At 42.8% G+C, this 144179-nt stretch overlaps 3 protein-coding genes across 5 annotated transcripts in view; 2 read left to right on the top strand and 1 right to left on the bottom strand.

Moving 5' to 3' along the window:
* The first annotated feature begins 22207 nt into the window (after positions 1–22207).
* On the top strand, positions 22208–87159 carry LOC103697491 (aspartic proteinase 36-like). 3 transcript variants are annotated; one of them, XM_039116696.3, is made up of 10 exons: positions 22208–22653; positions 22773–22902; positions 22986–23233; positions 34010–34234; positions 55167–55329; positions 55410–55480; positions 81238–81328; positions 81842–81917; positions 86358–86429; positions 86732–87159. In XM_039116696.3, exons 1-10 carry the CDS (start codon positions 22442–22444, stop codon positions 86875–86877), a joined length of 1434 nt encoding a protein of 477 aa, XP_038972624.3. In that variant the 5' UTR covers positions 22208–22441; the 3' UTR covers positions 86878–87159. The 3 variants fall into 3 exon arrangements, with proteins under 3 accessions (XP_038972624.3, XP_089786219.1, XP_089786220.1); XM_089930093.1 differs by lacking the exons at positions 55410–55480; positions 81238–81328 and having other exon boundaries at positions 22313–22653; XM_089930094.1 differs by lacking the exons at positions 55167–55329; positions 55410–55480 and having other exon boundaries at positions 22313–22653.
* On the top strand, positions 61602–63471 carry LOC149753698 (uncharacterized). Its single transcript, XM_089930092.1, has 2 exons — positions 61602–62337; positions 62420–63471. Exons 1-2 carry the CDS (start codon positions 61744–61746, stop codon positions 63332–63334), a joined length of 1509 nt encoding a protein of 502 aa, XP_089786218.1. The 5' UTR covers positions 61602–61743; the 3' UTR covers positions 63335–63471.
* A 46027-nt stretch (positions 87160–133186) lies between the features above and the next one.
* LOC149753699 (uncharacterized) overlaps positions 133187–144179 on the bottom strand; it is a 50330-nt gene continuing 39337 nt past the window's right edge. The window contains exons 7-8 of the mRNA XM_089930370.1: positions 133237–134689; positions 133187–133192 (exon numbers count right to left, since the gene is read on the bottom strand). Of these exons, the coding sequence (XP_089786496.1) occupies positions 133187–133192; positions 133237–134689 (1459 nt within the window). The remainder of the gene's footprint in view (positions 133193–133236; positions 134690–144179) is intronic.

The following is a 144179-nucleotide window of genomic DNA, read 5'->3' on the forward strand; positions in this document are numbered from 1 at the left end:
ATGTGATGACATCAGATGCCATAACACTCTACTGCGATAACAATGGCGCCATAGCCCTTGCTAAGGAGCCAAGGTCTCATCAGAAGTCTAAGCATATAGAGCGGCGCTTTCACCTCATACGAGACTATGTGGAGAAGAAATATGTAGAGGTGCAGAGAGTAGACTCCGCGGATAACGTGGCAGACCCTTTCACTAAGCAGCTGAGTCAGCAAAAGACTGAAGCCCACCTTGAGAAGATGGGCCTAAGATATATGACCAATTGGCTTTAGTGCAAGTGGGAGATTGTTAGATGTATGCCCTAGAAGCCAATTTGGCTGACACATTGTTGATTCTAGGGACATAATTTTGTACTTGACTATTTATTATTGAATAAATAAAAGGCATCTTTTCATTCATATTGTTTATGTGTCTATGAATCGTCCAAGAAATTAATAAGATGATGATACATATTCTCAAGAGTTGAGAATTTGAGCCATGTATCATTGGTGATTAATTTCTAAATGCTCCTGATCAATGGATCATCACGAGGACGGTGATCGATCCGATCAGTGCACAGATCACTTTTCTTCTGGATGGACGAGACTTGAGTCCACAGTGTAGGGACACTGAAGTGATAGTGCAGGTGCTTGTTAGAGAACAAGGGTACTGAGCGTGACCAATACAAGAAGTCACTTGGATGTCTATCCACTCGTCAGTGACTTGCTTGATGTTGCAGTAGTGTGACTGGTCCTTTGACCTGCGGTGCTTCGGCTACTCACAGTGAGGTTATTGTAGTTTGACTGCACACATACATGGTCTCTAGCCATATGGGTCCATGCAGTGTAGATTGGCTGCAGTAAGTTCACTGTAGGAGTAGGGTATGCACCTATATGGAATCTATCGACCTTGATAGATAAGGAGAGATCCTATGTGATTTATAAAACTGAGTTCGTAAGACCTCGGCCGGGGCAGTATACACAGTGGAGAAAGAGTTTTTCACTATCGAACTCGAGTCGAATAAATCTTGACATATGACAGACGATGGGGTTTGACGAGTTGTCCATGACCTCCGTCCTGTAGGGATCCACGATAGTAGGACTGTATCACACGTTAACTGCACCTAGAGGTTCATCTTTCTATTCTACTGGGTAGCCACTACATGCTGCTAGGTGTCACTGGTGGATGGTGGGACTCATAGGGATTATCTTGATGATCGATAAACCCTAATGAGTTGAGTTGGAATCGTTCCAATCCATTGAAAGGAGTTTTCAATGATATAGTGATAGAGATCACAATATATCTCACTACCAGTCAGAATAGAACCTATGGGGTCACACACACTAGAAGTATTGACCGATCCGATGGTTGAAATCGTGATTAGGAATCACAAGAAATCAATTTGATTGATAAGAAGTTAAAGAAGGAACAAAGGGAATTAATTAATTGGACTTAAACACAAATCCTACTTCGGGTAGGATTCCTAGAGTCCTAATTGGATTAGGACTGGGAATCCTAGTTGGAGTAGGACTGGGATTCCTATTTAGAATAGGATTCCTACAATCCTAATGAGATTAGGAATTTTGAATCAAAATCGGATTCCTACTTGGAGTAGGATTCCTAGAAATCCTAATTGGATTAGGACTACGGATTCAAATAGAGTCCTAATTGGATTAGGACTAAAATTAAACAAATCCTAATTGGATTAGGATTCCTTAAGTCTAAATTAATTATTAATCTAATGAATCAACATGACTCCTAATTGGATTAGGATTGAAGAGTTCAATTGAGTCATGGTTCATTCAAGTCCTAATTGGATTAGGACTAGCATAGATTGAACCCAATTGGCTAATCCTAATTGGATTGGGATTAAACCATGAGAGAGGCACCTAATCCTCTTTGGAAGAGGATTAGGTTAACCAAGTAAGAGGGACATCAGCCCCTCTCACATGGCTAGGGCGACATGAAGAAGAGGGGGCCGGCGCCCCCTCTTTGGAAAATTGTCTTGGAGCTCCTAATTGTTAGGAGCTCCAAACCTTATTAAAAGAGGACTAGGGCCGGCGCCCTAGGTGAAGCCTTTTCTTCCTCTAAGCCGTGGCCACCCTCTCCCTCTCCTCCCTTGGTTCAGCCGCCATCAGCTAGGAGAAAAGAAGAGGAGGCGTCTCCCTCCTCTTGGTCTTCTTCCTTGGCTTCAGCGCGTGTGAAGAGAAGAAAGCTGCGAAGGGATTTGATCTTCTTCCTCTTCTTCATCCTTCTTCTTCCTCCTCTCAAGTGCAATCAAGAGTTGATTGAAAGAGAGGACATCAGCCATCAAAGCTATCTCTGCAAGGGAGCTAGCACCCCGGTGAGATAGAGAGCTTGGATCGGATCCTGCTTCATGTGGATACCCGTAGAGGCCGGACGTTTGAACGGTTTCAAGCGAACCCTCTTCCTAAAACCATGAATTCAGATTCGCGGTGATCATCTACCCGCGCAAGGTGAAGATTTGATCTTCCTATTAGTTTTAAAAGTTTTAATTCTTACCTAATTACGAAAGGTCTCGAAACAAGCGTTCATGCGATGAACGTCGAACCCGTGCATGCCGATTCCGCTGCCATCTGAAAATTTTTGAAATATCAGCGGCATGGGCGGGTTCCCAACAGTTACCCACGAGGGTACGAATCAAGTCAAAGAGTCTAAAGTGAACATTCTAGTTCACAAATATGAGTTGTTTAAGATGGAACCCAATGAAACCATCACATGCATGTTTACACGCTTCACCGATATAATTAATGGTCTAAAGAGTTTGGGTAAATCCTATACTAATCCGGAACTTGTGAGTAAAATTCTCAGGTCTTTGCCGAAAGCATGAGAAGCAAAGGTCACGGCGATCATAGAAGCCAAAGATCTCAACACTTTGGGACTAGAACAACTATTGGGCTCATTGATGACGCATGAGCTCACAATGAAGCAACATGAAGAAGAGTTGCCAAAGAAGAAGACAATTGCACTCAAGGCTACTTCGAGTGTGTGTGAAGAAGAAAGTAGTGAGAGTGAAGAAGAAAGCGAAGATGAGGACTTGGGTTTAATAGTAAAGAAGTTTAAGAAATTCATGAGAAGAAAGAAACCCTTCCCAAGAAAGAAATTTGGAGGGAGAAATGATTGGGAAAAAGAAAAGGAAAAAGAAAGAGACCCAATCATATGCTATGATTGCAAGAGACCGGGACACATTCGTTCTGAATACCTTCAACAAAAGAAGCACTTTGGAAAGAAGAAGAAGAAGGCGTTGAAGGCAACGTGGGACGATAGTGACACATCCTCCTCCGAGGAAGAGAAGGAAGAGACCGCAAATTTGTGCTTCATGGCATTTGAAAACGACGAGGTATGTCAAAGCTCAACTATAAATTTTACTTTAGAAGAATTATATGAAGCTTTTCAAGAACTTATGAGTGATTGTAGTATGTTAGGAGCAAAGAATAAAGAACTAAAGGCCTCCAATCAAAAACTAAAGGATGATATTAAAAAACTATTGATTGAGAAAGAGAGCGTTGAAAATGTTAACACCATTGATCTAGAAAATAAAAATTCAAAACTTAGCATTGAAAATGAAACGGCAAAAACACTAATTAAGGAATTGAATCTAAAAGTTAAATCTCTACTCAATAATAATACCTCACTTGCACAAAATGTTGAATCCCTTAAAAAGGATAAGGAAGAACTAGTTAAAGAAAATTTGGATCTTAAGAATGAGGTACATAAGTACAAACCAATTGTTGAAAAATTTATACAAAGCTCTGAAAAATTAAATCTTATTCTTTCAAATCAAAGAGCTGTTTTTAATAAAGCCGGATTAGGATATAAAACTAACAAGCAACAAAAGTATCTAAAGAATTTCTTTGTGAAAGCAAAAGATGTCAAAACTGAAAAACCTACATGCTTTCATTGTGGAAAAAGTGGACATAAAGCCTACTCTTGTATTCAAAGAAAGATCCAAACTAACAAGAGTACATTTGTAAAAGCTAAAAACATAACTAAAGTATGGGTGCCTAAGGGAACCAACTACACTAACCACGAAGGACCCAAGAAAACTTGGGTACCTAAGAGCTTCACATGATCATTTTGCAGGTATGCCTTGCAGCCGGGAATAAAAAGAGAATGTGGTATCTTGATAGTGGTTGCTCAAGGCATATGACCGGTGACAAGAATCTCTTCGTCACTTTAAAATCAAAAAAAGGAGTAGTCACATTTGAAGACAATGCTAAAGGTCAAATCATTGGTGTTGGTAAAATCTCCATATCACCCTCCTCATTTATTGACAATGTATTGTTAGTTAATGGACTCAAACATAATTTATTAAGTATAAGTCAATTTTGTGACAAGGGCTTTAAAGTGTCATTTGAATCTTCACTTTGCATAATTAGTAGTCCAGTTGACAATGAGATCATACTTACAGGACATAGGCATGGAAATGTTTACATGGTAGATCTTGATGATCTCACCATGAAGGATGGCCAATGTCTTGTAGCCATGGATCCCAAAGTCAATGAGACTAGTTGGTTATGGCATCGTAGGTTAGGGCATGCTAGCATGGATTTAATCTCTAAATTGATTACAAAAGATCTAGTCAAAGGACTACCAAAAATAGATTTTGAAAAGAACAAAATTTGTGCTGCATGTCAATTAGGGAAACAAACGAGAAGCTCTTTCAAGTCTAAAAACATAGTCTCAACATCAAAACCCTTAGAACTAATTCACATGGATTTATTTGGACCCACTAGAACTGCTAGTCTAGGGGGTAAGAAATTTGGTCTTGTAATTGTTGATGATTTTTCACGTTTTACATGGGTTTCATTTCTTGCACACAAAGATGAGTCCTTTCCCGCTTTTATCAAGTTTCATAATAGGGTTTCGAATGAACTCAATCTTAAACTAAAAGCAATTAGGAGTGATCATGGTACCGAGTTTGAAAATCAGTATTTTGAAAAATTTTGTGAAGAAAATGGTATCAATCACAATTTCTCGGCACCTAGGACACCCCAACAAAACGGGGTGGTAGAAAGGAAGAATCGCACACTAGCAGATATGGCTCGTACCATGTTGTGCGAATCGGATTTACCAAAGTACTTTTGGGCTGAAGCAATAAATACTTCATGTCATATTTTAAACCGTGCTTTAGTTAGATCCATCTTAAAGAAAACACCTTATGAGTTGATAAAAAGTAAGAAACCAAATATAAGCTATTTTCATGTTTTCGGTTGTCGATGCTTTATTTTAAACAATGGAAAGGACAATCTAAGTAAATTTAGTGCTAAATCAGATGAGGGGATCTTCTTAAGTTATTCCTCATCTAGTAGAGCATACAGGGTCTTCAACAAGAGAACTCTCGTTGTTGAAGAATCCATTCATGTTGTTTTTGATGAAGCTAATGGAGATTCTTCTAGAAAAGAAGAAGATGGTGATGCAGGTATACTTGAAGACCGAATGAAGGAATTCTCCATACAAGACAAACAACATGAAGATGAGATCAAAGAAGATACAATTCAGCAAGATGAAGAAGATCAACCTCCATCGAGAAATCAAGATCTTCCTAAGGAATGGAGGTATGCACATGGTCATCCAAGGGATCTAATCCTTGGTGATCCTTCACAAGGAATAAGAACTAGATCCTCTTTAAGAAACAGTAGTAATTATCTTGCATTCGTTTCACAAATCGAGCCTAAATCACTAGAAGAAGCTGAAAAAGATGATAATTGGATGAATGCTATGCAAGAGGAATTAAACCAATTTGAAGGAAATGAAGTTTGGACTCTAATGAAAAGACCCCCTAATGTTTCAATTATAGGCACCAAATGTGTATATAGAAATAAACTAGATGAAGATGGAATAGTAATAAGAAACAAAGCTAGGCTAGTGGCCAAAGGATATAATCAGGAGGAAGGAATAGACTTTGATGAAACTTTTGCTCCTGTTGCTAGATTAGAGGCTATTAGACTACTTTTGGCATATGCATGCTTTATGGATTTCAAACTCTATCAAATGGATGTAAAAAGCGCCTTTTTAAATGGTTATATAATGGAGAAAGTTTATGTAGGACAACCTCCAGGTTTTGAGAACCACTTACATCCAGATTATGTTTTTAAATTGCATAAAGCATTATATGGACTTAAGCAAGCCCCTAGGGCATGGTATGAAAGATTAAGTAATTTCCTAATTGAAAATAAATTTAAAAGAGGAAATGTGGACAAAACCCTCTTCATTAAAAGAAAAGGAAATGACTTATTGCTTGTGCAAATTTATGTGGATGATATAATTTTTGGTGCTACTAATGATAGTCTTTGTCAAGAGTTTGCCAAGCTTATGCAGGGAGAATTTGAAATGAGCATGATGGGTGAGCTCAACTTCTTCCTTGGGCTACAAATAAAACAATCAGAGGAAGACATCTTCATCAGTCAGTCCAAATATATCAAGGAGATGTTGGAAAAATTCAAGATGAAATATGCAAAGGAAATCAGCACACCCATGGGCTCAAGTTGCAAGCTTGACAAAGATGAAAAAGGTAAAAGTATAGACTGCAAATTGTACAGAGGTATGATAGGCTCTTTACTTTACCTTACTGCTAGTAGACCAGATATATTATTCAGTGTTTGTATGTGTGCTAGATACCAAGCATGTCCTAAGGAATCACACTTGCAAGCTGTTAAAAGAATTTTTAGATATCTAGTAGGGACATCTAATGTAGGCTTATGGTATTCTAAACAATCTGACATAAATTTAATTGCTTATTCCGATGCTGATTTTGCCGGGTGCAAACTCGACAGAAAAAGCACAAGTGGCACATGTCAATTCTTGGGTGCTAATTTGGTTTCTTGGTTTAGCAAGAAACAGAATTCAGTTGCCTTATCCACAGCTGAGGCTGAGTACATTGCAGTTGGAAGCTGTTGTGCCCAAGTTCTATGGATTAAGCAACAACTTGAAGACTTCGGTATCAAAATGGACAATATACCAATTAAATGTGATAATACAAGTGCAATTAATTTAACAAAAAATCCTGTCCAACACTCAAAATCAAAACATATAGAGATTAGGCATCACTTTATTAGGGATCATGTGCTGAAAAATGATGTGATGATTGAGTATGTATGTACTGAAAATCAATTGGCCGATATCTTTACAAAGCCCCTTTGTAAAGATAGGTTCAACTTCTTAAGGAATGCATTGAGCTTGTATGATCCTAGCAATTAAATTGAACTTGCATTGCAATGCTTTGCTACTCAAACTAGTAATCCACCTCAAGGTCAACATAAGTGAAAGCATGAATCTATCTAAGTTAAATGACGAATTGTTCGACTTTCCGGAGGATGGTTACCCTCCCTTGGACTCTTCATGGAGATATTTTCAGAGCCTATTTCATAGGTATTCGAAATTTGGTCAAACATTCCTCATTTCAATGTTAATAATTCAAAAAATCATTATCAAACTTTTATAGGATGTATTATTAAGGGGGAGGATCACAAACAAACTCACTCTGTATTCACCAAAAGAAATCATGTTGATTAGTGTGATTGAGTAAAATAAATTGGGAAAAGATAGAAATTAGTCTGAAATTTTTCAATGCCGGAGACGTCTCTAGCAAATCGCAGAGACGTCCCCCCGGCGAGACGTCTTGCATCAGTCGCGGAGACGTCTCGGGGACCGAACGAGAGTTTTTAAATAGGTGAAACAGCTCGAGCCGACCCGAGCTATTCTCTTCCATCCCCGACAAAAACAAAAACCCTAGCCTCCATTTGCTCTCCACCACAAACCCTAGCCTCCATTTGCTCTCCATCACAAACCCTAGCATCCATGGCACCTAAGAGGGCTAGACGAACCGGTGGGAGGCGTCCTAGGGTAGCAACCGACGGTGAGGAACGGAGGGAAGAGCCATCCGCGCCGTCCCCTCCGGTTGCTCCGCCAACCACGACCATTTTCTGTGCGAATCGCACAGTAACCACCGGTAGGTACATAGATTTCCATTTTCTAGATAGTGAGGGGTTCTCTATTGGAGAGAAACTCCGTGCCCAAGGGTGGGAATACCTTTGTACCCTCAATACATCGACCTACCCCGGCCTAGTTAGAGAGATGTTTAGTAATATGGCCTTAGGGGACTTAGGGTACACTGCACATGTCCGGGGGACGTTGGTAGAGATTAATGAGGATGTCCTATCTAGCGTCTTGCAAATCCCTAAGGACGGTGAGGCTCCGACCTCACATCCCCAAAGGGAAATAGCCCTAAACTTGCTTTTAGGACGAGAGGACTGCGGGCCTCTTGATGTAGTGAACTCACAAGACCTAAATGCCGAAATGAGACTACTTTTGAGTATTGTCAACCGGGTCTTGTTTCCAAAAACCGGTCGCTTCGATTTTGTTTCGGAGCGAGACCTAGTTATCATGCACCACATCCTACTAGGGATTCCCCTAAACCTCCCTAGACTTATGTTGAACTACATTGCTATATGTCATAGGTATTCTAGGTTTAGCATACCCTATGGGATGATCTTTACCCTAGTATTCAAACATTTTAAGGTTCACATTCCAGAAAATGAACCTGCAAAACCCTTGAGAAACACCGACTATTATAATGAGAGCACAATGCGTAGAATGGAGTTTCACAAGGTAGATGGGTCATGGGTTAAGGTACCAAAAAGAAAAGCTCAAACCTTAGACCCTGAGATCCCACATCAGGAGCCTGACCACCACTCTCCTCCACTCAGCCACATGGACTTCCCTGATATACCCTCCAGCTCAGCTGGACCTTCCACCTCTATGCCACCTCCTCCTACAGTCACTGGGCCCTTCTCCCTATCAGAAGAACAGATGCGCACTTTAGCATCTGTGATATGCCAGCAAATGAGGGAGGAAATGAGATCGATGATCTCTACTGAGTTGGCCCCCATCAGAGCCTCACATGAAGGGCTTCTACAAGAGTTGAAGGAAATCAGAACTCAGATAGAAGCTACAGCGCAAGAACTAGTTAGTGTGAGTGCCACCCAAACCTTCAGATCAATTGAGCTACAAGACAGCTTGAGGAACATTTCAGATGGTCTTCAAGAGTTGACAAGCCCTGGAGGCAATGTGGGCACCGTGGCTGCCCAACTTAGAGGAAGAATTGAAAGGGCAAGCATTGAATTTGAAGCACTAGTGGCAGCCTTCCATCAATCTCAAGGAGAGCAGTTCAAAACTCTACTGGACTCAATTAATGCATTTATAGATGCAGCTGCTAGGGCTTATGAGCAACGTCGCCGATGAGGGACATTTTGTAGACATCTAGAGTTCATCTGTTTTTGTAAAACCCTAGGCTCATTTTGAAACTTCTTTTGTATTAGGAATCAATACTTGTAATGATTTCCATTTTAACCTTGTAATGACTTCAAATGTTTACAATGAATGACATACAATTCCTTTTGAAACCTTGTGTATGTAAATTTGACACAACTTATCAATGCATATGAAATAGGGGGAGCACAACCTGAATATCAAAGGGGGAGTGAAATGAATTCTGAATTCATTAATAAAACAATAGACAGAGGGAGCATAACTTGAATATCCTTGAGTGGTTCATTGTAATATGCTGAATTCCCCTAGGAATTGTGCTTTAAGTACTTACGTATAATTTGTCCCCTTCATTGTTGATGACAAAAAGGGGGAGTAGATATATAGAACTTATATATGGAGTAGAACCTGAATATGGAATGCAAAATTTACACTCATACTTAAAGTTGAATTAGAAAAGATAAAATTGAAGAATATTGGCTTTAAGATAATTGCCCTTCTGAAAAAGAAAGGGGAGTCAAAAAGAACTTAGCTTTCAATTATCTTTAGCATCAATATTTTATTTTAACTTGATTCAAATTCAGTTGATATGCTAAAATTGCTTAAGAGCTATTAAGATCAATCTTATGCATAAGGATAGAACTGAAAATTGACTATTTTGAATTATGCACACTGTATCTAGCTCTAATCAAAACATTATACTTGTACATCTGATCAAATACTGTGTATATGTTTAAATTTCGAATTTTGCATATACTCAGTGTTTTGTCATCATCAAAAAGGAGGAGATTGTTGACCCCCTAATGGATTTTGATGAATACAAAATACTAGAGTATAATTCCATTTATCTTAACAATTTACTTGAGGATTTCATGTGTTTAATTAAGAATATTGTTAAGAAATGTCTAGGCAAGTTCCCATAATTTTTATGAATTTATTGAAGAATTTTTGAGATGAAGAAAACAGATCAGGGACAGCCGAGACGTCTCCGGTTTGTTCCAGAGACGTCTCTGGCACAAACAGGAAGAACTGGCACGTTTGGAGACGTCCCCGGCACCTGGCGAGGCGTCTCGCAGGGTCGGAGTCGACTCTCTCAGAAGCGGAGTCGACTCTCTCAGTGGCGGCAGAAAGGCCGATTTCAAGAGATGCGCGCGAGCCGTCTCCACAGTACGCGGAGTCGTCCCCGCAAGTAAAAGCTGAGTTTCCGAGTCGTCCCCAGAGAGTGCGGAGTCGACTCTCTCAGGGTATTCCAGAGGATGTCTTTTTCGGTGATAAGGCAGCGGAGACGTCCCCTGAAAGAGCGGAGTCGACTCTCTCAGAGAATTCCAGAAGACTTGTTTTTCGGAGATATAACGGCGGAGTCGTCCCCAAGGCAGCGGAGTCGTCCCCATGCAAAAAGCGTAAACAAGCCGAGACGTCCCCGTAAAGTGCCGAGGCGACCCTCTCAGAAAAACAGAAAAACAAAGATTCAAACCGTTCATCATCGGAGTCATCCCCGTAAAGCGCCGAGTCGACCCCAAACAACGTCAAAAGTAAAATCTTACAGCCGAGACGTCTCGCGTTGAAGCGGAGACGTCTCCGAAGCGCCTGAGATGCGACTGACAACTTTTTCAGGTTTGGTTTGAATTTCAAACTCCCTTAACTTTATCTCTAACGGCTATATTTGCTTTTTGGGCTATAAAAGGGAGCTCTTAAGTGCTTTCCAACAACTTCTCACCAACCCAACACAAGATCATTCAAGAGAGAAGAAAGAAAAAGAGGTTCAAGGGAGTTAGTGCATTCAAGTGAAGAAATCAAGTGCCTTCAAGCTTCCCAAGTGATTTCGTGCTCGACTACTCTCTTCCGCTAGGCATTCAAAGCTCACATTCAAGCCAACGCGATCCACATCGGAAGAACCACCATTTTCCACGCTTCCAACGGCTAAAAGGGTTCTTCCGGGTTCTATTATTTCTCACTGTTTTATTTGCTTCTTGAGAGCTTTTAAATCCTTGTAAAACTTTTTCAATATTGTGCTTGTTCCAGTCAAGGGACTTGGAACAAGGGAAAGGCGTCCCAAGCCTAGGTGAAATTGGGGGTTATAGGGTTCGTTGTTAGCCCGGTGTAAAACAACGAGTTGGATAGTGCACTCGCAAAACTACCGGACTGTAATCTTGGATTATAGTGGAAATTCCCAAAGGTGCTTTGGGAAGTGGATGTAGGAGCAGTGGAAGCTCCGAACCACTATAAAACCTTGTGTTTGCGATTGATTGTTCTCATACCTCTATCTTTACTTTAGTTCATACATTTGTGTGTTTTATTTTTAATTAGGCAAAAAGTTTTAAAACACCCAATTCACCCTCCTCTTGGGTGACCATCTCTGGGCAACATTCTATTTTGTAAATAAAATAAAGAAAAGAAAAAAAAAACAAATTACTTCTCTTCTCCCTCTCTCTCCCACGGTGGAACATAAAACACTAATTTCCTCTCTCTTTTTTTCTTTCTTCTTCCCAAAAGAAACAGAGCACTCCCTTGTTCCCTCTCCTTTGAACCAGCCGACCACCTCCCTGCAGCTCCTCCTCTATTCTTTGGCCCCCAATCCCAACCGAGCTCACCTCCCCTTCTCCCTCTCTCTCCTCTACAGAGCTTCCATTCCCCCACTTTATATAGATCGCCCCCACCCCGGCGATGGATTCTCTGGATAGGGGGAAACGGACGCGTGATCTGTGAGGCGGGATGCACGCAAACAGCTGAATCATGGGAGCTGGTCGTTTTGCTGGGAGGAGGCTGATCCGGAATGAAGAGTGCCACAGGATCGACGGGAGGAAGGACGTGATACCCATCTAGCTGGCCATGGAATGCTGAGAGGTTGATTCGGGAAGGGAGGAGATGCGGAATGCCCATCCGGCTGGCCACGGAATCGCTGGATTACGGGATGGAGGCTAATGCCGCGAGATCGATGGGAGGATGCCGTGGAATCGCTGGGAGGAGCCGATCACGGATGCGGTGCTTGGGTCACAGAAGAGCTGGGACGTTGCGGACAGGTTGATGCTAGGAATCCGGAAGAGGGTGCTGCAATCGGGCACGGGAGGCTGGGGATGCTTCACGGGCGGATGGAGTGCTGGGCTGCATTCGAATGGGAGCCTGGGATCGAAGGAAATCTAGGACGCTGCATCGATCGTGTTGATGGCGTGGAAGCTGGATGCGGACGGGTCCTTGATGAAGGGCGCTGCGGAGGATCTAAAGGAAAAGGCTCCTTTCATTAATTGGTGAAACCGAGTGAAGTGTGGAAGGAGGTGGCTGCATGTTGGTTCGGCTCTGCTGGGAATTTGCTATTTGGGCACGAACCGCTGCTGTGCTATGCTGGGTTGTAGCTGGACTCGGTGCAGCTACTTTGTTGGTTGGAAATGGGCGCTTGGATTACTTGCACTCAAACACAAATAAAATATTTAATTAATCAATTTTTATTATTAATGATTAGCTATACTACTAATTAAAATAGTATGAAGATTGCACTTTTGTGCTCTTATCACTAACCTTAAACTATGAAGCCTAGGCTCTGATACCACTGTTGGGAACCTGCCCATGCCGTAGAAAATTTTAAAAAATTCAGATGGCAGCGGAAGTGGCATGCACGGGATTAACGTTCATCTCATGAATGTGTTTCAAAATCGTTCGTAGATAGATTAGGATTAAAAACTTTTGAACTAATTAGGAAGATCAGATCTTCACCTTGTGCGGGTAGATGATCACCGCAAACTAAAGTTTGTGGTTTAGAAAGAAGGCTCGCTTGAAGCCGCACACGTGTCCGGCCTCTACGGGTATCCACACGAAGCAAGAAAACCGATCCAAATGCTTCAATCTTCCCGGGGTGCTAGCTCTCTTGCAGAGATTTATTTTGATGGCTGATCACCTCCTTTACAATCAACCCTTGATTGTGCTTAGGAGGAGGAAGAAGAAGGATGAAACTTGAAGAAGAATCAAAGCACCTTGCAGCCCTTTTCTTTTTCCTGCGTTGGATGAAGGAAGGGAAGAGGTAGGAGGCCACCAAGACCTTCTTTGCTTTCTCCTTGCTTGCGGCTGAAACAAAAGGAGGAGAGGGGGCTCACAGCTGGAGAAGGAAGAGGGCTTGAATGCCCTAGTGTGCCGCCCCATACCCCTTTATAAAGGAAGTGGAGCTTCTAACTTTTAGGAGCTCCTTGACAACATTCCAAGAGGGGCGCCGGCCCCTCTTATTTGCCGCACCAAAGAAGAACCAAGAGGAGGGGCGTACGCCCCTCCCTCTTGTATAACCTAGTCCTCCTCTAAGGAGGACTAGGATGCCCCCACATGGTCAAGTCTTAACTATTTAGGCTTTGACCCAAGTGTGAACCAATTTGGGTTTTAATCCATGCAAGTCCTAATCCAATTAGAACTCAAAAGAATTATGACTCTATTGAACTCTTCAATCCTAATCCAATTAGAAGTCATGTTAATTCATTAGATTAATAATTAATTAGGACTTAAGAAATCCTAATTAATTTAGGACTTATTCAATTTTAATCTAATCCAATTAGGACTCTAATTTGAATCCGAAGTCCTAATCCAATTAGGATTTCTAGAAATTCTATTCTAAGTAGGAATCCAAATTGAATTCAAAATTCTAATTCAATTAGAATTGTAGTAATCCTACTCCAAGTAGGACTTCCAGTTCTAATCCAAGTAGGACTCCCAGCCCTAATCCAATTAGGACTCTAGAAATCCTACTCCAAGTAGGATTTGTGTTTAAGTCTAATTAATTAATTCCCATTGTTTCTTCTTCTACTGATTATCAATCGAATTGATTACTCAGGATTCATAATCACTTTTCAACCATCGGATCGGTCAATACTTCTACTGTGTGTGACCCCATAGGTTCTATTCTGTCTGGTAGTGAGAAATATTGCGATCTCTATTACAATATCATTGAAAACTCCTTTCAATGGGTTGGAACAGTTCCAACTCAACTCATCAGGGTTTATCGATCATCAAGATATTTCCTGCGAGTCTCACCATCCACCAGTGACACCTAACAGCATGTAGTGGCTACCCAGCAGAATGGAATGATGAACCTCTAGGTGCAGTTATCGTATGACACAGTCCTACTATCGTGGATCCCTACAGGACGGAGGTCATGGACAACTCGTCAAACCCCATCGTCTGTCATATGTCAAGATTTATTCGACTTAAGTTTGAGAGTGGAAAACTCTTTCTCCACTGTGCATACTGCCCCGGCCAAGGTCTTACGAACTCAGTCTTATAAATCACATAGGATCTCTCCTTATCTATCAAGATCGATAGATTCCATACAGATGCATAGTCTACTCCTACAGTGAACCTACTGCAACCAATCTACACTGCATGGACCCATATGTCTAGAGACCATGCATACGTGCAGTCAAACTACAATAACCTCACTTTGAGTAGCCGAAGCACCACAGGTCAAAGGACCAGTCATACTACTGCAACATCAAGCAAGTCACTGACGAGTGGATAGACATTCAAGTGACTTCTTGTCTTGGTCACGCTCAGTACCCTTGTTCTCAAACAAGCACATGCATTATTACTTCAGTGTCGCCACTCCGTGGACTCGAGTCTCGTCCATCCACAAGAAAAGCAATGTGTGCACTGATCTCATCGGATCGATCACCGTCCTCGTGATGATCCATTGATCAGGAGCATTTGGAAATTAATCATACATGGCTCAAATTCTCAACTCTTAAGAATATGCATCATCATCTTATTAATTCCTTGGACAATTCATAAACACATAAGCAATATGAATGAAAAAGATGCCTTTTATTTATTCAATAAAGTCAAGTACAAAACTATGTTCCAAAATTAATAATGTGTCAGCCATATTGGCTTCTAGGGCATATATCTAACAATTTCATGGTTCAAGAGGGTATAGTCTTGGGACACATTGTGTCTAAAAGGGGTATTGAGGTAGATAAAGCAAAAGTTGATCTTATTTCTAATCTTCCTCCGCCCAAATCTGTGAAACAAATCCATTCTTTTCTTGGCCATGCTGGTTTTTACCGTCGTTTCATTAAAGACTTCAACAAAATCTCTAGGCCCTTGTGCAATCTCCTTGCCAAGGATACACCCTTTGTCTTTGATGAAGCATGTAAAGAGGCCTTTGAAAAACTCTGATCTAAGTTGTCTACAGCACCTGTCATACAACCTCCCAATTGGACCCTTCCATTTGAACTTATGTGTGATACTTCTGACTATGCCATTGGGGCAGTTTTAGGGCAACGACTAGATAAGTTACCTCACGTCATCTACTATGCTAGTAAGACACTCTCAAATGCATAATTGAATTACACCACTACTGGGAAAGAATTACTAGCTATAATATTTGCTTTGGACAAGTTTCGGTTCTATCTTTTAGGGTCCAAGTTATTGTGTTCACTGATCATTCTACTCTCCGGTACCTCCTTTCAAAGAAGGACACCAAGCCTCGCCTAATTCGATGGATCCTGTTGTTACAAAAATTTAATCTAGAAATTCGTGATAAGAAAGGTACCACAAATGTTGTAGCAGACCATTTGTCTAGAATCCTTCTCGAGCCTCATAATATTTCACCACTTGATGACTCCTTTCCAGATGAACAATTGTTTGAGGTACAACAAGTGAAAACCTTGGTTTGCCAACATAATGAACTATCTTGCCATAGGACAAATTTCCGATCATTGGTCCAAGCAGGACAAGGATCAATTCTTTTCGCAAGTTAAGTTCTACTTTTGGGATGACCCTGATCTGTTTAAGTACTGTCCTGATCAAGTAATCCGTCGATGTGTGCCTGAATGTGAATTTCAGAGTATTCTTGATTTTTGTCATATCCAAGCCTGCGGGGAACATTTTGGGGTAGAAAAACTGCAACTAAAATCTTACAAAGTGGATTTTATTGACCCTCCTTGTTCAAAGATGCTCACAATTTTTGCCAGACTTGTGAGCGATGCCAGCGAATGGGTACAATCACCCGTAGAGATATGATGCCACTTAACCCCATTTTAATTATAGAAATTTTTGATGTCTGGGGTATTGACTTCATGGGTCCTTTTTCGCGTTCTTTTGGTTTTGAGTACATTCTTGTCGGGGTTGACTATGTCTCGAAGTGGGTCGAAGCAATTGCCACTAGGACTAACGATCATAAGGTTATGGTTAAGTTCTTACAAACCAATATATTTAGTCGCTTTGGCACACCCCGAGCTATCATTAGTGATGGGGGATCACATTTCTGCAACCGATCTTTTGAAGATTTGGTTCGCAAGTATTCAATCACCCACAAAGTTGCCACCCCGTACCATCCCCAAACAAGCGGGCAAGTTGAAGTTTCCAATAGGAAGATAAAACACATCTTAGAAATAACAATACGTCCTGATAGAAAAAATTGATCTCAGAGGTTAAACGATTCTCTCTGGGCCTACCGTACTGCCTATAAAACTCCTATTGGCATGTCTTCCTACCGACTGATTTTTGGTAAAGCTTGCCACTTACCGGTAGAACTTGAGCATAGAGCTTTTTGGGCTATTAAAAAGTTTAACTTTGATATGGCAGTAGCTGGTTCTAACTGGAAACTTCAACTGAATGAACTTGAAGAGTTACGCAATGAGGCATATGAAAATGCCAAAATATACAAGGCAAGGACTAAAGCTTTCCATGACAAATACATTAACCGTAAGTCTTTCGAGCCTAATCAAAAGGTTTGGCTATTCAATTCTAAATTGCGTCTCTTCCCTGGTAAACTTCGCTCTAGGTGGGATGGTCCCTTTTTAGTTAAGAAGGTTTTTCCTCATGGTGCGGTAGAAATTCAGAACATCAGTGATGGTCGTGTCCTGAACGTCAATGGTCAAAGATTAAAACCTTACATAGAGTGTCTTGCAGATGGACAGTTGATTGAATCCCTTGATTTGATGGATCCTATTTATCAGGATAATTAAGGATGTACTGCGTCTGGCTGAAGACGTTAAACTTAGCGCTTGTTGGGAGGTAACCCAATTTTCGTAGGTCATTTTTGCATTTTTTTTCTTATTGCATTTTTTTAACAGGATCCCTCATATTACTGATGCAACTACGGTAAAATGCTTCTATCCTCCATATGCATCATATTTTCGTCCAAACTAAAATAAAATAAAATAATAATAATAATAATATAATATTAAAAAAATTGAGGACAATGTCTGATCTAGGTTGGGGGGTATGGGATTGGAAAATTTTTAAAGAAATTTTTCAAAATTTTTGATTTTGTGAATAAGTTTTTCAAATTTTTGTTTTACCTTAAAAATTAAAAAAAAACCTAATTTCTATGCCTTAGTGCTGAAATGATAAATACACGAAGTATATAAAATCTAAAAAAGCTCAATGACTAGTGAGGAGTAAGACAATTTGAGTTCTTTTTATCAAAAGTTCTTTTAGCAAGTTGTAAGTTAATTTTTACTTTGGAATTTTACAACACACATGGCCTACACTTCTAAGGGTTAGGTTCAACATTATGTTGTTAAGTCTGGAAGCAACCTTGAGTCCTGATGAATCATACCTATCTAATTCACTATTATCCCATATTTATTTAAAAAAGAGAGAGAGTGAATTTAGTCAGGTACATTGAAAAGGGCTACCTATCATTAAAGATCAGCGGGCTTGTGATGATGAACCCGAGCATAGGTCCGTAGGGGAGTCTTGATGCCCAACACCCTATGCCATCTGGTGTGGGAGTTGTTAACTGAATGCTCGCTACACGGAGGAATCATTACAAGAGTAAAAGTGCATAATTTATTTATAAATACACAAAAAAATAAAAATAAAAATAAAAATAATAATAATAAAAAGAAGAAGAAGAAGAAGAAAGAGAAAATAATATTGATCTTGAAAAAGATGATAGTGTGAAAGCCATTGCTATAAAAATTCGGGTAAACTGGAATATTATAGATAAAGCTCATGAGGTATTAAAGTAAACATCCACAACTCTCGAAATCCTACAAGATAGGATGATTTATAATCAGTGAATAGGTCTTATCTGACCAATTTTTGGAAACTACTAGCTTTAGCAGTATTTTGGGGGATCTAAAGCCTTAGCTTGTGTATGGTCCAGATTTCACCGAGCACCCAAGTATAATTAAGTCTTACAACTCCCTAACAGAAACTTAATGACTTCAACTTAAGTTGCATACTGACCTAGGATTTGGGCTGACTTAGTAATTAAAACTTTTTATGATTTCGAAATTATTGGCACTTATGCATTTGAAATTAGATTTTATAAAATAGTAAAATAAATTCTTTGGGTAGAGACAGCAGTTTGTGGGTAGCTGCGCCGAAACCCTCACGAGACAAAACTCGTCCACTAGGGCCACTTAGCGGTTTAAAGCCTTATTGCATACGGTAAATGCAATCGCGATTCCTGCGAAAGTGAGTTAGTTTTTTTTTATTTTTTATCTTGCTCGAGGACTAGCAAAATATAGGTTAGGGGATGTGATAAGTGCTAAATAATGTATAAATTAATCTATTTTACATGGCACTTATTCTTAGTTTTATGCACACATTCTAAATTTTAACATGAGAAAATATGTTCACTCTCATCAATGCACTTTAATTCGATTATTGATTGAGCCTAATGGATGTAGGTCGAGCCTAAACCTACACTGCATTATTCCACAACTCTGTATCTTCCAGAGTCGACTCCAAGAACTCTCCTCCAAAACCCAGTGCTCCCATTAATTCCTGTCTCTTCACAAGTTCACCTACTTCCCTTCCCACATTTTTCAATCAGATCTCAAAGTATATCATCTATTCATCTATAATCACACAGAACTCAGAGAATTCTAGTTATTAGCCTCTTCCCAGCCGGTGAACATCTCTTCTCAGGAGGCCGAATCCCATAGATAAAAGGAGGGAGAATACTTTTGGGTATTGTGGGAAGAACTTCCCACGGAAAAAAAAGAAGAGATGAAATTCTAAGGGAGTTCCCACCGAATCCAGTGAAGGGAGAAGACAGAGAAAGAAAGGAGATGGCCGTGATGGGAGTCCTCTACATCGCTGCTGCTACCCCCCATACCATGGAAAGCTGAGCTCTGCACTAGGGCTGGATGCAGCCCTAGCAAAAGGATAAGGGTTTTGTATTTTTTTATTTCTATTCTTGGGGTTGTATGAACTTATTGTTTTTAATGGATATTTTCTTTTATCTCACGTTTAATTTCTGTAATTTTAAATGTGAAGTTATACAACTGTTCTTCATGACCACGAAGTTAATAAAAGATCACCCATGCTTAGGGAAGATGCAGTGTCTTGCCATATTAGTTTAGGATAGACATTTCATGCCAACCGAAGATGGATGTTCCTAAATTACTTTTGTGAAACTTTGTTTAAATGCTTATTAGGCTTGTAGCTAATTTGCATGTTAATCCAAGAATAAATTAAAATACAAATAATCCTTGTTACGATGTTAGTGGTGAATTCCTTGCCCTAGGTTCTCTCTTAACTGATATCATTTCAATTGCATTTCTTTGAAATTATTTAGTTCAATAGTCATCACAAATTTTTTTTTTAAAAATATTTTTAAGAAAACAACTGTATCCCAATCCCTGTGGATCGATACCCGTAATCACTATCCTACCAGATACGTGCTATTGCGTGGTCTTTAAAATTGACTATCACCTCCATCCTTCGGCACATTCAAGGGAGACTCAGAAATCGAGAAGCCCCCACTTCCTCATCTAAAATCTGTTTGAGGGCTTCTAACTCAACTTTATTTATATTGTCTCACACTTGCTTTTTAGAAGCTTTCTTTGAGAACTTTTAAACTCTTATTTTGTATACTTGATTCAATCAGGGGATTGAATCAAGGGTTGTAAGGTTTGTTGTTGAGCTAAAGATAAAACAAACAATGTAAGGTTGTGGTTGGTGAACCGGACAAAACCAACTGGGTTTGATTGTGAACCCAGAAAAACAATCGGGTGGTTCTAGTCGGTGAGCCTGACAAAATCGACCGAGTTCGTTGTGACCTCGTGAAAACAACAAGTTGGGTTGTGAGTTTGTAAAACAACCGGCTGTAATCCTAGGGATTATAGTGAACTCCCAAGTGCGACTTGGGGAGTGGACATAGGAGCAAGAGTTGGCTCTGAACCACTATAAATCTTTCAGTATTTGTATTGCACCTTGTCTCTTTCACTCTCTTCACTCATTGCGTCTAGTGATCTAACTAATTCACTTGCAATACATTTAGTTAATCACTCATCTTATTTTTAATTGATCAATAATTAATTAAAACCCAATTCACCCCCCCTCTTGGGTTGTCTCCTTGGGCAACAACTTCAACCTCAACTTTTGATTGTAGTGAACATATATAAGGTCATTGAGACGCTTCTATGTCAAATAGTTTCTTTGCTTGCTATGGATGAGGGCGAAGATGGACCAGCTGCATTCACAACTACTCAAGAAGACTGTCTAGAAGAGGATCCAGATAGCTAGCTGTTTAAGATACGTTGGGATAACCGCCAACAAAGTGCCGCTTAAGAACTTTATGTTGCACCAGTTGTACTTTCAATGGTACTGATCCGAGAGCATTTGCCCATAATTCCAATCAATGCCACGCTCTAGCTCCTTCTTTTTCTTTGATGGTTCCATTCCTACAAGTTTATCATGTACATCAGTTTATCAATTATTTAAAAATAACAAAATTTTGTTACGATGAAGATAATTTTTTACCTTTAAAAATATATCTCATTTATCCAATACATAATACTAATTTTTTATTTTTTATATTTTTTAATAATTTTTAAATTTAAAAATATGTTTTCTACTTCAAAATATACTTCTGAATTATATAATATGTAATACTAATTTTTTATTATTTTTGGTATTAATTATCTATTTTTAATAAATTTTAAATATAAATATTTTTAGAAGATTAATTTTACGTCAAATCTATATAGAATTCAATAATAGATGTTACATATATTTTTCTAGGCCCGTGGGCATGCATCAAAGGCCTAGGCCACTATGCCCATGATCGCATCAAAACTTTAATAAATGGACACCAAATTCTGTCGGAGAGTAGCTTGTATGCTTCTAAATATACTTCTGATTTTATAATTTTTTAATTTTTTTTATTTTTTAATTCAAAAAATATATTTTATTTTTTAAAATTTATATATAATCCAAAAATTAAAAATTTTTATGTTATCATGTAGATCATCCATAGGTTTACAACATATTATAAAATCAAGCTCAAATGAAAAATTTTAGCATAATTTTTTCTTATTTTATAAATGTTGATCTATTTTTTAATAGAAAAAAGGAATGAGATAGGGAAGAGGAAACTCAAATTAATTGTGTTGAATCGATGTAATTTTACAAATTGAGAGAAAGTAGAAGCTGTTTAGGCCTTAAAACTTTAAATGAAATAGAGAAGTCTCCCATCACCTTCTTTTAACAAAAGAAGGAAAGGAGGAGGAGGCTCGATTCCAAACCAGGTCGACTCGGTGCAATCCAGACAGTTTAGGCTGGCAGTTTTCAACCAATTTGGACATTTTTTGGCCAGTTTTGGTCAATTCGGAATTCGTTCCGGCCAGTTCGGGGCCAAAACCAAATTTAATGGATGAATTTCTACCAGGTCGGCTCGGTATAAAATGAACGGGGCAGTTTGGTCCATCGAGTTCGGGCAACCTTGACGTGAAATAAATACCCTAGATAAATTGCCACCTAATCACTAGTAGCAAGCTTCGACTCTAGTTGAGAGATCGGTGTGCAATATTGCAACAATCTGAAAGATAGATATTACAACAATCGAAAATGCCAAAAAATGTCTGCAAATTTATGCAGATTAGAGGATGTTTTCTTTTTAGCCAAAGATTAATTATTATAGCATGTGGGTGAAAATATCAAAATGTTGCTTAAAAGTAACCGTTGAAGTCTTCTCGGGATCTCCCCACCATCGTTTTCCTTTTGAAGTCTTCTCACGATCTCCCCACCATCGTTTTTCTCTGTCCTCCGCCTTTTTTCGTTCTCCTTCCCTCGGCCCCTTCTTCCTTCGTTATTCTTTTTTTTTATTATTGCGTGTGCGAATAAGGAATTATTTCCTCCCCCCCCCCCTAATCTTTTCTTCGCGCTATATCTACCAAGACGTACTCATAAGAAACTGCAGCTCCATAGCAAAGGAAGGAAAGGAACAAAAGAGCCTCCTCTCATGGGTCCGCGGAGACGACTTCTTTCTCTCCTCTTCTTCTTTTCCTTCGCCCCCTTCGCCCGCGCCACCGGCGTCTTCCCGGTCCGCCACAAATACCTCCACCACAAGCGCCCAATCGCCGATCTCCGCTCCCACGACGTCCGCCGCCACGGTCGCATCCTCTCCGCCGTCGATCTCCCGATTGGCGGCGTCGGACTCCCCACGGACACCGGGTCCGCCCCCCATTCCTGACTCGTTTCTTCTTCTTCTTCTTCTTATCATTAACTATTGTTTTGAACATCCAAGAACTGAATTGAATTCAACAATTGCTTTCCTTTTCTTCATATTGTAGTCTGTATTTCGCGGAAATCGGGATCGGAACGCCTCCGAAGACGTACTACGTGCAGGTCGACACCGGAAGCGACATTCTTTGGGTGAATTGCGTCACCTGCACCCGCTGCCCCAAGAAGAGCGATCTCGGGGTATGCTTGGGAACTTATAACTTCCATTGGATCTCATGTTGTAGCTTTGAACGATTAAATTGGGGATTGGATATTTGATGCAGATAGAATTGACGTTGTATGACCCGAAGGGTTCCCATAGCGGTAGTTTGGTGTCGTGCAACGAGAATTTCTGCACGTCGACTTATGGGGGTGAGATTGAGGGCTGCTCGCCGAACAACCCATGCCAATACAGTGTGATGTATGGAGATGGGAGCTCGACTGCTGGATACTTTGTCACGGATGTTGTAGAGTATAACCAAGTCTCTGGTAATCACCGAACAACACCAGCCAATGCAAGTGTTTCATTTGGGTGAGTTGCATTCTGCCTATTCTGGAGCTAAATGGGTAATTTCAACTAAATGTACATAATGTCTGTTTTCTTTCATTAAAAGAGATGTGTGACACAAATATCTTAGAGATTTTGCATGACAAGGAATCCAAATATAGTTGATATATGTATGACTTGAGGATACAGAATCTAACTTAAGACATGACATTCCTGATTAACTTGTTCTTATTTGGTTCTAGTATTCCATATAAATTGTGTTAGAGGAGCATGCCTCTAGTAGAATTTTAGTGACAACAATATGATCATTTGGAATGTTAAATGAATTATCATATACCATAGAGACTTGAATGGAAGAGCAAATATTAGCACATGTTAGTTAATATTTTTGACATTGAAGAGGAGGTATGAGAACATAGGAGCATGGTGGGAGTAAGGGTGTTAAGATTTGTGTTTGAAATGGAAATGATTATATTGTTAAACAAGGTGATGAGAGGTTTCTTATATGGTTTGGACGCAATGTAAACTAGAGATTTGCGATGGCTTTGGAATGAGGCTTAAAGACCTGGAGAAAGCAAGCATAAAATAAAAATACTCTAAACCAAAGTTGTCGGACAGTTTTTGAATATACATTTCTTTTTGAAAGAATCTTGCTTCCATAGGAACCAATGGTGAAGTTTCAATTATAAACTTGGTGCTCTCGGTAGATTGTGAGATGCCTATTATTTACATTTCATTGTATGTTGGCATCTAAAAGGGGTCTTACTTGATGTATATAGATGTGAAAGATGTTTGAAAAGATTTTATATCTTACTTTCGCAAGCAAATAAAGAACAATTATGGCAGAAAAATTGATTGGCGAAGCAAGATAATGTCATCTTAAATAGCATATTTCTGGCAATTTAGTTTTAGGAGTTTATAGAGTGATTCAGAAATCACATTCTCCAAGTCCTTTATTGCTTAGTATGGAAATTACCAAACTACTGTGACTTGGTTATTTTTTGCAACAACTTTTATTGTCAAACTCTCATTTTTAGTCATTCAATTTTCATGCTTCCAAAATGGATCCAAATAGGAATTAGGTCAAAATTGTCTGTCAATTTTGTTGATGTACGATGATTCCAAACAAATTCTGTTGCTCAATCTTAATTTCTAATTCTTAGGGCCCAATGTCAACACAACACTTTGCATCTGGAATGCTTGTTATAACATGTTGTTTGCATATGGAATCATTGTTATAACATGTTGATCATAGCTAATATTGATGTTTCTGGGCAAAGATTGGGTTGTTTTCGGTACTTAAGGACCATGATGGAACCTTGCTGCATCTATCTTGTACTCTTCTGACAGATTCCATTTAGTTGCTCAAACTTGATGGCATGGTTTCTTTTGTTAGTTTTCTTTTGCATCCAGTAACAACCAATCTATGGTTGGTACTAGGCTCCTTGTTTATGACTAATTGTAAGACTTTGTTAGATGCCCATGGAGACAGAATTTGTTCCTGAGCTCATGGAGCTGTTTAGCTAAAGTGCCTCATTTACTAAGAGGTGAGCCAATGGCTCTTATATGATTGCAAAGTGGATGGTTAACTGTTGGTGAAAATTTTCTCCCTTGAAGTCATGGTAGCTCTGAGAAACAAAAGATGGTGTTGTTGTTTGCAGGACAAAGAAGCTTCTGTTTGGTGTTCATTTTTGAACATTTATGGCTTTTTGTACTGTTGACTTGGGATAAATAAATTTGAGAGTTAGGCATCATTTTCAGATATATCCTCAGAGAATTGTCCAGATGAAAACATGAATAAACTTGGAATGACACTTAGGGGGACTCAATATTCTTTTGTTCTGGAGCAGTGAGTCCCATTCCTCAATAAGTAGGCAGAGATCTACAGAAAAAAAGAAGAAGAAAAAGACTTAATAAAGAATTAGACTCTCTGCTGTTTTCATGAATGCCTAAAGGATCTATATTCACTCTCAATACAGTAGAAACACTTAAAAAGAAAATTCTCCATTGGGCTTTCCATGATCTTCTCTTAACTCAGTATTTGCATGCTATGTGGATATAGAGTTTATTTCTTCAACCTGTGACTTCTCACAGCAAATCCATAATTTCTCCTTCTTTAGTGGGTACTATGCCCAACCATATCTCTTGAATCAATTGGTCTTGGTATAGACAATATCTTGCACTGAGTGTTTTGTAGACTATATTAACCTTGTATGTGTGGCCAGTTCATAGAACCATCTTGTGTATTATTCAATTTTTTCCTCTCCTCATTGTAACTTTGTTTTAATATAGTATGAACTAGACGGTACCGGACGTACCGCATCATACGGTTGGGTACTTGTACCGGTACGGATGGCTTGCCGACCTTGGTACGCCAAAAAAAAACTCCGTACCGTACTGTAGCGATGCTATGCTACTGTGACACCGGTACGAGCTCTGGTACCGGTACGATGAACCTTGGTTTTAAGATTGTCTTCATCTCTACCCCTTCTGTGATGTCTTGGCTTGCTCTTCTATGGGCATCGGCTGTATCATCAACTACATATAAGCTGATCATCCAATGGGTTGTGAATTGTATTTTATGAGTATCAAAACTTTGATGCCACTCTGGTGTGGACACCAGTGCCAGATCGCCCGTCACTCGAGTCTACAGTCGCCGCAGGAGGATGGTTCAGCTAGTTTCATTGTGGTTGGAGTGATTTTATTTTATTGGGCTTATTAGGATATTTTGTTATTTGATAGCCTCTAGGGCTTATTTTGGTATTTCGTTATTTTGAGGATCTTTTGTGAGATTAGTTTCTTTAGTGGTCTTTTTGCATTTTTTGGATCTTATAAATAAGTTGGACTGTGCATCGTTTAGGGTTATGCTATGAATGAAATTGTGATTTCTTTCTTTTAGCTCTCGTGTGAAACCCTGAGCAGAGCTAGATGCGAAGCCCAGTTCTTTCTTCCTCCTTCCTCCTCTCTTCTTCTTTATTTCTTCTTCTCTCTCTCTTTTCTTCCTCTGCTGCCGGCATCAGCATTTGTATCAGAGCATGCTACGGGAAAGAAACCCTGTCTTTCCGTGCCCTCCCTGTTCCGTGGGTTCCTTCTTCCCGAAAGTTGCACTCCAAGCCCTAAATCAAGTGCCGGTCCCTCACGGCTACAATGTTTGCCTTTGGATCCCATCGCTTCCAACCTCGCCGAATCATCGTTTCACACGCGGATCGAGATCCTTCATGGCCAGACCAAGCGAACCCTCGCTCCCTTTCGGCCGGATCAAGCGGCTCTCGTCGCTGCCCGTGACCAGTCGTGTTGCCCAAGGTGACAAGCCAAGAGGGGGGGGGGGGTGAATTGGTTTCTTCTAAAATTTTGGTGCTTTAAACGTTTTCTTAATTAAGTGCGGTGGATGCTTCCTTAAACTATTTGAATGATTTAAACTAGTGCAAAGATAGAAGATGATGCAAGAATAAACGTAAGCACAAGCACAACACAAACACAACAATATATAGTGGTTCGGTGCTCTCCTTAGCACCTACGTCCACTCCCCAAGCGTCCCCTTGGGAATTCACTATAATCCCGCGGATTACAGTTGGATTGTTTTCCGGGCTCACAATCCAAAAACCTTTGTTGGTTTTACGGGCTCACCAACGAACCTATACACTTTGGTTTTCCGGGTTCACCAAAAACCTTTGTTGGTTTTACGGGCTCACCAACGAACCTATACACTTTGGTTTTCCGGGTTCACCAAAAATCTTTGTTGGTTTTGCGGGCTCACCAACGAACCTTTACAAAGTGTTTAATAAATAAAAAGAAAAGATTCAAACTCCTAAATGAGCATATAAAACAATATGAACTACAAAGAAGAGTTGGAAAATATTTATCGCTTTAAAGTCGCTTTGCTCTTCTTTGTCAAGGATGCTTCACTCTTCAAGGGAGGATGGAGCTCTTGATGACTCTTTGAATCTGCTCAACCCCTTTCTTTTGACTCTTGAATGAAGCACTTGGATGAAGCTTGCCTTGCTAGGGTTCTCTCTTGAATGCACTAGATGTATTTTCCCAAAAGCTTGCTTCCTCTGATGAATACTCCCTCTTAAATACTTCTCCAACCTCCAAATAGTCCTTTCTGACCGTTGGATTGAAGAAACTAACCGTTTATAGCCGTTGGGAGTCCAAAAAGCATTTCTGCACAACTAGCCGTTATGTTCAGCCCGTGTTTGGGTCGGCTCAACCTGTCCTTGGGTCGACCCAACTTTGCCTTGGGTCGACTCAAACATTCCTTGGGTCGACCATCTCAGAAACCACAGAAACTTCAATTTCAGCCTTCCTTCCCATGGGTCGGCTCAAACTTTTCTTGGGTCGACCCAACTTTCAGAAAATTCAGAATCTTGAATTTCAGCCTTTCTTCACTTGGGTCGACTCAACCTTTCTTTGGGTCGACTCAAGGTTTACTTGGGTCGACTCAACTTCTTCTTGGGTCGACCCTCTCAGTAAATCCAGAGAACCATTTTCTGAGTTGTTTGAGGATCTTGATGTTTGGGTCGACTCATGCTTTCCTTGGGTCGACCCAACTCACTGTTCATCTGTGCCATTTTTGCAGAAGTGTGCCAAATGATTTCTTGATGTGCCGGGGTCGACCTAATCATCCTTTGGGTCGACTCAATCCACACTTTGCTGCATCTCAAGGTTAGATTCATTCATATAAACAATGAAATGTATCTATATCAATTTATACAAATATACTGAGAGTAATGAACTTATAAATGAAGTATCGATTTAACTTATAACATACTCTTGTTAAATGCTTGTTAATCATCAAAATAACACTATCATTCTCAATCTCCCCCTTTTTGATGATTACAAAATAAAGAGTATGAGCCTATTGATACTTATCTTAAAATCAATTTTTGAAAAGGGCTTAACTTGCTGAATTTCAGCTTTTCATATATAAGAGTGAAGTCTCCCCCTATATCATTTAAATGTTGCCAATTTGACTTTTTGAGTTACTCCCCCTTTCATTTATAATTCATTAAAGATGAAACTCCAAAAATTTGAGATAAAACATGAGTTTCAGATTATGTATCGAGGTGTGAAAGGTGCGTGCCAAATTCTAAAATTATGTGTGCCAAATTCTGAAATTTGATATAAATTTTTGAGTTGATCATTTTCATTGGTGCAAATTGCTCCCCCTTGGATGTATATGCTTTCCTATATGATTTTCAATTTATTTTACAAATTATTTCTCTTTCTTTCTTTACTTCTCCTCTTATTACTCTTTCTTTACTTCTCCCCCTTTTTGTTATTCTATTTACTCTAAAGATATCTTTACTTCTCCCTTTACTTCTCCCCCTATTACTCTTTCTTTACTTCTCCCCTTATTTCTCTTTCTTTACTTCTCCTTTCTTTACTTCTTCCCTTTTTGTTACTTTATTTACTCTAATTTATTTACTCTAAAGATATCTTTACTTCTCCCCTAAAGATATCTTTACTTCTCCCCTAATACTCTTTCCTTACTTCTCCCCCTTTTTGTTATCATCAAAAAGATACATGGGAAAAGATGCAAAAAAATAACAAACTTCAAACTTCATTGATCAAAATAGGAACATTTTAGTACATTCATGCCAAAAACAAAAGCACAATGTTCCTTAATCAAAGTTTAAGATACATGATAAACACAAAATAAATATGAGAACTAGATACATATCCTAGGCTTTAAAGAAAGATCGTGAGACTCTCCCGGATAGCTTGACTACGGCTCTCTTGGGTCCCATTTCTCCAAGATCTTGAAGTATTCTACTATTTGGAGATGATTGGAGAAGATTTGAGAGTGGGGAATAGGGTTTTTGGAAGAGGACAAAGGGTAAACAGTGCCCTAGATATGCTCTCAGGTCCCCTTTTAACAGTGGGGTCCCGACGTTGGGTCGACTCAAGATTTTTCTTGGGTCGACTCAACGTTGGGTCGACCCTGTTCTGGGTTGGGTCGACCCAAGTGCAGAATTTTTCTTTTCTCTTCCTTTTTGCTTTTAAAAATTTTTCTTGCTTCCAATCCTTATAAATTCTTTCTGGGACAATGATACATGAGTAAGAAATCTATAAATAACACGTTTGACTCATGTTTCATGGGTTTTTAGAAATTGGAGGAATGTATCATGAGACTACTTGCTCCCTTTTATATTTCTTCAATATAAAGGATCACATATGCCTAATTTCCTCCTTAGCGTGCAGAATCTATCTTCACTCAAGGGTTTTGTGAATATGTCGTCTAATTGTTTTTAGTGCATATATGCTTAATACATATGTTTCTATTTTGCACATGATCCCTAATAAAATGATATCTTATTTCTATGTGTTTGGCTTTAGGAATGAGATATTTAGGATGTAAGCCAGAAGTGATCTCTAAATGTAGATTCCAAAGATAGTTTTGAAATCAAGTGTAGATGGAATCCTTTTCAAGTTATTTCAAGGAGTATCAAGAATAATATTCAAAAAAAGCACGAATGAAAATCCAATACCCCTTTTTTTTAATATATTAAGTATATAGCCACATTAGAGCAATCTAATTAATTTTTAGAGTATAGTATAAGAGCAGATAAAGATCAAAACTTATTTACTCGAAAAACATAAGATCATGTTGAATCCTTAGTTCTTAATGACTTCAAAGTTCTTTCATGATATAAAAGTGTTGGAGCATAGATACCAAAATGTGAATTTATGCAATGTAGGATACATAAAATTCAGGGCTTTGAAAGTTCTTTTAAAGCTCTCTTAAAGACTTTCTTTTACTCCTTTAAAGATCATAGCATCAAAATCAATTAAAATGAATTGGCTCATGATTGAAACGCTAAAGTGCAAGCCAATAAGAGCTCATTAGTAGATTCCAAAGTAAATTTCCAATACTAAGACAAATGGAATCCTTTTCACTTAGTTTTCAAAACAAGTGATTTACCAATTAAGTACAGATAAAAATCCAACTTTCAAAAGATATTCAATGAAGCACAAAGTTTAATACCACTTTACATTTAGTATTCTTTCTCTTATCTTTAGTTGAATTTCAGATTTTAATGATAAACGTGAATAAAACTGAAACTTTATGATATCAAGAATGTAGAGTGATCTAGAATTATTCAAAATTTATAACCACCACTCTTTTTAATCTTTTAAGAACAAGTTATGCTTCCTCTTAATCTTTGAGAAAATGTACTGAAATATTAATTAAAAAATGATTCATTTGAAGCTCAAATTCTTTCAAAAGCATTTACATTTTCTTTCTTTTAAGAATTATTTGAGTGAGCTGAAATATTTCTAGACTTAAGATCATTCACTCTTTTAATAATATATATACATATATTTTTTGATGGAAGTCTTTAATAATGTAGGAGAGGAAAAACATATAGATGATCATTGAAGTATATATATTTATAGGACTCAATTTTTTAATCAAGATTTTTCAGCAATGTATATATGAAGCACAATAAATCTTTTCAATATCAAAATAAAATCATATATTAAAAAAAATATTTGTTTGCAATTAAGATCATCGAAAGACACATCATTCAGACCAATATTAGTACACTTTGAAGATAAGAAATGATATGTTTCAGATGCGTATCGGTGCAAGCAATCAAGGCATCAGAATTATTCTATTTTTCTTAAGCTGTAGTTTTATCGAGAAATTCATATTGAGTTTAAGTTTTTATACAAAATCAGATTCTGAATTTCATAAAGATTCTCAAGGAGGCTTTCAAAGTTGTAATTTGAGATATGTATCTTCACATTGTAGCTCATCTTAAATCATTACGATTGAAAACACATATTTCAAGCATATAAGAGCATATTCAGAATATTTGTATTTATGTTGAGTTTTGGTATGAATTATATACCAAAGTTAGGCAAGTTGAAGGATAAAACAAAATCAATTCATTTTGCCTAAATAGAGATATCCTTCTCTTCTCCTTTTTACAAATTTATTCAACTTTCAGATTTTAAAGATGATTGGAGCATTACAAAATATTGAGAACCCATAATTCAAGACATTATGCCATATGCAAAATATATTATGTGTTAAGTTATGCATTAAAATATTAAGAGCAAGCATGTCAATGATCAAAATCAATTCTTTTCAAATAAACTCCTCCTATTTAAATATAATCTTGCACTGATTTCATTCTTAAAGTGTATTTTCAAGTGATTAAAAATTTGACTTGATTCTTCTTATATACTTTCATTTTTACCTTCTTATGCTCTATACTCTATTTGCTCCCTATCCGGTGGAGTTGGAAGGGGCACGAGGTACTACCACTAGCCTCCCTCTTGTGCCGTCCCTAATATACCCTACACCGAATAGTTGGGTCAAATAGTGCCGGGTACTACCACTAGCCTCCCCATTGGCACCATCCCTATGATGAGCAATATAGAAATGTTAAAATGTTCACTTCAAACTCTCCCTGTTTAAGTGTAATTTATTACTGATTTTATCCCTTTCACTAGTCTCACAAATGTGCCGAATGTATTATGCTTGTTTTGCTTTTTCTTAAGATTGAAGTATTTGCCTTTACTTAGATTTTACTTCTCTTGAATAATATCCAATTTTTTTTTTTTATCTCTCTCTCTTTTTGTTATTCTCAAGTAATTTACATGAAAGAGCAGAATAAAGAAATAATCTTATATGCTGCATATAAATGAATATCATGCAAACATCATTTTCATTATGCCCAATGATTCATAGCTTATCACAAGTTATTTTGAATTAGAGATTTGAGGCATAAACTTGTGTATTTCATGGTTATGCATTATATAAAAAAAATAAACTTCAATTTAATCACACCATGAAACAATCATCACTAGCATGAGAATGAAGCATGATATCAAGATGATCAGCAATTAAAGGTTTAATCATGCTACCATATAATTTCAAACTATTGATTTTGCTCAACTAACTTACAAGAGAAGAGTTTAGATTACCAGTGCATTTAGCATTCTTCAAGCCAAATACCTTTTAGATTCTTTATACCCTTGGCTGAAGAAAATCTCTCTTTTTTTTTTGTTTGCAAGGGAATGTTTATTGTATCTTTCATCGAGGTGTCCTTCAAGTTGAAATTTCTTGCTCATAAATCCTGTATCATTAATAAAATCTTTTTCTTTCTTGAAGGAAAGTCATTAGTTTCTTCAAGATACAAAACATTCATACAATATATTTCTTAGCTAGATGACTCAACATAAGATATGACAATAATTGAATATTAAGTCACTTTACTCAACATAAGGAGTTCCATGGGTACAAATTATTTGAATTATTTTTGTTTTCCTTTCTTTCTTTTTTTAGTGTGTTTAATCTGAAAATGAATAGTCAATTCTTTCTTTTCCCATGTGGTAGTAGGATTTGCTCTCTTAGAGAAGGATCCTCTCCACCCCTCCCTTTTCCTTTCCTATTTCCTCAATTTACAATGACCAAGAAGGGCCTGCATAATTTTTGGTAGCAAAGAAGGGCCTGCATAAGGTTCCTGCTTCAATCTACTTTTAAGCAATGAAGCAAATTTTTTTCTTGTTTTTCATGATGTAATGACCTATCAACCCTAGGTGCGACTCCTAGGTACCTCGGTGGTGGCATTTGTGGTGACAAAGCCAATTTATATTTTCTCAGTAATCTCTCTATTTCTTTGAGTTCCCTTTTTTTCCTTGTTCATTTTTCCAATATGTTGAATTTCTGATATTACATGCTATGGAGGGGTGGATTAGGGCTCACAGTGAAGTTGCGCCTGTCGCCACCAGATCAGGCTGGCCTCTGCTAGTTCTAGTTTGCAACCAGGATAACCCCAGAATGGTGGCTGTGACCTAGGTTGTGGGCTTCAATAAAGTGGTGACTGAAAGAAAATCTGATGTAGGCTAACCTAGTGGATAGGACAAGTAAAAGTGAGAAAGGACTGGAAAAAGAATGAAAGATGGAGAGGTTTAGAGAGGAAAAGAGGTGGTAGAGGATGAAGGTAGGTATGAGAAGAACATATGTAGAATGATTATTGTTGATGATTGGTTTTGCATGGATATCATTTATCAAGAGGTGATATGTAGGTCTTTACCAAAGCAAAAAGCTGATGCAGAGAATCCTCAACAGCAAGCAAGATAATTGTTTTCTGTTCGATTAAACTATAAGTAATTGAGTCTTCACCTTACTTCCATCTATGGTGTTGTTGAAAATTGAAATCATCCATGTTTCCCTAGTTGTATCCTGTAGAAAATAAATTAAAGAGACTAGGCTAGGGACAGGCTGCTCCATTTTCATTGCCTGTAAGTCGGATAGTCAATTTTCTACAAGGTAGTCATTTTCTAAGACATTGGAAGTTTTAACACATTTCTTTCACTAGAAAGCTCTTGACTTAATCTTGATATGAGAAATGGTTTTTGTATACTGAATACAGAAAAAGGATGAAAAATTAGCCTTTTGATTTTATGTATTTATTTTTGTTTCTTTTTGTCCTGTCTATGAATTAATGATTTTAAATCTTGATGCAAGAATTTGTCAAAAGTCTCGGTACTGGACCTCGTACCGATACCATACTAGCATAACATCGATACGGTACGGTATACAGTTTTTTTGGCGTACCGAGTGTTGGAACGTCTACGGTACGATACGTTCGGTACTGTCCGGTTCGGTACGTTTGGTATCATTCGGTTCGGTACGGTACGACATATCATCTCAAAACAAATCCCGAGTGCCTTGACTTTTTAGTGTTTTTTTATGTTATAACTTATCAGTGTGTGATTTTTTGGTTGTTTCATGTGGCTTATCAATCTTCTTTTGGAAATTACAATCTCATTTTGGTACAGGTGTGGTGCACAACAATCTGGGGATTTGGGTTCATCTAGTGAAGCACTTGATGGGATTCTTGGTTTTGGTCAGTCAAACTCATCCATGATTTCACAACTAGCTGCTGCTGGAAGAGTGAGGAAGGTATTCGCTCACTGCTTAGATACAGTAAAAGGAGGCGGAATTTTCGCTCTAGGAAATGTTGTGGAACCCAAAGTGAAAACAACACCATTGATACCCAATATGTATGTTATGCTAGACCTAGCTATTAAATTAGTTTGTGTTTTATTTTTCTATCACTTTTATTCATGTGTAATTACTATGACAATCTCTTTACTTAGAACGTTATGCGCTGGATGCATAAAAAATATATTCACCATAGAGAGTTTCTTGTTTAGTGGACATGCATACTAGTTATATAGCAAAATATTGGGTGCATCGAGCAAGGCTGACAATTATCTGCTTGTATATGAATGTTGGATAATTTATTGTGATAAGAAATCTAGACAAGTGAACATGAGATGTTGCTATGCATGCATATGCAATCTTTTATTTTATTTATTATTCTTATCTATTAACTTCATTAGGATGTCATTCTCATTGCATTAGATTTTGAATTATGCCCTTGTTACACTTAACAGATCACTTGCTTAACTGGATGGAACCTTAACATCTTTTGTTTATGATTTAAATCATACTTTAAGAAATGAACTAATGTGTGCTTTTTACAGAACTTGGAGATTGATAGCAATTTGAATTCAACAAAAAGTTTAAAGTAGGTTCGCTGTCTCAGTGCCGGACCCTATATTGGTATCACATTGGTATAATTTTGGCATGCTTCGTATAGGAGTCGGTGTAGCGTACAGAGATATGGTATGCCTAGTAAGGTTGGCATGTAGCAATATGGGTTAAACCAAGGTTTGCTGTGCCATACCGAACTGGGCGGTATGGGTCGTACTGTACTGGTTCGGTACTGGTACATGGTACTGGGAGCATATCGAAACTCGGTATACCGAACCGACACCATACCGTACTAACACACTGATAGTGTGGCACCGGTATGGCCTTGTACCAAGATGGCATACCTCGGTTTAAACCATGTATGTAGTATTTAAATGGCAAGGTGCAAATATGATTAGTATTGAAGAGAAGGTAAGAAGCTAATCTATAAAGATCACCAGTCTTGATGTAGACTATTCTAACCCCAATGAGGAGGATTTGATAGGGTCCAAGAATGAGATCTATATTGAGAAGCTGAATCTCATGCCAAACTTTTAGAGATCCTAACTTTTTGTATGATATCCTATTAAGATGTTTTTTTTGAAATTGATTAATGTTTCAAGCTCGACAATATGGCGCCACTCGATAATGGTGCAGTGAATAAAGCAATCAGGGCCAAATTTTATAGTATAGGTCTTGAAACGGGCTAGTCAAACAAAAAATTTCTTTTCATAAAAGACTTTAACCAGGTATATTTTCCAATCTAGGAAGAATTAGGCAAAACGGTAGAGACGAAATTGCTATAGCAGTTAAAATCAACCTCCTGTAGCATTTAGTTTTTTATGATTATTTTCACTAGTCATGTTTATTTTGGAAAAGCTATAATCTCTTTTAACTAGGAGAGGAATCTGATCCTACTGCTTAAGCGTGGATCTCACTAGCATAGATAGAAGCTTTGTAACTTAGTTTTATTATTCATTAATTAAAAAAGAAGGTACTTAGATCATACTTTTGCAAATTTTCCTATTTTCTAAATTTTCTTTTGAAAGATATCCAAATTGAATAGGTTGAAGGAATTTCTTCCATCTTCTCGATCGAATCCAGTTGTTATTAGAGCTTCAGTCTTCTTCATTTGTAGGGGTCAGTTTATAATCAAGATGTGCGAGCAGTACATGCAGATGAGAGAACCACTATAGGTATTTGTAGTTCATTGAAGGACAAAAGCGAGAATGGATACTATTTCTACCTTGATGGGTGATGTGATGAAGATACGCCTTATAGGCTTATACAATAGGAGAAAAAGATTGCCCAACGCACCAAGCTTGTATCTTGATCAGCGACACCTTTAGTTTAAGAACCCCCAACTCCTGTTCGAAGCTATCTTCAACATCTGGAGATGAGAATCTACCATCCAATGAGGGGAATGAACAATCTGCAGTCACTCAAAATTTCTCTTTTAAACCTTTGAAAGTTGAAGCTCAAATTGAGATCTTTGTATATGATGGAGGAAATAGAGAAGTTGAATAATTGGCTAGACTAGTTAGAGGCCTATTTCACTATCTTTGGATACACTAGCGTCTAAAAGATAGGGTTTGCCTTATGCTTTCTTGTCATATTTTTATCTAGTGGAATTCGTATATAAGAAATAACAATATCTTTGATCTGGCATGGAGCAAATTTAAGAGCTTAATCAAGAAACTGAAGGGAATTCGAGCATCGTATGCGCCGAGGATTCACCGATTAAGGTGAAAGTATGCAATTTGAAAACAATTTTCAGCGGAATAAAACAGGGCTGTTCAAAACAGCCCATTGCAAACTTTGGATCTGATCCAATCCTATGAAATTCCCTGATGAATCCGCAGGATATGTGATAGAAATATTCATGCATGGATCACATCGTATGTGTTCTTGAATTGAGATCAAATCTCAACTCCAAAAAACTGAAAACAGAATACTAACTGTTGCTGGTGGTCCAAACCGAGAACGATTGGCACAGCGGTGTGAACGGGGTTCCGTTTGAGTTGCCTTGGTTGGTGTTGATTGCGCTCCACCTTCCACCGGAAAACCTGCAAGCAAGCCTCGCACCACCACTGGGGTAGTGGGGGCCCTCCGACGATCAAGTCAGAGGAGATTGGAGGAGAAGGAGAGATAATAGTAGCAAGTAGGAGAATGCGCTGGAAGTTCTTGCTTACCCCCCCTCCTCCCCCCAGCCGCATATATACCAGGCTGGGGGGTCTTTCAGGGGGGTTCGTCATCGTGGGGCACGATGGAGCTGCCACTGACACGGCCGTTACAGGGCGTCGTGGGGCAGCGCTGGGTACGGCCATGACAGGGCGTAGTGGAGCTCTGCCTTGTACGGCTGTTACAGGGGATCGTGGAGCAGGAGGCTGCGGCGTGCCTCTGGGGAATAGCCTGTTGTTATCGAGAGATGTCCGACTCGGGGTCGGGCTGCGGAGACGAAGATGTCCGACTCGGGGTCGGATTGCTGGATCAAGGGGCAGCCGACTCGGGGTCGGGCTGCGGAGCCGAAGATGTCCGACTCGGGGTCGAATTGCTGGATCAAGGGGCAGCCGACTCGGGGTCGGGCTGCGGAGCCGAAGATGTCCGACTCGGGGTCGGATTGCTGGATCAAGGGGCTGCCGTAGTCTTCCTGGGCGCGCGTGCCGGTCACGTGGGGCATGGTGGCTAAGTTCCCCCGTAACAGTAGCCCCCCACTTCCGAGCCCGGAACCAGAAGGGGAACGGGTGAAGGGAGTGATGCTCCGAGATTGCCGCCATCCCTCGGAAAGGCGCGCGCGCTTCGAGCTCCCCGCCTTCTTTATGGCGTATGGCGGTTGTTGCTGACCTGGCAGTCTGAGGATTTCGGCGGACATCCTTCCTTAATGGCGTCGATTCGCCTTTGGGGCGCGAGCGACCCTTCGGCAGCCAGGCGTCCTCTGGCGTCACCGAGGCGTCAGGCGGTACAGGCTTATCGTCAGTCCGCCGAGTTCACCCGTGATATGTCGGAGGCGGTACAGGCCTATCGTCAGTCTGACGAGTTCGTCCGTGACATGTCGGACGCGGGGTCCGACTCCTTTATCTTAGGCTTCGAGGAAGGCCTGACAAGGGTGTCGGCTAAGTACCCCGAAATTGACCTGAGTGGGATCTCTCTTCTAGACTCCTCTCCGGCGCCATTGCCTGCTGATTCTCCAACCGCCTCCCTACCCCCTGCGGACGTGCCCGGCGTTCCCGACCCGGGGGTTCCTCCAAGCTGACCTTCTGTATTTTTGTTCTTTTCTTTGTGTGTTGGCGTTTTGCCAAGTTGTATGGGTCTCGGCCCTGAAACAATGAAAGTTAATGCAAATAGAGTTTCTTCATTTCACTTTCGTCCTTCTTCTTTTTAACTCTTGGTAGCGTCTCGCTGACTTCCGACTCTTGAAATTCTTCTGGCGCTAGGCCAGGTATCTGAGGGTTAGGCCTCAGGAACTTCTTCCGGCGCTAAGCCAGGCATCCGAGGGTTAGGCCTCAGGGACTTCTTCCGGCGCTAGGCCAGGCATCCGAGGGTTAGGCCTCAGGGAATTCTTCCGGCGCTAGGCCAGGCATCCGAGGGTTAGGCCTCAGGGAATTCTTCCGGCGCTAGGCCAGGCATCCGAGGGTTAGGCCTCAGGAACTTCTTCCGGCGCTAAGCCAGGCATCCGAGGGTTAGGCCTCAGGAAATTCCGCTCGTTGGTCGGCCAAGGCTGGCGCAAGCCGAGGCGACCGGTCGGGGCTTCAGGCTAGTTTGCTCCCGGGATGATCATCGGGTTAGCCTGGCATCCGAGGGCCAAGCTTCGGGAACTTCTTCCGGCGCTAAGCCAGGCATCCGAGGGTTAGGCCTCAGGAACTTTTTCCGGCGCTAAGCCAGGCTTCCGAGGGTTAGGCCTCAGGAACTTCTTCCGGCGCTAAGCCAGGCATCCGAGGGTTAGGCCTCAGGAACTTCTTCCGGCGCTAAGCCAGGCATCCGAGGGTTAGGCCTCAGGAAATTCCGCTCGTTGGTCGGCCAAGGCTGGCGCAAGCCGAGGCGACCGGTCGGGGCTTCAGGCTAGTTTGCTCCCGGGATGATCATCGGGTTAGCCTGGCATCCGAGGGCCAAGCCTCGGGAGATTCCGCTCGTTGGTCGGCCAAGGCTCGCGCAAGCCGAGGCGACCGGTCGGGGCTTCAGGCTAGTCTGCTCCCGGGATGATCATCGGGTTAGCCTGGCATCCGAGGGCCGAGCCTCGGGAGATTCCGCTCGTTGGTCGGCCAAGGCTGGCGCAAGCCGAGGCGACCGGTCGGGGCTTCAGGCTAGTCTGCTCCCGGGATGACCATCGGGTTAGCCTGGCATCCGAGGGCCGAGCCTCGGGAGATTCCGCTCGTTGGTCGGCCAAGGCTGGCGCAAGCCGAGGCGACCGGTCGGGGCTTCAGGCTAGTCTGCTCCCGGGATGATCATCGGGTTAGCCTGGCATCTGAGGGTTGTCAGGCCTCAGGAAATTCCGCTCGTTGGTCGGCCAAGGCTGGCGCAAGCCGAGGCGACCGGTCGGGGCTTCAGGCTAGTCTGCTCCCGGGATGATCATCGGGTTAGCCTGGCATCCGAGGGCCGAGCCTCGGAAAATTCCGCTCGTTGGTCGGCCAAGGCTGGCGCAAGCCGAGGCGACCGGTCGGGGCTTCAGGCTAGTCTGCTCCCGGGATGATCATCGGGTTAGCCTGGCATCCGAGGGCCGAGCCTCGGGAGATTCCGCTCGTTGGTCGGCCAAGGCTGGCGCAAGCCGAGGCGACCGGTCGGGGCTTCAGGCTAGTCTGCTCCCGGGATGATCATCGGGTTAGCCTGGCATCCGAGGGCCGAGCCTCGGGAGATTCCGCTCGTTGGTCGGCCAAGGCTGGCGCAAGCCGAGGCGACCGGTCGGGGCTTCAGGCTAGTCTGCTCCCGGGATGATCATCGGGTTAGCCTGGCATCCGAGGGCCGAGCCTCGGGAGATTCCGCTCGTTGGTCGGCCAAGGCTGGCGCAAGCCGAGGCGACCGGTCGGGGCTTCAGGCTAGTCTGCTCCCGGGATGACCATCGGGTTAGCCTGGCATCCGAGGGCCGAGCCTCGGAAAATTCCGCTCGTTGGTCGGCCAAGGCTGGCGCAAGCCGAGGCGACCGGTCGGGGCTTCAGGCTAGTCTGCTCCCGGGATGATCATCGGGTTAGCCTGGCATCCGAGGGCCGAGCCTCGGGAGATTCCGCTCGCTGGTCGTGCGCCTGTCGCTTGCCGCCCGACGGAATTTCTCCGTGGCCAGCTGCGATCGCGTTTCTCCTCCTCTCCAAGCGTCGCCTGGGGAACACCAGATGGGCATTAAATGCTAATTGAGGGGTTACCTGGGAAATCGGATCGCCAGTTGCTGCTTGCGAGGAGTGTCAATTAAGCGGCCGCGATACGCGCGTTCTTCGAGGCGGATGCGGCCTGGGCGCGAGCGGAGATATGTGGACCTAGGGGTACAGGGCACCCGGAGTGTCCTGCACAAAGAATGCGATTAAGGAGAATAACGCTTAGGAAATCGCGGGAAGATACGCCTCGAGAGCCGGATCGGCTCCGGATTCAATGCGCCCGCATTTATTGGAGCCACCCGCATCGGAACGACCGGGGGGCCGCAGTTTGGCTATAAATATAGGTGCAGGTGCGATGGAGCCTGCCAAGCCGGAGCTGTTCAGGTTGCCATGGATCGTGGGCCTCCTCTCCGGCGCATGGTTGAGAGACTCCTACCGAAGGAACGGGAGGCGCGCCCTTCGCGACTTCCGCCAACTAGCCGTTTCATCTGGGATCAACAAGGAGGTTCTCCCCGGCGGAACTCCGCTCTAGGCGTTTCATCCGGGATCACGTCTCCCCTCCTTGAAGTTCGGCCTTCCGATTGAGCTCCGCGCCAGACGCTTGATCCGGGACCGCGCCTCCATATGCTCTTCTCCCTTGTATTCCTTCTCTCCCCTAACACTGGGGAGGACCGGAATATCCCTTGGAGGTGGCGTTCCCCTGGAGGCAGCGGGAGCTTCTTCTGCGGCGGCTCCTCGTCTTTTTCGTGAGGCGTGGATGGCGCCTCTGGGTAGGAGCAGTGTGGACTTCTCCTTCGTCCACTTCTTCTTCATCCGCGCTGGCTCTTCGTCTTTTTCGTGAGACGTCGATGGCGCCTCCGGTTGGAAGTACCCACTTCCGGTGGGATTGCAGCCGCTTCGGATGGAGGTTTCGGGATCCCAGATCTTCAGCTCCTCGGAGTCTCCACCTTTTCTTTACTTTCTTTACACCCTAATTCCCCTCTGGGAATTCCTTGTAATCACACGAGCACGTCATTGTAACCAGAAATTATTGAAATGAAAAGTGTTATACATTTTTGAACTGTCTTTCTGGCATTGTCGTTCTACTGGTAATACATCCGCAGGTTAGCGGAATTCCAGCTCCTTGGAATTTCTCGACCATCTAGGGCCTCCAACTGGTAGGAGCCAGGTCGGTTTACCCAGCGAACCCTATACGGGCCTTCCCAATTTGGCGCTAGCTTCCCACCTTCCGCAGGTTGAGATGCTTTAGCTCGCCTTAGCACCAGATCTCCGATTCTGAAAAGCTTCGGTTGGACCTTGGAGTTGTAATATCCGGCCACCCTCCGCTGATACATCGCCATCCGAACCTGCGCCATTTCCCTCGCTTCTTCCAAGAGATCCAGGTTCCCTCGGAGTTGCTCCGAATTGGCCTCGGGTCGGTGCGCGGCCACCCGAGGTGAGGGGAGTCCGAGCTCCACGGGGACAACGGCTTCCGTGCCATAGGTTAGGCTGAAAGGCGTCTCCCCGGTAGGGGTCCGATGCGTGGTCCGATACGCCCAAAGGACATTCTCGAGTTCTTCGACCCAAGCTTGCCCCGTCCGACCGATTCGCGCTTTGATTCCTTGGAGGATTGTCCGATTTGTGACCTCGGCTTCGCCGTTGGTTTGGGGATGCGACACAGATGTGAACCGATGCTCGATCCCGAACTCCTCGCAGAAGTCACGGAAATGCTTGTTGTCGAACTGTCGACCATTATCCGAGATGAGGACCCGAGGTACCCCAAATCGGACAATGATGTTCTTCTTCACGAACTTCCGGACTTGCGCCTCCGTGATAGTGGCCTAGCGCCATCTGTTGCGGGATTTTCACCCCGGCAACAGCCTTAGTCCCAACCGAGCCGAGCAGAAAGAGACCGCGTCCCCCACGAGGTATTGTCCGCTTTGGGCGCTCCGGTCCGCGCGTCCAGCGCTGACGGAGGGAGACGTTTTCGGCCCGCGCGTCCAGCGCTGACGGGGGGATTGCCCTCACGGTTTTGTCCCACAAAAGGGCCCTCGTAAGGAAAAGGCTTCGCCCTCCTCATTATAAGGCACGGAACCTTTCCGCTCTAGCCGATGTGGGACTAAATTCAAGGCCCCCTCCCCCCCCACAACATAGCCCCCCCAGCGGGAAGGTTCCGGCCAGGTTTTACCCCAACGGGCCCCCACAGTCCTGGAGGGTAGTCAATGGAGAGAGGAGGCTGCCCTCCTTCTAGCGCCAACTGTTGCTGGTGGTCCAAACCGAGAACGATTGGCACAGCGGTGTGAACGGGGTTCCGTTTGAGTTGCCTTGGTTGGTGTTGATTGCGCTCCACCTTCCACCGGGAAACCTGCAAGCAAGCCTCGCACCACCACTGGGGTAGTGGGGGCCCTCCGACGATCAAGTCAGAGGAGATTGGAGGAGAAGGAGAGATAATAGTAGCAAGTAGGAGAATGCTCTGGAAGTTCTTGCTTACCCCCCCCTTCTCCCCCCAGCCGCATATATACCAGGCTGGGGGGTCTTTCAGGGGGGTTCGTCATCGTGGGGCACGATGGAGCTGCCACTGACACGGCCGTTATAGGGCGTCGTGGGGCAGCGCTGGGTACGGACATGACAGGGCGTAGTGGAGCTCCGCCTTGTACGGCCGTTACAGGGGATCGTGGAGCAGCGCCAGATACAACCGTTGCAGGGAGTAGTGGAGCAGGAGGCTGCGGCGTGCCTCTGGGGAATAGCCTGTCGTTATCGAGAGATGTCCGACTCGGGGTCGGGCTGCGGAGACGAAGATGTCCGACTCGGGGTCGGATTGCTGGATCAAGGGGCAGCCGACTCGGGGTCGGGCTGCGGAGCCGAAGATGTCCGACTCGGGGTCGGATTGCTGGATCAAGGGGCAGCCGACTCGGGGTCGGGCTGCGGAGCCGAAGATGTCCGACTCGGGGTCGGGCTGCGGAGACGAAGATGTCCGACTCGGGGTCGGATTGCTGGATCAAGAGGCAGCCGACTCGGGGTCGGGCTGCGGAGCCGAAGATGTCCGACTCGGGGTCGGATTGCTGGATCAAGGGGCAGCCGACTCGGGGTCGGGCTGCGGAGCCGAAGATGTCCGACTCGGGGTCGGATTGCTGGATCAAGGGGCTGCCGTAGTCTTCCTGGGCGCGCGTGCCGGTCACGTGGGGCATGGTGGCTAAGTTCCCCCGTAACAGTAGCCCCCCACTTCCGAGCCCGGAACCAGAAGGGGAACGGGTGAAGGGAGTGATGCTCCGAGATTGCCGCCATCCCTCGGAAAGGCGCGCGCGCTTCGAGCTCCCCGCCTTTTTTATGGCGTATGGCGGTTGTTGCTGACCTGGCAGTCTGAGGATTTCGGCGGACATCCTTCCTTAATGGCGTCGATTCGCCTTTGGGGCGCGAGCGACCCTTCGGCAGCCAGGCGTCCTCTGGCGTCACCGAGGCGTCAGGCGGTACAGGCTTATCGTCAGTCCGCCGAGTTCACCAGTGATATGTCGGAGGCGGTACAGGCCTATCGTCAGTCTGACGAGTTCGTCCGTGACATGTCGGACGCGGGGTCCGACTCCTTTATCTTAGGCTTCGAGGAAGGCCTGACAAGGGTGTCGGCTAAGTATCCCGAAATTGACCTGAGTGGGATCTCTCTTCTAGACTCCTCTCCGGCGCCATTGCCTGCTGATTCTCCAACCGCCTCCCTACCCCCTGCGGACGTGCCCGACGTTCCCGACCCGGGGGTTCCTCCAAGCTGACCTTCTGTATTTTTGTTCTTTTCTTTGTGTGTTGGCGTTTTGCCAAGTTGTATGGGTCTCGGCCCTGAAACAATGAAAGTTAATGCAAATAGAGTTTCTTCATTTCACTTTCGTCCTTCTTCTTTTTAACTCTTGGTAGCGTCTCGCTGACTCCCGACTCTTGAAATTCTTCTGGCGCTAGGCCAGGTATCTGAGGGTTAGGCCTCAGGAACTTCTTCTGGCGCTATAGGGTTAGGCCTCAGGAACTTCTTCCGGCGCTAGGCCAGGCATCCGAGGGTTAGGCCTCAGGGAATTCTTCCGGCGCTAGGCCAGGCATCCGAGGGTTAGGCCTCAGGGAATTCTTCCGGCGCTAGGCCAGGCATCCGAGGGTTAGGCCTCAGGAAATTCTTCCGGCGCTAAGCCAGGCATCCGAGGGTTAGGCCTCAGGAACTTCTTCCGGCGCTAAGCCAGGCATCCGAGGGTTAGGCCTCAGGAACTTCTTCCGGCGCTAAGCCAGGCATCCGAGGGTTAGGCCTCAGGAAATTCCGCTCGTTGGTCGGCCAAGGCTGGCGCAAGCCGAGGCGACCGGTCGGGGCTTCAGGCTAGTTTGCTCCCGGGATGATCATCGGGTTAGCCTGGCATCCGAGGGCCAAGCCTCGGGAACTTCTTCCGGCGCTAAGCCAGGCATCCGAGGGTTAGGCCTCAGGAACTTCTTCCGGCGCTAAGCCAGGCATCCGAGGGTTAGGCCTCAGGAACTTCTTCCGGCGCTAAGCCAGGCATCCGAGGGTTAGGCCTCAGGAAATTCCGCTCGTTGGTCGGCGAAGGCTGGCGCAAGCCGAGGCGACCGGTCGGGGCTTCAGGCTAGTTTGCTCCCGGGATGATCATCGGGTTAGCCTGGCATCCGAGGGCCAAGCCTCGGGAGATTCCGCTCGTTGGTCGGCCAAGGCTGGCGCAAGCCGAGGCGACCGGTCGGGGCTTCAGGCTAGTCTGCTCCCGGGATGATCATCGGGTTAGCCTGGCATCCGAGGGCCGAGCCTCGGGAGATTCCGCTCGTTGGTCGGCCAAGGCTGGCGCAAGCCGAGGCGACCGGTCGGGGCTTCAGGCTAGTCTGCTCCCGGGATGACCATCGGGTTAGCCTGGCATCCGAGGGCCGAGCCTCGGGAGATTCCGCTCGTTGGTCGGCCAAGGCTGGCGCAAGCCGAGGCGAACGGTCGGGGCTTCAGGCTAGTCTGCTCCCGGGATGATCATCGGGTTAGCCTGGCATCTGAGGGTTGTCAGGCCTCGGGAGATTCCGCTCGTTGGTCGGCCAAGGCTGGCGCAAGCCGAGGCGACCGGTCGGGGCTTCAGGCTAGTCTGCTCCCGGGATGATCATCGGGTTAGCCTGGCATCCGAGGGCCGAGCCTCGGAAAATTCCGCTCGTTGGTCGGCCAAGGCTGGCGCAAGCCGAGGCGACCGGTCGGGGCTTCAGGCTAGTCTGCTTCCGGGATGATCATCGGGTTAGCCTGGCATCCGAGGGCCAAGCCTCGGGAGATTCCGCTCGTTGGTCGGCCAAGGCTGGCGCAAGCCGAGGCGACCGGTCGGGGCTTCAGGCTAGTCTGCTCCCGGGATGATCATCGGGTTAGCCTGGCATCCGAGGGCCGAGCCTCGGGAGATTCCGCTGGTTGGTCGGCCAAGGCTGGCGCAAGCCGAGGCGACCGGTCGGGGCTTCAGGCTAGTCTGCTCCTGGGATGACCATCGGGTTAGCCTGGCATCCGAGGGCCGAGCCTCGGAAAATTCCGCTCGTTGGTCGGCCAAGGCTGGCGCAAGCCGAGGCGACCGGTCGGGGCTTCAGGCTAGTCTGCTCCCGGGATGATCATCGGGTTAGCCTGGCATCCGAGGGCCGAGCCTCGGGAAATTCCGCTCGCTGGTCGTGCGCCTGTCGCTTGCCGCCCGACGGGATTTCTCCGTGGCCAGCTGCGATCACGTCTCCCCTCCTTGAAGTTCGGCCTCCCGATTGAGCTCCGCGCCAGACGCTTGATCCGGGACCGCGCCTCCATTTGCTCTTCTCCCTTGTATTCCTTCTCTCCCCTAACGCTGGGGAGGACCGGAATATCCCTTGGAGGTGGCGTTCCCCTGGAGGCAGCGGGAGCTTCTTCTGCGGCGGCTCCTCGTCTTTTTCGTGAGGCGTGGATGGTGCCTCTGGGTAGGAGCAGTGTGGACTTCTCCTTCGTCCACTTCTTCTTCATCCGCGCTGGCTCTTCGTCTTTTTCGTGAGACATCGATGGCGCCTCCGGTTGGAAGCACCCACTTCCGGTGGGATTGCAGCCGCTTCGGATGGAGGTTTCGGGATCCCAGATCTTCAGCTCCTCGGAGTCTCCACCTCTTCTTTACTTTCTTTACACCCTAATTCCCCTCTGGGAATTTCTTGTAATCACACGAGCACGTCATTGTAACCAGAAATTTTTGAAATGAAAAGTGTTATACATTTTTAACACTAGGGAGCCTCCTCTCTAGCAAGAACTTCTTCATCCGAGGGTTATTGAAAAGTGTTATTGTAGTCATACGAGGTATTGTCCGCTTTGGGCGCTCCGGTCCGCGCGTCCAGCGCTGACGGAGGGAGACGTTTCCGGCCCGCGCGTCCAGCGCTGACGGGGGGATTGCCCTCACGGTTTTGTCCCACAAAAGGGCCCTCGTAAGGAAAAGGCTTCGCCCTCCTCATTATAAGGCACGGAACCTTTCCGCTCTAGCCGATGTGGGACTAAATTCAAGGCCCCCTCCCCCCCCACAACACTAACCTTTTAGCAGGTTGGTTCTAGCTTGTTGCTCCGCAACCGCACAAGCGTCCGGCTTCTACAAGTAATCAACGTGAGGCCTCTGGATCAACCGGCGTCCCGGGGAGTGCTAGCTCGTAGGGATGCAGCAGGTGGCCGAGAGGGAGGGAGAGAACTAGGAGGAAGAGGACTAGCTACCCTTTCCTTCAATCTTTTCTTTTTTCTTTCTTTTTCTTACAACATGAACTCTCAAAGCTCACTTCACTCTTTCCTAACCGGTGTCAAAACACCAAATACTCTAAGCCAGGTCTTTTTTCTCTACAAAGATGGCAGCCATCTTCCCTATTTATAGAGGGAGAGAAAGTCCAACAAAGGAGCTCACTTGCCACATGTCAAACATGTATGATGCCACGTGTCCTGGTGCTCATGATGGCCTATAAAGCTCTCATGAAGTGTGATTGGATGGCTATGAGAAATAATCTCAGTCTATGGGGTGAGGTGCCCTGGACGGTGGAGGTGTGAGGTGTCCTGTAAAGAGTACAAATCTAATTTGAATTCTACCACAGGGCTAGGATGCATCCAGTATGCAGTCCTCACCTGCATCACGAGGTGTGGGTCCCACTCAAGCAAGATGTGGGGCCCACAAGGACATAAGGTGGGACCTATGCAAAGGGCAAAAGGGGAAAAGAAGATGGTCCCAACCCTATATAAGGGAAAAGGGTTCTAATCAACCTTTTAGCTAGTCAAATCTGATTTGACTCGAACCCAAGGGAATTAAACACCGAAATGGAACTTCTGGGTGCCTGAAATGGGCTGAAAAGTGTGTGGACTCGAGCCTGAGACGGGGCCTGCGGTCGCTTGGGCCTGGGCTGCACTCAAAAATCTGGCGCGCGGGCCTGTACCACGCTCAAACAACCTGGAGCGCGGGCTTGGGCCGCGCTTAAGGAACCAGGCGCGCAGGGGTTCGGTGGCAGCAAATAAAAGGGACGGCGAGCGGCGCTTGTGGGCGGCGAGCAGATGGACGGCGAAGGGGGTGAAGAAGGCAGAGGCGGCGGCGGTCTGGTGCAGCGGCAAACGGAGGGGAAGCCGGAGGTGGCGAGGTGCTTTGGTGGAGGGGACGACAATGGGAGTTTGAAAGGTGGCGGTGAGGCGGAAGCAGCAGTGGGCATCGTGTGATCGGAGAAGAAGCGGCGGGGTGGTGAAGGCGGCCAGGCGGAGCGGCGTGGTGATAGTAGAAGTGGAAGCGGCGACGGCGTTCACGAAGGATGGCGGCACGGCGGAAGAAGTGGCGGCCGATCGGGACGATGAACAGAGGTAAGGATTTTTTTTTCTTTTTTTCTTTTTTTTTGCGCCCAAGGCACGTGTTACTTTTTTTTTTGTGTGCAAGGCATGTACTATTTTTTTTTTGGATTCGGGCTATCAGATTCAGGTTAACGGGTTTTGTGACTTATCCGTTAATCTTTTCTTCAACCTCCCAATGGATTCGGGAGGGCTCTCTGACCTTTGCGGCGGTGGCTGCGGGGCAGGGCTTCGATGGCCATGACGGAGGGCGGTGATCTCGGTTGCGGCTTCGTGGTCCGCGGCGACGGGTGGCGGCCGGTGGTGCGAGGGGTCTTCTCCGGCCGATTGTGGACCGTGCAGTTGGAAGAGGTGCGTAGGCGACGCAGCGGATGGCCGGTTCAGTGGACAACAGCGCGGGCGGTGGCGGTATTCTTCTCCGGCGGTTGGGTGCAAGTGGAGCGGCGCTCCGAGATGGTCACAGGGCGGCCGAAGGAAGCGCGAAGGGGCTGGCGACGCTGTTGGGAAGGCTCTGCCGAGAGAGAGAGAGATGGCCCTCTTTTTCTTTTTTTTTTTATGAGCAGAGCTGACGGAGAGAGGGTGGAGGCCTGTTCTGGTTGGTGGGAACCGAGGGAGAGAAGAGAACCTAGATTGTGGCTTTGGTAGCAGGGGCAAAGCCGAGGCTCTGATACCAAGTTGATGCAGTACCGATCACGGGAGAGGCTGCTGCAGCGACTGAATAGGGAATAGTGACGATGGACCAAGCACGAGAGAGGATGCTGTGGTGACAGAATCAGGAAATAAGGGGAAGAGGGAGGAAGAAGAGGAGGAGAAGAAGAAAGGAAGGGAGGAAGAGAGGAGGGAGAAAGAACGTGGGGAGAAATTTAGTTCACTTTCGTTGAAACCCTAATCATCATGATAAAAGTCCCCTATATATAGGGCCCAAACAAGAATAATTAACATAAACCCCTTACACAAAAATAATTCCCAATAAATCCCTTAAATAACACAAATAAAGCCCTACACAAAAATAAAATGCAAACAAGCCTAGAAATAAAATAAAATGCTAATGAAGATGGTGGACTAGATGGGCGGATGATCAGCTCTGATGTCCCCATTAGCCATTCTGTGGCATTTAACGCATCCGCGCTGTTTTTTTTTTTTTTTTACATCTGCGCACAGACATGCGAAGGGAGAATTGCATGCCTAGCTCGCGCTCGTGCGCGATTTTTCGTGCGGGTAACCATGGCCGCGACCGGTTCCCAGGTAGAAAATTGCGCCCGCACTCGGTTTCCCACGCGGGGCAGCGCGCCTACGCGGGGCAGTGTGCCTACGCGGGCTGGCAGTCTGCGTGGGCCATTTAATGCAACTCTGTGGCATTTAATGCAACTCTGTGGCATTTAATGTATTCGCGTTGTTTTTTTCGCGTCTGTGCTTAGTTTTTTTTTTCACGTCCATGCATTGCGTCCGCGCGCGCGCGTCTGTTCTGTTGACCGAACTGGTACCGAACTGGCACCGAACCGGTACCGAACCTACCGGCCCACTGGTACGTTGGTACTATCGGTCCGACGGACCTTGGTTCCATCTATAAACGGATGGACAAATGTAGATCATGAATCATATGGTGGTGCAGCTCCTTTGATGCTATAGTCAAAGCATTCAAATAATTCGGATGAGAGGTCGCCCTACCACCAGTTTCTCTACGACAGAAGTTGCCATTTAAGGTCTGCTTGGGCTATCTGCCACAGAGCCCCTTCGACCTAGAGTTCACATTTTGTGCTAAGCCAAAGGGCAATAATGAGGGAGACCAAGCACGAGCTCCAAGGTTTATTGAGATTATTAGGAAGATGCATCAGAAGGTCGAGGCATGGCTGCATCAATCACAACAACTGTATGAGGATTGCCGTGACAAGGCATCATGTGGAGTATAACTTCCAAGAGGGAGAGCTAGTTTGGCTTTGTTTCCAGAAAGAAGGGTTGAAGGGTGAAAGAAAGAAACTAAAAGTAATTCGATATAGTCCTTTCAAAATTTTCAAAAAGATGAAAAAAAATGACTTTCAACTTGATTTGCCACTAAACATGGAGATGTACTTATTAATCATTGTTAAGAATCTAAAGTTGTTTGAGCTTTCCATGCTCGATGAAGATCATGGCTACTAGTAGTCGTGGATGATCTATAGGTAGAGCGGGAAAAGCTGCTGGACAAGGGTCATCCTTGAGAGAAAAGTCACAAAAGCTAAATGTGAGAGGATTGAGACCTTTTGGATCTTCTGGAATGGCCTGACTTTCTAGCAAAGCCAAATGATTTAGTTGCAAGATGGGGATGCGAGGATTTCGTATCTTCAATTTTGATTTAGCATAAGCTAAATCCTTCAAACAAGGAGAACCCTGATTCGGGAGAGTCACACTAGACTCGATGCAGACCATTTGCCACTGCAGAGAAAAATTGGATAGGGTCTATAGCAAGATCCACTGCATCAGAAAGTTGAGTAGTGAGTCAAACCTTGGAAGACCCTAACTTGCCTTAACAATATCGGCTGAGGTGCATTTTTTTCTTTTAAATCGAATAACTTGTTCAAGCTCAATGACGTGGTGCAACACCATAAAAGGTGCGGCGCATCAAGCAATCATGTCCAATTCCATCATTTGGACCTTGAAATAGGTTGGCTGAAGGAAAAATTTCCTTTTGAGATTTCGATGGGGCATATCTTTCAATCTTGATATAATTAAACAAAGCGATTGAAGATAAAGCTAACACATAAGTCAAGATTTACCTCCTGTAAGATTTCAACTTCCATTAGTCATATCTATTTCGGAAATGTTCTAACCATTTTAATTAGAAGAGAAATCCAACCGGAATTGTGCAAGGATGGACCTAACTGGTATTAATAAAGGTTTTATAACTCAGTTTTATATTCATTAATAAAAGAAAAGGCTTCCTAGATCCTACTATTGTCAATTTTTCTATTTTCTAAATTTACTTTTAAGAGATTTGAGTTGAGCAAGTTGAAGGAATTTTTTCTTTCTCCCCGATAAAATCGAAAGCTAAGGCATCTAATTTAAAAGGAGTGGCATCTTCCAATGAGAAATTGTTGGAGGAACTACTGTGTTCTACTTACGGGTGGTTTAATGAAATGTATTTCTTGGAAAGTCAGAAGATGTGTGAGCTTAACTATAGTTGATTGTGTAATTTAATGTCTTTTGATTGAAAGATTCTATGTAAACGATTTAGTAAATTATGCTTTAATTTTGGACCCACATGTGACATGTTATACACCTATTAGCATTGGGTTCTTGACCGGAGGATATATCGTTTGCTTATTTGTTAAGAATTTGTGATGTTTTGATAGGAGGCCTGGTTGAATCCTTGCTCTTTTTTTTTCCTTCCTTTCCTTCCATTTCCTTCCTTTTTAATCCTTTTTCTCCATATTTCTATATGCTTTGCTACTCATTTTATCATGAACTCATCTTTTGGCATTTATATTTCTTTATGAAGGTAGCAGATTTGTGTACTACAAAGTTCCAAGTGGTTAGAGCTTTTTAAGGCTCCCTAAGATTAGGCGTTGATACATTGTATAGACTTACAGTTTTTAAAGAAAATTGGCTAGTGTAGGGGTGCAGAGAAATTAGGAATGGTGAATATAGAAGGAATATGTTAGAAACAACTTAAGAATTGTTAAAAATGATAAGATGACGGAAATGACTGTTATATGCTGGTTATGTGCAAGGAAGGACCAAAATTGCCTGTATAAATTATAGGAAGGTGAACCAGAGGACTTGTAGGTGAATATTATAACAAAGGATCGGAATAATCTTGTCTTGGTGGAGGATAAGGTTCAATGAATAGCCAAATAGGACTCATAGAGAACCCTGAGTTGACAACTGGAGATCGGTATTGGATAATGGATATCACAGAAACATACATACACAAACATTTATGTATGCATACACATGATTGTGGAGATGGGTATGGGTATGAGTGTGACATTGGATAATGGATATCACAGAAACATACATAGACAAACATATATGTATACATACACATGGTTGTTTATGTATCCTCATCCTCAATCCTGTGAAAGGCTTGTATCATGTTTTCCTGACAATTCTAATTAATGCGCGTTCTTTCTTCTGTTATTTATTTTCTTTGTCCGGGGTAAGAAGAATTGTTCTTTCAGATAGGTTTCAACAGTTGCTTCGATATGCTACTGCTGATTAATTCGAGTGAAAACTAGTTTAGTCAGGGGTGTAACCAGGATTTTTTCGTCAGGGACTGGTGTTCAAATTATAGAAGTTCAGCAATGAAAGATTAATATCTCAAAAAAAAAAGATTAAAACTTTTATAAAAATATATTTATTTTTGCATATATGTATCAAAATTGTGCATAATATTTTCTAAATCAGCTAACTAATTAATTAATTGCTACAAGTTACAATCCTTGTAACTTGATAGCTTTTTTCCCTTTTATAATTTGGGGCAATAGAGGTTTGCAATTCTAAATTTTACTCTCATCAGAAATCGTTAAACATTTTTTATTTTGGAAAAAAGGTTGGACTCTCCGCCATGCTTAATTTAATATGACCCAAAAAAATTTGGTAGATGCTCTGTCCTTGTAATTAGATTATAATTGTTGGTATTGGTTTATGCTCTTACATTAGATGCTGCAACTTGGGCTGCATTTGGCGTCGTTGTCACTTTTATTTTTTAAAAAAATTAAAAACAGGAGTCAGGAATTCTGTTTCCTATATTTGATTAGATTTCCGACAGCATAAACATGCTTGGTAGTCACTATTTTTTCAATTTTTACAATAGGAAAAGAAAACATGTTTGGTAAGTGAAAATTTAAAATTCAATGTCGTTGTATTTTCTCTGCTATTAACAAGGTACTCCATGTTATTGAAAAGCGATTGAATTCTTGAAAGGAAAATAAGAGAATATTCAGAAAATTTACATAAGTGCTAGCTTCCTCCCCAAAACTTTATGGGTCATCCATCAAATTAAAAAACAGATGTAAAATCCCGGAATGGACTCGAAAGGGAACCTTGACGAACTCCTTAACCCATATAAGCGATCTTCTTGAGGGAAGAATGGGTTTGGTAAGAAGCAGCAAGAAAACATCAAGAATTTACTAAGAAACTAGAGAAGGAACACATCAACAGGAGCAAACAGCATCAGATTCAGGCCTATGATTTTGGCAGCAAAACCTTGCCACCAACCAAAGAGTTCACGTAAAAAAAATTCCAAAGGCCTCTTCCCCACCCATTGGAATGCCTCCCCCCTTTGTCCCCAAAATCCAATCACATGACTCTTGGAAGATCCCCCTCCCCAAAACCCACCAGAACACCCAGGTCAATACCGTTCGCTTAACGGATGCTGTGTGATTGCCTCTTCTTCACCCATTGGAAAGCCTCCTCCCATGCCCCAAAATCTAATCTTTTGACTCTTGGAAGATCCCTACCCCCGAAACCCACTAGAACACTCTTGCTGGTACCGAAAAACCGTTGTCACTACCAATTTATGGACGACTCCAAATGAGGCAAGAAAAGTTCTCGCCGATGGGAAAGAGAAAGAGAGGATGAGTGGAAGGGAGGACTTAGCGGATCTCAAATGGGCGGTGCGTTTGTGTGCTGGATCTCAAACGGGCGATGCAGCAAAGTGCCAAAGCTCCACCTATATGGATGGTTGACTTGGGAAGTGTATGTAAGAGGCATAGTGGAATAAAAATCGGGGGAGTATGATGCACGAGGAGCTATTTCGGGCCTCAAAAAGTTACTTTTGCAAAAAGAGGATATAAAATATTTTCACTTCCACTTTTTCCGTAAATAGTGAAAGTCACTTAAAAAAAAATAATGCGACCAAAAATCTTTTTTCACATCGATTTTTGTGTTTTCATGTTTAAAAATAAAAAACAGAAAAATACTTATACTAAACAGATGCTTACAATAACTACTTAAAAGAAAGTTACTAATATCATTAGCAATAATACAAAGTTCTATGAACATGTTTGTGAAATAAGGATTCTAACTTTTAAGAATTTATTTTTCTCAAAGAATTGGAAGACTTTATAGTTCAAAATTAAGAAATACTTTGCATCTATGTAACAAATTTCTTGATTATAAAAAGATTAATGAATAATTTAGAAAAAGTTTTAGGGAAGAACCAGGGTCTACTATGTCTGTACTGGGCACCGTACCGGTTGCCCAGCGGCACGAGTTGTTACGGGCCTGACAACCAAGATCTACTATGTCGGTACCGGGCACTGTACCGGTTGTCTGGCGGCATGAGTCGGTACGGGCCGTGCCAGGCCAGGCCCGTACTGAAAGAGAAAACCAGTTGGAGCCGGAGAAGGAGAGAGAGCGAGGGAGGGAGGGAGGGAGGAGCGGCTGCAGACGCCTGCGGAGGGCTGCGCGGGGGAGGGGGTGGCGGCGGAGGCCATGGGGGCGCGGTGGGGGCCGTGGAAAACAATTTGAAAATTTTTACGTGAAATCTTCTTCTCTGACTCCGGCAGTGAACCATTTTCAAAGTCGGAACCGTACTGGTAAGCCACCGGTACGGCTCGGAACGGGCGAAACCGTCCGGTTCGGGATGGTTCCGCATTCCTTGAGAGGAACACAAAAAAATCTGAAACTATTCCCTCTCGCTCATATATCTAAATCTGGCTACAAATTTGTCATGCATTTGCAATCCAAAATCAGAAATTGAAGGAATCACGAGTATCCCATCAAAAATTTTGTATAGGAGGCTGTTATGTGATTGTCTATATTGGAAAGTAATAAAGTGATGTTAATGGATCCTAATTCCATGATTTTTAGGATGATAAGCATGGCGGCATAGCCATTCTATTTCAGGCTTTTATGATATGCGTTACTTAGGATTTCAAAGAAGTGGAGGAAGACCATGTCTGTTAAGAGTGTTTGAAAGGAGTCCTATAATAAAATAAGATAAGATCAAGGAAGGACCATGAGACACATAATCAAAGATTGGCTTCCTATCTATAAAACCTTAGATATTAATTTTGAGAACCTAATCAAACATTTGTTTCTATTTATAAAAATTTAGAAATTAAATTTGGCATGTTTATGGATTCTTAATTAGATGATATAAAAATTTTGAGCAAATGAGTAGGGTTGGGGGGTATATAGCCCATACAACAAGACAATGAGTGTTAGGAGGTTGTTGGGGGAAGGGATCCCAGATGTAATATCACAAGAGAAAGTTCCTCCTAAAGAAATTACCCCTTGGGTCCGCCTTTGTTTTTAATGTAATTCAGTATTTATGCTCCCTTATTTCTGCTATAACATGTGAATAAATTCTTTTTTTTATTTTATTTTGTCTGCTGATTGCTAACTCTTGAGTAATCTATTGGCTTTTCAATTCTGCCATAGCTGATAATTTTACCGCTACTTCAGGCCACATTATAATGTCAATCTCAGGGCAATTGAGGTTGCTGGGGCTTTTCTACGGCTTCCAACTGACTTGTTTGAAAATGGAGACAAGAAAGGAACAATAATTGATAGTGGTACAACCTTATCTTATCTCCCAGAGGCGGCTTATAAACCATTATTGAATGCGGTATAAGACATGTCAAATTGGTTCTTTTTGGAGATCTTTCTGTGTCTTTTTTTACTTACTCTTCACTTCTTCTTTTCTAGATTTTCTCTTACCAACCAAATTTAAGCTTCCGCACCATTCAGGACTTTTTATGTTTTCGATATAGTGGAAGGTATGCTTGTGTGCCAACCATTTTATATCTTTGTTTATGGTCCTGGCAATTATGGAACTAAAGAGCTTAGCTATAAAACCAATTTGTCTTTTTATTTCCTTTTTTTTTGACATAAATGTTAGCCCAAATTGTGCCATTATGCTTTTTATACGATGTAAAATTATGAAACTTCATCATTCTACCATTTTTGGTTATCAGTGCAATCATGAGTTATATTTCTTTTTCCCTGTCTTTGTAGCTGGTAAACATCCTTCCAGTCAGATGATTTATTCTTAATGATGGGGACGTCATACTGGTGTTTTATGTCAGGGAATACAGATTATTTAAGTTTATATATTTGGGTATTGTCCCCCCCATCATGGATTGTATTTTATTTTTGCATCTCTCAGCACATGCTTACAGATTGCACACCATCCGAGTCTGCAGATCCATGACTTATATAGTTCTAGCCATTACAGTGAAGGATTGCTTATCCATGGCACTCTGTTATGGGATTCAACTGGTCCTTTGTCCCCTCCTCAAGACCTATGAGGACATATTGCAAACATTTCAGAGGCATTTTTTTCAGTTCAAACAAGGTTAAGGAATTGGGTTTTTTGCATGTAAAACCTTATAAATATTTGAAAATTTGCATATACCCTCACAAAGTTACTATTTGCATGGATACCATTTTAAATTATTCCTTTTGCATGTATACCCCTATGAATATATGAAATTGTATGTATATCCTTGTAAATTTACTATTTACATATACACCCTTATAAATCATTTCTTTTTGTGTCTATACCCTTGTAAATTTACTATTTGCGTGTATATCCTTATAAATTAATTCTTTTTGCATGTTTAGCTTTATTGAGTTAGCAGTATACATGTAGAAAGAAACAATTTATAATGGTATTTATACAGGCAAAAAGAATAATTTATAAGCATATACATGTAAATTTCAAATTACGAGGGTATTCCTGTAATTTGAGATATATATGGGTATACATGCAATAATAGGATTCATTTAGATAATTACTGAAACTCATGCTAATATCTCATGACTCCCAAGTATCTATACCTGCTCTAAATTTTTAAGATTGATTTTATTTGTTATCATTTTAAATTAATTCATGTTCAAAAATTAATTTAAAACTTGTACAATTTTTGATAATCAAATTTGGTTGGGGGCTTTCGCAGATTCTCCTTAAGCCCTACTTGTATATTAACTAACTCAAACTAAGGCATTTTGGTTTGATTAATTTTAAGATATGCCAAGTTAGAGCACAGGTTTGGGTGCTTCCGAACATACCCAAAAATGATGCAATTCTAACAATATTATGGAATGTGTGCATCTGTAATTCAAGCATTATATCATTTTGTTGCCCAGATAGACAACCCAAGAGGGGGGGGGGTGAATTGGGTTTTAAAATAATTTTAACTATTAAAGCGTTTGTGGGTGACTAATTAATGCTTTTTACAAGATGATTAATTAGTTGCTGTGATGTGTATGAAATGAGAGTAATGGTAAGAGACAAGCAATCACAAACACAAAGCTTTTATAGTGGTTCGGAGCTAACCCTTGCTCCTACGTCCACTCCCCAAGTCTCTCTTGGGAATTCACTATAACCCCTTGGATTACAGCCGGTTGTTTTCCAAGCTCACAACCAAACTTGTTGTTTTACGAGCTCACAACGAACTCGGTCGGTTTTCCCAGGCTCACCGACTAGAACCAACCCCGATTGTTTTCCCGGGATCACAATCGAACCCTTACACGTTGGTTTTACACTCGGCTCACCAACCAACCTCAATACTCTTGATTCAATGCCCCGATTGAACCAAGCAAAGATAAAGGTGTAGATAAAAGAGACAAACAGAAAAATACAGCTTCTCAAAAGCAGATAAATGGCAATATGAACAATAACGAAGTTAAGAGCCCTCAAACGCTTTTAAGTTGGAGAAGAGGAAGGGCTTCTTGAACTTCGGGTCTCCTCTTGAATGTGTAGTCGACTTGAATGCAGGAGAAGGCTCTTTCAATGTTGGGAAGAAGTAGGTGGATGCAGTTAATGCTGCTCTTCCCTCTTTTTCGTTGAAGAACAAGTTGCAGAGATTGAAAGCTTGATTACTTGGAGTGGAATGGTTGTTCTCTGCCTTGCTACAGTCTTTTGTGGCTATTTAAACCAACCCCCACGGAAACTAGCCGTTAGAGAGCTTTTTCTGCGCGTTCTGCACACTCTGCGCAGCCTGACAATGTGTCCGTTGGTGGGTTAGAGTCGACTCGCGCGATCAGGAGTCGACTCGACTGTAGCGGGAGTCGACTCAAGCTTTTCCGGAGTCGACTCGGCAACTGTTCCAAATTTGAATTAAAGTTGCCTTCACGACTGGGAGTCGACTCGTCTTGACCTGGAGTCGACTCGCCAACTTCTGGAGCTGACTTGGCAATTTCGGAGTCGGCTCATCCACTGAAGTCCGTGGATCCAATTTTGAATTTGATCCACTCGAGTCGACTCGACTATCCTGGGAGTCGACTCGAATCTCAGAGCCCGAACTCCCGATTCTCTGTCTTTTGGCTCGTCCAGTCTTGGAGTCGACTCGAACTTCCTCGGAGTCGACTCGGCTCTCAGTTTCCGAAACTTGGTCTTCTGCCTTTTTGATGTGAAGCTGTCTTGGAGTCGACTCGAGCTGTCTGGGAGTCGACTCGAATCTCAGAGGCAGTAACTTGGTCTTCTGTCTGTTGATGGTCGCGGAGTCTTGGAGTCGACTCGCATATTGCGGGAGTCGACTCGAATCTCAGAGTCCGAAAATTGCTCTCTGACTTTTTCTTGTGTTCCTCTGAGAGTCGACTCTCACCTTCTTTGGAGTCGACTTGCCATCCATCGGAGTCGACTCGCGTTTCACTGGAGTCGACTCGAATCTCAGACCCGAAAACTGCTCTCTGACTTTTTCTTTGTGTTCCTCTTGGAGTCGACTCTTACTATCCTGGAGTCGACTCGGTGAACATCGGAGTCGACTCGCGCACTTTGGGAGTCGACTCGTTGACAGGTTCTGAGTTGAAACTTTCTGTTCTTCTGTCTGTTCTCAGTCGGAGTCGACTCGTACAGATCTGGAGTCGACTCGAGCCCGTGCCAGTGAACTTGATACGCTTGGAGTCGACTCGTGATACTCTGAAGTCGACTCGAGTCTCAGACTTTGGTTCAAGCTGACTTCTTAACTTATCCAAAAATTATGAACCAAGTCTTGAGACACTTAGACAAGATTTTCACTGAAACACTTAATTGAATTCATTAGTAAACAAGAAATATACTCAATTGCTTTGATCTCATCAAAATCAAATAGGGTTTTAATCAATCACTCCACAATCTCCCCCTTTTTGATGATGGCAAAACACTGAGTATATGTAAAGTGAATTGCACAATAAACAATGAAATAAAATCCATAAATGAATTCAAATGTCTGGTAATTCAATTTATCCAAGCTTGAAAGGAGTGAAACAATAAATTTCGGAGTTAAAGCTCCCCCTTTCATTTGGAATTATATAAGCCTTCATATTATACAATCAATTGTTTGGCTTATATGTCATTAATGATTTTGCTTGATTAAAATTCAGATTCTCCCCCTCAACATATGTATTCTACTATGTTTTGATTCTTTGAATTTTCTTTTAATGCTTTGAAGTTTTTGAACTGAATTTTTTTGGTTTTTAGAGGGAAAATCTGTCAATTTGTTCTTGAGTAGGATTCAGCTAATCTCCGAATATCCCTTGAATAGATTCTGGAGATTACTCCATTAGGAGCCCCAAAAGAGAGATAATGAGCCTCGAGGTACCGAATCCACTAAGAACGAATTTGTGTGTTTTAAGAGTTTATCTTTTTATTGATTTCCATTGATTTCCAAAAGTACTTAGGGAGGTTACTTTCACATAACATAGTTCTAGCCATTTCCTCTAGAGTTCTATTTTTCCTCTCCACAACTCCATTTTGTTGTGGTGTCCTAGGTGCAGAAAAATTATGAGTTATTCCCTTTTTACTACAAAACTCATTGAATAACTGATTTTCAAATTCGGTACCATGGTCACTTCTAATGGCTATTACTGAAGTATCTCTAGCATTGGTTACTTCCTTATGAAACTTTTTAAATACTGAAAAGGCTTGATCTTTATGTGCTAAGAACATAACCCAAGTGTACCTAGAATAATCATCTACAATAACTAGACCATATTTATTTCCACCTAGGCTTGTTGTTCTAGTTGGTCCGAATAGGTCCATGTGTAATTGTTGCTGGTGGTCCAAACCGAGAACGATTGGCACAGCGGTGTGAACGGGGTTCCGTTTGAGTTGCCTTGGTTGGTGTTGATCGCGCTCCACCTTCCACTGGGAAACCTGCAAGCAAGCCTCGCACCACCACTGGGGTAGTGGGGGCCCTCCGACGATCAAGTCAGAGGAGATTGGAGGAGAGGGAGAGATAATAGTAGCAAGTAAGAGAATGCTCTGGAAGTTCTTGCTTACCCTCCCCCTTCTCCCCCCAGCCGCATATATACCAGGCTGGGGGGTCCTTTTGGGGGGTTGGTCATCGTGTAGCACGATGGAGCTGCCACTGACATGGCCGTTACAGGGCGTCGTGGGGCAGCGCTGGGTACGGCTATGACAGGGCGTAGTGGAGCTCCGCTTTGTACGGCTGTTACAGGGGATCGTGGAGCAGCGCCGGATACGACCGTTGCTGGGTGTAGTGGAGCAGAGGGCCGCGGCGTGCCTCTGGGGAATAGCCTGTCGTTGTCGAGAGATGACCAACTCGGGGTCGGGCTGCGGAGACGAAGATGTCCGACTCGGGGTCGGATTGCTGGATCAAGGGGCAGCCGACTCGGGGTCGGGCTGCGGAGCCGAAGATGCCCGACTCGGGGTCGGATTGCTGGATCAAGGGGCTGCCGTAGTCTTCCTGGGCGCGCGTGCCGGTCACGTGGGGCATGGTGGCTAAGTTCCCCCGTAACAGTAGCCCCCCACTTCCGAGCCTGGAACCAGAAGGGGAACGGGTGAAGGGAGTGATGCTTCGTGATTGCCGCCATCCCTCGGAGGGGCGCGTGCGCTTCGAGCTCCCCGCCTTCTTTATGGCGTATGGCGGTTGTTGCTGACCTGGCAGTCTGAGGATTTCGGCGGATATCCTTCCTTAATGGCGTCGATTCGCCTTTGGGGCGCGAGCGACCCTTCGGCAGCCAGGCGTCCTCTGGCGTCACCGAGGCGTCACCCACCTTTCCGCCTATTTAACCGGGGGCCCTCCTCCGTCCGCCTTTCTCTTTATAGACATCGCTGCCGTCATTGCCGTCGGACTGTTCGCTTGCTCCTCCTTTGACGCTCTCGGAGCCGTTCTTCCTTCTCTTCCGGTGAGTTGCCCCATTCTTCAATTTAAGGCTCTCCATACTTTCTCCTTTTGTATTAGGGTACTCCAGTCGTTCCGGTCCTTTCCCCCTTCTTGACCCCGTCCTGACCGTAGATTCACTGGCCATTAGGGAGGGGCGAAGTGAGAGCAGACCGCATTAAGTCGGAGCTGGTCGCTGAAGACCTAGATAGGTTCGTGGCTCGATACCACCTTCCCGAGGCCTGCAATGTTACGCTCCCGGGGCCTGAGGAGAGGATGTCCCATCCTCCTCCAGGGAAGGTCGCCATCAATGAGGGCATTCTTCAGGCTGGGTTTCGCTTTCCCCCCTCGGACTTAGTTGTGCAGGTGCTTCGGGGTTTAAGAGTGGCGCCGACGCAACTGGTGCCGAACTCATGGCGCGCTCTGACGGCCTTCCAGGTTCTCTGCCGCATGCACGAGGTTTCCGCCACCCTGAATGTCTTTTGGGAATGCTACGGCCTGAGCGGCCACCCCCAGGACAAAGGGTGGTGGTGCTTTGCGGCGCGGCGAGGGTGCGGCCTCGTCAAGGAGGCTCCTTCCTCCATTCACGGCTGGAAGGAGCGTTTCTTTTTCATTGACGTAGATCCCTCTTGGGGAATCAGGGCAACCTGGGAGACGCCGATGAAGTCCCCGATTGGCCTATCGAGGTTGTCGAGGGAGGAATCCGATGGCGTCGCCGTCTTGAAGGGGTTGGTTGCCGAGGGCCGGCTCCCCTCGGTGGCTTGCCTTATTTCCGAGGATACCTTGGTGAACGTTGGTCTGAGCTCGGTCCCCACTGACCGTGAGCCCGCCACCATTTCTTTTTTAGCTCTTTTCTCCTCTTTCGTCTCGTTCTTTCCTTCAGTTTCTCAACCTCCGACCACCTCGTCCTTTTTGCAGAGATCGACGACGTCATGCGGTCGGACAAGGCAACGGCTGTTGGTAGGACGTCCCTACTGGAAGCAGTCCGGAGGAAGAAACGAGCTCCTCCGAGCGGGGCCCCACCGGCGAAGAAGTCCCGCCGGCAGGCGACTCCGACGCCGACAGACGGGTCCGGACCCACCGATCAGGGGGACGCCGCGGGCGCGGACCGGGAGTTGACGCTGTATCAGTCCTTCGATGCCGAGACTACCGTTTCTCCGGAGGCATCACCCGGGCGCGGCCGAGATGGACGGGTCGGACGTGATCGGTCCCCAGCCCAGCCTTTGACTCGGTCGGCTCCGGATGATACGAGGAGGGACGCGCCGAGGCCCCGGCCGAGCGGGACCCTGTCAATTCCAGGGGCGGTCCCCGCCCCGAGCATGGTCAGCATGACTCTTCCCCAAGCGATGGGTAAGGGTAAGGCTGCAGAACCACCGTCCGACTCCGGGGAGAAGTCGGGGTCGGCCTTCACTTTCGCCGGCGCCCGAAACCTCATCGAGACGGTGCTGCTGGAGAAGGACCGCAGGCAGGTCCGGGAGATGAGGGTCCCTGACATTGGGGCTGCCAGCTGCGTCTGTCTCATGTCGGTGAGTGTTCTTTTGGTCGCTTTCATCATTTATAGGCTCTGTTGATCCCCGCCTGACGCCCTCGTTTTTTCCTATCTCTTAGCTCGCCCAGTACATGATCCGCCTGGAGGAGTGCTACGAGGAACAGGCGAGGCTTCTGGCGAGGGCCGAGAGCCAACTGAAGGCAGTAGAGGAGGGAGGTCAGGCTGCGGCGGGGAGGACGACCAGGGACCTCGAGATGAGGCTCCGGGTGGCCGAAGAGCGGGCACTCGGCTTCGCCACCCTCGAGAAGCAACTGTTGGAGGCTCAGGAGCAACTCAAGGTTGCCTCGGGTCTCGAGGGCGAGATCAAGAAGGCGGAGGAGCGGGCCGAGAAGCAGTCCCGGAAGGCTGCCGACTACCGGGAGAGGTGGGAGAAGGCCCAGCGGTCTGCCGACAGCGCCCGCAACCGAACCCGGTCTCTTGAAGCCAAGCTGGGCGAATTGGAGTCGGCCTTGGAGAAGTTCCGCGCGAGCGACCAGGAGCTTCATTCGCGCCTGGAGGAGGCTGAGGCTGCTCGCATTGCTGCCGAGGCGAAGCACAAGGAGGCTCAGGCTGATCTGCTGAGGGTCTCCTCCGAGGCGGATGACCGGATTGTGGCGAAGGTCTTGGAGGCGAAGGCTCAGATTATGGAGCGGGCAGAGGCGGCGCTGGCCGAGAAGGGTGCGGAGATCGGGCGTCAGGCGGTACAGGCTTATCGTCAGTCCGCCGAGTTCACCCGTGATATGTCGGAGGCGGTACAGGCCTATCGTCAGTCCGACGAGTTCGTCCGTGACATGTCGGACGCGGGGTCCGACTCCTTTGTCTTAGGCTTCGAGGAAGGCCTGGCAAGGGTGTCGGCTAAGTACCCCGAAATTGACCTGAGTGGGATCTCCCTTCTCGACTCCCCTCCGGCGCCATTGCCTGCTGCTTCTCCAACCGTCTCCCTACCCCCTGCGGACGCGCCCGACGTTCTCGACCCGGGGGTTCCTCCAAGCTGACCTTCTGTATTTTTGTTCTTTTCTTTGTGTGTTGGCGTTTTGCCAAGTTGTATGGGTCTCGGCCCTGAAACAATGAAAGTTAATGCAAATAGAGTTTCTTCATTTCACTTTCGTCCTTCTTCTTTTTAACTCTTGATAGCGTCTCACTGACTCCCGACTCTTGAAATTCTTCGGGCGCTCGGCCAGGCATCCGAGGGTTAGTCCTCAGGAAATTCCGCTCGTTAGTCGGCCAAGGCTGGCGCAAGCCGAGGCGACCGGTCGGGGCTTCAGGCTAGTCTGCTCCCGGGATGATCATCGGGTTAGCCTGGCATCCGAGGGCCGAGCCTTGGGAGATTCCGCTCGTTGGTCGGCCAAGGCTGGCGCAAGCCGAGGCGACCGGTCGGGGCTTCAGGCTAGTCTGCTCCCGGGATGATCATCGGGTTAGCCTGGCATCTGAGGGTCGTCAGGCCTCAGGAGCTTCCGCTCGTTGGTCGGCCAAGGCTGGCGCAAGCCGAGGCGACCGGTCGGGGCTTCAGGCTAGTCTGCTCCCGGGATGATCATCGGGTTAGCCTGGCATCCGAGGGCCGAGCCTCGGGAGATTCCGCTCGTTGGTCGGCCAAGGCTGGCGCAAGCCGAGGCGACCGGTCGGGGCTTCAGGCTAGTTTGCTCCCGGGATGATCATCGGGTTAGCCTGGCATCTGAGGGTCGTCAGGCCTCAGGAGATTCCGCTCGTTGGTCGGCCAAGGCTGGCGCAAGCCGAGGCGACCGGTCGGGGCTTCAGGCTAGTCTGCTCCCGGGATGATCGTCGGGTTAGCCTGGCATCCGAGGGCCGAGCCTCGGAAAATTTCGCTCGTTGGTCGGCCAAGGCTGGCGCAAGCCGAGGCGACCGGTCGGGGCTTCAGGCTAGTCTGCTCCCGGGATGATCGTCGGGTTAGCCTGGCATCCGAGGGCCGTGCCTCGGGAAATTCCGCTCGTTGGTCGGCCAAGGCTGGCGCAAGCCGAGGCGACCGGTCGGGGCTTCAGGCTAGTCTGCTCCTGGGATGATCATCGGGTTAGCCTGGCATTCGAGGGCCGAGCCTCGGAAAATTCCGCTCGTTGGTCAGCCAAGGCTGGCGCAAGCCGAGGCGACCGGTCGGGGCTTCAGGCTAGTCTGCTCCCGGGATGATCATCGGGTTAGCCTGGCATCCGAGGGCCGTGCCTCAGGAGATTCCGCTCGTTGGTCGGCCAAGGCTGGCGCAAGCCGAGGCGACCGGTCGGGGCTTCAGGCTAGTCTGCTCCCGGGATGATCGTCGGGTTAGCCTGGCATCCGAGGGCCGAGCCTCGGGAAATTCCGCTCGCTGGTCGTGCGCCTGTCGCTTGCCGCCCGACGGAATTTCTCCATGGCCAGCTGCGATCGTGTTTCTCCTCCTCTCCAAGCGTCGCCTGGGGAACACCAGATGGGCATTAAATGCTAATTAAGGGGTTACCTGGGAAATCGGATCGCCAGTTGCTGCTTGCGAGGAGTGTCAGTTAAGTGGCCGCGATACGCGCGTTCTTCGAGGCGGATGCGGCCTGGGGCGCAAGCGGAGATACGCGGACCTAGGGGTACAGGCCACCCGGAGTGTCCTGCACAAAGAATGCGATTAAGGAGAATGACGCTTAGGAAATCGCGGGAAGATACGCCTCGAGAGCCGGATCGGCTCCGGATTCAATGCGCCCACATTTATTGGAGCCACCCGCATCGGAACGACCGGGGGGCCGCAGTTTGGCTATAAATATAGGTGCAGGTGCGATGAAGCCTGCCAAGCCGGAGCTGTTCAGGTTGCCATGGATCGTGGGCCTCCTCTCCGGCGCATGGTTGAGAGACCCCTACCGAAGGAACGGGAGACGCGCCCTTCGCGGCTTCCGCCAACTAGCCGTTTCATCTGGGATCAACAAGGAGGTTCTCCCCGGCGGAACTCCGCTCTAGGCGTTTCATCCGGGATCACGTCTCCCCTCCTTGAAGTTCGGCCTCCCGATTGAGCTCCGCACCAGGCGCTTGATCCGGGACCGCGCCTCCATATGCTCTTCTCCCATGTATTCCTTCTCTCCCCTAACACTGGGGAGGACCGGAATATCCCTTGGAGGTGGCGTTCCCCTGGAGGCAGCGGGAGCTTCGTCTGCGGCGGCTCCTCGTCTTTTTCGTGAGGCGTGGATGGCGCCTCTGGGTAGGAGCAGTGTGGACTTCTCCTTCGTCCAGTTCTTCTTCATCCGCGCCGGCTCTTCGTCTTCTTCGTGAGACGCCGATGGCGCCTCCGGTTGGAAGCACCCACTCCCGGCGGGATTGCAGCCGCTTCGGATGGAGGTTTCGGGATCCCAGATCTTCAGCTCCTCGGAGTCTCCACCTCTTCTTTACTTTCTTTACGCCCTAATTCCCCTCTGAGAATTCCTTGTAATCACACGAGCACGCCATTGTAACCAGAAATTATTGAAATGAAAAGTGTTATACATTTTTGAACTGTCTTTCTGGCATTGTCGTTCTACTGGTAATACATCCGCAGGTTAGCGGAATTCCAGCTCCTTGGAATTTCTCGACCATCTAGGGCCTCCAACTGGTAGGAGCCAGGTCGGTTTACCCAGCGAACCCTATACGGGCCTTCCCAATTTGGCGCTAGCTTCCCACCTTCCGCAGGTTGAGATGCTTTAGCTCGCCTTAGCACCAGATCTCCGATTCTGAAAAGCTTCGGTCGGACCTTGGAGTTGTAATATCGGGCCACCCTCCGCTGATACATCGCCATCCGAACCTGCGCCATTTCCCTTGCTTCTTCCAAGAGATCCAGGTTCCCTCGGAGTTGCTCCGAATTGGCCTCGGGTCGGTGCGCGGCCACCCGAGGTGAGGGGAGTCCGAGCTCCACGGGGACAACGGCTTCCGTGCCATAGGTTAGGCTGAAAGGCGTCTCCCCGGTAGGGGTCCGATGCGTGGTCCGATACGCCCAAAGGACGTTCTCGAGTTCTTCGACCCAAGCTTGCCCCGTCCGACCGATTCGCGCTTTGATTCCTTGGAGGATTGTCCGATTTGTGACCTCGGCCTCGCCGTTGGTTTGGGGATGCGACACAGATGTGAACCGATGCTCGATCCCAAACTCCTCGCAGAAGTCACGGAAATGCTTGTTGTCGAACTGTCGACCATTATCCGAGATGAGGACCCGAGGTACCCCAAATCGGACAATGATGTTCTTCTTCACGAACTTTCGGACTTGCGCCTCCGTGATAGTGGCCAGCGGCTCTGCCTCCACCCACTTGGTGAAGTAGTCGATTGCAACAATCAAAAATTTTCGCTGAGCTGAAGCGACGGAGAATGGTCCGAGGATATCCATTCCCCACTGGGCGAAGGGCCAGGGTGCAGTGATTGGCGCCAAGGGGACAGAAGGGACTCTCTGGACGTTGGCGTGGCGCTGGCAGGCGTCGCATTTCCGTACATGATCCTTTGAGTCCTCCAACAAGGTAGGCCAATAATAGCCTTGCCTCATGATCTTGTGCGCCAAGGACCTAGCCCCCAAGTGCGATCCGCAAACGCCTTCGTGGACTTCGCCGAGGACGTAGGTCGCTTCCGAGGGGCGGAGGCACTTTAAGAGGGGGGCGGTGAACGAGGTCCGATACAGCCTCCCTTCATAGAGTACGTAGTGGGCGGACTTCATAACAAGTCGCCGAGCTTGATCTTCGTCTTCAGGGAGGATCCCTTCGGCGAGGTAGGCGACAAGCGGGTCCATCCAAGACGGCTCCGGATCAATCGCCATCACCGCTCCAGCCTCGCCGATGCTCGGGGCATCCAGGGTCTCCAGGTAGATCGCCCTCGACAAGTTGTGCGCGTCTGCGCTCACTAAGCGGGACAACCTGTCGGCCCTGGCATTTTCACTTCTTGGGACCTGCTGGATGTCGACACTGCCGAGGTCGGGAATGAGTGCTTGCACCTTCCGGACGTAATTCTGCATGGTCGGGTTCCGGGCTTCGAACTCCCCACGGACCTGCCCGACCACCAGCTGGGAGTCGGTGAAGACCTTCAGGCGCCGGATGCCGAGCTCCTTGGTGAGTTTGAGTCCCGTGACTAGGGCCTCGTACTCCGCCTCGTTGTTGGTCACTGAAAATTCGAACCTCAAGGCATACTCGGCTATCACTCCATCTGGACTGGTAAGGACCAGCCCGGCCCCTCCACCTTCGGGGTTCGACGACCCATCGATGTGAAGCGTCCAAATCGGGAGGTCGAGGCTGGGTGTTTCCGGCGACCTAGGTTCCGCCTCCTGCACCGTGCACTCAGCGAGGAAATCCGCGAGCGCCTGGGCCTTGATGGCGGGTCGGGGCTGGTAGCGGATGTCGAACTCACCAAGTTCTATTGCCCACTTCACCAGCCGTCCCGCATTCTCTGGATTGCTGAGGATCTGCCGCAGCGGTTGATCGGTCAAGAGGGTGACAGAATGGGCCTGGAAATAGGGGCGAAGCCTCCTGGTCGCGGTCAGCAGCGCGAAGGCGATCTTTTCAGCCTTCATATACCGCGTCTCGGCATCCCGTAGGACCCGGCTGATGTAGTACACAGGCTTCTGGAGCTTTGCCTCTTTCCGAACCAGTACCGCACTGACTGCAGTTGGGGAGACCGCCAGATAGAGGTAGAACATTTCCCCTTCTTGCGGCTTGGACAGCAGGGGAGGAGACGCCAAGTATTCCTTGAGCTGGTCGAATGCTGCTTGACATTCGGCCGTCCAGCGGAAGTCTTTCGGGCGTTTCAACACCTTGAAGAAAGGTTGGCAGCGTTCGGCCGATTTTGCCACAAATCGTCCGAGCGCGGCGACCCTCCCAGCGAGCTCCTGAACCTCCTTCACTTTGGTCGGAGGGGACATATCTTGGATGGCCTTGATTTTGTCCGGGTTGGCTTCGATCCCCCGCTGGTTGACAATGAAACCGAGGAACCTCCCGGCCGAAGCGCCAAAGGCGCACTTCGCTGGGTTCAGCTTCATGTGAAACTTCCGCAAGGTGGCGAAAGTCTCCTCCAGATCCGCGATGTGCTGGTCTGCATGGCGGCTCTTCACCAGCATATCGTCCACGTACACCTCCATGTTCCGGCCGATTTGCTCTTTGAAGATTTTGTTAACGAGGCGCTGGTAAGTGGCGCCAGCATTCTTCAGACCGAAGGGCATTACCTTGTAACAGTACAGCCCCCGGTCTGTTATAAAGGCAGTTTTCTCCTCGTCCTGTGGAGCCATCATTATCTGGTTGTAGCCGGAGAAGGCGTCCATGAAAGACAGCAGCTGATATCCGGAAGTCGCGTCGACCAGTTGGTCTATCCGCGGACGCGGAAAGCTATCCTTGGGGCATGCCTTGTTCAGGTCGGTGTAGTCGACGCACATCCTCCACTTTCCGCTCGCCTTCCGGACAAGTACGACATTTGCCAGCCATTCGGGGTAGCTGATCTCCCTTATGAATCCTGCCTCCAAGAGTTTGTCTACCTCCTGGTCGACCACTCGGATCCGATCCGGGGCACAGTGTCTCTTCTTCTGTTTTACCGGTCGGTGGGTCGGGTCGACGTTGAGGGCGTGAGAAATGACCTCCGGGTCGATCCCAGGTACATCGGCCGCCGACCAGGCAAACACATCGACATTGGCTCGGAGGAATTCCATCAACCGGGCCCGAGCTCCCAGGTCGAGATTGGCGCCGACCCGGATCGTCCTGTCCGGGCGACCTTCCTCGAGGGGAACTTCGATCACACCCTCGGCCGGCTCCCCGTGCCGCAAGGCCACCTCGTCTCTGGCGTCGAGGGACTCGACGCTTAAGGCTTCTACGGGCTTCTTCCCTTTGAGAGTTGCTAGGAAACATTGCCTTGCGGTCGGTTGGTCACCTCGGACCTCTCCAATCCCGGCCGCCGTGGGGAACCGCATGAGCAAGTGGTACGTAGAGACCACCGCGCGAAGGGCGTTCAGTCCGGGTCGTCCGAGGATAGCGTTGTAGGCCGAGGGAACACGGACGACCAAGAACCCGAGCCGCACCGTGGCTTCTGCGGGTGCAACGCCCGCAGTCACAGGCAGCTCAACGACACCTTCGGCCGAGATAGCGTCACCAGTGAATCCTATGAGGGGGGTGGATGTTTTGTGCAACAATTGTCTGGACAAGCTCATCTTTTGGAAGGCCTCGTAAAACAAAATATCAGCTGAGCTTCCACTATCCACAAGAACACGCCTTACATCATAGTTTGCCATAGTGAGGGAGATCACCATGGCGTCATCGTGGGGGGTCTGAACCCCCTTTACATCTTCATCACAAAAAGTGATTACATTACCGACCCTCTGCCTCTTTGCGACGGCTGCCCCTGACGCTTCAGTCGAGCCCCCTGCGTTCCTCTCGGGCCGGGGGCAGCCCCCAGTGATAGTGTGGATCACGCCCGCGACGGGTCGATTCTGCTCCCGAGGCTCCTGAGGGGCCGGATCGGCCGGACGCGGGTCTGCGGGGGGACGTCGGTCGTTCACATATCGACCGAGACGCCCTCGGCGGATGAGAGCCTCGATCTCGTCCCGAAGCTGGAAGCAGTCTTCGGTGTCGTGGCCGTGGTCCCGGTGGTACTCACAGTACGCCCGAGAGGGCCTCCTCCTAGGAATCTTCTTCATCTGTCTCGGGACCGGGAGGTCCTCCCGCTCCTTGATTTCCATGAGGATCTGGGCCCGGGGAGTCAGGAGAGGAGTGTACCGGTTGAAACGTCGGGGTGGAGAACGAGGGCGTAGGGCGCCGTGGTTCCTCGCCGGCGACGGGCTCCTGCGCCGACGTTGAGGTGTCGGGCTCCTCCTCTGGCGTGCCTCTTTTCGCCTTTTCTTCCCGAGCTTTGGAGGGATCTCGGCGGCCTCCTTGCTCCGGTGGGCGGCCGCCTCCTCGGCGTCCGCATACTGGTTCGCCCGGGACAACAGCTCCGGGAAGCTCCGCGGCAGGCGTTTGTCCAGGGAGAAGGTGAGTCTGCCCTTTCGGAAGCCACGCTTCAGGGCTGAAAGAGCCACTTCCTGGCTCAGGTTCCGGACTTCCAGCGTAGCCTTGTTGAAGCGGGTAAGATAATCCCGCAAGCTTTCTCCCTCGTTTTGCCGGACATCAAAGAGGGAGTCGGAGACCAGTCGCCGCCGGCTACTGACGGCGAAATGGGTGATGAAGAGGCGAGTAAACTGGTCGAAGGACTGGATTGAGTTAGCCTCCAAGCCGGCGAACCACGCCCTTGCCGGGCCACGGAGGGTCGCCGGGAAGGCCTTGCAGAGGAGAGGATCTGATGCTCCGTGGAGGAGCATAAGGGTCCTGAAACTCTCGACGTGATTCCGCGGGTCCGCCGCCCCGTCATAGGGCTCGATCGCCGGCATTTTAAACCCCGGCGGATTCGGGGTCCGCAGGATCCTCGAGGCAAGCGCCGGCTGGGAGGAGATCTCCAAGTCGGCGAAGGGATCTTTAGAGTGGCCCTTCAGGACCTGGAGTTGTCGGTGGAGATCGTCCACCCGCCGGTCTAGGGAGCGCGACCGGTGGGTGGGAGACAAGGAGCACCGAGAGGGGGACCGACTGGAGCGCGGGTTCCTTGAGGACTGGGGGGTCTGGGAACGCGCCCGGGCCCGCCTCTCGTACCCCGCGCAGCTCCGATGGGAAGGTCCCGGCAGAATGGACCGTGCTCGAGAATCTTCCTCGCGCCGGCGCTCCTCCCCATGGGAGAGGAAGGAGCGCGGGTTGAGGAGGACAGGTGAGCGCTCAGGGAGCGGCGGCTCCTGGGCCCGCTGCGGCGCCCGAGACATCACACCCTGCAGGTTCTGCACTGCCTCCGCGAGGGTGCGAACCTGCTGGGCTAACTGGTCGAACTGAGCAGCTTCGACCATCTGAATGGGGGGTGGAACGGTGGAGTGTTGCTGAAAATGTGTTGGAGACGCAGCGGCCTCCCGGCCGGAGGCGCGAGAGGCCCCGCGACCGGAGGCATTGGAAGCTCCACGACCACCTCGCCGTGCCATTACGATCGCTCTGAGATTCGGGCCCTTCCTCTAGCGCCAACTGTTGCTGGTGGTCCAAACCGAGAACGATTGGCACAGCGGTGTGAACGGGGTTCCGTTTGAGTTGCCTTGGTTGGTGTTGATCGCGCTCCACCTTCCACTGGGAAACCTGCAAGCAAGCCTCGCACCACCACTGGGGTAGTGGGGGCCCTCCGACGATCAAGTCAGAGGAGATTGGAGGAGAGGGAGAGATAATAGTAGCAAGTAAGAGAATGCTCTGGAAGTTCTTGCTTACCCTCCCCCTTCTCCCCCCAGCCGCATATATACCAGGCTGGGGGGTCCTTTTGGGGGGTTGGTCATCGTGTAGCACGATGGAGCTGCCACTGACATGGCCGTTACAGGGCGTCGTGGGGCAGCGCTGGGTACGGCTATGACAGGGCGTAGTGGAGCTCCGCTTTGTACGGCTGTTACAGGGGATCGTGGAGCAGCGCCGGATACGACCGTTGCTGGGTGTAGTGGAGCAGAGGGCCGCGGCGTGCCTCTGGGGAATAGCCTGTCGTTGTCGAGAGATGACCGACTCGGGGTCGGGCTGCGGAGACGAAGATGTCCGACTCGGGGTCGGATTGCTGGATCAAGGGGCAGCCGACTCGGGGTCGGGCTGCGGAGCCGAAGATGCCCGACTCGGGGTCGGATTGCTGGATCAAGGGGCTGCCGTAGTCTTTCTGGGCGCGCGTGCCGGTCACGTGGGGCATGGTGGCTAAGTTCCCCCGTAACAGTAATAATTCTAGAGGTCTAGAGGTAGAGACACATTTTATGGATTTAAATGAGTTCCTAGATTGTTTGCCAAATTGACATGCTTCACATATTTTGTTCTTTTCAAATTTTAATTTTGGCAAACCTATCACGGAATCTCTTTTAACTAGTTTAGTTATTGTGTCCATGCTTGCATGACCTAACTTACGGTGCCATAACCAACTAGCATCATTATCTTTAGTTTCATTAACAACTAAACATTGGTTATGTTTTGCAAGATCTTCAAGGTCTACAACATACACATTTCCACGTCTAATTCCTTTAAAGACTAAACTATTGTCATTAGGGTTTGTTATAATGCATAGTGATGGTTTAAACATAACATCATATCCTTTATCACATAATTGACTAATGCTTAACAAGTTCTGCTTAAGACCATCAACATATCTAACATTATCAATAAAAGTAGAAGGGGTGATTTGAACTTTACCAATACCAATGATGTGACCTTGGTTGTTGTCTCCAAAAATCACAGCACCTCCCTTCTTAGCTTCAAGGGTGAAAAATTGATCCTTATCACCCGTCATGTGTCTTGAGCAGCCACTATCCAAATACCAGCAGTTTTTGTTGGCCTTGGCTGCAAGACACTCCTACACAAGCAAATCATGTCATCTTAGGTACCCAAGTTTTCTTGGGTCCTTCATGGTTAGTCAAGTTGGTTCCTTTTGGAACCCATACCCTTTTAATTTTCCTTTTTGTTTTACCTTTTCTAAAATTACACACATTTGCTTTATGACCTATAGTTCCACAACAAAAGCAGGTTATTTTCTTAGTTTTACTTTCCCCAGCTTTAACAAAGAAGTTACTAAGAAGTTTTTGTTTATTTCTTGGTTGATATCCTAAACCCGCTTTATTAAATACTGCTCGTTGACTATTTAGTATCATATTCAATTTTTCTGAGCTATATGTAAATTTTTCAACTAAGGGTTTGTATTTGTTAAGTTCTTTGGTTAGTGTTTGATTTTCTGCCTTTAGATCATTTAGTTCTTTTGTGAGATCCTTGTTTAAGATTTGTTTATGGTTTTTAAGTTCTGAGAGTTCCTTAGTTAGTTTTTCATTATCCTTAGTTAAGGTATTAGTCTTTTGAGTTAAAAGTTGGTTGCTTGTCTTAAGGTCTATACTTTCTTTGGTGATTAAATCCTTATCCTTAACTAATGAATCATACTTACGGATATAAGTTTGGTTAGTTACTTTTAATTCTCTGTTTTTAACATTTATAGCCTTATATTCAATCATTAGTTCATTAAAGGCATCATAAAGCTCATCAAAAGTAAAATCTAAAGGCGATTCGAGCGTTACCTCATTTCCATTGGCCATGAAGCAGAAATTGGCCTTTTCCTCTTGTTCCTCATCCGATGAAGAGGATGATGAGTCTGAGTCGGATAGTGTCGTGACAAGAGCCTTCTTCTTCTTGTACTTGCTCCCCTTCTTCAGTAAAGGGCACTCAGCTCTTATGTGACCCGGCTTCTTGCACTCGTAACAGCCAATCCCCTCATTTTCCCTTTCCTTACCTTTGTCCTTGCGGTAGGAATTTGAGGGGCCTCTCCTTTGATGATAGGACTTCTTGTGGTTGATGAATTTTCTGAATTTGCGCACAAGAAGTGCCTCACCATCATCATCCTCATGTTCTTCTTCTTCACTGCTGCTACTGCAAGATAAGTCCTTGTTAGATGAAGTAGATTTTAAGAGCTATTACCTTTTTCTTATGGGAGGACTCTTCCTCGTTGTGTTGTTTCATGGTTAGCTCGTGCGTCATTAGGGATCCAAGAAGCTCCTCAAGTGGTAATTTGTTCAGGTCCTTGGCTTCTTGGATTGCGGTCACTTTAGCTTCCCATGACCTTGGTAGACACCGAAGGATTTTCCTGACAAGCTCACTGTTAGTATAGTTCTTGCCAAGGCTTTTTAGGCCATTGACAATGTTAGTAAACCTAGTAAACATGCATGTAATTGTTTCATTAGAATCCATTTTAAATAGTTCATATTTATGAACCAAAATATTTATTTTGGATTCTTTGACTTGATTCGTGCCCTCATGGGTCACTTCAAGTCTGTCCCAAATCTCTTTTGCAGAATTGCAAGTAGAGACCCTATTAAATTCATTTCTATCTAAGGCACAATAAAGCACATTCATAGCTTTAGAGTTTAGTTGTGCCTTCCTCATGTCATGTTCATCCCAATCCTTTTCTAGTTTGGGTACCGTGACACCCTCTACATATATGGATGGGATGTATGGGCCATTTACTACAATGGTCCACATCTCATAGTCTTGGGCTTGGATGAATATTCTCATCCTAGCCTTCCAATATGAGTAGTCGGATCCATTAAAGAATGGGGGTCTTTGGGTGGACTGACCCTCAATGTGGGAAGATCCAAATGGGGTTGTCATTTTGATCTTTTACTCTTGGGTGGAAGAGTTTATGCTCTGATACCACTTGTTGCCCAGATAGACAACCCAAGAGGGGGGGTGAATTGGGTTTTAAAATAATTTTAACTATTAAAGCGTTTGTGGGTGACTAATTAATGCTTTTTACAAGATGATTAATTAGTTGCTGTGATGTGTATGAAATGAGAGTAATGGTAAGAGACAAGCAATCACAAACACAAAGCTTTTATAGTGGTTCGGAGCTAACCCTTGCTCCTACGTCCACTCCCCAAGTCTCTCTTGGGAATTTACTATAACTCCTTGGATTACAGCCGGTTGTTTTCCAAGCTCACAACCAAACTTGTTGTTTTACGAGCTCACAACGAACTCGGTCGGTTTTCCCAGGCTCACCGACTAGAACCAACCCCGATTGTTTTTCCGGGATCACAATCGAACCCTTACACGTTGGTTTTACACTCGGCTCACCAACCAACCTCAATACTCTTGATTCAATGCCCCGATTGAACCAAGCAAAGACAAAGGTGGAGATAAAAGAGACAAACAGAAAAATACAGCTTCTCAAAAGCAGATAAATGGCAATATGAACAATAACGAAGTTAAGAGCCCTCAAACGCTTTTAAGTTGGAGAAGAGGAAGGGCTTCTTGAACTTCGGGTCTCCTCTTGAATGTGTAGTCGACTTGAATGCAGGAGAAGGTTCTTTCAATGTTGGGAAGAAGTAGGTGGATGCAGTTAATGCTGCTCTTCCCTCTTTTTCGTTGAAGAACAAGTTGCAGAGATTGAAAGCTTGATTACTTGGAGTGGAATGGTTGTTCTCTGCCTTGCTACAGTCTTCTGTGGCTATTTAAACCAACCCCCACGGAAACTAGCCGTTAGAGAGCTTTTTCTGCCCGTTCTGCACACTCTGCGCAGCCTGACAATGTGTCCGTTGGTGGGTTAGAGTCGACTCGCGCGATCAGGAGTCGACTCGACTGTAGCGGGAGTCGACTCAAGCTTTTCCGGAGTCGACTCGGCAACTGTTCCAAATTTGAATTAAAGTTGCCTTCACGACTGGAAGTCGACTCGTCTTGACCTGGAGTCGACTCGCCAACTTCTGGAGCTGACTTGGCAATTTCGGAGTCGGCTCATCCACTGAAGTCCGTGGATCCAATTTTGAATTTGATCCACTCGAGTCGACTCGACTATCCTGGGAGTCGACTCGAATCTCAGAGCCCGAACTCCCGATTCTCTGTCTTTTGGCTCGTCCAGTCTTGGAGTCGACTCGGCTCTCAGTTTCCGAAACTTGGTCTTCTGCCTTTTTGATGTGAAGCTGTCTTGGAGTCGACTCGAGCTGTCTGGGAGTCGACTCGAATCTCAGAGGCAGTAACTTGGTCTTCTGTCTGTTGATGGTCGCGGAGTCTTGGAGTCGACTCGCATATTGCGGGAGTCGACTCGAATCTCAGAGTCCGAAAATTGCTCTCTGACTTTTTTTTGTGTTCCTCTGAGAGTCGACTCTCACCTTCTTTGGAGTCGACTTGCCATCCATCGGAGTCGACTCGCGTTTCACTGGAGTCGACTCGAATCTCAGACCCGAAAACTGCTCTCTGACTTTTTCTTTGTGTTCCTCTTGGAGTCGACTCTTACTATCCTGGAGTCGACTCGGTGAACATCGGAGTCGACTCGCGCACTTTGGGAGTCGACTCGTTGACAGGTTCTGAGTTGAAGCTTTCTGTTCTTCTGTCTGTTCTCAGTCGGAGTCGACTCGTACAGATCTGGAGTCGACTCGAGCCCGTGCCAGTGAACTTGATACGCTTGGAGTCGACTCGTGATACTCTGGAGTCGACTCGAGTCTCAGACTTTGGTTCAAGCTGACTTCTTAACTTATCCAAAACATTTGTTCCAAAACTACTTTTATTTGTAATTTTATTCTGAAAGTAACATAATTATGTAAAATGCATAGCCCATAAAACATGGGATTGTAGGTTGATGCCAGACTTACAACATGTCAAAAAATGAAAAAGAAAGGACAAAATGAAAAATGAACATACCCAATAATTATTTTTCTGTTCTTTTGATTTTCAACCAAAAAATGAAAAAGAAAGGACAAAATGAGGTGATAGATTAATGGATTTTAATTTGGATTGGAGTAGGTTGAAGGGTCTCTTTTGTAAGGTGGGGTGGCGGGGCATCTCACTATCTCAAATGTCAGGACGGTGTCCCATCTCGAGTGTAGGAATCCTTATCTCAAGTATTAGGACTAGACGAGTCAAGAAATGGACGTGGATGAAATAGGACATCCACCATCCTGAGTATCAATATGTGGGGCATGTTGTTCCACAAAAAGATCAGGATGGTCTCATTGGGTCCAAGGGAGGAAAAGAGCTCTCTCCCCCCTCCTATCATGTGCAAAACAAACAAGAAAAAGAAGAGGCTTGGAAGTTGGAACCTTTGTATGATGCAACCTAGTTGGTACCTAGGGTTATAGGCTAGTGCTGTCATTGACCTGGATTGTACCAGTTGGTACCTATCGAGATGACCTAGGTTTCCCAGTACTAGAGTCCCAAACCAATCCCAAGACGGACATCTCACCGGTCTGATCTGGGATAATTGGGATGGATGGGTACATATCAAGTATTGGAACTTGGCCTAAACTTCTATATTATGCTTCTAAGAAGTTTTCAGATCAAACAAATTCAAAAAAAATTTCTTATGTTCTTTCAAGGATGACAAAATTGGTGTTGCATAATTTTTTATTTTCATTTTTATCATATTAGTAAATGTAATGCTAAATAACATTTTTGGCACTTATGTCATTATTTGAGTATGCTTCATTATGATCTTCCACCTTAGATCCGAATGGTTGGTACTCTTTGAAATTTTGTGGAATAAGTTTTAAGCCACTCGTGAACATCCACCTTTAATAGTCTATTCCATTTCAGTTCAAATCATAGCCCTTTCTCGCATTTCCTCTCCCTCCAATTTTCTCCTTTGACCATTTAAAACCATATGTTGGAGTATTTATTAGATTTTTTGAGGCCATAATTTACCAGAGTAATACTAGGTCAGGATAATTTGATTGAATTGTACTCAGGACTGATAGGATGTTATGCATATCTGCAATAGTGGACCCTAAGAACTATAATATCCAAGGTTTCAATGAAATAAACCACTGGCTATCTGCTATTAGAAAAGAGAACACAAAAATGGTGGATTAAAGGAACTGGAGAAGCTTCTACATCAAACGTAGGGTTTAGGGATGCATTCTAGGGACAGTGATTTAGCAGTTCTTATTAACCTAAAATCTAGTTTTGGATAATGGTGTCATTTTTGTTTAGGAAATAAATTAACAATGTGTAGAAGTCTGTGTATGAGAGAAAGAGAGGATGTAATTTTGTTGTCAATGGTAATCTAGGGTTTAGGAATGGTTATGAGTTGTAGGAACAATGACTTAGCAGTTCTTACGATGGATTCCATATGTTGACCTAAAATCGAGTTTTGGATAACGACGATATTTTTGTTTATAAAAAGGAAATTAACAGTGTGCAGATGTGTGTGTATGAGAGAGAGAGGATGTAATTTGGTTGTCAATGATAATCTAGGGTTGCATCGCAATTTTAAGTGATCTAGGATAATGAACAATTGAAATTGAGAGCTTGCTGAAATTGTCCTAGGAAACACCTGATATGCATATGACATGCAAGATCAATGGAAAATAAAATTATGTTTTGATCAAGTACAATTGAGAGAAAGGCAGGTTATGACCAAAAGAGAGAGAAGGAAATGAAACAAGGGTAAAGGGAAGAAAAAGGAGAGCACTGGACTCACTTTAGAATCTAGGAAGCACACCGAAGGTTTGAAGGTTTCACACCTCCTCTGCAGAATCACGACAAAAGGATAAAAAAATAAAATCTTCATTCATTTCTTCCTTAATCAACATCCATTCTATTACAATAGGTGTGAAATCCAGGGACTATGCCTAGTCCACTTGACCGGCCTAGCCATTTTGGCCTTGGGCTGCACGTGCGATGCACGTGAGGGCAATCGGGAGGAAGACTTTGGCCGGAATCTTCTTCCTCTCCGATCGCGATGAAGATCGAAAGTTCATCGCAATCCAAAGACCGACTGGATAAGGCCGGGATCATCTATTTAAAGATCCCCTTCTCCTTCGAGTTCACCCGAGATTGATCCACTGATCCCAAGCTCCTTTGATCTTCTTCCTCGATTTGTCGCCAGAAGGAGCTGCTGGACCATCTTGCCAGATCAAGGTAGGACTTCTCTCTCCTGGTATTTTAGCCCTGAACCACCCTGATTTGGGCATGTGAATCGCCAGAAAACTGTTTGAACCAGCGTGCGCTATTTCGGCCCCTTCTTCTGAGTTCATCGCTGTCGGGCGCCGAGGTTGGCGGAGCCTGCCTTGCTGTCTCCTGCCGTTGTCGGGGCTGGCCACTACGACTGCCCTTGGATCTGATCGAAGAGGAAAGGGATAGACGAACTCCCCATATTTTGGGAAAAAAGAAGATAGTCTCTCTTCTTTCTCTCTCCTCTTCTCTTTCTTTTCTCTCTTGTTTCTCTCTCTACTTGGACTTTCTCTCTCTACTCTCTCTAGGATAGTGGATCCAGTAGGACTCTTCACAGTGATTTTGAATTGACCCTGGTGAATGGCCCTGATCTAGGATCGTCGGACGACGTGTTAGCTCCCACCCTGGCCCTTGCCAAACACTGTTAGATTTGATCGTCCTAATTCTTGTTGAACTATCTGTGCCCTAGTTCGAGCATGATTCGATGAATTTCACTTTGATCGGACCAACCGGAGTGTTGGGCACTCTCGCTTGGTCAGCCTATGAGGGTGTTAGAATTTAATTTTTTTTTTATAATTGGATCTGTTAAATGGATTGCATTTCTAAGGTAAGTAATGTTTCACTTTTTCTAAATTTATCAGCAATTATAAAATTATTATATTCATAACTTTTGGGTGGTATTATTCATGATGCATGAATTTGATGCATAGTATATATTATTACAGAATATGTTATTTTGGAATATTATGACGATATATAATCTTATTATGGATATGATTAATTGATTTTGATACCGCATAATTTTAGAACTGAAATATGAAACCTAGAACTATTTGAGTTTCAACCTGGCTATATTGAGGACCCCATCAACGGGGGCCATACGTTGGCATATAATTTGTCTTGAAGGTTGTGTTCAAGATGATTGGCGATATGCCGCCAGCAGACCGGCGGTCCTGAAGGACTTTGTTGTAAAATGATGCGTAGCTCACCGCAAGAAGATTAGTCAGTGTTATGACCCTGCCACAAGACGATGTTGTCATAGCTCAGGATCGATAAGATGAATTGAATATTTGAAAGAATTTGAATCTATGAATAAAATTTAATATTTAAGAAAGATTTAATTCATATATTAGTACTGCATATTTGCTTATTTTCTGTAAATTACAATCATTTAATTGCCTGTTTTGTTTACCTAAAGTGATCATTGATTACTGGGCTATCTAGCTTATTATACGATTTATTTCTTTTTACAGACTCAGAGAGCTAGCCTACTGGGGTTTTCAATATGGGAAAGCGACTAGAAGAACTGTGACACGAGTTATCTTAGATTAGAGTTTATTTAAATTGATGTTTTATCTTAGACTAATGTTAGAATTTTGAGACATTTTATGTTGAGTTAGTTAATGAAATAAAGTTTGCATATTATTTAGTTAAATTGTTCTGCTGCATATTTATGATATCATATTGAGATGCCTTACATGCTTGTGGGAAGAGTTTGGTTGATGCGACCTTTTGCTCGCAATCTCAAGTCGGGGGCATGACAATAGGACTCTAAGGCCCCTAATTCTAATTTTTTTGAGAGAAAGGCCCCTATTTATAACAAAAGGAAAGTTTAGTAATTTTTCTTAATCCCAAAACTAACTGCCATAAAGCATGTTTACTGTTTGCAGTTACGGTAGCATGAGTAGTTCTGTGTGAGCAGTAATGCTTCAATAATTTAGCCTATCAATTTGTGAAATAAGATATAAGATCTTTTAATATCACTTTAAATTAGCCCAGTAAAACTAAAATAACGAGAGAAAAAGGGAAAGTACAGCAGAATGACAACTAAAATTAAAATCTAAGAAAATCCTAAGTTTTGCTAACCTCTGGTGAATTATGATATGATCCTGGATCTTCATCATCTAACTTGGATCAAACCTAGATCGCATTATAAGAATGATAGAGAAAATATGTCCTGCAGAATGTTATGGCTGAAAACAAATCAATTAAGTCTTGCAGATGCCATTACTATTATTAATGACTACTGTTGGGTTCATGGAGCAAGACCAGATGATAAGATACTGGATTTAGACTATTTGTTGAATACATCTAAAATTGATAGGGATACATAGCTTTCTATCAAATCATAAGTCAGCTGTCAAACTGTACTCAATGTTTATATAATTAATTATGATATGGGATTCCTTGTTGAACTCAAATTGTCACTCAATGCTAATTTAAATGTCTAGTAGGCTTCATATGAAGGACAAATTGATCCATATTATTAGAAGAACCCGAGAGAAGTAGAGTTGCAACCTTGCAATGGTTGAGTTCATTGGGCTTTGTTTAATGTATTTTGCATAGAGCTTTTAGATGATTCTAGGATCATCATTCTAGTTTAAACCCTCTGATTTGGTCATTGTATTATTCAAAAATTTGCAAGGATTTTATTACACATTCTTTTATATAAGATAGTACTTGATAGTTATTTACCGTATTAATACGTTGTTGAATCTTTGTTGCAGTGTGGATGATGGCTTTCCTGATATAGTCTTTCATTTTGAGAATTCACTTTCATTGAATGTATATCCACATGATTATCTTTTTCAAAATGAGGTAATTAAGATCCTCTGCAATGTTGGTGCTTAAAAACTTACATATGATTTAACAAAGGTGCATTTGCTTTTTCATCCTAATTTGCAATGTTTATTTCTTTTGTTTGCTTAGAGTGTGATTATCACTTTTGTCTTTGTATTGTGTGTCTGTATGTGCTTTGATCTTGGACTTATGCTTGAAGATCCTTGTTATTTCTTGCATTCTGCTTATTGGCTTTCAGGTTTACATCTTTTAATTTTAGGTTGAAAACTATTGCTCATGCTTATTAAGGAGTTTTTTTTTGTATTTTGATTTGAAGTTTTAACTTGTTTTACCAAAAGGACCATGGATAGGCTGGTATTGTTAGGAATGTGCAAAACATCTTTATTGATGCTGCTTCCTGATTTTATTATCTATTGATGCTTGTTGACATGGTTTATCTGTTCAATAATTCTTTTTCCTTTTAGATACTGTATATGCTGCTTGTCATATTTTCCAGATTCATTAGTATTTTTATTTATGGTATCTACTCAGGATGATGTCTATTGTGTTGGCTGGCAAAATGGTGGAATGCAGTCTAAGGATGGGAAAGACATGTTTCTTTTGGGAGGTACTCATTTTTACACGACATGCTCACTATATTTTTTTGTTTATTCTGAAATTTTATTATCAGTATAAGCTTACAGATGTTATTACTCGGTTATTACATTATATCAGCTAAGCAAATCAGCATGGTTAAATTACAGTGCTGGAGTTTCATGGCATGTAGATCAGTAGATGAATAAAAAAGATAGGATTATTTCAACTCTCAAAATATGCAATTGCTAGCAATATCATATTTCTAATAATATTTCTAAAGCATTCTCAAATAATGAGATATATCTTAAGTACTGTAAATCATAAATTGTATATATGCCATACTCGCTACTCTTGCTGTCATTTTGGCCCAGTGGCGTGTCACTTTGCTTGACAACCCCTGAGGTGGTCCTGCAATATCTATTAAGCCTGATATACATTTTTGACTCCTTCACTGTCAGCTTAAGCTGTTGGGGTCTAGTGGTTAATTAACATGGTACAGACTACAGAGCATGGGTTGGCTGGAGGTTATAAGTTTGAATCACTCTATGCTGATTATTTATTCAAGTAACCTGCTTATTATTTTGACTCTTCTCAGCCATTGTTAATTATCTTGATTCATGTCAATCATTGTGGTCCGTCCACATGCATGGCCCAGGCCACATGTGAGAGGGCTTTATTTGAGTCTAATGTACATTGTTGACCCTTCCTTCTCATCTTAAGCTTTTGAGCTATAGTGGTTAACAATATCAGATATGGGATGGAATATAAGGACTATGTGATTCTATTTTTTGCTAGCAAAGGGTTTTTGGGAGTTCTTGATGCAATTCATATTCAAGAGGCCTGTGCAACATGTTTATTTTATACATATGCATTTTAGACCTTGAAGAACATAGCCAATGGTTTAGATTTGCAATGCCCAACCCCCCACATTAGATGTCATGGTAGTCATAAATCCTGTCTTTACACCCCATGTGTATTATAACGTTTCCCTATGTATAAGTATGCCTTATATACTAAATATGCATATATATACATTTGTGTAACCACACATAGATGAGCATAATAAATATATCCTCTATATTGTAAGCTATAGTCAAACGTATACAAATAAGTACAAATATAGAACATAATAAATATCTCGCTATCTCAATCATTGTTAATTATCTTGATTCATGACCATCGTTGTGGTCCCACCACGTGCATGGTCCTGGCCACATGTGAGGGGGGTTTGTTGAGCCTGATGTAAATTGTTGACCCTTTCCTTCTCATCTTAAGCTTTTGAGCTCTAGTGGTTAAAATATCAGATGTGGGATGGAATATAACAGATTATGTGATTCTATTTTTTGCTAGCAAAGACTTTATGAGAGGTCTTGATGTAATGCATAATCAAGAGGCCTCTGCAACATGTTTATTTTATACATATGCATTTTAGACCTTGGAGAACACAGGCAAAGGTTTAGATTTGCAATGTCCAATTCCCAACACCAGATGTCATGGTTGTCATAAATTCCTATCTTTATACACCATGTGTATTATAACCTTTTCCTATGAATAAATATACATTATATACTATGCATGCATACATATATGTTTGCATAATGCGCTCGTAGATGATAATAACTATACCTCTATATTGTAAGACATGTAGTCAAATGTATACAAATAAGTACATTTGTGTCTATAACTACATATATATGTAATATAAATGCATAGTTTTTTTGCAATTTTCCTTTTATGAATGTCAAATTGATGCTTATAAGAGAGTGGGATAAATCACATGGGGCCTCAAGGTAAAATCAGATTGTATCTAGAAGTAAAAAATAACTTGATGCTTGTAAAAGAGTGAGATAAATTACATTGGACCTCAAGGTAAGATTGTATTGAAAACTAAAATAAATAACTTAAAATTTAGTTTTACAAAGTGGCTCTAGAAGGCTTTTTATTGTAAACCCTAGACCCAAGCTCTAGCCTCAAGATGGACAATTTCTATTATTTTTTATTCATGAGGTTAGTGAAATTTTTCATACTAAAATATGAGCTTCTTTATGTTTGCCATATATACCCCAAGATATGCCAAAATGTTATTGAAATAGTACAAAAAAGATATTAATATAAATGAAATAGATGAACTGAGTACAAAAATGCTTAGCATGAGCATGATAATTATTTGTTTCTAGTTATGAATATGACTGAAGAAGAAAACAAAACACTGGGTGGTGTTTGGTTCCCCAAAGAGATATATTAGGTGTCAATTTGTGCAAATGTGGCTGAGTCACCTCCCTTCTATTCTCTTTCTTTTGAAATAAATGATAAAACCAAGCAATGCCAACCTTTCAGCTTGTTGTGGCTGAAGCAGTTTACAAGAACTATGACACCAAAATAAATACAGACAATGCCATACAAATCTGGAGGGGTTAAACCCTTGGAAGATTCAAACACTTAGTTCGATGTTTTGTTGTAGTAAGATTTTAAAATCACCACCACCAAAATATTAGATGTCATGTCACAATACAATTGCATAAGATCTTTGAATTAGAAAGTTCAAAAACTTAAATAGTTCCACCAGCAGCCATATAATATAATGTACTGGATTGATAAAATGGGAGAGCATGTCCAGCTAAGAATCAAGAACCCGTCCTTTACAACAACTATAACTATGGAATTTTGGATGAAATGTTTTAGGCAAGAGCACCCCTTAAATAAATGCTGAAAGACTTCTGTGAGGATCTACGCCAGCCCAACCCCCAACTCATGTGGCTAGGATATACTAGCATGAGCCCTCTTCAGGCCGTCCAAGAGCCGGTCATGGTGTTTGTGATGACCCTCCTAATGAGGATGCCTAGGCTTAAACAGAGGGAGTGTAAGAGGACCTGCACGGGTGTATGTTTAGTCCCACCGTAGATGTGCATTAAAAAGGTCTTGGATACCTAAGTAGTGTCAAGAACCCCAATTGATAACCTTCTGGCCACCCCTTTGCATGAGGTCTTGGTTCTTTACAAGTGTACATCATGATAATGATAAATCTTTCTGGGAAAATACATAATTTGATAATTAGAGGTGGAAAGGAAACATCTAGACAAATGTTTGTACAATTAATCAATTTCCCACCAGTTATCTATAATTTCATCGACTGTACAAAAGGTATTCTTTAATCACGTCTATAAGATTCATGTTGGGACCATCGAAATATGCTTGAGCTTAGGTCCTGGTGTTCTGGTCTTGGATATATAATTAGAGACACGCTACTGGTGGCTGCCTGGTTAGACTCAAGAACTGATGCAATTCTTTTAGATCTAATTCTATGGTCTCTTCAAGGGATCAACATCCAAGTTGTGTTTGCTTCCTTTGAAATCAATTAATGCAAACATCTGTTAAAAGAATGAAGAATAAAAGAAAAGTGAGGACTTTTAGAAGAGGGATGTAGACAATGGGGAAAGGAGAAGATTTAAGAAAAGAAGGTAAGGGTTTGCAGGATCACTACACAGCATGCATGTCTTTGAGGCTTATGAATGCATCCAACTTACAGGGTGAAAAAGGACAAACTGCCCCTATCCAGTGGCCGACCACTTAGTTTGCTGCTTATAGAGGATGTGGGTTTATGAGTCTAGTTGCATAAAAGAAATTAATTTGAGCTATTGAGTTGTTTTATGTATAAATAAATAGAACAGATTAAACTAGAATTGTTTGACAAGGTATATTATCTTAATGTTTAATTATGACAAGAATAAATCTTGGTTATGGATTTTATTATATGTTTTTCTATATGTTGGTTCTTGCTCATATAGTGAAAGGTGACTTTGAACACCTCACAACCATGTAGTCTTATGCGGTGGAAACCTAATCTTGCAAATAAATTTACTTGACGAGGAACCGATAATAAGACGAACATATTCAAATAAGACCACGATAACATCTCACTTTGATATGCTCTTCTAAAGGTATATGATTCATATTTTTGAAGAAATTCATGTCGACTTCGCAGAAAAACCATCAAAAAGCTGAATTTCTAGTTCAAAGACCAGTATACTGCATAATTAATTGCATGCAGCAGTCTAGATGATTAAGAAAGTTTTCTTTTTGAGGATCATGATTTATCTCCTATTCTTAATTAAGAACCTCCAGGTCCAAACATATGGCCTTTGAAGTAGGCATAAGAGTGACACTAGAGAGTACCACTCATCATGGGACTTCCAAGAAAAGGGATAGTGAAGATGCGTCCGACCTGGTTAATGATCTTTTGACCTAATATGAAAAATTTTGTAGTCATCGTGCTTATAATCTCATACCCTCACTAACAGGATGTGTTCTGCTATATCTTAGCAGTTAACTTTTTTATTAGTGCGAACCAACAAGCAGCATACAACAGTTGGTCTAATTTTACTGTTTTTCTGTGCAGCACTGAATGCCCTAAAGTTTGATTCGTTATACATACTTTGAAGACTTCATGCTTACACTTGAAACTTGTTTGCAGATCTAGCCCTATCAAACAAGTTAGTTCTGTATGACCTCGAGAATCAAGTTATTGGTTGGACTGAACACAATTGTAAGTCTCATAGAACTTCTTGTTTGATCATTCTTTACTCTGTTGAACATAAACTATTAGCAAGTTTTTAAGAAAGCAATAATAAGCATTAGCTTTTAAAGCAACAATCATTTAGTAATTTAAATTTAATAGATATAACAGCTATCTTGTGCCAGTAGCCTATCAGCCAAGCATGGCACAAAGCATATTGTACCAGTGTTTGGCATGCTTAGCATACTGGCTCAGCAGCATGCCAAGTAATAGAATGCAGCCCTGTTCCAGTTCAGTTGATAAAGTTTGGCTAATGACATGGTTGATTTCAGGCTCTTCAAGCATCCAAATAAAAGACGACAAAACTGGAGCAATTTTTACAGTTGATGCTCACAACATATCCTCAGCCCACAGATTGGAGGTGGGAATGTCCATATTGTTGTTATTGATCATCATGATATGTTATTTAAGTTGTTAGACTGTTGACAATGAATGATACATGGGTTTCATGAGTATGCTTCATTCATATTCTTTTTATTAAGAAAAATGCATTCATTCTCTTTCCTTATATTACCATTAACTACAAGGTAGCTAATTCTATTCCAATCCCTGGAACATTGTAACATTAATCAATGATTTTTGCCATTTTATTTTCTGGAATATGTTGATTTTTCTTCAGTCCCCTATTTTAAAGGCACGCAATATGGGGGCTATGGGCTCATGATGATTGAGGAATAATTGTCTATTTCTCCCAAAGACCACTTCTTGCCTCTTTTCATTTCAACATCTCATATGCTTTCTTTTTTAGTACATAAGAAGGTAGAAAAAGAAAGAATAATAATGCACATCTTCGGCTCAGTAGGCAAGCTACTCTCCCTGCTGACTTCTTTAAAGCTGATGTGGGGCACTGCTGATGTCATGGTCTCATCAGAACATCAAAGAGTAACTCTTCAGCATGTTGGTTGCAGAACTGTATATTGCTAGGAATCAGGAAGTGGTCTCTTAAACAAGGTGTTGGATGAAGGGAACAGTGCTTGGATAGGTGAATAGTTCAATCTTTTGGTTACATCCTCTTCTCGGAAGCATTCTTATGTGCATACCTGCGGTGGAGTGGGGTTGTCTAGCTTGTTCCAAACTGCAATCTATTTTCAGGTGATCAAGTCTTAAAGGCAGGATACAGAGGTTCCCTGGTCCACATTGAGCAGAAAAACTTAAAAACGTGTAAGCATTAGGTCCTATTCAACTATCAGATGCTCAGGAGCTTTCATGCATGCTCATCGCATAAAAGCATTACATAAACAATTATTTGAAAGAGGAATTTAGCACCTCGTCGTTTGCCCAACTGCTATTTTTACATTTATTCTTAATACCATTAGCATTTTGTTGTTTAGGGACTTTAGGGTCTGTATATGTTTAGCTGTGTAACTTGTGCACAATTGGACCTATTTCTGTACATAGTTTCCTGTTCTATGTGTGTTGGGGTTGAAATTTGGCCTAAGGGTGACCACGCCGGAGGAAGCCGAGAAGACGCTAGCCAGGACGGAGAAAGGGAGCCACCTCCTGCGCTCCGGTGTATCTGCACAAAGCCTTGTCCGGAAATTCCGGCGAAGGTCCTTCGATGGCTAAGTTAGAGTTGATCCAGAGTTAAAAAAAAAGTTTCTGAGTGTTTTTCATGGCCCCTTATGGCTTACCGAGGGTTTTTTCCTACCTCTTTTCTATAGAGTGAGGGTCTCGACCGTTACTTGAAATCTCGGGTCGAGCTGTGATCAGCTGGCCATTAGCCGTTACCTGAAATCTTGGGCCGAGCTGTGATCAGTTGGCCATTAGCTGGAGGCGGCGCAAATCACAAAGTCAATCCCGCTGATGGAGGATTCAGGGGATATCATTCTAGGTTTGTTTGAATATGGATTCTAAGGATTTGCGGGATCTTCGATGGGATCAAGGTTGATAGGGTTGGGGTCAGCTCGGCCTTGGGCCGAGGTCGGCTCAGCCTTCAGCGGGATCCGAGGTCGACCTGGCCTTCAGCAGGATCCGAGGTCGGCCTGCCTCTTAGCGGGACCGAGGTATGGCTTGCTCGGCTCTGAGGTCTGCTCGGCCGGAATTGGGTGGCTCCACGCTGGAGTAGGACAATCCATTTTGCCCTCCATCGTCCCGGGGCGCCCTGCAATGTCGACCGCGAGACGAAGAGGCTTCCTCTACCACAGAAATAATGACGCTTCGGCCCGAGCTCGAGGCACCCTACAGTGTCGACCGCGTGCCAAAGAGGCTCCCTTGACCGCATGCAATGACACCCCGGTCCGAGCTCGAGGCGCCCTGCAGTGTCGACTGCGAGTCGAAGAGGCTCCCTCGATCACAGGCAATGATGCCTCGACTCGAGCTCGGGGTGCCCTACAGTGTCGACCGCGAGCCGAAGAGACTCCCTCGACCGCAGGCAATGATACCCCGGCCTGAGCTTGGGGCACCCTATAGTGTCGACCGTGAGCCGAAGAGGCTCTCTTGACCGCAGGCAATGATGCCCCGGCCCGAGCTCGCGACGCTTTGTAGTGTGGACTGCGAACCGAAGAGGCTCCCTTGACCGCAGGCAAGACGCTTTGGCTCGAGCTCGGTGTTGGAAACTATGCATGCCGTAGAAAATCAGATCTGCAATGGAAGAAGCATGCACGGATCCGTTCATCGCATGAACGTATGTTAAAACTGTTCGTAGATAGATTAGAATTAATTGCTTTAGATAAGAAAAATCAGAACTTCACTTTGTGCGGATATATGTTCCCCGCAATCTGATGATCGTGGTTATCTTGAAAGGCTCGCTTAAATCCGCATATGTGTCCGGCCTCTATGGGTATCCCATGAGAAAGAGAACCGATCCAAGCGCCTAGATCTCACCGGGGTGCTAGCTCACTTGCAGAGATTGCTTTTGATGGCTGGAATTCTCTTGAACAATCGACTCTTGATCGCTCTCAAGAGGAAGAAGAAGAAGAGAATAAGAAGAGGAGGCCACGCCCAATAGAAGGGAAGGGAGGACGCATGCACCAAGAGAAGGAAAAAGAGAGTCGTCGGCCCTTTTTATTTTTTTCTTTCTTTTTCTTACGGTCTAGATTTGCCCCCAAAGCCCCTAGGGCTTCCTCTCATGCACACCCCAAAAAAAATCCAAAAATAAAAATAAATAATGGGGGGCGCACGCCCCTCCTTTTATTTTGTGCGTGAATTCTTTAAATCATGACTCAATTGAACTCTTAATCCTTATCTAATAAGGAATCATACTTATCTATTAGATCAAAATTAATTAGGACTCTAGGAGTCCTAATCCAATTAAGACTCGTATAATCTTAGTCCTAATCCTATTAAGACTTTAGGAATCCTACTCCAAGTAGGATTCTAATAATTTGCAGTCCTAATCTAATTAGGACTCTAGGAGTCCTACTCCAAGTAGGACTCTTGAACCTTATCTAATAAGATCAAGCCCAATTAATTTAGTCCAATTGATTCAATCAAATTGCAATCCAATTGTAATTATTTCTTCTTCAATTCACTAACTCTTAGTTTGTTAAACCAATTATTAATCAAATTGATAATCATAATCTATTGTGATCAATCAAATTGATAATCATAATCTATTGTGATTCTAAATCACAATTCAACCATCAGATCGGTTAATACCTCTAATGTGCGTGATCCCATAGGTTCTATTCTGTCTGGTAGTAAGATATATTGTGATCTTTATCACAATATCATTGAAAACTCCTTTCAATGGGTTGGAACAATTCCAACCCATCTTACCAGGGATCATTGACCATCAAGATAACCCCTGTGAGTCTCACCATCCACCAATAACACCTAGTAGCATGTAGTGGCAACCCAGCAAAATGAAATGAATGAACCTTTAGGTGCAGTTATCGTATGGTACAGTCTTTCTATCGTAGATTTCTACAAGATGGAGGTCATGGATAACTCGTCAAACTTCTTCGTCTGTCATATGTCAAGATTTATTCGACTTTAGTTCAAGAGTGGAAAACTCCTTTTTCACTTTACATACTGCCCTGGCCAAGGTCTTACAAACTTAGTATTATAAATTACATAGGATCACTCCTTATCTGACAAGATCGATAGATTCCATATAGGTGGATACCTTACTCCTACAGTGAACCTACTGCACCCAATCTGTACCACAAGGACCTATGTGGCTAGAGACCATGTATTTGTGCAGTCAAACTACAGCAACCTCACTGTGAATAGCCAAAGCACCACAGGTCAAAGGACTAGTCACACTACTACTGTTGGGTTCCCGCACACGCCGCAGAAAAATCAGAATGCAGCGGAAGAGGCATGTGTGAGATCGCGTCCATCGCATGAACGTATTTTAAAACCAATGTTCGTAGATAGATTAAGAAAATTTTTTTTCATAAGAATAGGAAGATCAGATCTTCACCTTGTGCGGGTAGATATTCACCGCAATCTGATGATCGTGGATTTGTTGGAAGGTTCGCTTGAAGCCGCACACGCGTCTGGCCTCTACAGGTATCCACACGAGGCAGAGGACCAATCTAAACTTTCTAATCTCTCCGAGATGGTAGCTCCCTTTTAGAGATATGTTTTGATGGCTGAAGTCCTCTCTAATGAATCAACTCTTGATTGCCTTAGAGAGAAGGAAGAAGGACTAGAAGGGATGAGGATGATAGTGGTATTTTGCTGATTAATACAATGATTAAGAGTATGTTACAAGTTAATTCGATACATCATTAATAAGTCCGTCACTCTCGATACATTAGTATAATGAGATTAAGATGTATTTCAATGATTATTAATGAGATAAAATTTGCGATAGGAAAGGGATAGTGAATTCTAAATTCTAATTCGGCAAAGTTTCAAGTGAAACATACTCTTAAGTGGACAATAGTAATTTTCATTGTTTGGAGTATGTAGCACTACCATGACATATATTCAAAATTGTTTAAAGTTTATTTCATTGATTATATGGATGAATCTAACCTTAAGTTGTAGCAAAGTGTAGATTGAGTCGACCCCAAGATTGATTGAGTCGACCTCAAGATTGATTGAGTCGACCCCGACACATCAAGAAACCATCTGGCACACTTCTGCAAAAATGGCATGGATGAACAGTACTTGGGTCGACCCAAGCAAAGGATGAGTCAACCCAATCCTCAAGCCTCAAGAAAACAGTTCTCTGGAAACCCTGAGAGGGTCGACCCAAATGAAACTTGAGTCGACCCCAAGTTAACATGAGTCAACCCAAAGGCAATGACATTCAAAAATAGGTTCTCTGAAAATCCTGAGAGGGTCCACCCAAGTGGAAGTTGAGTCGACCCAACTGAACCTTGAGTCGACCCAAAAAGTGTTGAGTCGACCCAAGTGAAGGAAGGCTGAAATACAAGGTTCTGTGGTTTCTGAGAGGGTCGACCCCAATGTTGCTTGAGTCGACCCAAGTGAAAGTTGGGTCGACCCCAGTAAAAGTTGAGTCGACCCAAGCACGGGCAGAAGCATAACGGCTAGTTCTGCAGAAGTACTTTCAGACCTCCCAACAGTGAGTAATGGCTAGTTTTTGAATTCTAACCATTGGGGCTTGTCCAATGGATGAAGGAAACTATTTAAAGTGGCACTATTCATCAGAGAAAACATCCTTTTGCAAAATATCAAAGCTTACACAAGAAAGACAAGTGCCCTAATTTTCTTCATCCAAGTGCTTCATTCAAGAGTCAAAAGAAAGTGGTTGAGCAGATTCCAAGAGATATTAAGAGCTCCATCCACCCTTGAAGAGTGAAGCATTCCTGACAAAGAAGAGAGAAGTTTCATCAAGCGATAACTATTCTCTAAACTCTTCTTTGTAGCTTATAAATGTTATATTTGCTCATCTAGGAGTTTCAACATTCTTCTTTCTTTTTAATCACCTTGTAAAGGTTTGTTGGTGAGCCCGTAAAACCAACGGTGTAGGTTTATTGGTGAACCCGTAAAACCAATTGTGAAGGTTCGTTGGTGAGCCCGTAAAACCAACATAGGTTCTTGGTGATCCCGAAAAACCAAAGTGTAAAGGTTTTTGGATTGTGAGCCCGAAAAACAATCCAACTGTAATCCGCGGGATTATAGTGAATTTCTAAGGGGTCGCTTGAGAAGTGGACGTAGGTGCTTAGGAGAGCACCGAACCACTATACTTCTTGTGTGTTTGTATTGTGCATTGTTCTAATTTTACTCACTCATCAATTGACTAAAGTAAGATAGTAAAAATTAAGAGAAACCAATTCACCCCCCCTCTTGGCTTGTCACCTTGGGCAACAAGTGGTATCAGAGCGAGGTTTTCATATAGTATTTGTTGATCTCACAATCAAGAGACAAAGATCATGACAACCCAAGTGGGATGTTCTATGAGTGAGGGACAATCCACAAATAGACCTCCTCTATTTAATGGCACTAATTACACATACTGGAAAGCTAGGATGAGGATATTCATTCAAGCTCTAGACTATGAATTGTGGTATATTATAACTAGAGAACCTCACACACCCACAATTAGTATAGAGGGCACTATCATTTCCAAACCAGAAATGGATTGGAATGAGAATGATAGAAGACTAGCACAATTAAATGCTAAAGCAATAAATGTACTTTACTGTTCACTAGATGTAAGTGAATTCAATAGAATATCTACATGCATCTCCGCAAAAGAAATTTGGGATAAACTTGAGGTCACACATGAAGGAACTAATCAAGTTAAGGAGTCAAAAATAAACATATTAGTACATAAGTATGAGTTGTTTAAAATGGAATCCACTGAGTCCATAACTGAAATGTTTACTCGTTTCATGGAAATCATAAATGGGCTAAAGAGTCTAGGAAAGTCTCTCTATCAAGAGTTTGGGAGGCCAAGGTAACCGCAATTCAGGAAGCAAAGGACCTCAATACACTACAATTGGAGGAACTTCTAGGATCACTCATGACCCATGAGTTGACCATGAGGCAAAATTCAGAAGATGAGGTCAAGAGAAGAAAGACCATTGCCCTAAAGTCTACCACTCCAAAACAAGAAACTGAATCGGAAGAATCTGATGATGATGATGAATTTGATGAAGAAAGAATGGCTATGCTTGGAAGAAAATTCAGAAAATTTATGAGAGGTAAGAAGAGATTTTATAAAAAGAAACCTTTCTTCAAAGGTAGCTCAAGCAAAGAAAAGGGTAAGGACAAAGAGAAAGAAAAGGAAACACCAATTTGTTATGAGTGTAACAAGCCCGGGCATTTCAAGATAGATTGTCCGGAATTAAAGTGGATGGCAAGAAAATTTAAGAAGAAGAACTTCATGGCTGAATGGGGTGAAAGTGAGGAGTCAAGTTCAGAAGAGGAAGATCATCAAGAGACGGCCCAAATCTGCCATATGGCCAATGACAATGAGGTAGATTCTGAACTTGAATGTAATTTTACTATTAATGAATTACATGATGCATTTTTAGAACTCATGGAAGAACACAAAAAACTGATCAATAAAAATAAAGTTATAAAAGAAGAAAATCAATCTCTTATCAAAGATAAGCTGAAACTATCTAATAACTATGAAACATTAAGTAGGAGACTCACAAATGAAACCAAGAATCTAATTGCTGAAAATGTCAAGTTAAAAGAAGATGCTGAAAAATATAAATCCTTAGTAGACAAGTTTACACTTAGCTCAATCAAATTAAATATGATTCTTGATAGTCAAAAAGCTGTATATGATAAAGCTGGATTAGGATATAAAACAAATAGGAAACAAAAATACTTAAAGAACATATTTGTAAAAGCTAAAAATGAAAATATAACTTGTCATTGTTGCAATAAATTAGGACATAAAGCATATGAATGTAACTATAAAAAGTCTAGCTACAACAAATTGAGTAATAATTATAAGCTTAAATCCAAGAAAGTTTGGGTTCTAAAAGGAACATCAAGTACTAACCCTAAAGGACCCAACATAGTTTGGGTACCTAAAGCTCATTCTTGATCTTGATTGTAGGGGTGTCTTGCAGCTAATAAGGTGGATAAACGATGGTATCTAGATAGCGGCTGTTCAAGACACATGACCGGTGACGTAGACCAATTTGTCACCTTGGAGTCTAAGAAGGGTGGAGTAGTAACCTATGGAGACAATGGAAAAGGGTATATCATTGGAAAGGGTAAAATTTTCATTACTTCATCTACCTTCATAGAAAATGTCTTATTTGTTAATGGTTTGAAACATAACCTACTTAGCATAAGTCAATTTTGTGATAAAGGGTTTAAAGTCACATTTGAAGCATCAGTATGTATAATCACAAATCCTAAAGATAATAGCATTGTACTTATAGGACAAAGGCAAAGAAATATTTACATGGTAGATCTTCATGAATTAGGCAAGAAAAATAGATTATGTTTAATTACTAATAAAGAAAAGAAAAATGAAACAAGTTGGCTTTGGCATCGTAGACTAGGACATGCTAGTATGGATTTAATATCAAAACTAGTCAAGAAGGAATTAATAAAAGATGTGCCAAAATTGATCTTTGAAAAGGACAAAATTTGTGGACCATGCTCATTAGCAAAACAAACAAAATCATCCTTCAAATCAAAGAATATAGTATCAACAACTAGGCCTTTTGAACTCATACATATGGATCTATTTGGACCCACTAGAACTGCGAGTCTAGGAGGGAAGAAGTATGGACTAGTTATAGTAGATGATTTTTCAAGATATACATGGGTTTCATTTTTGGCACATAAGAATGAAGCATTTTCAGCATTCTTGAAATATTATAATGTTGCCCAGATAGACAACCCAAGAGGGGGGGTGAATTGGGTTTTAAAATAATTTAGATAATTTAAAACGTTATGGATGATTAATTAAAAACTATTGCAAGTTATTTAATTAATTACTATGTGCTGTGAGTAATATGAAATGAGAAGAAGGAGAGACAATCAATCACAAACACAAGTTTTATAGTGGTTCGGAGCTAACCCTTGCTCCTACGTCCACTCCCCAAGTCTCACTTGGGAATTCACTATAATCCCCTTGGATTACAGCCGGTTGTTTTCCAAGCTCACAACCAAACTTGTTGTTTTACGAGCTCACAACGAACTCGGTCGGTTTTTCCAGGCTCACCGACTAGAACCACCCCCGATTGTTTTCCCGGGATCACAATCGAACTCTTACACACGTTGGTTTTAACTCGGCTCACCAACCAACCTCAATCTCCTTGATTCAGTCCCCGATTGAACCAAGTAAATACAAGTTGTAGAAAGAAAACAGAAAATGAGCTTCTCAAAAAGCAGATGAAAACAATATGAACAATAAATAAAGTTAAGAAGCCTCAAACGCTTTTAGATTGGAGATGAGGAATGGCTTCTTAAACTTCTGGTCTCCTCTTGAAAGAGTAGTCGACTTGAATGCAGGAGAAGGAGGCTTTAATTGCTGGGAAGATGTAGTTGGAAGCAGTAAATGCAGATCTTCCTCTTTTTCGTTGAAGAGCACGTTGCAGAGCTTGAATGCTTGATTAGTTGGAGTGAAATAGTTGTTCTTTCTCTTGCTACAGTCCTCTGTGGCTATTTAAGCCAACCCTCACGGAAACTAGCCGTTAGAGTGCTTTTTCTCCCCGTTCTGAACACTCTGCACAGCCTGACAATATGACCGTTGGTGGGTTGGAGTCGACTCGCGCGATCAGGAGTCGACTCGGCTGTAGCGGGAGTCGACTCAAGCTTTTCCAGAGTCGACTCGGCAACTGTTCCAAATTTGAATTAAAGTTGCCTTCACGACTGGGAGTCGACTCCTCTTGACCTGGAGTCGACTCGTCAACTTCTGGAGCTGACTTGGCAATTTTGGAGTCGGCTCATCCACTGAAGTCCGTGGATCCAATTTTGAATTTTGTCCACTCGAGTCGACTCGACTGTCCTGGGAGTCGACTCGAATCTCAGAGCCCGAACTCCCGATCCTCTGTCTTTTGGCTCGTCCAGTCTTGGAGTCGACTCGAACTTCCTTGGAGTCGACTCGGCTCTCAGTTTCCGAAAGATGGTCTTCTGCCTTTTGACGTGAAGCTGTCTTGGAGTCGACTCGAGCTGTCTGGGAGTCGACTCGAATCTCAGAGGCAGTAACTTGGTTTTCTGTCTGTCTTGGGGTCGCGGTGTCTTGGAGTCGACTCGCGTATTGCGGGAGTCGACTCGAATCTCAGAGTCCATAAAATGGTCTCTGACTTTCTTTGTGTACCGCTGAGAGTCGACTCTTGCTTTCTTTGGAGTCGACCTGTCAACCATCGGAGTCGACTCGCGTTCCACTGGAGTCGACTCGAATCTCAGACTCGAAAACTGCTCTCTGACTTTTCTGCCTGTGACTGCTTGGAGTCGACTCTTACTTCCCTGGAGTCGACTTGGTGAACATTGGAGTCGACTCGCGCACTTCAGGAGTCGACTCGTTGACAGGTTCTGAGTTGATCCTTTCTGTTCTTCTGTCTGTTCTCAGTCGGAGTTGACTCGTACTCATCTGGAGTCGACTCGAGCTCGTGCCAGTGAACTTGATATGCTTGGAGTCGACTCGTGATACTCGGGAGTCGACTCGAATCTCAGACATTGGTTCAAACAGACTCCTTAACTTATCCAACAATTATGAACCAAGTCTTGGGACACTTAGACAGGATTTTCACTGAAACACTCAATTGAATTCATTAGTAATTAAAAGATATACTCAAATGCTTTGAGCTCATCAAAATCAAATGGGATTTTAATCAATCACTCCACAATCTCCCCCTTTTTGATGATGACAAAACATTGAGTATATGTAAAATGAATTGCTCAATAAATAATGAAATAAAATCCATAAATGAATTCAAATGTCTGGTAATTCAATTTATCCAAGCTTGAAAGAAGTGAAATATTAAATTTCGGAGTTAAAGCTCCCCCTTTCATTTGGAATTATATAAGCCTTCATATTATGCAATCAATTGTTTGGCTTATATGTCATTAATGATTTAGTTTGATTAAAATTCAGATTCTCCCCCTCAACATATGCATCCAACTATGTTTTGATTCTCTGAATTTCCTTTTAATGCTTTGAAGTTTTTGAACTGAATTTTTTGGTTTTTAGAGGAAAAATCTGTCAATTTGTTCATGAGTAGGATTCAGCTAATCTCCGAATATCCCTTGAATAGATTCTGGAGATTACTCCATTAGGAGCCCCAAAAGAGAGATAATGAGCCTCGAGGTACCGAATCCACTTAGAACAAATTTGTGTGTGTTTTTAAGAGTTTATTTTTTTATTGATTTCTTTTACATATTTTATCCATGTTTCTCCCCTTTTACATATTTTATACATATTTCTCCCCCTTTTTGTCATCATATCAAAAAGGAGGTAATCACACACAATCAATGGCACAAATGGCACAACCAATCATCAAATGGCACAGAAATGAAGATAAGATGTCTACTCATTGTATTGATATGAATGTGAATACATTTGAGCATACAATAAGTAAAGCAAAACAATACAAAACAAAACAAAAAGAACATCTATGGTCTCCTCGAGGATGAAGATCCCCCCTCGAGGATGTATCTCCCCTTCTCGATGAGGTGGCTCCTCCTCTCGAGGATGTGGCTCCTCCTCTCGAGGATGGTGCTCCTCCTCTCAATCGGCTCTGCTCCATGAGGAGGGTGACTGCATCTGTAACATGTCCGTGCTGCGTGATAATAGACGTAGTGGCTCTGCTATGTGTAGTGGAGAGCTCAGTCACCGACGTCTGAAGCCCAGTCACTGACGTCTGAAGAGCGTCCAGCTTGTCGATGAGTACATTCGACAAGCGCTCGGCCCCCTCGGTGGTGGTGTGCATGTCACGACCTATGTCCTCTCGCATCTGTCGAGTGGTGCTCGTGACCTCACTCATGCTCTGGAACTGGGCCTGGACCAAACTCCGGACATTGTAGATCTCTTCCCGTACATGAGCCGTCATGTCAGTCACGGCTGTCAAGGAAGGGACCAACTGAGAAGATACGGGTGCAGGAGTGGGAGCAGGCACCGCACCTCGGAGCTCCCGAAGCAGCTCATCCCTCACCTCTCTGACTATCTCCTGTCGCAGCTCCCGGAGCTACTCAGGATCAATCCGGACCGCCATAGAGGGTGGTGCCGAGGAGGAAGGTCCGGCGGAGGTGGTAGGAGCAGGAGGAGTGGATGGAAGGTCTGGATGGTCTGGAAGGTCTGGGTAGTCTGAATCGGGCTCAGGACTGGGTGAAGGTCTGGTGGTCTGAGCGGTGAGGGTAGACTTCCTAACCCATACCCCCTCTCTCTTCCGAAACCCCATCCTGTGTAGGGTCCCCGCACGCGTGCGATCAGTCCATCGCAAAGCGCGAAAGGGCTCCCCCTCAGAAATGGGAACCTCGTACTCCCTAAACAGAAGGGTGAATATCATGCCATATGGGAGGGTGAGCCTAGGTCTATCTAGGGGCTCACACATGTATCGATATATGAGTTTAGGGAAGTTGATTGGGGTGTCATGAAGCATATAGAACATAAGAGCTAGGTCCCTCTCATTTACAAAATCAAACTCCCTGTCTTAGGGAAGATGGACCTAGACAGTATACTCAAGAGGATCCGCATCTCAATCGGTAGTGAGCTGGCGGATACCTCGTCTACGGGTGACTGGGGTGGATGCCCGAGAACGGCCGTAAGGGCCTCAACTCTGTCCTCGGGATGTGTGGGAGCCACCCCTACTAGTGGAAGGTGGAGGATGTGGCCAATAAGATCCTCCGTGACAAACACAGGGACACCGGCTACTGTGCCCTCGATACCCCCATCTCCCCGATGGACGGTACCGTAAAACTTTCTAACGAGCCCTGGATATGTGGGGAGGTCCAATGTAAGGAAGAACTCTAAGCCCTAGACCCTAAGTCTTTCACCTATGGTGAACCCTTCCCGGGAGAGGAAGTCGAAATCGACGTACCTCCCGGTGGAGACGACCTTCTCGGCCAATGGCCTCGCGGGAACCGCCCTAGGCGGGGAACGAGCCGGAGGTGGTTGCCTCGCGGGATCATGCCGCGCCTTGGAGCGCCGCTCGGGACCGGCCTCGGGACGGGACCTCTTCCTAACCACGGTCTTACGTGGCATTTTGACCTAAAATGGAATGAAGAACCTAAAGGACGGAGAAGGGTCGACGGAGGAAGCTTGGGACGGACCGGAGACGACCTAGGAACGGACGAAAACCCTAAGAACCGGTGAAAAATCGACGGAAAAAGGGTTGGAGACGATCGGGGACGACCTAGGAGTCGGCTCTAGGGCTTTTTGAACAGTGGCGGCTTGAGAGAAAAGTGTTTTCGAAACGACAAACCTAGGGTTAAAAAGTCGGATCCCGACTGCGAGTCGACTCCACTGAGTCGCGAGTCGACTCGACCTCGAGTCGACTCCAGAATATGCGCGAGTCGACTCTCCTTATGCGCCTGTAGGCCTCGAGTCGACTCCCGACAATATGCGAGTCGACTCCCCCTCTGCTGCCATCTTTGCGAGTCGACTCCCGCCAATGCACGAGTCGACTCCCCCTTAGGAGCCGGCTCTGTAACTTACTCGAGTCGTCTCTAACCTTGGCACGCACCTAAAAATCATGCTATAATCGTGCCAAATGAGGGAAAATCACCTAATTAAGATCTGATTTGATGATCATTGAAAAGGAACTCTATTTTAACCACATTGTAATCATCAAAATCAATGAATCTAGTGGAAACTACCACTAGAATGGATCAATCACTCCTAATCCCCTCCTAAGCACACTAAACCTCTCTTCACTTAGGGGTTTTGTAAAAATATCTGCTAATTGATTATCAGTACAAACAAATTGGAGTGTCACATCACCATTCAATACATGATCTCTTATGAAGTGATGTCTTATCTCAATGTGTTTAGTTCTTGAATGTTGAATTGAATTTTTAGTTAGATTTATGGCACTTGTATTATCACAATTAATGGGAATTTTATCTTGTTTAATGCCATAATCTTCTAACTGTTGTTTAATCCATAAGATTTGAGCACAACAACTCTCGGCTGCAACATATTCAGCTTCTGCAGTGGATAATGCAACCGAGTTTTGTTTCTTGTTAAACCATGAGATAAGGTTTTCTCCTAGAAATTGACACGACCCGCTGGTACTTTTTCTATCAAGCTTACATCCAGCGAAGTCTGAATCTGTGTATCCTATTAAGTTTAGGCTAGATTCTTTAGAGTACCATAGCCCTATGTTCTTAGTTCCTATTAAGTATTTAAAAATTCTCTTAACTGCAGCTAGGTGTGTTTCTTTAGGATTAGCCTGATATCTAGCACACATGCACACACTAAACATAATATCAGGTCTACTTGCAGTAAGATACAGTAAAGATCCTATCATACCTCTATAAAGTTTTTGATCTACAGATTTACCTGATTCATCTTGGTCTAATTTGCATGATGAGCTCATGGGGGTGCTGATTGATTTGTTTCCCTCCATATCAAACTTCTTGAGCATCTCCTTGATATATTTAGCTTGATTGATGAAGATGCCTCCTTCAGACTGTTTGATTTGAAGCCCGAGGAAGTAGTTCAGCTCTCCCATCATACTCATCTCAAACTCACTCTGCATCAAATCAGCAAACTCTTCGCAGAGGCGATTGTTAGTAGCACCGAAAATGATATCATCAACATAAATCTGTACTAATAACATATCCTTATTTTGCTTTTTCAGAAATAATGTTGTATCTACATTTCCCCTAGAGAATTCATGTTCTAATAGGAATTTGCTAAGCCTCTCATACCATGCTCTAGGTGCTTGTTTTAAACCATAAAGTGCTTTGTTTAGTTTATATACATGATTGGGATATTGATGATTTTCAAAACCAGGAGGTTGTTCTACATATACCTCCTCATTAATATACCCATTTAAAAAAGCACTTTTTACATCCATTTGATATAGTTTGAAGTCCTTAGAGCATGCATATGCTAATAATAATCTAATAGCCTCAAGTCTAGCTACGGGAGCAAAGGTTTCATCAAAATCTATGCCTTCTTCTTGATTATAACCCTTTGCTACTAGTCTAGCCTTATTCCTTATAACAATTCCATTTTCATCTAGCTTATTTTTATATATCCATTTAGTACCTATAATTGGATATTCAGAAGGTCTCTCTACTAGATTCCACACTTTGTTTCTAGTAAATTGGTTTAGTTCTTCTTGCATTGCATTTATCCAATTTACATCATTTTCGGCTTCTTCTATATGTTTGGGCTCAAAGTGTGAAACAAAAGCTAGATGGTTATTCAAATTCCTAAGGGATGCTCTAGTCCTAACGGGTTGAGATGGATCATCTAGAATTAGTTCCTTAGGATGCCCATGAGCATACCTCCAAGCTTTAGTTAGCCCATGATCCACAATACCCTCTTGGCTTGATGATTCTCCTTCAATCAACTTTTGATTATTATCTTGAAATCCCATCTCATCTATCTTTTCTTCAAGTATTTCAACATCATCATCAAAATTAATCTTCTTACTAGACGAGATGTCACTAGAGTCATCAAAAACAACATGTATAGATTCTTCTATAACTAAGGTTCTTTTATTAAAGACTCTATAACAACATGTATAGCTTTCCACGACCTAGGTAGACACCGAAGGATTTTTCTGACAAGATCACTGTTAGTATAGCTCTTGCCAAGGCTTTTTAGGCCATTGACAATGTCTGTAAACCTAGTGAACATGCTAGTGATTGTCTTATTAGAATCCATTCTAAATAGTTCATACTTATGAACCAGTATATTTATTTTGGATTCTTTAACTTGATTTGTGCCCTCATGGGTCACTTCAAGTCTATCCCAAATCTCTTTTGCAGAGTTGCAAGTAGAGACCCTATTGAATTCATTTCTATCTAAGGCACAATAAAACACATTCATAGCTTTAGAGTTTAGTTGTGCCTTCCTCATGTCATGTTCATCCCAATCCGTTTCTAGTTTGGGTACCTTGACACCATCTACATATATGGATGGGATGTATGGCCCATTTACTACAATAGTCCACATCTCATAGTCTTGGGCTTGGATGAATATTCTCATCCTAGCCTTCCAATATGAGTAGTCAGACCCATTAAAGAATGGGGGTCTTTGGGTGGACTGACCCTCAATGTGGGAAGATCCAAATGGGGTTGTCATTTCGATCTTTTACTCTTGGGTGGAAGAGTTTAGGCTCTGATACCACTTGTTGCCCAGATAGACAACCCAAGAGGGGGGGGTGAATTGGGTTTTAAAATAATTTAGATAATTTAAAACGTTATGGATGATTAATTAAAAACTATTGCAAGTTATTTAATTAATTACTATGTGCTGTGAGTAATATGAAATGAGAAGAAGGAGAGACAATCAATCACAAACACAAGTTTTATAGTGGTTCGGAGCTAACCCTTGCTCCTACGTCCACTCCCCAAGTCTCACTTGGGAATTCACTATAATCCTCTTGGATTACAGCCGGTTGTTTTCCAAGCTCACAACCAAACTTGTTGTTTTACGAGCTCACAACGAACTCGGTCGGTTTTCCCAGGCTCACCGACTAGAACCACCCCCGATTGTTTTTCCGGGATCACAATCGAACCCTTACACACGTTGGTTTTAACTCGGCTCACCAACCAACCTCAATCCCCTTGATTCAGTCCCCGATTGAACCAAGTAAATACAAGTTGTAGAAAGAAAACAAAAAATGAGCTTCTCAAAAAGCAGATGAAAACAATATGAACAATAAATGAAGTTAAGAAGCCTCAAACGCTTTTAGATTGGAGATGAGGAATGGCTTCTTAAACTTCTGGTCTCCTCTTGAAAGAGTAGTCGACTTGAATGCAGGAGAAGGAGGCTTTAATTGCTGGGAAGATGTAGTTGGAAGCAGTAAATGCAGATCTTCCTCTTTTTCGTTGAAGAGCACGTTGCAGAGCTTGAATGCTTGATTAGTTGGAGTGAAATAGTTGTTCTTTCTCTTGCTATAGTCCTCTGTGGCTATTTAAGCCAACCCCCACGGAAACTAGCCGTTAGAGTGCTTTTTCTCCCCGTTCTGAACACTCTGCGCAGCCTGACAATATGACCGTTGGTGGGTTGGAGTCGACTCGCGCGATCAGGAGTCGACTCGGCTGTAGCGGGAGTCGACTCAAGCTTTTCCGGAGTCGACTCGGCAACTGTTCTAAATTTGAATTAAAGTTGCCTTCACGACTGGGAGTCGACTCATCTTGACCTGGAGTCGACTCGTCAACTTCTGGAGCTGACTTGGCAATTTTGGAGTCGGCTCATCCACTGAAGTCCGTGGATCCAATTTTGAATTTTGTCCACTCGAGTCGACTCGACTGTCCTGGGAGTCGACTCGAATCTCAGAGCCCGAACTCCCGATCCTCTGTCTTTTGGCTCGTCCAGTCTTGGAGTCGACTCGAACTTCCTTGGAGTCGACTCGGCTCTCAGTTTCCGAAAGATGGTCTTCTGCCTTTTGACGTGAAGCTGTCTTGGAGTCGACTCGAGCTGTCTGGGAGTCGACTCGAATCTCAGAGGCAGTAACTTGGTTTTCTGTCTGTCTTGGGGTCGTGGTGTCTTGGAGTCGACTCGCGTATTGCGGGAGTCGACTCGAATCTCAGAGTCCATAAAATGGTCTCTGACTTTCTTTGTGTACCGCTGAGAGTCGACTCTTGCTTTCTTTGGAGTCGACCTGTCAACCATCGGAGTCGACTCGCGTTCCACTGGAGTCGACTCGAATCTCAGACTCGAAAACTGCTCTCTGACTTTTCTGCCTGTGACTGCTTGGAGTCGACTCTTACTTCCCTGGAGTCGACTTGGTGAACATTGGAGTCGACTCGCGCACTTCAGGAGTCGACTCGTTGACAGGTTCTGAGTTGATCCTTTCTGTTCTTCTGTCTGTTCTCAGTCGGAGTCGACTCGTACTCATCTGGAGTCGACTCGAGCTCGTGCCAGTGAACTTGATACGCTTGGAGTCGACTCGTGATACTCGGGAGTCGACTCGAGTCTCAGACATTGGTTCAAACAGACTCCTTAACTTATCCAACAATTATGAACCAAGTCTTGGGACACTTAGACAGGATTTTCACTGAAACACTCAATTGAATTCATTAGTAATTAAAAGATATACTCAAATGCTTTGAGCTCATCAAAATCAAATGGGGTTTTAATCAATCACTCCACATATAATAATATCATAAATGAAAAGAAGCTCACCTTAATAGCAATTTGAAGTGATCGTGGAACTGAATTTGAAAATCAACACTTTGAAGAATTTTGTAATGAAAATGGTATCTCACATCAATTTTCAGCACCTAGAACGCCTCAACAAAATGGGGTTGTTGAAAGAAAAAATAGGACCTTGGCAGAAATGGCACGCATGATGTTGTGCGAGTCAAATCTTCCAAAGTACTTTTGGGCTGAAGCTATAAGCACTGCTTGCCATATTCTAAATCGGGTTTTAATACGACCTATAACCAAGAAAACTTCTTATGAACTTTGGAAGAATAAGAAACCAACCGCTAAATATCTTAGAGTATTTGGATGTAGATGTTTCATTTTAAACAATGGCAAGGAGGATCTAAGTAAATTTGATGCCAAGTCAGATGAAGGTATCTTTTTAGGATACTCCACATCTAGCAGGGCATACAGAGTGTTTAATAAAAGAACTCTTGTAGTCGAAGAGTCAGTTAATATCATATTTGATGAGTCTGATAGTGAGTCTGCTAGGAAAGAAAATATCCTTGATGATGATGTAGGAATTATTAACTTTGAAAAATTGAATCTTGATGACGTGCCAAATCAAGATAAGGAAAATGATCGCGTGCCACCACAATCTCAAGACTTGCCAAAGGAATGGAGGTATGCATATGGACACCCTAAAGACTTAATCATTGGTGATCCATCTCAAGGGGTAAGAACTCGATCCTCTCTTAGAAATTTAAATGATTATCTTGTTTTTGTTTCACAGTTAGAACCTAAGACTTATGAAGTAGCTGAAAAAGATACCAATTGGATAAATGCTATGCAAGAAGAATTAAATCAATTCAAAAGAAGTAATGTATGGACATTAACTGAGAGACCAAAGCATAACTCTATAATTGGAACAAAATGGATCTTTAGAAATAAATTAGATGAAAATGGGGTAGTTATAAGAAATAAAGCTAGACTTGTAGCTAAGGGATACAATCAAGAAGAAGGGATATATTTTGAGGAAACATTTGCTCCCGTAGCTAGATTAGAGGCTATTAGATTACTTCTAGCTTTTGCATGTTTCATGGATTTCAAATTGTATCAAATGGATGTAAAAAATGCCTTCTTAAACGGTTTTATAGAGGAAGAAGTATATGTAGAGCAACCTCCTGGTTTTGAGAATCATGAATTGCCAAATCATGTGTTTAGACTACATAAGGCATTATATGGATTAAAGCAAGCACCTAGGGCTTGGTATGATCGACTAAGCAAATTTCTACTAAATAATGACTTCAGTAGAGGAAATATAGATAAAACATTTTTTTCTCAAAAGGAAAGACAAAAATCTGCTAGTGGTACAAATATATGTAGATGACATAATCTTTGGTGCCACAAATGATAATCTTTGCAAAGAGTTTGCTAATTTAATGCACGGAGAATTCGAGATGAGTTTGATGGGAGAACTAAGTTTCTTTCTCGGATTACAAATCAAGCAAACCAAAGAAGGTATTTTCATTCATCAAACTAAGTATACAAAGAAAATATTAAAGAAGTTTGGGAATGAAATCACAAGGGAATAGGCACCCCAATAAATCCCACTAGTAAGCTAGACAAAGATGAGAAAGGAAAAAGTATAGATATGAAGCTTTATAGAGGCTTAATTGGATCTTTGCTCTACCTTACTGCTAGTAGACCAGACAAAGTATTTAGTGTGGGAATATGTGCTAGATATCAATCAGATCCTAAGGAGTCACATTTAAGTGCTGTTAAAAGAATCCTTAGATATTTAAGAGGAACTACAAACATAGGATTATGGTACTCAAGAGACTCCTGTCTAGATTTGCTTGCCTACTCAGATGCAGATTTTGCTGGATGCAAATTAGATAGGAAGAGCACTAGTGGAACATGTCAATTTTTAGGAAATAACTTAGTATCATGGTTTAGCAAAAAGCACAATTCAGTAGCACTGTCAACGGCTGAAGCTGAATATATAGCTGCCGGCAGTTGTTGTGCTCAAGTACTATGGCTTAAGCAACAACTAGAGGACTATGGAGTTAAACTAGATAACATTCCTATAAAGTGTGATAATACTAGTGCCATCAACCTTACTAAAAATCCGGTTCAGCACTCTAAAGCCAAACACATTGAAATAAGATATTATTTTATTAGAGATTATGTGCAAAATGGAAATATATGTATTGAGCATGTATGTACTGAGAAACAATTAGCTGACATATTCACAAAACCTTTGAGTGAAGATAGATTTTGCATGCTTAGGAGGGAATTAAGCATATGTGATCCTTTTGATTGAGGAGATATAAAAAGGAGCAAGCTGTCTCATGATACTCTCCTTCCATTTCTAAAAACCCATAAAACATTAGTCAAACTAGTCATCTATAGATTCCTTACTCATGTATCATTGTCCCAGTAAGAATTTGTAAGGATTGGAAGAAAGAAAAATTTTTAAAAGGGAAAAAAAGAGAAAAAAAAATTTCTGAACTAGGGTCGACCCAACCCAGAATGGGGTCGACCCAACGTTGAGTCGACCCAAGAAAAATCTAGGGTCGACCCAACGACGGGACCCCACTGTTAAAAGGGGGACCCGTGAGCAATCTAGGGCACTGTTTTCACTTTGTCCTCTTCCAAAAATCCTATTCCCCACTCTCAAATCTCTTCCAGTCATCTCCAAACAGTAGAAGGAAGCTTCCCCAAGCCGTTAGATCAAGATCTTGAAGAAATGGGACTCAAGAAAGCCGTAGCCAAGCGATCCAGGAGGGTTTCATGGACCACCCGTGTTGAAAGAGATGCTACAGAGCCTTCTACAGTGTCTCCACAAGGTGAGACACGTGTAGAGCCTCCTCCTCCTCCCTCCCCTTCAGTCCAACTTGCAAAATTTGCGGGGAGACAGGTCACCACGGGAAGAAGGATCCACTCCGAGTTTTTGGATCAAGAAGGATTTCGGTTGGGTGATTGGATCTGAAGGCAAGGATGGGAGTATCTTTGCTCCCTAGATGTGGTGATCTACCCAGGATTGGTTTGTGAGTTTTATGCCTTCCTGAAAACTAGAATGGGAGGGCTTATATCTGAAGTCCGAGGAGTAAGGGTTAGGATTTCCGAAGAAAGTTTAAGTGAGTTGCTTCATCTCCCCTGCGAAGGAGCAACTCCAGAAAAGCCTGAAAATAAGTTGAGAGCTCTACAGTTGATTCTTGAGGATGATAATTTTGACTATTCCGAAAATGTAATAGCAAGCTCTCTTTCAGCTGAAATGAGGTTGTTGCACAACTTCATAGGTCGGATTTTGTTTCCGAAAAGCGGGAGATTTGATCTCATTTCTGAGCGAGACCTGGGCGTCATGGAGCACATTATTCAGGGCATTCCCCTGAACCTCCCATCTATGATACTTAGGCAGATGAGAAAGGTTATATGCAATTCGAGAGTCTCCCTGCCTTATGGTATGATACTCACCCTGATCTTCCGACAGCATGACATATCAGTAGAGGGAGAGATCTCCAAGCATCTACTATTCACTGACACATACACTGCACGATCCCTTATTCGCATGGGTTATGAGATGGTGAACGGGCAGTGGGTACGTGTAGGAGCTGGGATTCAGGGTGATGTACGAGAGGGTGATGCACCAGAGATTGGAGACCCCATCCCTGAGGATGAGGAGCCTACGGATCATCCTACAGCACCTTCAGAGGCTGGACCTTCGTCATCTATTCCTGCGGGATACGCAGATGAGTTTTGGAGTAGGATGACTGAGCTTATGTCAGCTCAGACGAGGACTATCACTGATGGACTGACGAGCAGATTGGATGCTATGACTGCTGAGATTAGCGATCTTAGAGAGCAGGTAGGAGCTCTACGGAGAGAGAGAGAGGTTCATGGACCATCTGTGCCCCAGGCAGCTGAGTCAGAGATTTCGGCACAGAGTCATCCAGCCCACCGAGCTCCACGCCAGACTTAGTCCCATCAGGCTCGACCTCCCCTCGCCACTTATGCTAGGAGGATGAGGACTAGATCACAGCCATTAGATACCCCCTAGGCTGATGTTAGCACCTTTGGTATTAGTGCTTAGGATTTATCTAGTTCTCATATGTATTTTGTGTTGATCATGTACTTTGTACTTTGATTGAGGAACATTGTTTTGTTTTGGCATTAATGTATTACAATATTCTATTTTGATCAATGAAATTGAACTGTTTATTATTTATTGTGTCTACTTATTGTGTCTATTTGATGATAACAAAAAGGGGGAGAAGCAAGGAAAGAGAAATAAGTTGACAAACAAGGTTGAACATTATATTAGGAAAGACTGTACATTTAAGGGGGAGTAATCTGTAACAATGAAAATGTTAAAGTCTAAGATTTAAATCGAATTTCAGAATTTGGCACATAGAATTTCAGAATTTGGCACATATCTTTCACACCTCGATACATAATCTGAAACTCATGCTTTATCTCAAATTTTTGAAGTTTCATCTTTAATGAAATATAAAAAAAAGGGGGAGTAATTCAACAGGTCAAATTAGAAACATTTGGATGAAATAGGAGGAGACTTCACTCTCAAATTTGAAAAGCTGAAATTCAGCAACTTGAGCCCTTCTAAAGCTAATTTTAAGATAAGTATCAATAGGCTCATACTCAATATTTTGTAATCATCAAAAAGGAGAAGATTGAGGATGATAGTGGTATTTTGATGATTAATACAATGATTAAGAGTATGTTACAAGTTAATTCGATACATCATTAATAAGTCCGTCACTCTCGATACATTAGTATAATGAGATTAAGATGTATTTCAATGATTATTAATGAAATAAAATTTGCGATAGAAAAGGGATAGTGAATTCTAAATTCTAAATTCTAATTCGGCAAAGTTTCAAGTGAAACATACTCTTAAGTGGACAATAGTAATTTTCATTGTTTAGAGTATGTAGCACTACCATGACATATATTCAAAATTGTTTAAAGTTTATTTCATTGATTATATGGATGAATCTAACCTTAAGTTGCAGCAAAGTGTAGATTGAGTCGACCCCAAGATTGATTGAGTCGACCTCAAGATTGATTGAGTCGACCCCGGCACATCAAGAAACCATCTGGCACACTTCTGCAAAAATGGCACGGATGAACAGTACTTGGGTCGACCCAAGCAAAGGATGAGTCGACCCAATCCTCAAGCCTCAAGAAAACAGTTCTCTGGAAACCCTGAGAGGGTCGACCCAAATGAAACTTGAGTCGACCCCAAGTTAACATGAGTCGACCCAAAGGCAATGACATTCAAAAATAGGTTCTCTGGAAATCCTGAGAGGGTCGACCCAAGTGGAAGTTGAGTCGACCCAACTGAACCTTGAGTCGACCCAAAAAGTGTTGAGTCGACCCAAATGAAGGAAGGCTGAAATACAAGGTTTTGTGGTTTTTGAGAGGGTCGACCCCAATGTTGCTTGAGTCGACCCAAGTGAAAGTTGGGTCGACCCCAGTAAAAGTTGAGTCGACCCAAGCACGGGCAGAAGCATAACGGCTAGTTCTGCAGAAGTACTTTCAGACCTCCCAACAGTGAGTAACGGCTAGTTTTTGAATTCTAACCATTGGGGCTTGTCCAATGGATGAAGGAAACTATTTAAAGTGATACTATTCATCAGAGAAAACATCTTTTTTGCAAAATATCGAAGCTTACACAAGAAAGACAAGTGCCCTATTCTTCTTCATCCAAGTGCTTCATTCAAGAGTCAAAAGGAAGTGGTTGAGCAGATTCCAAGAGATATTAAGAGCTCCATCCACCCTTGAAGAGTGAAGCATTCCTGACAAAGAAGAGAGAAGTTTCATCAAGCGATAACTATTCTCTAAACTCTTCTTTGTAGCTTATAAATGTTATATTTGCTCATCTAGGAGTTTCAACATTCTTCTTTCTTTTTAATTACCTTGTAAAGGTTTGTTGGTGAGCCCGTAAAACCAACGGTGTAGGTTTATTGGTGAACCCATAAAACCAATTGTGAAGGTTCGTTGGTGAGCCCGTAAAACCAACATAGGTTCTTGGTGATCCCGGAAAATCAAAGTGTAAAGGTTTTTGGATTGTGAGCCCGGAAAACAATCCAACTGTAATCCGCGGGATTATAGTGAATTCCCAAGGGGTCGCTTGGGGAGTGGACGTAGGTGCTTAGGAGAGCACCGAACCACTATACTTCTTGTGTGTTTGTATTGTGCATTGTTCTAATTTCACTCACTCATCAATTGACTAAAGTAAGATAGTGAAAATTAAGAGAAACCAATTCACCCCCCCCTCTTGGCTTGTCACCTTGGGCAACAAGGGAGAAAAAGGATTGACCCTTCTTGCTGCCCTTTCCCTTTGATTCTTTTTCTTGCACTGGAAGAAGGAAGAAGGGAAGAACCACATGCCTCCCTCCCTTTTCTTTTGTTTGCGGTTGAAACTCAAGAGTATTTTTGGGGGCCTTACGGCTGAAAGAAGAGAAGAAAAGCCCTAGGGGGCCGCCCCCTATTTTTTCTTTCAAGACGTGTGGAGCTCCTAACTTTTAGGAGCTCCAAGTCTATCTTAGGAGGGGCGTATGTCCCTCCTATTCTCTTATCACGTAAAAACCAAGGCGTGGTCTTTTTCACCCATGCCCCACGCTCCACTTCATTAAATTAAGTGGGGCATGGTCTTTTTCACTCATGCCCCATGCTCCACTTCATTAAATTATGTGGGGCGTGGGGCCTCTTTATGGGTGTCTAATTTCTTTGAAAAAAAGGATTAGGTTGCCTCATATTTATCCATAAGGGTCCTAATCTGATTAGGACCCAATTATATTATGACTCAATTGAACTCTTCAATCCCAATCCAATTAGGAGCCACCTTTATCTATTATACCAAAAATTAATTAGGACTCTAGGAGTCCTAATCCAATTAGGACTCATATAATTTCAGTCCTAATCCAATTAGGACTTTAGGAATCCTAATCCAATTAGGATTTTAATAATTTGAAGTTCTAATCTAATTAGGACTCTGAGAGTCCTACTCCAAGTAGGACTCTTATTTAATAAGATCAAGCCCAATTAATTAAGTCCAATTGATTCAATTAAATTGCAATCCAATTGCAATTATTTCTTCTTCTACTCACTAACTCTTAGTAAGTTAAACTAATTATCAATCAAATTGATAATAATGAACTATTGTGATTCCAAATCACAATTCAACCATCGGATCAGTCAATACTTCTAATGTGTGTGTCCCCATAGGTTCTATCTGTCTGGTAGCAAGATATATTGTGATCCCTATCACAATATCATTGAAACTTCTTTCAATGGGTTGGAACAATTCCAACTCTTCTCATTCGGGTTCACTAATCATCAAGTGAATACTTTTGAGTCTCACAATCCACCAGTGACACTTAACAGCATGTAGTGGCTACCCAGCAGAATTGAATAGATGAATCTAGGTGCAGTTAATGTATGATACAGTCCCTCTATCGTGGATCTCGACTGGATGGAGGTCATGGATAACTCGTCAAACCTCATCATCTGTCATATGTAAAATTTATTCGACTCCAGTTCGAGATTGGAAAACTCTTTTTTCAAAAACTACCTTGGCGAAGGATTTACAAACTTAGTTTCATAAATCACATAGGATCTCTCCTAATCTATCAAGGTCGATAGATTCCATCTAGATGCACCCCTACTCCTACAATGAATCTACTGTAGCCAATCTGCACCATAAGGACCCAAATGGATATGGCCCATGTTTATGTGCTCGTCAAACTACAACAACCTCACTGTAAATAGCCAAGACATTACAGGTCAAAGGACCAGTCATACAACTGCAGCATCAAGTAAGTCACTGACGAGTAGATAGACATCCAAGTGACTACCAACTATGGTCACGCTCAGTACCCTTTTTCTCTAACAAGCACTTGCAATCACTCCAATATCCCCACACTGTAACTCAAGACTCGTCTAACAAAGAAAGTGATATGTGCACTAATCTCAGCAAATCGATCACCGTCCTCATGATGATCCATCAATCAGAAGTAATTCAGAAATTAATCACCAATGACACATGCCTCAAATTCTCAACTCTTGGGAATGTGTCATCATCTTATTAATTCTTTGGACAATTCATGGACACATAAGAACATGAATGATATGAATGCCCAACTTAATAAATTCATAATTAGGTCAAGTACAAATTTATATCCCAGAATAAAATAATGCATTAGTCAAATTGGCTTCTAGGGCATACTTCTAACAATTTCCGACTTGCACTAAAGTCAATCAGTCATAAATCTAAGCCCCATTTTCTCAAGATGTGCTTCAGTTTTCTACTTACTTAGCTGCTTAGTGAATTGGTCTACCAAATTTTCTATGGAGTCTACTCTCTAGGCCTCTACTTATTTCTTTTCGAGGTAGTCACGGATTAGGTTAAACTGAAAGTGCATATTAGGTTCTTCGGTGTTTAGCATGCTGATTTTTTTTTTTTTTTGAAAACCATGGCTGAACCTGATCGGATTGCCTACGTACCCCTTCACAAGGAGGATCAAGCCACACGTAGTTCTTTTTAAGTTTCAAAAATGCAGCAGAAAAATGAATCAAATAATTTAATTCATGCATGCTTACAAGATCAAATCTAAAAATTAGCACATTAAGAACACATAGGATTATGCCGGAATCGTTTAAACAATTATGCAAAAACTTTTATGCATGATTAACTATCAGATCTCAAACTTAAGAACTCTATTCCAATTAATCTCCGAATATCCATCGAATGGATTCTTGTTGCCCAGAGATGGTCACCCAAGAGGGGGGTGAATTGGGTGTTTAAAAACTTTTTGTCTAATTAAAACAAAACACACAAGTGTATGTGCAAAGGTGAAGCTAAAGTTGCAACCACAATCAAACACAAACACACAAAGATTTATAGTGGTTCGGAGCTTTCACTGCTCCTACATCCACTCCCCAAACACCTTTGAGAATTTCCACTATAATCAGCGATTACAGTCCGGTAGTTTTGCGAGTGCACTACCCAACTCGTTGTTTTACCCCGGGCTAACAACGAACCCTACAATCCCCCAATTTAACCTAGGCTTGGGACGCCTATCTCTTGTTCCAAGTCCCTTGACTGGAACAAGCACAATAATCAAATGTTTTACAAAGATTTGAAAGCTCTTAAGAAAGCAAATATATCAATGAAAAACAACAAAACCGGAAGAACCCTTTTTGCCGTTGGAAGCGTGGGTGATGGTGGTTCTTCTGATGTGGATCACGTTTGCTTGAATGCGAGCTTTGAATGCCGAGTGGGAGTGAGTATTTGAGCATGAAATCAGATGGGAAAGCTTGAATGCACTTGATTTCTCCTCTTGAAAGCACTAACTCCCTTGAACCTCTTTCTCTTTCTTCTCTCTTGAATGATCTTGTGTTTGGTTGGTGAGAAGTTGTTTAAAGGCACTTAAAAGCTTTCTTTTATAGCCCTACAAGCAATAGATCCGTTAGACACAAAAATATAGCCGTTTGAAATTCAAACAAACCTGCAAAAGTGTGTCAGTCGCGTCCCAGGCGCTCCGGAGACGTCTCCGCTTGAACGCGAGACGTCTCGGCTGTATAAAAATTCTTTTGACGATGTTTGGAGTCGACTCGGCGCTTTACGGGGACGTCTCTGAAGAAGAACAGCTTGAATGCTTGTTTTTCTGTTTTTCTGAGAGAGTCGGCTCGGCACTTTACGGGGACGTCTCAGGATGTTTGCGCTTTTTGCATGGGGACGACTCCGCGAAGTCGGGGACGACTCCGCAGTTTTATCACCGAAAAACAAGTCCTCTGGAATCCCCTGAGAGAGTCGACTCCGCGCTTTCTGGGGACGTCTCGGGAAGTTTACTTTTTATGCGTGGGGACGACTCCGCGTCCTTCGGAGACGACTCGCGCGCATCCCTTGAAATCGGCCTTTCTGCCGTCTCTGAGAGAGTCGACTCCGCAGAGTCGGGAGTCGACTCCGACCCTGCGAGATGCCTCGCCAGGTGCCGGGGACGTCTCCAGATGTGCCAATTCATCCTCTTCGTGCCAGAGACGTCTCTGGGACAAACCGGAGACGTCTCGGCTGTCCCTGATCTGTTTTCTTCATCTCAAAAAATCTTCAAAAAATTCTTGAAAAATATGGAAACATGCCTTGACCATTCTTAACAATATTCTTAGTTAAACACCTGAAATCCTCAAATAAATTGTTAATATAAAAGGAATTATACTCTAGTATTTTGTATTCATCAAAATCCATTAGGGGGTCAACAATTCTAGAGATATCTCCATGAGGAGCCCCAAAAGAGGATAAAACCTCGGGGAATCAGACCTATAACTTGACACCATAATAAATGATTAATGCTAGATTAATACCTTTTATGATGGATGAAAGTTGTGGATCTGATTCTTGACTTCGCATCCATGAACACGAATGGCCTCTACGAGAAGTACACGCGAAGCCCTGAAGGATCTTCTTCCGCAACAGTGCTAGCAGCTGCAGAACACTTGAAAGCTGAAATCTGCTCGCCGGGATTCAATCAACTCTTGATCAATCGTCTTGAAGCAGATGGAGATGAGGTTTGTAAGAAAAGTAGAGGACTCAGATCTGATCTTGAATCTTCTAGATATTCACCTTGAAAACCCAATCTAAAATGAAGAAGAAGAGGAGGAGGAGGTGTGTGAGGAAGAAGGCTGCAATGGATGTGTTGTCGGTGCCCATGTTTGACCCCTTTTAATGGTCTCTGAATTTTTATTCAAAATTCAAAAATTATCTTCAGAAAACCTCCTTTAGTTGGCGCATGCAATGGAATAGGAACAACCCAAATCAGATCTCAACCAAATCTGATTTAAATTCAAATTTTAAACACATGGGCAAGAGGAGAGGAATTTGAAATCCATGCGGCAGAATTTTTCTTCCTCTTGTCGCATATATTTTATTTGAAATTTGAATTTAAATGATTCAGAGGTTCACACGCCAGCTAGGAAAGTTATTTGATGTATGAAATCATTTAATATATTGCTTAATGTTTGAATTCAAATTCAAACAACAAACAATGTTGCAATGTGTCAAGCAATGCGCCATGCAATAATTTTGGTTTATTTAAAATTCATGAAATCCAATTTCATGTCACGACTAATTGCCACATCATCTGAGCCTAATTCTCTTGGGTTGCACCTAATCAAATTTGGTCAAATCCGGATTAAAACAAAGCGATTTGGTTGAACCCAATCTAATCAGGTCAGACCCTAATTGAGCTCAAATTGAATCCAATTCAATTTTTGGCTCATCCAAACTCAATCAAATTAAATTAATTACTTTGTGTTGGACTTAATGCAATTAGTTCAATCCCCAATTAAGTGCAAATTAATTTAAAATTAATTTGATCAGCTTAAGTCCTTTTTGGTTCCGACCTAATCCAATCAGATCAAAATCCTGATTGATCCCAAAGTTGAATCTAATTTAATTTGGCTCATCCTTAGCACAATTACTCAATCAAATTAAGTTTATTAGTAATTTAATTACTAATAATCCTCCAATAATTACTTTAATTATTTTATAAAATAATTTGCCAATCAAATTGATCAAATTACCCTAGAATGATTCTTAATCATTCATCAGCCTTCTTGATCAATCAGGAATCTTCTATGCGTGTGACCTCATAGGTTCGAACCTAGGCCGGTAGTATAGGGACGACTTTCTACACTAATCGATGTGACCATCTAGCAATGGTACTCGACGTCCGGATAGGCCGAATATATGCGAAGCAAATATTCTGGAATCCTAGACTATGGTTACTGTATAATTCAATCCTTTTGACTCCTATTGCCAGGATGACTTAGAGCTCACTGTCAACCCTATAATTAGTACATCTATTATGTGATTAACTTTAGATATCCCGTGACTCCTTACTCGGATTATCTTGGCCAAAATTTTGCTAAATTAATCACAAGACATTATCTCCTGTTTTCAGGAGGGGTCAATTCCATCTTGACTCACAACTGACTACGCAAGTACTTGACTGCACCCGGTGACCTTCCGTCACTGAATTAGAAATTCAGGTAGTCCGGTACCAAAGTACAGTGAGTTGCTTGCTAGTCACAGGTTGCTATCTCAAGTTAGAGGGCCAAACTTATACCCATATCCACTCGGAACATCTCTCGATAGTAGAGCGTTCCAGAATTGATCATGTTCAGTTAAATGTATTCCTACACTTCACCTGTGTGGCATACCAGTGTCTCCACACTCCTTGGTTAAGAGGACAATCAACGTATATGTCACACAATGACCTAATCTCGATGATGCTGTCGGCCTAGTAACAACATATCATTTGGTCGCGAACAAGTTTAAGGACTCAGGACTTCATCAAATAAGAGTTCATTTGAAGATGAAATGATGAATAATGCCAAATAACACTTTATTAATTTATCAATTTATTTACAAAATTCAATCATCAATATGCTGACGATTGACATTTAGGATACAAATCTCAACAACTCCCACTTAGCCTATTGCCAATCGTCACAGTATCTAATACCTATCTTCGACTTGTGTTCGTCGAACTCTTTGATGCCGAAGACTTTGGTAAATGGGTCAGCTAGATTTTCTTTTATGTCAATTTTCTGAATATCAATATCACCTCGATCGACGATCTCTCGAACCAGATGGTAGCGACATAGAATATGTTTGGTCCGTTGATGTGCCTTGGGTTCTCTTGCTTGAGCTATGGCCCCAGTATTGTCACAAAATACAGGCACTGGACCATCAATGGAGGGTATCACTCTAAGCTCGGTGATGAACTTCCGCAACCATACAGCTTCCTTGGCGGCATCAGATGCTGCGATATATTTTGCTTCACATGTAGAATCTGCCACTGTATGCTGCTTGGAACTATTCCAGCAGATGGCCCCACCCTTAAGAGTGAAGATATATCCTGACACGCTCTTGCTATCATCTTGATCTGACTGAAAACTTGAATCGGTATATTCCTCAAGTTTTAAGTCAGAATCACCATAGACAAGCCACTAATCTTTAGTATTTCTCAAATACTTAAGGATGGTTTTTACAACCTTCCAGTGGTTGCTACCTGGATCAGACTGATATCTGCTCACCACTCCTAGTGAGTATGCCACGTCTGGTCTAGTACATGTCATGGCATACATTATAGATTCCACTGCCAAAGCATATGGAATTCTATCATACTCTCTCTTTCTTGAGGGGTTGTCGGACAATCCCTTTTAGAGAGGTTAATTCCATGGCTGGAATTAATCATACTGAACCTTTTCAGTATAGTATTAATGTATGTGGACTGGGATAATCCAAGCAATCTTCTAGATCTATCTCTATAGATCTTCATCCCTAGGATATAAGATGCTTCTCCCAAATCCTTCATAGCAAATTGAGATGATAGCCATATCTTTATTCCTTGTAATGCAGGAATGTCATTCCCAATTAAAAGAATATCATCCACATACAAAATAAGGAATATAATAACCGAACCATTTGCCTATTTATAAATCCAAGGTTCCTTTTTCATTCTTAATGAAGCCATATGTTTTGATTGCCTTATCAAAACGTATATTCCAACTCCGTGAAGCTTGCTTTAATCCATAAATGGATTTTTGAAGCTTGCACACTTTAGACTCATCTGTAGATGTAAAACCTTCAGGTTATATCATATATACTTCCTCTTCTAAATCTCCATTTAGAAATGCGGTCTTTACATCCATTTGCCAGATTTCACAGTCTAAATGTGCTGCTATCGCAAGCACAATCCGAATGGACTTGAGCATTGCCACAGGAGAAAACATCTCGTCATAGTCAATACCATAACATTGACGATATTTCTTGGCAACCAGACGGGCTTTATAGGTCTCTACCTTTCCGTCTGCACCCCATTTTCTTTTGAACATCCGCTTACACCCTATGGGTTTAATCCCTTCGGGTGGGTCAACTAATGTCCATACATCATTGACCTTCATGGATTCCATTTCGGATTGCATGGCTCCAAGCCATTTATCAGAGTCATACCTTTGCATTGCATCCATATATGTGATTGGATCCTCATTATTTTCATCAAGTTCGATAGGATCCCCGTTTCGGACCAATAAACTGTAGTATCTGTCCGGCTGACGTGGTACTCTACTCGATCGCTTTAATGGTGCATCTAATATGGGTTCTGGATCTGATCTAATCAAATCCGACTCAATTGGTTTAGTAGATGGTGTCGGGTCTTCTACATGTTGAACTTCTCTAAGCTCAACATTAGAGCTTTTTATTCCTTCACCAAGAAATTCCTTCTCTAAGAAAATTGCTCTATTACTTACGAACAACTTTTGTTCTTCAGTAAAGTAGAAATAATATCTTTTAGTTTCTTTAGGATAACCAACAAAGAAACATTTGTCAGACTTGGGTTCAAGTTTGTCTGTCTTCAAACGTTTGACGTATGCCGGACACCCCGAAACCCTAAGGTGAGAGAGCATCGGCTTACGTCCAGTCCACGTCTCATGAGGTGTTTTATTTACAGACTTACTTGGAACCTTATTTAGAAAATAGCAAGCTGACTCAAGAGCATATCCCCAAAAGGATATGGGCAGATCAGCAAACCCCATCATGAATCGAACCATATCTAATAGAGTTTGATATCTCCTTTCTGACACACCATTATATTATGGTGTACCAGGATGAGTCCATTGGGAGAGAATCTCATTTTCTCCTAGATCTGTCAAAAATTCACTGGAGAGGTATTCACCTCCTCAATCTGATCGAAGAGTTTTAATACTCTTTTCAGTTTGTTTTTCTACTTCATTACGATATAATTTGAACATTTCAAATGATTCAGATTTATGTCTCATTAAATAGACATAACCATACCTAGAAAAGTCGTCTGTAAACGTAATGAAATATGAATACCCATCTCTAGCATTTGTACTCATTGGCCCACATACATCAGAATGTACAAGGGTCAATAAATCACTGGCTCGTTCACCTTTTTCGGTAAAAGGTGATTTGGTCATTTTACCAAGAAGGCATGATTCACAGGTTGTCAATGATTCACAATCATTAACATCGAGGATTCCCTCTTTACTTAACCTGTTCATCCTGTTCTTGTTAATATGACCTAGCCTATGATGCCAAAGGTAGACATCCGTGACATTATCTATTCTATGGCGTTTATTAGATTTATACATTACATGAACAGGCTGTGACAAAAATATAAATGCCATTACTCAAAATTCCATTTATTACAACAACACCATTCCAAATGACATTGCAATAATCCTTTTTTATTGATATTTCATAACCATTTTTGTCCAAAAGACCTACAGAAATGATATTCAATAGAAAACTTTGACAATAGTGACAATCACTAAGGACATTTATATGAGAGCTAAATTCAAGTTTAAGAATTCCTAAAGCTAGAACTGGAACTGGTCTTTCATCTCCAACATTCAGGAACCTTTCTCCTTCTTCAAACCTCTTACTGACTTGTAGCCCTTGCAACGAATTGCAAATATTAAAAGAACTACCAGTATCCAATACCCAGGTCAAATTATCACAAATAGAAAAATTGCAAGGTGTTATCATATAAGTACCTTGATTGGCAACTGATTGCTCACTTTTCTTAGGCCGGTTCGGATCGAGGGATGCAATGTAAAGAGGACAATTCCTCTTCCAATGTCCTTGCTTCTTGCAGAAGAAGCACTCCGCCTTGCTCTGATCAACCTTTTTATTCTTTTTCTGACTAGGCTGAGCATGGTGCACCTGTTTCTTTTGGATTTTATTTTTCTTTTTCCCTTTGTTAAAGGGGCGACCCTTGGATGAACCTCCCACTAAGTTCACCGCCTTCTTAAGAAGTTGGTGATCATTCTCAAATGTCTATAGTAACCCTAATAATTGGTGATAATTCACTACAGGTTTCATCATACGAAAATGAGTGAGAAAATGACGGTATGATTCAGGCAATGAGTTTAGTATGGCATCCTTCCCCAATTGATCATGAAGGAGAAAGCCAAGATAGCTTAGACGCTCGATCAACTCAATCATGTACAGTACATGATCAGTTATCGAGGTTCCATCTTTCATTCGGGCGCTGAAGATGGCACAACTAGTTTTGTGCCTCTCAACGTGGTTAGGAATGCCGAATGATTCATTCAACACTTGAATGATATCTTCCGGCTGCGTATTCTCAAAACGCCTACTATCACTCATTGCTGCCAATATGATGCATCGAACAGTGATCCGGTCATTGAGCCACTTCTGATAAGTGTCTCTGGCCGATCTTGATGCATTAGCAGCGGGCTGCTCAGGTGCTTGATCCGTTATCACATAAACGATCCTCTCATGCTCTAGTACTATTTTCAGTTTCCTATGCCAATTATTGAAATTTGGACCAGTTAACTTGTCATTGTCCAACAATGAGCGAAGTGACAAATTAGTGGTCATTTCTGCATAAAAAGAAAATTTGGCTATTAGTATATGAATTGACTAAACTCAATAGACTTGGACTTTAGTCTAAAGGTACTTCCACTATTTTTTACAAATTAGTAGCCTCTACCTCTAATTCGAAAAATTACTCCTAATTTTTTAGTGGACACTAGAACCCAATAGATCGCATAGGCCCGAGTGTGGCTCGGCCAACCCATATGCACCTATTGGTAGGTTCTTAACCAATTGCTTCACCAAGCAACTTCTAGTGATAATTTTGCCCTAGGTTTTTCAGCAGGCATGTGGCGCCTCCACCGAATACCCTAGTCAGGTCCAACCATTAAATGATAGGGTTAAGTCTAATCAACTAATAGACGACCAAGCCCGAGTGTGGCTCGGCTCACCTGACTGCCTATTAAAGGTACACTTAACTCATCATATATTGAATGACAATTTCAATGCTTGATAAGTACCAGGTGTGTGGCCTCTCCAATAATTATCAAAATATTGGATCCATTATCATCCAACTTAATGGGAGGCTATGACCTAGTTATCCCCATAACCATTTCATTTTAAGGACCTAATAATTTTAGAGGATTTCATAATTAGGATAGATGAGAAGATTCGGTTAGTCTAATTTCTCCCACTGACTTCACCAAATTAGATTAGACTGAAACTAATTAAGGAGACACCTAAATCAGTCATACTGATTTTTCTTAAGGCATGGGCTAACTCGAATCATTAAGTGATCCAATCAAAATGTGATTGACCATGTCGGCCAGATAAGTGAGATCGATGGAAGGGATATGCCATTAACTCGACAAAGACGAATCAGTACGAGTAGCTTCCAATTAAAAACCATCGGTTGAGTCTGCCAAACTTACCTTAATGTTTGAATTCAAATTCAAACAACAAACAATGTTGCCATGTGTCAAGCAATGGGTCTATGCGCCATGCAATAATTTTGGTTTATTTAAAATTCATGAAATCCAATTCCATGTCACCACTAAATGCCACATCATCTGAGCCTAATCCTTTTGGGTTGCACCTAATCAAATTTGGTCAAACGCGGATTAAAACAAAGCAATTTGGTTGAACCCAATCTAATCAAGTCAGACCCTGATTGAGCTCAAATTGAAGCCAATTCAATTTTTGGCTCATCCAAACTCAATCAAATTAAATTAATTACTTTGTGTTGGACCTAATCCAATTAGGTCAATCCCCAATTAAGCGCAAATTAATTTAAAATTAATTTGATCAGCTTAAGTCCTTTTTGGTTCCGACCTAATCCAATCAGGTCAAAATCCTGATTGAGCCCAAAGTTGAATCCAATTCAATTTGGCTCATCCTTAGCACAATTACTCAATCAAATTGAGTTTATTAGTAATTTAATTACTAATTAATTCTTCAATAATTACTTTAATTATTTTATAAGATAATTTGCCAATCAAATTGACCAAATTACCCCAGAATGATTCTTAATCATTCATCAGCCTTCTTGATCAATCAGGAATCTTCTATGCGTGTGACCTTATAGGTTCGAACCTAGGCCGGTAGTATAGGGACGACTTCCTACACTAATCGATGTGACCATCTAGCAATGGTACCCGACGTCCGGATAGGCCGAATATATGCGAAGCAAATATTTTGGAACCCTAGACTATGGTTACTATATAATTCAATCCTTTTGACTCCTATTGCCAGGATGACTTAGAGCTCACTGTCAACCCTATAATTAGTACATCTATTATGTGATTAACTTTAGATATCCCGTGACTCCTTACTGGGATTACCTTGGCCAAGATTTTGCTAAATTAATCACAAGACATTATCTCCTATTTTCAGAAGGGGTCAATTCCATCTTGACTCACAACTGACTACGCAAGTACTTGACTGCACCCGGTGACCTTCCGTCACTGAATTAGAAATTCAGCTAGTCCAGTACCAAAGTACATTGAGTTGCTTGCTAGTCACAGGTTGCGGTTTCAGGTCAGAGGGCCAAACTTATACCCATATATACTTGAAACATCTCTCGACAGTAGAGCATTATAGAATTGATCACGTTCAGTGAAATGTTCTCCTACACTGCACCTGTGTGGCATACCAGTGTCTCCACACTCCTTGATTAAGAGGACAACCAACGTATATGTCACACAACGACCTAATCTCGATAATGCTGTCGGCCTAGTAACAACATCATTTGGTCGCGAACAAGTTTAAGGACTCAAAGATAAATCCTCCTTTATCATAACATAAGTCCTAAGGACTTCATCATATAAGAGTTCATTTGAAGATGAAATGATGAATAATTCCAAATAACATTTTATTAATTTGTCAATTCATTTACAAAATTTAATCATCAATATGCTGACGATTGACATTTAGGATACAAATCCCAACATAAACCGCTGCTCTATGTGCTTAGACTTCTAGTGAGACTTTGGCTCCTTAGCTAGTGCTATGGTGCCATTGCTATCGCAGTAGAGTGTTATGGCATCTGATGACATTACACCTAACTCTACAATAAACTTCTTAAACTAGAAGGTTTCCACTGCACCCTTAGAGGCGGCGATACATTCAGCTTCTATGGTAGAATCTGCAATGACCGGTTGCTTTGAAACTCTTCTAATTTACTGAACTACCATTTCTCATATTCTGATGTAGACTTTCTATCATCAATATGTGTGTATCCTTCTACCTTTAATTTTGATTTTTTTCTAAAGACTAAGAACATGTCCTTAGTTCTTCTCAAGTACTTAAGACTATTCTTCATAGCTATCCAGTGCTCCTTGTCTGGATTTGACTGATATATGTGATGAGTTATGCCCTGTTGGATGCGACGTTCGTAGCGGAATTTGAACTGGACGTCGTTCATCGTATGAACGCACCTCGGATCGTAGAATTCAAAAAAAATTTTGGATCCAAATTCAGAAGATCTTTGAACTCATTAGGGAGGGGAGATTAGGATATGAGGAGGGTTGATTAAGATTTATAAAACTGAAATAAAAATTAGAAGTTATAAATTTGAAGATCTCATCTTCAAAAATTCTGCATCTGACTAAGTGATCTGTGCACTAATCTCAGCGGATCGATCACCGTCCCTCGTAATGGATCCATCGATCAGGAGCATTTAGAAATTAATCCCTAATAACACATGCCTCAAATTCTCAACTTTTTGAGAATATGTATCATCATCTATTAATTTCTTGGACGATTCATGGACACATACAAACATGAATTGAAAAATAAATTGCCCAATCTTATTTATTAATAAGTATCAAATTACAAATTTATACCCCAGATTACAAATATTTGTCAGCCACGTTGGCTTCTAGGGCATACTTCTAACAATCTCCCACTTGCACTAAAGCCAATCAGACATGTATTTAAGTCCCAATTTTTCAAGATGGACTTCTAATTTCTTCTAACTCAGGTGCTTAGTGAATGGGTCCACCACGTTATCAGTGGAGTCTACTCTCTGCACCTCAACATACTTCTTTTCGAGGTAGTCGCGAATTAGATGAAATCGCCACTCTATGTGCTTGGATTTCTAGTGAGACCTTGGCTCCTTAGCTAGTGCTATGGTGCCGTTGTTGTCGCAGAAAAGGGTTATGGCATCTGATGACATGACTCCTAGCTCTTCGACAAACTTCTTGTACCAGAATGCTTCCTTCACAGCATCCGATGCAGCAATGTACTATGCTTCCAAGGTACAATCTGCAATAATCGATTGCTTGGAACTCTTCCAATTTACCGATCCTCCATTGCATAAGAATACATATCCTGATGTAGACTTTCTATCATCAGGGTCAGTCATGAAGTCTGAATCATTATATTCTTCTACCTTTAACTCTGTGCCTCTTCCAAAGATCAAAAACAAATCCTTAGTCCTTCTTCAGTACTTAAGGATATTTTTCACAGCTATCCAGTGCTCCTCGTCTGAATTTGACTGATATCAGCTCGTGACACTCACAGCATGTGATATATCAGGTCGAGTACATAGCATGGCATACATGAGGCTCCCTATTATCGATGCATAAGGGATCGTACTCATGCGTTGAATCTCTTCAGATATTTTGGGGCACATCTTTTTGACGAGATTTATCCCATGCTTTAGGGGTAACAATCCTCCATTAGAGTTTTCCATGCTGAACCTCTTCAACACTTTTTCTATGTATATTTTCTGTGATAGGCCAAGCATCCTCTTAGATCTATCTCTATAGACCTTAATCCCCAAAATATAAGATGCTTCACCTAGGTCTTTCATGGAGAACTTCTCAGACAACCATAACTTGACCGATGTGAGCATGGGACTATCATTCCCAATCAAGAGTATATCATCCACATACAATACGAGGACTACTATAACCCTCCCACTGATCTTTTTATGTACACATGGTTTCTCTTCATTCTTAATGAAATCAAACGATTTGATCACATCATCGAAATGAGTGTTCCAACTCCGAGATACTTGCTTTAGTCCATAAATGGATCTTTGCAGCTTACAGACCTTGTGATCACCATCACTGAAAGTGAAACCCTGAGGCTGTTCCATATTGATATCTTTCTCAAGATATCCATTAAAGGAATGCAATTTTCACATCCATTTGCCATATCTCATAATCATGATAAGCTGCAATGGCAAGCAACGTTCGAATGGACTTCAACATGGTTACCGGTAAAAATGTATTCTGATAATCAATGCCTTCGCGCTGACTATAACCTTTTGCCACCAACCTTGCCTTATAGGTCTCTACCTTGCCATCCAAACCCATTTTTCTTTTGTAGATCTATTTACACCCAATAGGTACTATACCTTCAGGCGGATCTACTAAGGTCCATACTTGGTTGGAATGTATGGAGTCTATTTCTGACTTCATTGCATCCATCCATTTTTCGAAGTCGATGTCTAACATCGCTTCGTTGTAGATCTTGGGATCACTACTATGATCTCTTTCACCCATGAGGAACTCTTCCTCTATTTTCTCTGTAAGCATACCTAAGTATCTTTCAGGAGGATGGGAGATCCTACTAGATCTACGAAGTGGATGAGGTTCTTCATGTATTAGCTCAATGTGAATAGGTTCACTAGGCTCAATTGCTCGTTGCTCTTCAGAGACTTTCTCTTCGAGCTCAATTTTTCTTCCACTGCCTCTATCAAGGATAAACTGTTTTTCCAAGAAGATGGCATGTTGGCTCACAAACACTTTGTGGTCTTTTGGGATGTAAAAATTATATCCTAATGACTTTTTAGGATATTCAATAAAACGAGCACCAATTGTCCTAGCCTCTAACTTGTCTGCCTGTTGTCGTTTGACTTGGGCCGGACATCTCCAAATCTTGAGATAACCAAGATTTGGTTTCTTACCATGCTATATCTCATACGGTGTGGTAGGAACGAACTTAGAGGGAACTCTATTCAATATGTAGATAGCTGTAAGTAGGGCATCTCCCCACAAGAATAAGGGTAAGTTAGTGAAGCTCATCATGGACCTAGCCATATCCAAAATAGGGTCTGATTCCTCTTTTCTGACACTCTATTGAGTTGAGGTATTCCAGGAGGTGTCCATTGTGAAACTATACCATTTTATTTGAGATAATCGCGAAACTCTCCACTAAGGTATTCTCCTCCTCGATCTGATCGAAGAACCTTAATGAGTTTTCCTGTCTGTTTTTCTACTTCAAATCTGAATTCTTTGAACCTTTCTAATGCTTCAGATTTATGTCTCATAAGATAGACATAACCATACCGTGAGAAATCATCGGTGAAAAGTAATAAAGTAGAAAAATTGACCCCTAGCCTGCACATCGAATGGGCCACACACATCAGTGTGTACTAGGGCAAGTATTTCAGTGGACCTCTCCCCGTGTCCTACAAAGGATAATTTGGTCATTTTTCATTGAAGGTAGGATTCACAAATCGGATATGATTCAGAAGTCAATGAACTCAAAAGCCCATGTTTCTCCAATTTGTTAATTCTGTCTTCTCCTATATGACTAAGTCTGAGGTGCCATAAATACTTTTGATTTATCTCATCTCTAGATCTTTTAGATCCTATGGTACTCACTGTATGCTCAGATACGTTTACAGATACATTCATATGTAAGTGGTAGAGACCGTCAATCATAAAACCACATCCAAATAATTTATTTCGTAAATAAATGAAAACGTAGTCTTTATTGAAATTGAATTCATAATGTTCCTGTGCTAGACAAGATACAGAAATCAGATTTCTGCTAGCACTAGGTACAAAATAACAATCTCTAAGTATCAAACTAAATTCTGACGGTAAATGCAAAGGAAATGTGCCTACAGCAATAGCAGTAACTCTTGCTCCATTGCCAACCCATAGGGTTACCGCACCTTTCGTAAGCCTTCTACTTTCTTTTAGACCCTGCATGGTAGTGCACAAGTGAACACTAGAACCAGAGTCTATAACCCAACCGGAAATAGAAGAAACCATTAGATTAGTTTCAATAATGAGCATATTAGACATACTTTCAAAAGGCGTGTCATCATTCTTCCTCTTTATGTTTTCTATGTAGATAGGACGGTTCCTCTTCCAATGGCCGTCTTCATTGCAATGAAAATATTTTCCTTTGGGTTTGGCCTTCTTCTTAGAAACTTCCTTCTTCGGCTTTTTCTCGATCTTCTGCTTCTTCGCAAGATTCTTCTTCTTCCCAGTAGACTTTCTCTTGGAAGTAGAAGCTAGCTCAGCAGCAAGAACTGTGCCCCTTGAACCTTTCAAGGCTCCTTCAGTTGTCACCAACATATTCAACAATTCAAGCTTGGTGCATTCAATCTTATTCATATGGTAGTTTACAATAAACTGCCTATATGAAGATGGCAACGATTGTAGGATCAAATCTGTTTGCAAATCCTTGTGCATGGTCATGCTAAGCTTCTCAAGTTCCTCAAGATCCTTGATCATGGTCAAACCATGCTCATGGACGGACTGCCCATCATGCATCTTGGCTTTGAGAGCTGCTTGGACACTTCAAACCTCGCTGCGCGACTCTTTTCACCATACAACTCTTGTAGGTGATCATGTATTTCCTTAGCAGTCTTCATGCTCTCATGCTGGCATTGTAATTCGTTGAACATGGATGCCAAAATGTAGCATCTAACCTTATTGTCGTCATCCAACCATTTTGCATGCGTCTCACGCTGCTCATTGGTTGCACGGGTTGATAACACCGGGAGTTCATGGTCAAGAACATAAGCAATCTTTTCGTAACTCAAGACGATCTTCAAGTTGCAGAGCCAATCATTGTACTTTGGTCCGGTCAACCTATTGTTATCTAGAATTCGAACTATCGGGTTGGAAGCTATTGACATCTGCATAGAGTAGAGATTCTAATTAGAAATTTGTATTTGACATTAATTTATTTTAGAAACTTTTAAAATAAAATTGGATCAAATCCTTTCACTATTTCTTGGATCTCTCACACTTCCCTGGTAAAGATACGGAAACCTGCGACTTAGGATTTCGAGTGGGGTGCTGCGGTCCTATCATTCTATATGTCACCTCACCTAATAGTTATTGGAGACACATAGACGATGAGTGTACAACTCTTGTACAATGCTTCGTAAGCATATTGAGCTAACCTGGTCTCAAAGTTATAAGGACCTCACCTAACAGTTATTGGACACATTCCTTGGTTAAGTCAGACCTACTGTATATCCCGCGAAAATAAAGCTGTGATTGGGTCCTCACCTAACAGTTATTGGAGCCCAACCCCATCCTTACCCCACATCTCATGTTAATAGAGAGGTCCAATCCTCCGATGCAACTAGCCCACTGTATCCAGCCGAGACTAATCAATGTTGGAAAGATCTTAGCAACTCTACTACGGTGGAAGATGTTCGTCCTTTCCTGTCTACCTAAAAATATGCTAGACAGATCGTTATTAGAACCGACGAACAAAAGTTAAATTTAAATTTACTCTTACCTGTTCTACTCGAAGAATAGTGGCTGTAAGAGGTCGATCCACAGGGAGGCAGTTGGAGTTGCTAAAAAATTAGAACGTTCACTCGGATTCAAAATCGAGTTTCGAATAACTTAAAGAAAAACATTATTATGAGGATGTTTGAATGATTCTCTGGTCTACCGGAGAATGTTTTATGCTTGAAATTAACGGAAAGACAGGTACTTAAATTCGAGGATCATTTATATATTTAATGAAAAAGAAAACTCTGGCATAAAATGGATGAAAACAGTGCTAGGAATATTGAAGACTAGAACATCGATTGAATGAAGGAAGATTTAATTGTATTGCATAACAAAGAAGAAAGATTACAGAATTTGGAGAACGGAAATTAAAAACAATAGAAATTAAAATCTTTAGCATAAATAGATCTCTCTATTAAACTAAATCTAAAAATTCCAAAACAACATGTTTCAAAATGAAACTCCTACTAAAAAAATTAAAACATTGCTCTCAATTAAACTAAAGAAATAGGAACAACATAATGCCCAAAATCACTAATACACAAATTAAAAACATAACTTCTAAAAAAAAGTAAACAACTAAAACAATAAAAAATACTAAGGAAACGTGATGCTCTGTTTTCAAATCTGAAAACAGAGCATTACTCTTCCCCTCTTTCTTCTCTCACAAACAGAGCACTCTCCTCTCTTGGCTTCCACCCCAACCGATGGCCTCCCTCTTCCCTGGTTCTAGGCCTCCACCAGCAACCGAGCACCCCCTTTACCTCTTCCTCCTTCTCCTCTTATAGCCGCGGAAGGGAGATGGCAGATGCGGTGAGGACGCGGGGAGGAGTCGATCTTGGCGTGATCCGGGCGCTGTGAGGAGCTGGATGCGGTGAGATGGATGGCTGCGAGGCGGAGGAGGAGCGATCTTGGCTGGGGCTTCCTTCTTCGGATGCTGGGATCTTCCGTGATTGCTGGGAGGAGCCGATCACGGTTTGGGGACGTGGACTTCCTTCTTCAGCCACGCGATGCCGCTGGGAGTTTGATGCGGAGGAAGGGCTGAAGCCGGAAGAGCTGAGATGCTACGATTGCGGAGGATCTTCTCTGCTTCGGCTGGGCTTGATCGTCGGGATCACACGCGGAGGAGGAAGGATGCTGGGGCTTCCTTCATGGACGTGGGATCTGGGATCACGGACTGAATCATGGGATTCGGAAGAGCTGGCACGGGAGAGCTTGGACGCGGCTGCTTGCTGGCACGGTGGCTGGCACGACGCGGATGGAAGGTGGGGACGCATGCGGAAGTCACCGCGGGATCGTCGGGATGAAAGGAGACGCGGGCTGATGAAGAGGAGGCTGCTGTGATGGCGTGATCCGTGGGATGGAGCTGAAACGGGAAGGAAACCGGGATCATTTGGAGGTTGCCGCGGGATCATGGTGTTGAAGACAGGAGGCGTTCACGGCTTGGATTTTCCTTTCCCTCGTAAGATGGGAGCTGGGAGACACCAAGTTCTGTCCAATTAGTCATATAGATAAAATAGTGTGATATGAAATTTGGCTTGTAGACGGGTCATCTATTCTAGCTGGAGGTCAAGTGCAATTCTTTCAAGTCATGGGTCACCCAGTACCTTATAGTTATGATATAGCCCATTTAGATTTGCCCAAAATTATTTTCCAAAAGCACAAAAGAAATGGACCCGATTCGGACCCAAACCCGACTCGGATCCGAACCCGACTCGGATCCGATTTGAAGTCAAATTTGTACTCAATGTGCATTTTATCTCTAATTTATACTAATCTATGTTAAACCCAAATATAATATTAATCCAGTGAATTTATCATTATCGGTTAACAATAACACTAATTTTAGTAATATGTAGGTCGCACTTTTGTGCTCTCATCACAACCCCCAACTAGCTTATTGCTAGTCTCTAGCAATTCGGTGCGAAAATGATAAAATGAGAGAGCAAAAGTGTTATTTATTAACTATCCTAAGATAAATACTCACTTTCGTAGAGCATTACGATTGCACTTAGCACGTGCAACAAGCCTTTAAACCCCTAGGTTACCCTAGTGGACGAGTGTTGTCTCGTGAGGGTTTGCAGTGAAGTTACCCACAAACTTCAATCCCAAAATAAAATTTATTTTATGAAAGTCTAATTTCAAGTACATAACTGATAAGAATTTCAAAAGCACACAAGGTTTTAATTACTAAGTAGCCCAAATTCTAGGTTAGTATGCAATTTAAGTTGAAGTCATTAAGTTTTCCGTTAGGGAGTTGTAAAACTTATTTATACTTGAGTGCTCAGTGAAGTTTGGACCATGCACAAGCTAAGGTTTTGGATCTCCAAAATATCGCTAATATTAGTAGTTTCCAAGAATTGGTCGGACAAGACCTATTTGCTGATTCAAAATCATCTTTTCTGCAGGATTTCGAGAGCTGTGGATGTTTACTTTAATACCTCATGGGCTTTATCTGTAATATTCCAGTTTACTCGAATTTTTACAACGACGGCTTTCTCACACCAGTTGGCATGAGGTGTCGGGCATCAAGACTCCCCTACGGACCTATGCTCGGGTTCCTCATCACAAGCCCGCTGGCCTTTGACAATAGGTAGCCCTTTTCGATGTACCTGACTAAATCCACCAATTAGTTTTTTTTTTTTTTTTTTTGGATCAGAAAAAGATGGTTCATCAGGATTCGAGGTTGCTACCATATTCTCAACACAATGTCGAACCTATACCTTAGAAAATGCAGGCCAGATGTGTTGTGAAATTCAAAGCACTAATTAGCTTACAACTCACTAAAAGGAACTTAATAAAAAGAACTCACTTTGCACTACTTCCAACTAGTCATTGGGCTCTTAGATTTTATATACCTTGTGTGTTCTATTTTTTTTTTTTAATTTCCAAAAAAAAATTTAATTTTTTTTTTATAAAAATTCCAAATGCTTAAAAATACCCCCAAACTTAAATCTAACAATGTCCTCAATGTTAAAGAAAAATTAAAGCAGTAAGAGGACAGAGGAGAAGTTACCTGATATGGGTAGGTAAATTGAAAATTGGGGTAAAATCTCCCAAACCTGCATGTTAGTAATTTTTTTTTTTTTTTTATAGAAGATATTCATATGTTGGGTTGCCTCCCAAGAGCGCTAAGTTTTATGTCTTCAGCCAGACAATTATAATTCATTCATGATACACAGGGTCGGTCAGAAGTGTCTCCTCGACTTCTGGACTCAAATACTCAAGGTATGGTTTTAAACGATGTCCATTAACTTGAAATGACCTACCATCTTTAGTATTGCATATTACTACTGCACCATGCGGATGTACTTTCTCTACCGTGTATGGGCCAGTCCAGCGGGATTTAAGTTTTCCAGGGAATAGATGTAATCGAGAATCATATAAGAGAACTTTTTGTCCTTGGTAAAACTCTTTACGAGTAATCATTTTATCATGCATGACTTTCATGCGATCCTTGTACTTCTTAACACACTCGTAAACATCATTCCTAATTTCTTCAAGCTCGTCAAGCTGAAGCTTTCTATGTTCTCCCGCCTTGTCGAGATCGAAATTTAAGCGTTTGATTGCCCAATAGGCCTTGTGTTCTAACTCGACAGGTAAATGGCAAGCCTTGCCATAGACAATCCTGTATGGGGACATTCCAATTGGTGTTTTGTAGGCCGTACGATATGCCCACAATGCATCTGTTAACCTAAGGGACCAATCCTTTCGAGATGGATTGACAGTTTTCTCAAGGATGGTCTTGATTTCTCTGTTGGAAATCTCAACTTGTCCACTCGTTTGTGGATGATATGGTGTACCGACCTTATGGGTGATGTTGTACTTCCTAGCAAGGGCTTTAAAAATTCTATTGCAAAAATGTTTCCCCCCATCACTAATGATAGCACGAGGGGTGCCAAAGCGAGCGAAGACAGACTCCTTAAGAAACTTGATCACTACTTTGTGATCATTGGTCTTACATGCGATAGCCTCAATCCACTTAGATACATAGTCAACAGCTAGGAGTATGTACTGGTGCCCAAATGACATAGGAAAAGGACCCATAAAATCAATACCCCAAACATCAAAGATTTCTACCATTAAGATTGTGTTCAGGGGCATCTCATTTTTTCTTGAAATTTTTCCTAGTCTTTGACATCGGTCACATGATTTGCAATACTCGTGTGAGTCGTGAAATAGTGTGGGCCAATAGAATCCACACTGCAAGACCTTTGCAGCCGTCTTTTTACCACTGAAATGACCACCACAAGCGTGGTCATGACAAAAAGAAAGGACATTCCTTTGATCGTGTTCAGGGATGCATCGTCTGATGATTTGATCAGGACAGTATTTGAACAGGTATGGTTCATCCCAAAAATACCATTTTACACGAGCTAGGAAGCGAAATTTCTCTTGTTTGGTCCAAGAGCTGGGCATTTGTTCAGTAACAAGGTAGTTGACTACATCAGCATACCATGGAACATTGGTATGGGAAATCATCATTAATTGTTCATCAGGGAAGGTCTCGGACACAGGCATGGATTCTCCAGATGATTCAACAATTAATCTGGACAAGTGGTCAGCTACAACATTTTCAGATCCCTTTTTATCTCGAATTTCGAGATCAAATTTCTGGAGCAATAGGATCCAACGAATGAGCCTTGCCTTAGCATCCTTCTTTGTGAGAAGGTACTTAAGGGCGGCATGATCGGAATAAACAAGAACCTTAGATCCTATCAGGTAGGGACGAAATTTATCTAGGGCAAAAACCACTGCCAACAATTCTTTTTCAGTGGTAGAATAGTTAAGTTGGGCGTCATTCAGAGTTTTGCTCGCATAATGAATCACATGGGGAAGCTTCTCTACTCGCTGACCTAAGACAGCACCTATGGCATAATCGGATGCATCACACATGATTTCAAAAGGACGACTCCAATCAGGACTCCTTATGATGGGTGCTGAAGTTAGTTCAGACTTTAGTCTTTCGAAAGCAGTTATACAAATTGGAAAAAAATTAAAAGTAGCATCTTTCGCCAACAAATCGCATAAGGGTTTCGATAATTTACTGAAATCCTTGATAAAGCGGCGGTAAAAACCCGCATGCCCTAAAAAGGATCTGACTTCCCTAACAGTTTTGGGAGGTGGCAATTTAGCAATTAATTCTACTTTGGCCTTATCCACCTCAATTCCCCTTTGTGACACAATGTGTCCTAAAACAATACCTGATTCTACCATGAAATGACACTCCTCCCAGTTAAGAACTAAGTTTTTCTGTTTACAGCATTCTACAACAAGTGTCAAGTGGTATAGGCATTCCTCAAAATTAGATCCAAATACAGAAAAATCATCCATGAAAACTTCTAAAAATTTTTCCACCATGTCGGAGAAAATACTCATCATACACCGTTGGAATATAGCTGGTGCATTGCATAGCCCAAAAGGCATGCGACGATAGGCAAAAGTACCATAAGGACAGGTGAATGTGGTTTTCTCTTGATCCTCACGTGCGATAGGGACTTGGTTATATCCAGAATAACCATCGAGAAAACAGTAATGGGAGTGGCCAGCTAGCCGTTCTAGCATTTGATCGATGAAGGGTAGAGGAAAGTGGTCTTTCCTAGTCATGGCATTAAGCTTCCTATAGTCGATGCATACTCGCCATCCCGTCTGGACTCGAGTAGGGACTAACTCATTGTGATCATTTTTCACCACAGTGATGCCAGACTTTTTAGGTACGACTTGAACTGGGCTTACTCACTGACTATCAGAAATAGGATATATAATCCCTGCATCTAAAAGCTTGATGACCTCGGCTCGAACTACGTCCTTCATGATTGGATTAAGTCGCCTTTGTGGTTCTCTAGAAATTTTTGCATCTTCTTCTAGATGGATTTTATGTTGGACCACAGAAGGACTAATCCCCTTAATATCAGCTATAGACCAACCGATAGCTTCCTGATTCTTCCGAAGGATACTTAACAGCTTCTCTTCCTGTTCTTTAGTTAGATTCGATGCAATTATAACAGGTAAGGTCTTGTTTTCTCCAAGAAATGCATACTTCAAGTTTTCGAAAAGGTCTTTAAGTTCTAGTTGTGGAGGTTTGACATTGGATGACACTAGCTGAGATTCCGAAATAGGCAATGATTCAAACTTGGTGGCCCATCTGCTAGTATCCATCACTGGAATGGAATCTAACAATGCATTAACCTCTTGACTTGACACACAATCTTGACCAAAATTAGCCAAACATCTTTCTAATGGGTCAGAATAACTCGATTCTTCAAAAGAACTGCTAATTATATTCTCAATCATGTGAATTTCTTCCAAATCGTCCATCTCAGTTGACTGACTACTACTATGAAAAATATTGAGCTGGACAGTCATGTTCCCAAAGGCTAGAGTCATTATTCCATTTCGGCAACTAATCACAGCATTTGAAGTGGCCAAAAATGGTCTACCTAGGATCACCGGGATGTGACTTTCTGGATTTTTTACTGGTTCAGTTTCAAGGACTACAAAATCCACAGGGTAGTAGAATTCATTAACTTTTACAATCACATCCTCTACAATTCCTTTGGGATACTTCACAGTCCTATCTGCTAATGACAAGGTAATGTTTGTGGGTTTTAATTCCCCCAAACCTAGTTCGGTGTAGACAGAATAGGGTAATAGGTTTACACTTGCTTCTAAGTCTAATAGGGCTCTCCGAATGATGGTTTCTCCTATTTTAATTTCAACAGTGGGGCAACCAGGGTCCTTGTATTTTGGGGCAATCTGCTGTTGAATAAGAGATGAGGCTTGTGCAGCCATCACAGCTTGCCTAGGAATACTGGTTTTTCTTTTTACCGTGGTTAGGTCTTTTAAAAATTTTGTATAGGAGGGGATCTGTCTGATGGCATCTAGGAAGGGTAAATTTATCTGGACATTTTTAAAGACTTCCATGATTTCATCGTACTGAGATTTTTTCTTTGAGTCTTGTAGTCTACTAGGAAAGGGAGCCTTAGGTGTGTAAGTTTCTATTGGTTTCTCCTCTATTCCTTGTGTTCCCTGTTCTTGTGTCTTTTTCTGGGTGGGGTTTGGCTCATGTTTTTCTTCTTTTTCTTGCACAGGAAGTTGGACCTTGTTGTCCACTTGCTTGCCAGACCGTAAGGTGGTAATTGCCTGGACTTCATGGGTAGAGTTTCCATTAGAATCAATATGAAACTGGCCTCTCGGCCCTTGATTCTGTTGCCTACTAGGGTTAGGCACTGGCTGACTGGGCAATTCACCTTTCTTCCTATCCCCTAGAGAGTTGGCTATTTGGCTCAGACTAACCTCAAGTTTTGCAATCGCTTGCGCATGGAATTGGTTAGTCTGGGTTTGAGCCATGTTGGTCTGTTGTTGTTGTTGGATGAAGTCTTGTTGCTGCTTCATCATGTTAGCCATCATGGCTTCCAATGATGTAGTTTGCTGAGGGATAGGGGCACTATAAGTAGGGATAGGTGGAGCCAATGATTGGTTTATTTGTGATGGACCTATCCTGGAAAAATTCTTCTGAAAACCTGGTGGACCACCTTGATGCTGAATAGGTTCATTTTGCTTGTATGAGAAATTTGGGTGGAACCTATTATCAGGATGGTAAACTGGGCTGAACGAGTTGGGAGTGGGCTTCTTAAAGGCACTATATGAATTTAGAGCATTTGCTTGCTCGGCCTTTATGGTGGGCAGATTAGGGCAGCACTCCACTAGATGTTCCGGATTGTTACATAAGACACACAAACTATATGACTCATGATCCACTTTCATGACGTAATTTGACTCTTTGTATGAACTCGAACTAGTGGAAACAGTGAAAGTATCAAACTTTTTGCTTAAGTTGTTCATTCCAGTCACCAGATTGGACATGACATTTTTGAGTTCTAGATCTGTTTTCATTTCATAATTACCTGGTTTTCTAGATCCGAACTCATCTCTATTTACTTCCTCACCATAGCTACTCCAATTTTGGGCGTTCTCGGCTAAGTCAATAAGAAATTCATAGGCTTGATCCGGGGTTTGGTTCATGAACCTACCTTTATGCATGGACTCCATCATGTTTCTATGTGCCGAAGTTAGTCCTTTATAAAAGAAGTGGACCAGATCAGCCTTATCAAGCCCATGGTGCGGGCACTTGACCAAAAGATCATGGAATCTTTTCCAAAGTTGGGAAAATTCCTCCTCAGATTTTCCTCTAAAAGTTCTGATGGCATCCTTAATTTTTTCAGTTTTTACCATGAGATAGAACTTAGCCATGAACTTCCTAGATAGTTGTTCCCATGATGTGATAGAATTTGAAGCTAGGGAATACAACCATGCAGCAGCACGATCCTCTAAAGTCATAGGAAATAACCTTAATTTAATACCCTCTTCATCTAAATTTTGATTTCTAAACGTTTGACAGATTGTCAAAAATTTGTTTAGATGAATGTAGGGTTGTTCACTCTTGAACCCATGAAACTTAGGTAACATGTTTATTGTTGCAGCCCGAATCTCGAATTGGGCTGCATTATTAATCGGTAATACTATGCAGGTAGGGGGACTAGCGGATGCGGGTGCAAACAATTCATTTAGGGTTCTAATATGTTCACCCATTGTAGAGATCGACGGTTGGTTTACAGTTCGCAAGTTATGATGAAAAGTTCTGTCAATCTCAGAATCAAATGGGGTTAACTTATCCCTTAATGACCTTCTACCATGCATACATTATCAATAACTTAATTAGATTCGACTTCTAAACGAAATCCTAAAAGAGAAGAGAAGGGCTAGACACAGATGACCACAATCAACACCACACAACAATTTGACCCTATTAGTCTTAGAATTAAGTGAGGTTTAGTAGCTTTTTAAATCTAGTTGCACAGAGATTTATCAGGTTAAAAAGTTCCTGAAATTCTCTCTAGATTAGACAGCTCCTAATCTTCCTTTCAGATTAAGTTTTAGCTTACCAGTTAAGCGATCCAGTAACCAGTGACCAGGAAAGTCCCGGGGTGTGTGGTGGTGCCAGAAGGGATACACCGATACCACAATACCCGTAACAGTTCTCACTGTTGTAAAACTTTTCTAGACATCACCAATTACTAAATCCTCACTGGAGTGGCTTTCAGCCGCTTCTTTCCAAGAGCCTAATTGAGCTCGAAAACCCTAAGGCCAACGTCTAATTGATTTTAATTTAATTTGGCTTAGGATAAGTATGCAAGGTGGTGATTTTTGGGCTAAGGACAGGTAATGACTTCCTGACCTTATCTTTTTAATGAATTTTGCCCTTAAATTATTTTATGCAAATGCTTAATACTAAATGCAGCAAATAATCAATGTTTTTTTTTCAAAGTTTATGCAATGTCATTGGGTTGTATTGATTAAATGAGCAAGCAATTTTTTTTTACTTTTACTTTTTTTATTTTTTTATTTTTATTTATTTATTTATTTATTTATTTATTTTAGCAATAACTTGAATGTAAACTAAACGCAATCCTTATGCGTCAGTCAATCTCCGAATGCCTGTTGACTAAGCTCTGGAGATTACTCCGTGAGGAGCCCCAATAAAGGTATGATAACCTCGGAGGATTGCACCTTATCAATTACTAGCAAAAATAATATAGATATTTTTTTTATTTTTCTTTTTTATTTTTTTTGAATTTTTTATTTTATTTTATTTTATTTTTTATTTTTTTAAATTTAAATTTCAAATTTCGAATTTCAGAATTCAAATTTTGAATTTAAATTTTTGAATTTTTGAATTTTGAAATATATATTTTTTTTCATTTTTTTTTTGATTTTTTTTTTCGAATTTCAAATTTCAGAATTTAATAACTACGAAATTATTAACTGAAAATAATCAAAATAAGAAAAATTAATAAAAATAAAAGTAAGAACTTACTACCGAAGTGCGTTCACTCCGGGCATCCAAAATTCGATTTGATCTTCGTGATCGTTCTTGCTTCTCGATTTGCCTCCCTGGCAACGGCGTCAAAATTCTGTTCGTCCTTTCCTGTCTACCTAAAAATATGCTAGACAGATCGTTGTTAGAACCGACGAACAAAAGTTAAATTTAAATTTACTCTTACCTGTTCTACTCGAAGAATAGTGGCTGTAAGAGGTCGATCCACAGGGAGGCAGTTGGAGTTGCTAAAAAATTAGAACGTTCACTCGGATTCAAAATCGAGTTTCGAATAACTTAAAGAAAAACATTATTATGAGGATGTTTGAATGATTCTCTGGTCTACCGGAGAATGTTTTATGCTTGAAATTAACGGAAAGACAGGTACTTAAATTCGAGGATCATTTATATATTTAATGAAAAAGAAAACTCTGGCATAAAATGGATGAAAACAGTGCTAGGAATATTGAAGACTAGAACATCGATTGAATGAAGGAAGATTTAATTGTATTGCATAACAAAGAAGAAAGATTACAGAATTTGGAGAACGGAAATTAAAAACAATAGAAATTAAAATCTTTAGCATAAATAGATCTCTCTATTAAACTAAATCTAAAAATCCCAAAACAACATGTTTCAAAATGAAACTCCTACTAAAAAAATTAAAACATTGCTCTCAATTAAACTAAAGAAATAGGAACAACATAATGCCCAAAATCACTAATACACAAATTAAAAACATAACTTCTAAAAAAAAGTAAACAACTAAAACAATAAAAAATACTAAGGAAACGTGATGCTCTGTTTTCAAATCTGAAAACAGAGCATTACTCTTCCCCTCTTTCTTCTCTCACAAACAGAGCACTCTCCTCTCTTGGCTTCCACCCCAACCGATGGCCTCCCTCTTCCCTGGTTCTAGGCCTCCACCAGCAACCGAGCACCCCCTTTCCCTCTTCCTCCTTCTCCTCTTATAGCCGCGGAAGGGAGATGGCAGACGCGGTGAGGACGCGGGGAGGAGTCGATCTTGGCGTGAACCGGGCGCTGTGAGGAGCTGGATGCGGTGAGATGGATGGCTGCGAGGCGGAGGAGGAGCGATCTTGGCTGGGGCTTCCTTCTTCGGATGCTGGGATCTTCCGTGATTGCTGGGAGGAGCCGATCACGGTTTGGGGACGTGGACTTCCTTCTTCAGCCACGCGATGCCGCTGGGAGTTTGATGCGGAGGAAGGGCTGAAGCCGGAAGAGCTGAGATGCTACGATTGCGGAGGATCTTCTCTGCTTCGGCTGGGCTTGATCGTCGGGATCACACGCGGAGGAGGAAGGATGCTGGGGCTTCCTTCATGGACGTGGGATCTGGGATCACGGACTGAATCATGGGATTCGGAAGAGCTGGCACGGGAGAGCTTGGACGCGGCTGCTTGCTGGCACGGTGGCTGGCACGACGCGGATGGAAGGTGGGGACGCATGCGGAAGTCACCGCGGGATCGTCGGGATGAAAGGAGACGCGGGCTGATGAAGAGGAGGCTGCTGTGATGGCGTGATCCGTGGGATGGAGCTGAAACGGGAAGGAAACCGGGATCATTTGGAGGTTGCCGCGGGATCATGGTGTTGAAGACAGGAGGCATTCACGGCTTGGATTTTCCTTTCCCTCGTAAGATGGGAGCTGGGAGACACCAAGTTCTGTCCAATTAGTCATATAGATAAAATAGTGATATGAAATTTGGCTTGTAGACGGTCATCTATTCTAGCTGGAGGTCAAGTGCAATTCTTTCAAGTCATGGGTCACCCAGTACCTTATAGTTATGATATAGCCCATTTAGATTTGCCCAAAATTATTTTCCAAAAGCACAAAAGAAATGGACCCGATTCGGACCCAAACCCGACTCGGATCCGAACCCGACTCGGATCCGATTTGAAGTCAAATTTGTACTCAATGTGCATTTTATCTCTAATTTATACTAATCTATGTTAAACCCAAATATAATATTAATCCAGTGAATTTATCATTATCGGTTAACAATAACACTAATTTTAGTAATATGTAGGTCGCACTTTTGTGCTCTCATCAGAAGACCAGTCGACTTAATATTGGATAATCAGATCTTAGTGATTCCAACTTTGAGTTTTTCATAGAAGGTAATCGATCAATTGGCCAGGTAAGCAGGTGGAAGGCTCCCCTTACTTAGAGAGTAAAGTCCTAATTAAGTAACCACCTTTGAGCTTTCCTACACACCAATTAGATCAATTAATCAAATATGGCTAGCTCAATGTATCGTTCACTTTTGATTGATTTAGGAAGGTTTTAGGTCTCTTGGGATTTACATCTAATGTAACAATCTACCCCATACCATATGTCATTCGATTTACATCTTATGTAAATGTCACATTGGTTCAAGTTTACATCCTATGAATTATGAAACCCTTTCATATATATTATGTGATTACATCTAATATAAATGACATAATTGTTTCAGTTTAAATCTTATGTAAATATCCTATTGTTTAAGGATTTTATTTACATCTCATGCAAATAAATTTTGTTTATCTAATACATACATCTAATGCATACATTGTTTTAAACATAACCTTAAACAAGTATGAACATTATGATTACCACATGCATCTTATGTATATTTTCAGATCTGAAACTTTAAACCTATTATGCTATTCTCTGGATTTCAGATCATGCATTACTTGATTTAAAACATTGTAATCTAACTGTAATTCTAAAACAATTTGCAAGATCATAGCAAATAAAAATCCGCATGCTGAAAATTTTAGCAATATGAAATTTCAGCATGCAGAAAATCCAGCAAGCATAATTCTTTTTAAAAATCATATTACAAATGTGGCAATCATTCTTTAAGTCCTAACCATGCTCTCTAGAACCATGGCTCTGATACCACTGATGAGTTATGCCCCGTTCGATGCGACGTTCGCAGCGGAATTCGAACGGAACGTCGTTCATCGTATGAACGTGCCTTGGATCGTAGAATTCAAAAACTTTTCTACATCCAAATCCAGAAGATCTTTGAACTCATTAGGGAGGGGAGATTAGGATCTGAGGAGGGTTGATTAAGATTTATAAAACTGAAACAAAAATCAGAAGTTATAAATTTGAAGATCTCATCTTCAAAAATTCTGCACATATAGAATATCGCAGCCTGATGATCTTTCTAGGTTCCTAGTTAAGCCGCATATGTGTCCGGCCTCTATAGATATCCACACGAGGATCTAATCATCTGAGATAGGGTCTTACCGGAGTGCTAGCTCCTTGCAAAGACCTCTCATGACTATCAAATAGATTGGAATAATAATCTGCAATATACCTCCTTGAAGAAAAACCTTTTCTTCTTTGATCTTACTCGCAACGGAGGAAGAGGAATGAGGAACCTTTGCGCATGAATCTTCCTTGCCTTGATGCCGTAGAAGAAGAGGATGCAAAGGACCCCCTTGCTGCTATGGAGGAGGAAGAATGGGCTTGGGCGTGGAGGAAAGAACTCCTTTCCTTGGGTGAATTGATTTCTTCCTAGGTTCTTCTTCTTTCTTTCTTTCCAACACTTGGAAGAAGATGAACTTGATCTCCCTTGCTGCCGTGGAAAGAAGAGGGGAAGCCTCTTGCTGCCGTGGGAAGGGAGAAGAAAAGAGAAAGGGAGGCGTGGAGAGGAAGAGGAGAGAATTAATTCATAATGTCTCCCTTGCTACCCTTTTATAGATTGGGTTTAGGGCTTCTCCTAATCTTATTAGGAGTATAGCACTATAACCCACCATTGGATTAATGCCAAGTGTCCAATCCTTGTGCTCATAGATGCATGACATGTGTCCACTTAATCAATTGATTAATTTTCTAATCACATTAGGATTTCTAATCTCATTAGGAGAATTAATTGATTTGGGAGCATGCATCCTACGACGCCATGTAGACTTTAAAGTCTGCATAGTGTGAACACGACTTAAGTCATATTAATCCTACAATGAGATGTGGTCTTCTAGGTGCAGTTAGCGTATGATACATCCCTCTATCATAGATCCCGACGTGACGGAGGTTATCGATATCTCATCAAACTCCATCGTCCGTCAGATGTCAAATTTATACGACTTCCAGTTCGAGATATGGAAAACTCTTTTTCCAAAATACCTAGTCAGGAATTTATCGAACTCAGTCTCATAAATCACACAGGATCACTCCTAATCTATCAAGGTTGATTCCAAAATGAACCTACTGTAGCCAATCCGCACTACAAAGATCCGAATGGCTAGGGCCCAAGTTCACATGTGATGAGAGCACAAAAGTGCAATAATCGTACCATCTTAATTAGTATTATATCTAATCATTAATGATAAAATTAACTAATTAACATTGTATTTGTGTTTGAGTTCAAGTAATCCAAAAACATTGGGTTTGAGCTCAGCTCATCCCAGCACGTCCAGCCCGCGTCCCCACCAAGCCAGCTCTCCCGTGCCATGCAAGCAACCAGCCGGCACGTCTCAGCCAGCCTTCCGCATCAGGCGTTTGTCCGCGTCGCTGCCAGCGCCGTCCCCGCATCTTCAGCGCATCCCAACCGCGTCCCTACCACGTCCATGCCACGTCCCCGATTGCCTTCCATTCCGGTGCCCGTTTCGAACGCAATCCAGCCATCTTCTTCTTCCTCCCATAGTGCATCACGGCCGTCCATCTTCCAGATCAGATCCAGCTTCATCCCGTGCAGAAACAGGGGAGAAGAAAGGATCCCATGCCCGTCCGCCTCTTCCGCGTCTCCTCCCTTCCAATTTCAAGCCGTGATCCCAGCATCCGTTTCTTCTCCCAGCTTCTTCCTCCTGTCGATCACGCTCCCAGCTCCATTCCGTCGATCCCGCAGAACCCATTCCACAACGCATCTCAGCCTCCCATCTCATCTTCTTCCATCCGCACGTCAACCTCCTGGAATCCTAGCAGCCAGCTCCCTTGATCCGGCCATCTGCAATCAATCCGGCGCTCCACGGATCACGCCTTCCTCCCACGATCCAGCCATCTATGCATCCAAGCAATCCCGCGGCCAGCTCATCCCGCGTCCGCTCCATGTCCCGGCAAAAACCCCCAAGACCCGCATCCGTTACCCCTCCATCAGGGGATCCATTGTCGGCTTCAAGGGGTGGGGGCGATCTATAAAAGAGGAGGAGGAGAGGAGAGGAAAGGGGGGGCTCTCGGCTGGTCGGAGGTGGAGGTCGGTTGGGGCCAAGAAATAGGGGAAGAGGGTTCGGTTTGGGAGAGGAGAGAAAGAAAAAAAAAGAAGAAATGCTCTATTTTGGTTTGAAAAGAAAAAATAAAAATAGGGGAGGAGAAGAAAGGGGAGTTTTGTGTTTTTTT

Source organism: Phoenix dactylifera, chromosome 4 (assembly GCF_051530095.1).
Source record: "Phoenix dactylifera cultivar Ajwa chromosome 4, Ajwa_hap1_PhDact_Kaust_v1.1, whole genome shotgun sequence".
Taxonomy (NCBI): Eukaryota; Viridiplantae; Streptophyta; class Magnoliopsida; order Arecales; family Arecaceae; genus Phoenix; species Phoenix dactylifera.

Excerpts from the sequence above, each read along its gene's own strand:
- LOC149753698 (XM_089930092.1), top strand. The coding sequence starts at position 61,744 with ATGCGGTCGGACAAGGCAACGGCTGTTGGTAGGACGTCCCTACTGGAA. Across the intron at positions 62,338-62,419 it reads GCTGCGTCTGTCTCATGTCG|CTCGCCCAGTACATGATCCG; the intron begins GTGAGTGTTCTT and ends CCTATCTCTTAG.
- LOC103697491 (XM_039116696.3), top strand. The coding sequence starts at position 22,442 with ATGGGTCCGCGGAGACGACTTCTTTCTCTCCTCTTCTTCTTTTCCTTC. Across the intron at positions 81,329-81,841 it reads ATTATCTTTTTCAAAATGAG|GATGATGTCTATTGTGTTGG; the intron begins GTAATTAAGATC and ends GTATCTACTCAG. Across the intron at positions 86,430-86,731 it reads TGGTTGGACTGAACACAATT|GCTCTTCAAGCATCCAAATA; the intron begins GTAAGTCTCATA and ends GGTTGATTTCAG.